General features: G+C 35.1%; 1 protein-coding gene across 1 annotated transcript; it reads right to left on the bottom strand.

Annotated features, from left to right (window-relative positions):
* Positions 1 to 5,605: 5,605 nt before the first annotated feature.
* LOC148950102 (maltase 2-like) lies at positions 5,606 to 61,260 on the bottom strand. The gene is made up of 11 exons (XM_089092139.1): positions 60,790 to 61,260; positions 47,970 to 48,149; positions 40,628 to 40,785; positions 37,473 to 37,565; positions 27,938 to 28,060; positions 24,195 to 24,409; positions 20,782 to 20,983; positions 15,864 to 16,077; positions 13,244 to 13,436; positions 8,204 to 8,347; positions 5,606 to 5,769 (listed from the first exon to the last, which is right to left on the bottom strand). The coding sequence occupies exons 1-11, from the start codon at positions 61,211 to 61,213 to the stop codon at positions 5,706 to 5,708; spliced, it is 2,010 nt and encodes a 669-aa protein (XP_088948265.1). The 5' UTR covers positions 61,214 to 61,260; the 3' UTR covers positions 5,606 to 5,705.
* Between the last annotated feature and the right edge of the window lie 60,636 nt (positions 61,261 to 121,896).

Raw genomic sequence — 121,896 nt, 5'->3', positions numbered from 1 at the left:
ACATAAAAAAAATATAACACAATACTCTTTCACTATACAAGATAAAGGAAATAATGTATGCTTTTTTTGAATTATGAAAAACACGATTTAAAACTTATGGGGTTAAATTCTACTTGCTGAAGCTCATATAAAAAGAAAGAGTTGTGCTAGCCCAAGATCGACCCCTAACCTATCTATATTTTAAATAAATGCATAAAAAATAAAACAATTTTGCATATTAGTTTCGTCATATTTTTATTCAGAGTATTAACAATCCTCACCCCCTCCACAATGCTAAGGCCCCCTCCGCCCAAACACGTTAAAAGATATTTTGCATTTTTAAAGAGATGCATTGCTCATTAATCAATTTTTTAGTCTCAAATAAGCGATATTTTGTAAGCTAGTTAAGATACATTTTACCCCCATTGCCTTTTATAGCTGAACGGCTGTTACAAGGCATGTGAGTTATGTGTTAGATAATTACACCAGTCTTCTGTCTGTGAGAAACCAAGATAAGAGATAGTTAAAAGCTAGCTATCATGAAAAGTCTTGAATAAAAAGAATAGAAAGAAAAATCATACCAAAATTCTCTTGAAGCTATTCATCTGAATACGAATAATTAAACAATAAAGGCTATCTATTCGATTTGTTTTTTTTTTCAAACTGATGTAGAAAGAGTTATTGCACCTTAATTTACACAAAAAAACACGATTATCTTACCCTTCGGCTGAAACCAGTATTTTTACAGAAAGTCCACTAAACCTTTTAACACGTTATACCATGGTCTTTAATTTTGGGCATTGAACCTAGGAAAACCTGTCTGACAACCCATGTCCCTTCTGTAGTACTAGATGCCTGTCTGTGGTAAGTCCTGTCCCGTTGAAAATGCACTGTATATTAAGTACCCTCTGTATTCGTTGTCTCTGATTGGTTCAGAAAATGTGTGTTGACACAGAAACCTGTCTGGTAAGTCATCTCCCTTCTATAGTACTAGATACATGTCCGTGGAAAGTCATATCCTGTTGAAACTGCACTGTATATTGATGCCCCTGGGCTTGTCCCTTCCGCGGCTTTATGTAACACACTATTTAGGTATTGACTAAGTGGGTGAACTCCGTAATATACGTAATAAAAACAAACGAATATAGAAGTTAGTTACGTAAGTTAATTCGCAAGTTATGTCAGAACAAAATCTCGAGAAAGCCATTTAGCCAAAAAAAAAAGTAAAATTAATATGCAAATTTCGTTTTAATTATCTATGTACGGTGAGCCAAAATCAAAGCTGCATTAATTCAAAAAAGTTTAGAAATTAAATAAAAAAAAACAAGTTTTTTTAACTGAAAGTAAGGAGCGACAGTAAAACTTGAAATGAATAGATTTATTCCGTATTTGAAAGGGGCTGGCTCTTCCTCAACGCCTCGCTCTTACGCTAAAGTTTGACTCTGTCTCACAAATTTGTTTTTTAAAACAATAAAGAACTTTAGCATAAAGAGCGAGGCGTTGAGGAGGGGACCGTCGCTTTAATATACGGAATAATTTCTGTTCGTTTTAAGTTTTAATGTCGCTTCTTACTTTCAGTTAAAAAAAAACTTTTTTTATTTAATTCCAGAGAAATCGCCTATGGATTATTTTGAGTACCCGACTGACTAAACGTATATCAAACATTAGGCTGTACGAATATTTTGGCTCATTCCTGCTTTTGAGGGCTATTATAAGAGAAAGATTCAGATAGCTAGGGCATCTCTGTGGATGACAGATTACCAGATTGTCCGTTTCAGTCAACCGTCTAGGGCTAAACGGAAAACAGGTCGTCCCACGGTTGGGGTGGGAGAATTTTATGAAGAAAGATTTAAGAGAAATGACAACTTCCTGGGAGGGTGCAAAGAGAGAAGCTTTGAAAGATTGGGATGGAGGAGGAGCTTACGTAGCTGTGTTGGCCTCGGGCGGCTTGTTGCTGTGGTGAGTCGTTAGTAGTATTTGTTCTTAATAATTTAATCAAAGACTTAACCATACTCGATAGAAGGCTCGCTCCATGCTTCTAGTTAAAACAACAATACCTGGACTTTTACAATTGGCCGCTACCATCCTTCCTTTAGAGATCGTCCATGAAAATAAAACTTCCATCAAAAGAATTAGTATTTGACTTTATATCTGTCTCACATCCATGGTTTTAATTAACCTTCTTCCTTTTCTATGCTCTCGTTTTCAAGCAACTTCTTTTAATGCAAATTATACTTAACAATGGGTAAGAGACAAGCTGGTTTGGAGATACATTTTAAAGCATGACCAAATAAGTAATTAATTTACATATTTCAAGAACAAAAAAAAACACTTGGAAAAAGGAAATAGTAGGGTCGTGCGACCTTGATATGTGCGATATCTGTTGTACTGCCCGATCAATAGCACGTCATTAACACTAAAAATGAAACAGCCACCCCTGGGAAAAAACGATGTAATTTTTCTCTTTAAGTTTATATAAATGTGGCGTCACTCACATGAATTTTTTTATGGCATGAATTCAATTCCTCTTTCCTGTTTATTCTTCACACATGCCAAAAAACTTTATTCTATTCCAGGGTGGCTTAGAGTTTCAGGCATGAATTCTTTGTCTCTCGCCTGCGTACCTTGGCAGACGCTAAAACAACGCTTGTTCATTCTAGTATGAAAAATCAGATATTTCAATAGAATTAAGCAGTTTTGATGTAAATTCAATTCCTCTTTGCTTTTTATCCTTCACAGATTCACACACGCTAAACTATTACGTTCCTTTATTCCATTATAATTTTGCTTTGTCTTCTAACCGCAGATTTTGTTTGTGTAACATTTTCTTTTGCAATTCAAAGTGATTGTTGCTGCTTCTTGTTCCATGTCTTTTCCCTTAGCTATTCAGAATGATTTTTCATCTTGTGTAATTTTTTATTTTTCACAAACAGTAAAAACGATACGACCACCCCTTGAGGGATAATGGCGTAATTTCGCTCTTGAAATGCATATAAATGTGATGCCGTTTACAAGAAGTGCTTCCGAAACTAAAGTTCTGAACGAATTTTCTAAACCTCGTGACCTATCAAGATGGGTTTTTTTTTTGCCAGAAAATACCAGGTTATCGATTTTCAAAAAAAAAAATGGACCCGTTTTCAACAGAAAATTTATGGATACACACCCAGTTGCTCCGTTAAAGAAAGTAGAATAACGGGAGTCGGGTCCCGGAACTCGGCAGGTTTTATATATATTTCGTTCTCTAATTACACATTAGCATAATCATCACGTTATTCTTTATTTTGTAGTCATAAGGTGTCAGGTCAACAATTTCAATTGAATTACTAACTCCTGGCGTGAATTTAATTCCTCCTTCCTGTTAATGTATCAAAGAATCATCCATTTCTTAGGATTTCTTTTCTCCTGGGACTCGTTGTGATTCTTATTGTTGCTTCTTTTCTAGCCGCAGATTTCATATACGATTCGATATGATCATCCCCGTACCTCATCTTCCAACAGTTGATTCGTTTATCGATTATTTTCATTTGGGATTCGTTGCGATACCTGCTGTCGCATGTCTTCTAACCACAAATCTTGTTGCGCTTCATTTTTTATTGAAGTAACATAAATTTAATTATAATTTTTTTTTTTTTTAAAGCTTTATTTGTTAATTCTGATCAATTTCTAAAGGTTTAAAATTCGCCTTTGAGGTTTTATTTATCCTAGTAGAATTTTTTGTTTGTCTTTTCATTTCAAGTTTCAATTCGCCACTTTTTTTCGAAAAGTCTTTTATATTTTTCACTAAATGCAGAGACAAACAGACAACACCCAAGAAAAATATGAGAGGGGAGCTTATTAGAAATATTATGCCCAAATTAGCAATAATAAGGAAAGATGATGCCTTAGTTTAGCTCTATTTTGAGCAGAAAATGGAAGTAGCAACAATTGACAGCTAAACTCCTCTAATTATGTACGCACAATAATCAAGCTATAATTAAAACATTGATTCTCACAAAATGAATCATAAGTTACTAATCTACTCACATGATGTGATAATTTATCTGCTAAAAAAGCCGTGCCATGGCAAACAACATATATTACTAAAGTGAAATTAAGCAAATTTACTCTATGTAATAGACAGAAAATAAAAAGAAAAGCAAGAATAACTTTAAAAAAAAACGATACGTGCGTGAGATGATCAACTCCTATCCTCAAGGACAAAGGTCCAAAAGTCTAGCGCGCTAATCACTCGGCTAGGACGGCTCTTGAAATAATGAAGCATGATTTCTTGCAAGATGAGGGATTGAACCGGGCGACCCTTAAACGTGAAACATGGACTTATCCAGTGCACTGTCACAAGGTAGCAATAGTCACCCATAATGCACAAAGCAGATTTTTCTTCAGTACAATTTTATGTTTGTGCTATTTGAAAGGCAAGCAGTAAATAAACAATTACAAGCACCAACTGGCTATATTTGTTGGAATTAAAAGTCCTTCAGGAAAACACCAGTTACCTTTAATTTTAGATAAGAAGGGGAGAAGGTAGGTTAAGATAGTGGCAATCCCTTCATATATAGAATAACTTCAGATCGTTTTCTATTTCAAAATTACTCTTTATTTCCATCAAAAAAGAAAAGGAAAAAACAGCCTTATTTGTCGAACTTAAGTCTAGTAAAACATCAAGGGTTCGTATTTTTCCTTATCTTCAATGCTCAAAAATAAGAAAGCATATCAAATGAATGATGAGAACGAGCACGAGGAGTTGTAATGTAGGCTGTAAACATTCTATTGCACAAGTTAGAACTCCCTGAACAATAATAGCGGTCCCTAGCTAGCTGAACCGCATAACAGACTGATCTTTACGCAGTTCAAAACCCGTTGAAATACTGAATAGGGCTAGGCTATGTTAATATAGACCTATTTCTCGAAATGGCTGCTGTTTATCACAATACTCTCGCAAATTATCTCAAGCTGACAACTTGTTCAATGATTACATTTACATGTTGAATATTCATGGGTGAGCTGCGAAGGGGATGAGGGGGGGGGGGGAACTCAAAAACTAAGAGAGGTTTTAATGAAAAAGATTTTATTTAATGAAGATATGAAACAGATGTTATTGGCATCCCTTATGCCCTGGTTATGGACATGTCTTATGGACATGTCTATGGACATCTGGAAACCAAAGTCAATGCAGTTTTACCACTTTTTGGAACCCGGCCCAAGGATTTCCAAATATATTTAAAAAATAAAAAAAGGAGAAACTTACCGGATTTGAAGATTTTAAAAACTAAAAAGTTGAGAAGCGCTACCAAACGCTACGTTAATACTAATATGGAGTGACATCTTTTAACAACACAGATTATAACAATCCATACTTAATTTTAATGTTGTGTCCGCTGCATAACTGGCAATTGTTTAGAAGGTCAGTAAGTGGAGCGATTCTTCTTTTTATTGATTAGATTTAGTGTAAACTTTTGAACAAATTTCTACCCATTAAACTAGTCTATCCTAGCCAACTAAAGGCTAGCCCATAGCGACCACTCGACAATTCTGGTGACAACAGCAAAAGAAAATAAGTCCAGTTAAATTAAATGTAGAAAATTAGACCTACTCTCCAAAATGAAGAAAACCAAACACCCAATCTTTTCTTGAATATGCTTTAATCAATACATCTACACTTATTTGAACACTGATAACCGGGATTTATAAAATGAATGAATATGCACTGAAGTTCCAGTGACTTGACATTAGTAGCTGAAAACAAAACCGTTCTTTGCTGGTATTGTTACATTCCTTGAACTTACAGTTGACCTAAAAGAAAAACAAATTAAAAAATAAAAGCACAATTAGCTTACATTTTAATCACCTTTTCTCCTTCAGTATAAGCATAAAAAAATTAGTAAAACTACATTTAAGCTGAGAGGAGGGTTATTTTCTACACAGTCAACAGATTTGAATAAACATCAGTAAAAAGAACAAAGTTATATATCCCTTGTCTCACCAAAGGACGGATTACATTTCTCGTAGATGGCATAAACATAATTTGAATTAAGTATCAACGCAACCAAGTAGAGACTATTTTTATTTTGAAGCAAGCCCTCTACTGCTTTGTATAACAGTCATGTGCAAGAGTGTTTCCCCAGTTCCTAACCACAACGAAACGGCATACTACGATCGATTAGAATAGAGCGTCTATAGCATTATAGCGGAGAAAGACATTTTACCTTTATTAGTTTATTCGATTTTTAACACATAAAAAAAAAATCGATTCGTTTGCTCAAATTCATACAAAGAAAACAACATAAAAAAGTTTTGGGGTTCTTTTTAGTTGCCCAAAAATTGAAACAGCAACAACAGGTACATACAATAATAATAATAAAAGAATGGTATTTGCCTTCCAATTCCAACATACGTTTAAAGAATAATGTGATTCATACAAATTACCCTCTATCCCTAAATTTTGAAAAATACAATTTTCGGATGTATTTTTACTGAAAAATTCCTTTTTGGCATTTTCATTGTAAAAAATTATAGAACATATAAATTCTCCTCCCCCCCCCCCCTAAAATTTCATAAAGTGACACCGCGGGTTATACAAAGAAAGAAATTACACTAAATATTGGAATATTTTCAATCAAAGAACACAATTCGAGTCCATGTGATGAAACCTACCGTTGATATTTTTGACAGTTAACTTACAGTTAGTTGATTCTCAAAATGGTAGTTGTCTGACAACTCATTTCAGTTTTAACTTCTTTCAGTTGTTTAAATATTGGTATCTAATAGCATTTTAAAAAGAACAGAAAAACATTTTACAAATTTACGCCGTCCAAAATCATACACACTTACTGTAAACAATCGTCTTTAAGTAATATGGAAATACCCCCTCTAGCGATTGATGAGGTCAGCAAAATCGCTAGATACAATTTTATCGGCTATTGTTAAAAAAAATTAAATAGTTTTTCTGATGAAAGTAGAGCTTAGCTAAGTTAAAAAAAAAATATTTTTTTGCGGTTTATGTAAGTTATATATGGAATAGGAATTTTTTAAAAATAAAAAAATCTTATTAATTTAAATTTTTCAGTAATTGTTTTTATTCAATTTAATTTTTTTTAATTAAGTGTTTTTTAATAGACCTTATTTTTTTAATTCAATGTAAAATTTTTTTTAACTTAAAATTTTTTATCTATCTTAATTTACACTTTTAAAATTTTCAATATTGAAAATTTCTTTTTAACAGTTTCAATTATTTTATAATATGTTTCTAACTGGTTCAAAGCATCAGCTTATCAACCGTTTAGAAGAGCCAAATTTATTGTCCTCAAATAGTATAGCAAAATGAACACTAGATGATTAATAACAAAAAGGGGAGTTGTTGCAACTAAAGAAGTCAATGGGTACTAAATGGGGCCTTCCAGTCTTTCCACTTTTAAAATTAACCTAATATATATATATATATATATATATATATATATATATATATATATATATATATATATATATATATATATATATATATATATATATATATATATATATATATATATATATATATATATATATATATATATATATATATATATATATATATATAATATAAATATACTAGCCTTGGATATACATGCCTACTCCTAAGCCTACTGATAAAATATCACAAATAGTTCACTTCTACAGACAATAAGGTGTCCTCGACACAAACTAAATAGAAAAATTCCTTGTTTGGCATTTTGATTGTAAAAATTGTGAAAACCGGTAAATTCCCCCTTGTACTTTTTTACAGAGTAACTGTAAAAAAGTAAATTCTTTCTGCTTAAGTTAAAGACTAAGCATGTCTAATCGTCATGCAGTAAAGAACACAGTGTACTTCTTATTTTGTTATTTTGAATAAATATTTTGACTCATGGATCTCCAGTTGGGCAGTATTTCTTCCACCCTCTGGTTAATTTTCGTCAATACTTTTCCCAAGTCAAAACTAACTTTGTTATTTAAACAAAAAAAGATACCGAGACATATCTTTCGTTTATTCCACCCTTACTTATATTTAAATTCAATTTATCTTTCTCTGATCAATAAATCATCATTTGTAAATCTGCTAGACGTAAGCACTATAAGCTAAAAAGGCGATAGCTCAAAAGAGTTATCTAATCTTTGTATTAGTAACAAAATTTGACATAATAGTCAACAACTCATTTCTTCTTCAAGAAAGAAAAAGAGAAAAAAAAAGCATAATTGAAGCAAAACTCACCCAACAGAAACGTCAGGAGCTCCCCCGACGTTCTTCAACTTAAGCGTGAGGGTTTCAGGTAAACCCTTTTCTAAAAAGTTGATAAACCGGTTACCGTCTCCTAAATTGACTGCTACTAATAGGCAAGGGTTCCCACTCTTGTTCCTGTAAAACAAAAAAATTAAGAGCAAAGCCTGTATTAAAATAAGAATATAACACTTCCCAACTCCATTGTCGGTTTAAGAGATTTTCAGCACCTGATATAATTTTGTGGGTATTGACGAATTTGTGGATTTCGTTAACTTGCAAGGAGTTTGGGGAACTCAAAGTTTAAAAAATTGTCATGAACCCCTTGTACTTCAAATGGCTAAATTTGAACTTCTAGGACTCGTCGCTCTTTTTTTAATACTTCGAAGAAAATATGGTACTATATAATCACTGTTTCTTATACTTCTTTTGCCGGTACTAAATGGTATGAAACTTTCCAGTTTACGAATTTTTTCAATTTTTTTTTTTTTTTTAATTGGACATCATTTCAATGAAAATACCGAAAAGGGTATCTTTCAATGTAAATACGAAAAAGGTCTATATTTCTAAAATTTAGGAGGGGGCAAAAATATCTACGGGGAAAATTGAAGAACCTCAAAGAGTAACCAATGCTGTCAGGTTGTATAATCAATTTGAGTAAAAGATAGCAAACTTTTCGAAAGAATTTTGTTGAATTAAGCCCTGTCAACTTCTTTAACACAAGGCTTATCAATATCGGGGACAATATTGGCCAATGTTTGATGAAAATGCTGCACACTAACCAGATACAAATAGAACACCATTATCAAATAATAAATAAATTTTATAACAAATAAATTATGGGTATATGACTATTTAGATTCCCTCTCCCTAAAGTTTTGAAAAATATTTTTGTTACTGAAACATGTTTTTTTTTGGCAATGTCATTAAGAAAAAGGAGTGGTTGAACTCAATCAATATGCTCTGTCTGATAATACAAAAACAAAACAAAAACAAACAAAATACCTGATCATTTTACATAAATACAGCAGAAAATACTGTCATTGATTATGTGCATTCTCAAGAAATTTTGCCTCAAATACGAACCTTGTTTCTAAAACTTCTTTTTATTTGACAACAGATATTACAAAAACTGTTCACTTTTTTTTGTCATCTAAGAACAGAAAAAAAACAGAAATATTTCTCATTTTGATTATATTACACCAATCATCCGGTGGGAAAACATACTCTTTTTAAACGTAGCTATACATCGTTTGCACTGTATCAGTTTAATTTATTAAATTCGGATCAGAAATTCCCAAGCATTAGAGACTCTGATTACGAAACTATCCCCCACACAGCAATAGTTATTGTTTTCGATTGAAGGATTTTTATTCGATTTTGGAATTTCAGTCGTTAGGGGCAACACTGGGTATAAATTAAATAAGAGCCCATCAATTGACCGCATGTCAAGCAACCTAGAAATTTTGCAAACGTAAACAATTTTATTATACAGAAAATAATTAATGGAAACATGAATTTTTACTGGGAAGAAAAGGCGAGAAAATTACAACAAAACTTACGTCTTCCTTCAATGAAAAGCAAAAAAACAAAATTACATATTAATAGTTAGCCAAACTGAGGAAATAGCTTTATTAATCACTAAGATATTTATAGGAAATAGAAAATCTTTGGCACCTTTAGCCGAATTTATTTCCACTAGAAACATAACCATCTGGCGCACAACGTTCGAACACTTATTTTGGTAAAAACGCTGCAGAGGAAAAATAATACAAAAAGCATTCAGCATACATATTTTAAAAGTTTATGGTTCGTTTACACATTGCGGAAATCCATGCGGAAATCCGTCCGTATCTGTTCAAACTATGGCTAAAATAACACTGCGTTTGAAGGCAAAGATTTCAAATTATTGCAACAGCATGACCTATGTTCTTAGTCTATTCTAAAAGCTGTTGAACAACAGAGAGCCAAATGACCCCATTTTTCTTAGTTTTCTTGTAGCCTGGGTGCGCAGGATCATAAAGCTGGGTGTAGCCTTGAACCAAAGTTATAAGATCGTGTAATTTTTGATAATCCATACTCATGTTTTTATTCATTTAAAAATCTTGCCAAGATTCCGTCCTGATTTGACAAAACGTTGTGGAAAGCTAGAGATTTTTTCTAGCACAAAAACGGACGGAATTTCCGCACGGATTGCTAAATCCGCATGAATTTCCGCAATGTGTAAACGAACCATTAATCTGGTATTATTGAGTAATACTAAAAGAACGAGTTTCGCTCTGTTAAAAGGAAGACAGTTTTTCAGAGACCGGCAATTTTGAAACTGCGGAGAATATAAGATGGAATTTAAACATTTTTGCGTGCAATAATCCAACACATCAATCGAAATTTTTATTCTATAAAAATGCTATATGTTGCCTGTACAGATATTTGACAAGAAGCTAATCGATCATACTTTTTTCTTGAACGATTGAAAAATTAAAAGTGGCAAGTTATTTCAATGAATGGTGAAACGAAAAAAAAGATATGTTCTTTTTCTGAGCATTCTATTCAGAAACATATTCAGCAAAGTTATAAAAAATACCTTTCAGTTAAGACATATGTTATAGTAGCATTCCTATATTACGAATTAAGTCTTTCATACACTTGAGGCACTTTTTAAAGCTTGCAACTGACACTAATTCTAATGCCCTTTGCTTAACAAATCAAAAAATCAAAAGGTAATAATAGAATAAAAGCAAAAATTATTTAATTCTAAATACTTGCACAATATTACTTTTCTTGTCCCGTCTTTCCTTTTGCTTTATAATTTTTTAAAATTTATATATTTACATTTCTATTCATATTGGAGTTAAATTCATACCATAGAGACATGTAACTTAGGACTAAAAATCAAGAAAAAGATACTCATTTTCTTGTAGTTTTTCTTTAAACTAATATTTACTCGGAACCCTTTTGGCGTTCGGGGAATACGCCATCTTCCCTCAACTGGCAATTGTACTAATCTGATGATCTTCGTGTAGTAAGAGCTATACTAATCTTAAAATGGTGTTCAAAGTTACATCTGGGAATGCTTAACTTCGAAAACTAAAAACTTTGAACAGTAGTGGTGGAATTTCAGCTCTAACGACGTAAAACATCCAACTAAAAAAAACTAGTTTATTAGGAGAAATACAGTATTATTTCGAATTAGTGCAGTATCAGAAGACCAAGATCATTTCGTGACTGAGCTAGTCTCTGGGACTGGATGATCTACCGCTACCTGGTCCAGACAGATGGATATTGAGACTTTCACCCAATAAAATGGAAGCACTCAACCTTGTTTTTGCAGGCATATCCAATTCAGAAAGCGGTCAGACGAGGCAGTATCTACCTCCAACACCGAAAAGTACCTGTAAACACGACTTATGAAGAACTTTAGAATGAAATAACGTCTATCCACACATGTTGGTAGGTAATTTTAACCCGTTTTGACTGCTACCCTACTTGACACCGTAGAAGGGACACTGCTCACCCGACTTATCTACTTTCATTTCTGACTTGCTCTCGCATTCTTATATTTCAGCCATGTCGGGCTGGAATCCTCTGCATTTTGAATGCTTTTCCCTGATACGTTTGTGCCTGATATTCCCGACAGAATTTTCAAATCTGCGGGCTTACGTAACATCCAATAAATCTTTGCTGACGTTGTCAGTATACTCATTCGGAGTTTGCTGGCCTTGAAGTGAGTGGTACTGATGGACTCGGGATTACAATAAGCACCTGCAGCATGAATATTAAAAATTGTTTTTTTTAGAAAATCACTGAAGACTAAATTCAAAACGTGCATTTCAAAATATTTCTCAAATCCATTACTATTCCTCAAATTATTCCCCTCGTCTAAAAACTTTTGCAATATCAATCTTCATTTTTCTTTTCTTTTACTTCTGCTCCATACAGACCAGCACAATTCCTTACAATAAAACAAATCCTATTTTATTTTGATTTTCCATTTTTCCCTCATATCAAACATTACAATTACTTTTTCTATCCCACTGGTTGTCAACTGACTTCTATTCAAAGAGGAAACAAGAGTATGAGTGAAATAATGAGGAAATGGCTAAAATGTACAAAGTAGACAAACTTAGCAGATCAGATAAGCTTGATTTGAACCTCCCTGAGATCATCAGATTCTCAATGGTCCTAAAGATCTGAACATCCTAAAGATATCAAGATCTTCAAGTTGCCAAGACATAAAGTCTGAGTGTGAGGCACAGCTGGCATAAGCCTTTTAAGGATAGATCTTTAGGTCCTAATGATCTGATCTAAAGGTCCTAAAAATCCGAACAGCGAACATCAATTCGACGCAAACTTAAAACATTGATTAGTTCATAACACTGAATTCCTGACTGTCAAAAGTCAATGGTAACTTTGAATACAACTACCCCACAAAAACAAAGTACTTGCAGGAAACAAAACTTATCAAAGAATTTTGCTTTTTACTTTACGCCAATAATCGAAGTCCATCTAGAAAATAAAGAAATCAAATCTCCAAGTTTTTCTTAAAGAAAGCCTCTAATCCCCACTTAAAAATTATCTCCATCTATGAAATTTTGCATCATTAAAGAGCTATTTGAAGCACTGCTGCAATCTTAAATCAATGGAATTAAAAAATGGTTTCATCTGACTAAGTACGACTTACTGACTAACTTACTCTTAGCACTTTTTCACAGTTTTGGACACTCAAATTCTCTTGCAAATAACTAGTTAAAATTTTACTAGGTGTGGCAACCATGGCAAAAATTACCAGCTAATTCAGATGTCATCTACCAATATTCTACCAAAAATTCCCATCGAGCAGTTCAACTGTTGTCACAAGGAGAGTGCTGATTGCTCCTTACTGACTTTGATCAAAATTACCCTTAACGTTCAGTTCGCCTTTTTTTACGGTATGTTCATTAAAACCAACGATCACGAGCCTAGCTCTCCGTTTTATTTTGTTACGTTATGTTGTATTGTATTGGGTAAATAAATTTCATCCATTCATTCACTTACCTCGAAAAAGAGAAAATCTCTTCGTCTACGTAGGGAAAGCTGATACCACCATACTGCGCTGAGGCCATCTCCCGAATTTTTACAAGCTCTTTATATACTTTAAGATGAGATTCTGGAGCTGCGTCTTGAGCTGCCACATTGACGTTTGGATAATTTCTATTCACAGCTAACCAAGGTTCAACTTCGCTGAAACCTTAAAAAAAATAGATGGTAAGAAATATGTCCATTTCATCTTTTCTTTAGAACAACATCAACTGGTCAGAAGACCATGCAGCTATGTTTTCCCACAACGAAGCTGACGTTTTGTGCCCCATCTAAAACGTCTTGATTTGTAACTTTGTGCGTCATGACAACTCTCCAGCTGCATCGGGAAATTTCATGAAATTCATAGAAACAAATGAGTAATTTCTAATCCCTCCTTCACTTTCCTTATCTTTACTTGTGCTATAAAAAAAAAAAAAAAAAAAAAAAAAAAAAAAAAAAAAAACCAGCAGCTCGTTACCTTTGGATTCAAAATAAAAAGGATGAAAGATGTGTAAACCAAACACTTTTAGGAGCTAAGAAGAAAAGCCCTTCGACCAAGAATCAATTGTGGATTAAATATTGAAATAGGATATTTACCTCAAATTAGGCAGCTTGATCGAGAATGGCGATAATATGACAGCAGAGTTTCATAAAACATTAAAGTCATTTTCCCCTCTCAAAATTATTGTCTTTTTTTTTTAGCTTGAGTAATATAGCTAACAAAGCCAACTAAAGAGGGCTAAGTAATTTGCTAAATGAATTTCAAAGACAACTTGAACTGAAATTAATTACAGACGTGAAGCTTTCATAATTTAATTTATAGGTGAATTAATATTATTATTTTTATGAACAATTTTAATATTATAACTATTAAAACACACTACTAAAACTAACAACTCACTGTAGCACTGAGCCACTCGAAGCCATCAAAGCTAGCTCCATTCCAATGGAGTTCCCTCTTTAAACCTTCCCTAAAAGTTCCCATTTCCCTTAAATCTTTCCTTAGAGGAAAGATTAAACCTTATCTTAACATAAGGTACTATAATATAACTATTAATGTTAATAAATTAATGATTTATTATATATAAATATTATTATAATTAACATAATTAGTATTAAATCAATCTAAAGCTGGAAGTGTTGGTGCCATTTTATTACTGCTCTTACATTTGCATTCTTGTAGCTTATGTAGATACAATAAAATTTTAGTACAGATGGATACATCTATATATCAATACGACCAGTTGTATAAAAGGCACCAATGCCATTTGAAATTCAAACTGAATAACATGTTTATCACATGCAAGGATTAAAAATAAATTATTTACACCGCAGTGATTGGAGTCAAATACATATCCCAAGTTAGACTTTTTCAGATCTGTCCATTTTAAGAAAGTTGAGGGGTTAGTTAATATATTCCTTAGAAGAAAAACGAATTGTCTTCTATGATTAACAAATAAGATGTCACAAAATACAAAAAAAAAACTTCGAAAACGTCAAACCATGTCACGGAAACATTCTTTCGAATGGGAAATAGGTGTATCTCATGTAAGGTCGCTTAACACTTTCTTCACAAATAAAACTGAACAACGAATTGAACAGCTATTCTATACTCTAAGTAAGAAAAATAAGAAACATCCAATGCCTTTGTGTTTTTTCACAATCGTAAATTTATTTATTTTTCTTTTGATGAAACAATATTAACTAAACTATGGCTGCATTTTCCCGCCTTTAGCCCTCTTCCCGCTCCCTTTCAACAAAAAATTTGTTAAAATTAAAGCCAATAATTAAATAAAGAGAAAAATATCCAAAGAGACAATCATAAAACTTAAAACTAATATAAAACACATAGTTTTTAGCCAGAAATGCAATCAAAAAATTTTAAGGTCTTTTCCAAAACAATCTCAAGGCTCTCTTGTAAAATTGCTATATCAGCGTTTCAAAGTTCATACAAGCTATGTCACAGGAACGGTCTTTTGAATGGGAAATAGGTTTATCTCATGTAAGTTCGTTTAAAATTTTCTTCCCAAATGAAACTGAACAACAAATCAGGTAAAAAAAGAAAAAGAAGAGAACACTCCAATCAATACTAAATGCATTTTGCTTTGTTTTCAAGATTTGGGGTGGGCGATTGGGCTACAGTTTTTTTGGCCGTGGCGATTCAAATGTATACTTGGAATTGCCATTACTTGAATCGAAAATGGAATTTTTCTCACATTAATCAGAGCCTTTGATTTTTATTTAAATTTTCGGTAGTTATGGCCCAGGGTTCACTCTTTAATAGATTGCGGCTATCGCTAAAACCGTGGATTTGATGCTTTCTGCTGCTTCAGGATCAGTTAAAAGTAGCCCACGAAGTGTTTTAACACAGCCCTATTTTCCAGTCCCTATTCAAGATTCAACTCAAGAAGGAGAAGGGGGAATCAGGGCATTTGGGGAGGAGGGAAGTGTTCGATCGTAGAAAAAGTCAATGTCTTCATTAAACGTTAGAAAAACACTCAATATCTCGTATGTTTGGCGAGATTGAGGCGATAATGAATTTCAGACCCAAACCCTTAATTATTTACATCCTTTGGATATAGTGTTGAAAACTCACCAGCATTTGTTTCATTCGACCATTGCATAGGAGTTCTGAACCCATTCCTGTTTCCTCTATCAACAAATTTCGAATCTGGACTGTCCTCCATTCCAATCTCTTCCCCATAGTAATTAATCGGAGTTCCAGGTAAAAGCATGGCAATCATGTTCATTGAATCAGAAAGATCTTCTCCTACTCTAGTAGCAACACGAGATCTGTCATGGTTCCCCAACTGTAAATGAAATGAAGAGGATCCTTTACAATGGTCTCAACTAGTCAACCTACCAAAACCAAGTAGACTATCTCTTAGTTGGATACCATGGGACCATGTTTTGGATTCAATAATAAAAATATTCATGTTAGATAAATTGAATTTGAAAAGAACAACTATTAATAAACAAAATAACTTAACTAAGCATGACATCCCACTTCAGAATAGGATTTCTTCTCGAGACGGACTTTTTCTAACAATTATAATTTTTGGACGACTAAAACTTAGCAAAGAATTTTGCTTTTTACTTTATGCTAATAATCGAAGTCCATCTAGAAAATAAATAAATCAAATCTCCAAGAGTTATTTCAAATAGATAGTCTTATCCAGCTGTAACGTCTTATTGTTATGCTGTTTCCTAGCCTTTCACATAAACGTGCCTCTTTGAAACTCCTATCTAATAGCAGTCAATAGCTATTGTTCTCCTTAAACGATTTCACAATATTTGTCTTCTCCTTAGTAGGCTTTTTCTCCTTTTCTTCATACTTCATGCTTAATTACTTTACTTATTTTTATAATTGTTATACTGTTGTACTACAGCTTAATTTTACTATTGTTAACAATAGTAAATAGTTTTGGAGTGTTTACTATTGTTAGTAAACCATACTTTTATCAGTAAAGTAAACACAGTAAACAATAATAAGTAAACATAGTAAGTAATAAGTAAACAGTAAGTAGTATATAAACCATACTTTTGCTAGTATAGTACTACTCCAAATACTTTTGGAGACCAAAGCATACTGTATGTGTACTGAAAAAAAAAGTTAACTCATTTCAGAACCCGGGCATCAGCGTAGAATGCCTCTTAAAACTCGACAGAAACATCTCTCTTTTTCCTAGGAAACAGTTTTCCTTGACGCCTAGATACCTGTTCGTAGTCTCTGAATTCTGTTGATTTTCAACCACAACTTAGTCAATCCTGACATGTGGAAGAATGTCCAGTGTTTTGACTTGTATGATTATTGTTGTTTAGATCTTATTTTTATGTTTTATGTACAATTGTTACTACTAATACTACAACAAACAGCTCACTGCAGCTGAAGCCAACACAGCTACGCACGCTCCTCCTCCATCCCGATCTATTCAAATCATCCATGACCTTTCTATTTCCATTAAATCTTTCCTTACAATATTCTCCCATCCCATTCGAGGACAACCTGCTTTTCTTTGGCCTTACACGATGGGCCAACAAGGACAACCTTTGGCAACCTGCCATCCGCAGAAGATGTCCTAGTCATCTCAACCTTTATCTCATTATAGCCCTAGAAAGCGGAATTCAACCATATTTTTCGTACAGCTTACTGTTTGAGATACGGTCAGTCAGTCGGGCAACTAAAAACAATCCCTAGACATTTTCTCTAAATAATATCTAGTAACAAATGTTAATCGGATTTTGATGTTTACAATTATAAATTATTTCCAAGTATCGGTTCAACAGTACGACATTATTTCAAAAGACCAGCTCTACAGTACTACTAGTTTAAAAAATCGGTTTTGTAGGAACCTACAGCTTTACAATCTCCTAAGTGGTCTTCCCTATCATCTGTGATGATGAAATGAAAATACAAGGACGATTTCATCTTGTGCTTGAAAGTCCACTTTTGTCTTGTAATTTCTCCAAAGAAAAAGTGATGAAATCCACATGGAAAATCCTTGCTTATAATATCCTTTAAGAACCTAGCGAACCATCTGACATTCAAATCCAATCTTCTCATTAAATTATTCAATAAAAGACATTGACTTTTTTTTACCTGCTTACACCACAAAAGATACAAAATCGACAGAGCAAATACTCAGTACTTAACATAACAAGCTTTGCACGAGAAAAGTGACTAAACTCCCGTTGCAGCTAGCTAGCAAGTACGGGCTAAAAACTATTGAAATCGTGATTTTGCTTTAGAGCTAGAAATATTACCCCTTAAATTCGAATTCAGCCTAAAACCTAATAATAATAATAATAATTTATTTATTAGCCACTATAAAAAAGAAGTGGAGTACATCAAGAAAAAAAAAAAAAAAAAAAAAAAAAAAAAAAAAAGCAAACTCGCACACGTAACAATTATTTACATAATACGACGTAAATTATGGTGCGCAGTAAGACCTGCAGATAACGACAGCTTCCCCGCAAGCACAGTCACAGTCACTTTTTCCCGTAAATCAGGGAGGCCGAAACGCGTTATTAGGTACCGGTTTCGGAACCAATGTGTCGTAACGAATCACTTTTCAACCTTCGGGCCTGGCCGTCAGGGGAAAAGGCACGTTTATGAGTGAAAAAGGGATAATGAAAAAAGGCTCATTAGCAGTCTACATATTCATAAAATCTTCACACACCAAGCCGTTCGTAAGATATTGCTGTTACGCCCTTTTGTCAACCTCATCAAGAATGCGTGTTGAGATTCAGTTCAACTTCCCCTCTCAACCTTCCTTACTCGACACCAACTGTGATCATTCAATTATGCCTTTTGTGCATAGGTATTGAATTACAATATTAGCACTGTCTGTTGCACAGCCTTTTCACACTTCTATACGCCTACATTGTCCACGAATCCAATGCGGCAATAAAAAACGAAAAGAAAAAAGGTGCATAAGTTCTTATTGGAATCTTAAACTACACAAGACATGCATTTATTGTGTTCTTTATCGCATGGCTAGATTGAAAAGGGCTTCAACAAGATTAGCTGTAGTTGCTTTGCTAAATTCTGAACACCGACTTTTTAAGTGAAACAATATTTCGCTTGAAAATATTTAAAAAGTAGATTAATTCGTTCTGATTCAGATAATTGTCTGTTTAGGTGTCGGCGGTTGTATATAATTTGGAGAGATAGGTGTTAAAACAATGAATAATGTACAAAAAAGGAGGGGAGAGGAAGAAGCGTTTATCTGTTCTGAAGGTGAGCCCTTTACCATAATCTATAGGATATCCAGATCAGAGACACAAGGAGAGTTGCCAACTCAAGAAACTTGTGTGGGGGGAGCTTGGACATTTCCAACCTTTTTGACAAAGATGAGAAAATCGCTTTCAAAATCTATAGGGATACATTTTTTCGTTTTTTTCCAATGAAAATACCCCAAAATTGATCTTTTCAAAACTTTGGGAGGATGATCTCCCCCCCCCCCAACCAGGAGAATAGGGTCAAAAAGAGAGACAAGAGTTATCCTGTTTCTCCACATATTCTTCATACCCTTAGCAGACCGTTCTCCTCCCACAGTTTTCACCAAAATCCCAAGTTATGCCCTATCTCCTGTCAATACTGAAAGGCATAAAGCAAGCTTTGTTATAAATCTCCCCGACAACCAAGCTTCATCAGATTTTTGATTCTCTTATTGTTGTAAGATGTTGGGGTTGTAAATAAAGAATTGAATAACTTATTAAGGCCTTTTGGGGTATGATTTTGTTAGTAAAGTTGGATTTATTTTGTTGTAAGGTTTGTGATGACAATTAGGATGTGCGATTTGGATTAGTTGTTTTATAATTTATTGAGTCCTGTATTATTTTTTACTGCAGTTTTCTCACCCCCCAAGTCTTTTACTTTTCGGGGTGGCTATTAATACTGATGTTATTTTTTTGGTTTTAAATATCTCTCTCTACATATATTTCTCTCTCAAGGATTTATTTTTTCCCCTTTTTAAGTCGTTTGTCTTTGTACTCTTATTGATTTCATTTTTAAGCTTACACTCTTCCCTTGTTCATTTTTCTACTTTCTTTTCACTCTGGCTGCATTTGTGCTAAATTTTGTGCAACTAATTTTTCATAGAACAATAATTTTGTCAAAAGCCTCAGTGTAGCTCAGTAGTCAAATGTTCAAACTTTGCTCGCTTTTTTGGCAATTTTTTGTGGATTCAGTAGCGTAATTTAATAATAGTTTAGAATTTATAAATTAGACTTTTTAACTGCTGTTTTTTTTTTCATATAATCACATGAATTCATCAACTTTTTTTGCTTGTGACGCTCTCTTTATTTCAATAAATCAATACTATGGTTGAAATCTTCTACTAAGTTTAATATTTTACTAGTTTTCCTACAGTTTTCTATATTTCCCATACAATTTACCTATTACAGCAATTTAGACAGAAATTATCATCCAGTTACGCCAAATTTTGGACTTTATTTCAATTTATTAGTTCAGGAAAACTCAAATGTAAACTTTAACCAATTTCTGACCTACATTTTTATACTGACCTAGGTGCTTAGAATTTTTTTTTTTTTTAGAAGCAAAACCAGAAGTTGAAAATTTCTTCTATTGCAAACTCCTATAAACTAACCAACAAAACAATCTTTTATATATATATTATATAAATTTAAATATACATATATATACATAGATATATATACATATATATATATATATATATATATATATATATATATAAATATAAATATATATATATGTATATATGTATCATTATATTTCCATATGAAACTAGAAAGTTAGTAGGCTTAAGGTGGTAACTGCACAAAACGTACCACCCAGTTAGGCACAAGGGTTCTTGTAGCAGCTATTCAAGTTATGTAGAAATAAACTGCAGACGTTTATTCCCAGTAATACTTATCAAAAACTGCAACGAAGCATAAAGAAAAACTTTCCGCTGATGCGCAGCACAGATTTAATTCTGATTCAGGTTGTCCATTATTTATGTATTTAGTGGTAACTATTGAAAACTTACCACCCAGTTAGGCCACATGGATTCTGGCAACAGCTTTTCCAAATATGCTGAGATAAACTGTTGAAGTTTATTTCCAGTCACGGCAGTATCAGTAACTTCAGTAAACCCTAAATTCATCGGCATTTGAGCGATCACCGTTCCATTGTTCTTGTAATAGTTGGCTAAATTATCAAGATCAACATAACCTTCTGTCATCAAAATGCTAAAAATGAATGAATTTCAGTGAACAATTTATGTACACTAACAAGTACGGTATATCACTCTAATAAAACTGCTCTCACAAACTTAAGAGGCCATCCCAAGAAGGATATGAGGTATAATCGGGCTAAATTTCTGCAGAAGAGGGAGGATTTTCCTGTGTAATCTGCCGATTCTCCCTTGAAGGGGAATTTTCCTGGGAATTTTTTTTTCAAACGCTTACAAATTTAAAAATGTAAACTTCATCAATACGGGGGAGGAGGATATCCCTTGAATTTCCTTTTTTTTAGTCTCGGCAGTTGATAGCAGTAATGTACGATGGGTAAGCTAGGCTGATATAAACAGCGTTAGATTGTCTTAAGCAATGTGAAACGTTTTCATCCCGATCAAGGCCGGCCAATACTATTTCCCATGAGATAAGGCTACCACTGAAAATAGAAACGGCTGGTTAAACTTATTAACGAAATCTTTCTTGCTTTCACCATCAGTTTCTTAAAAAGCATGACCAACGCCCTTTCGTTTGGATAAAAGGAAATAATTCTTTCTTTAGAAAGCACAAATTCAGATTATCTTTAAGTTAGCTGTAAATGCCATTTAGAAGGAAGAGACTTCTCGACACTTTTAGGTGGAAAAACCATAATATATTAAAAGCTAGTTTAATAAATTAGGACACTGAATCCTAAATTTATGAGGAACAACCTCCTAGCAGAATCTCTAGAAAGTCATATTGCGGCAAGGCACAAAGAGAACTACCACAATAGCTGCAAGGGGATCTCATTTCATAGTCCATTACACAACTTAAGCTTATATTAAACATTGATGTTTGACGCCCGAATTAAACATTGGGCTGCTCGAATCTTTAAGGAATAAGAACTTAAAAAAAAAAACAAATTCAGCTAGTGATTATTCAATAAAGGGACCTTCTTGAATTGATATTAGCGTTTCTATATTTTCCACTAAAAAAAACGTCATTCTTCAGTGGGATGGGGCAGAATTCGCGTATTATTACTATCATTAATTTTCCAGCATGGCTGACACCGTAAATCTCATTATTTGCTCAATATCGCTGATTCCAAGCACAGGCAGTCTCCAGAAAACCATTACTGGACTCCCTTAACATACATCTGAGCCAATTTATGCTTGAGAATGATAATTGCCTGGACTAATGAAAATTCACCAAAAGCCTTGCTACAAAAAAAGTTAATCCCAAGTTTGGGGCTTTTTAGGATTGTGTGATAAAAAAGAAAGCGTTACTTATCTACTTAACTGTTATCAGTCATAGCACATCTGGGCACGACAAACTATTGCGATCTTTCCAAAACTAGGTTTGAATGTCCGTTTCGAAATCACATAATAATATAAAAGAGTATCTAACATAAAATGTTGCATTAGTACAAAAAAAAGCCATAAACGGGGAAAGATTCTTAAATGAACTTTAATATATACAGTTAGAAAAATATAACTCCCAAGCATTAAATTCATAACACACTTGAGCTATAAAAAAGGACAAATTGGTATACTTTTGCTTTATACACATTTTCACACCTGATAAATATTGACACGTAACGCCAATTTAGCTGTTTTGGCGAGCTTCTTTCTTTTTTTTAACGTGCTACCGGCAAAGATTTCTTAAGGTTTCCTTTACACGTAAACACTCCGTTTTGAAATAAACTTATATTTCCGACCGCCATGGAAAAAGTGGAGTAGCAAAGTAGCAATGCTACTCGGCAGTTTTCAAATTAGTTGGCAGATTGTCTTGAAATATCATTTTTACACATAAAAATACTTTTTGCTCAAAGAAAAGCTGTCAAAACACAATTTGTGCAGCTGAAGTGTTGGCAGCTTTTGGAGTTCTGTCAAATTCTTCTACTTGCAGCTTTGGAACTTTATCCATACCTGATTTGAAAGCACTGTTGGCACACTTTTAGATGCACGGTGCCTGGCGACATCTATTGGCTCCCTACCTGCTCTTACACTGCAATGCTTTTTCCATATTATATGGTGTACATTCAGGTAATATAGCTATACAACATTATGTAAATTCACGTTTCATTATTTTAATCTAATAATAGTAGATTAAAGAAGAGACAATCCAATGTAAATATTACGACAATTAAAATTACAGATTGATACAGTTCACGATATTGCCTATCCAGTAATTTTTCTGCAATAACCGATAGTAAATATTATGTCTTAGTCCTTATACATACGCTTACCAGGGGCGTAATTTGCTATGGAGAAGGGAGGATGGAGGGGAGGGGGGGGGGCACTCCCCCATCAGGATCTCAGTTTGCACTCCCCCAACTGAAATGCAGTTTCTGCAAAAATCTTGTCAAAACTAAGATAATCCAGCACAATTCAAGCACCCAAAGAAACATGACAGTTTTTTTAAAAGATATCTTTGCCTTCATGGTACTATATGGTTCATTTTTCATTTTTCACTGTTATTTCCACTTGATTTGGAAAAATTGGCTCCAACTCCCCCCCCCCCCCAAAAAAAAAATTGACTAAATTACGGCACTGTTGCTTACCACCAGGTCAAAAACCAAATTATTAGCACCTTGACTAAAATGAGCGAAAAAATCAATAAAACCCTAGTTCAACTTGTTTCTTTTAAAAGCGGAACAGTATTCGATTATTATCTAATCTTTTAGAATAAGCCTAAGGCGTTTTTAATAAGGAGCCAGGAAGCATTCTAAAGTATTCTACAAAACGAGAAAAAGATAATGCAGAAAAACGAAGGTGCTTTACTGGGACAAACAGCAAAAAAGAAGAAAAAAATATGCAAATATCTCAGCCAAAATCTCTACTCAGTCGTCTTCAGAACAGAAAATAAGAATAGAAGAAAAGATAAAATTCCGTGACACATTGAAAGATTAAGCACTTTCTGAAGTAACTGTGATAAGGCAACTGAATGAAAAACACGACATTGAATGGCAGAAATAAATTTTCAGTTGAGGATTTATCCTAAATAAGGCTTTTTTGATTGCTGATCTCTATCTAGACTTGGTAATACCGAAGTTTTCGTTGGTTTACAAGATTGAATGATGTGAAAAATACAAAAAGTCGAAATTAATAGCAGCTTTCCTTTAATGCTTGAACATAAATACGCGTAAGAACAGCTTTGTTTTTTTGGTGTTTTTTTAATGTATGGTGCTATGCCCTTTTAAGCCCTTAGTACGGCATACATTCAGTGAAAGATAAGTATAACTTACCGTTCCACCCCATCCTTGCTTGAGTAATCATCCAGAACTTCTCTTATCTGGAGCAAGAAAGCATAAACTTCAGGAAGGTTAAATGTGTGATTGTTACTAAGCTGACCATTGGGTAGATCCATTTCATTTTCCAAAGCTTCACTTTCAAAGAGGAACGGTGCTGCATTGACTCGTAAACCAGCAATACCTCTATCAAGCCAAAAGCGAGCCACTTTCTATGATATGAAAAAAGGGATGTTACACATATGTAAATTTTTGCTCTGTATGCATAAGCTTGTGTATATAGATGGCCAAAGCTTCACTATCCCGGGGCGGAGGAGGGGGGTTTTTGAGCCATTTCCTTACAAACGGCCCATCCTTCAACCCTCAATATATCTTCTGAATAGTCAGCTCAATCCTTAACTAGTTTGTATCTTTGCTTATCTATATGTGCAACTGAAATATATATCTTAAGAAGCATAATGGTTATATTTAATCTTTTCTAAATATTCCTTGTGCTTTAATTTTAGGGTGGCAGGGGGGTAGCCTTTTTTTTATATAATAAGGTTAAAGGACAGAAACAGGCCTTAATAAATGAATAAAATTGCGAAGAAGACAAAATTATGATATTTCCAGCCAGTGGAAAAAGAAAGGATAAATATGCACTTATTTCGGTCGAGACCGTCGTCAGTGCGAAAACGGTAAATAAAGAATAACAATATATACAGATATATTTTCGACGTAACACCTTAGACTATGTATCCTATCACGCTGGTATCCTATTTTCTCATATCACGCTGCCTTTCTATGACGAACAAACAATCATTCAAATGGGAATAAATCAATTTATTTAGACAGTGAAAACAGTTACAAATAAATATTTCGATCAAATATACAGCGATCGCCATCAGTAGAAATATAGAAATAAACAGATTTATCCTATTTGAACGTTTATTTGTTAATATACAGATAAAATTCCGAAGAACAACATAAAAACAGAACGAGGCTCAAAATACTAAATTTAAAACATAAAATAGACCAAGCAGCTATCCAGGATTTTTTTTTTTTTTGGGGGGGGGGGTTACCCGATTTTTTTATAGTATCTTTTTTCTGGTAAGGTTTTGTCTTTACAGGTTTTTTTAGACTAATTTTCGACTCGATCAAAAATTTCGGGGGGGGGGGGTTCAAACCGGGTAACCCTCCCCCCCCCCCCCTGGATACGGCCTTGAAATAGACCCTCTCAAAGCAACGGTGAAAGAGTAACTAAATAAGAGCATCAAACCTTGACAGTCGATCGAGTTCGTTGAAAATAATCGAGCGGAGGTCTCGATCGAAATATCTGAGTAGTTATCCTTTTTATTTTAACTGACCGGAAATATACTCGTTTTTTCATCTTCACGAGTTTTTTCACTTTTTTATGCCTAGCTGGTGTTGTGTTAGGAATTATTTTATTTGAAACAGGCCTTTAAATGCTAAAATCCAAAGAGGATTTGAAAAATAGCATTCAACCCTAAAGTTGAAAAAAAAGCTGCTGTTAATGACTTAGAACTTGGAAAGTTACTAATCTAAGTAATCGAATTAAGTATTGAAATTAAGTCTACAATTATAATAATGTTTTTTTTTCTACGTTCAGTAATTCCTTGTACATAAGATAGCACAAATTCTTTGAAGAATTGACAAATTTGTCAGCTCTACATTGAAGAAATCAGCATTTTTTTTCTACCTTGTTATGTTTCTATTTAAGGATAACGTTCTGGATTCTATTGGCTGAGCAAGCCGGGGCGTAATTTGCTACAGGGCAGGGGGGGGGGGGAAACTGTCCCTATTGGACCTTGGTTTGCCCCCCCCCCCCGAGCTGAAAGTTAGTTTCCTCAATAATCTCCGGAGAAACGTTTCGGTTTTCTTCAGTATATCTTAACCTTTATGGTACTGTATGGCTCATTTTTCAGTTTTCACTGCCATTTTCACTTGATTTGGGAAAGCGGCAACAGCCAAGATTGCTCTTGAAAGAATGTGGTATTTGGTAACATGCAAACGAGTAAGGTTCGCGACTCATCATGTTTCAACTAAAGGAATTTGTCAGCTCTAGGCCAAAGAAACCAGCTTTTATGTAGAGAATTGTATAAGAAAATTTACATTATCTGGAAATCAATACAATGTGTGAGAGAAAACCACGTCAATAGATCTTATTTATTGATTCAAAACAATCATCCTATGACGAGATGTTTATACGACGGAAGTAAATTCCAGACTAAAAATAGTCAAAATCTTTGCTGGAAAGACTCCAAGGATGATATCAACCAAAGAAGGTATCTGATAAACAAGACGAGAATGAAAAGATGATATTAATGTCTGAAACGTAAAATCTTTCTATATTACAAATTTATATTTTCAAATGATTGTCAACCATTCCCAGTAGAAATATTTAAGAACAAAAGAAATCTTTCAAATTAGTACAATTTAATTCAAATTCAATGATGACCAAAAATGGACTGAGAATATATTCGCAAAATCAATCAACTATATATGATTGATATAACTGTTTATCACCATTGACAAACAGTCAATGGTGACATATATCAATTTATATAAAAGAAGATAAGAACAAACAAGAAACAATCAAAAAAGAAGAATCTATACAAGAAGCAACATAGAAGACCGATCAAACACTGCTAATTTTGATCATAAGCCACCAATAATTTTATCGAAGAGATTCAATTTCAATTTTTCTGTTTCCGTATCTGGAGAAAAAACACAGAAAGCATCGGAAGATTTACCCCCAACATCACAGAGCACTCCCGACCCCGAAGGCAGAGGATCAGGAGATAAGAATCTATGCTACGCGGACCGTTGGCCAGCCATGCGCAAAAAAAATCATATTTCCTTTATATGTTTGAATATCAATACATTAGTGAAAGTCAAATTACTATAGCACTTAAACGAGCAGAAACCTGGCATCTTTGAATCTCTCTGGTAGGATGAGATCAAAGACAGCATTATTTTACTGGCTCAAAAACGCTTTTTAATAGAGTTCTGTTTTCAGGCCATCCACACCCAATACGGAGCTCGACATTAGTTGTGCAGATTATCGTTTTGAATGCCGTGTTCAACCCATGTTTGGGTCTCCTCAGAACCCGTATTGAACCATACTATTCTGGCGCGTTACAATTTTGAAGAACCCGTGTGCAACACGTTTGGAATTCGTAAGATGAAAACGCTTTAATGTTTGGCTGTGTTAAACACAGAGAACCTGAGAACGATTTTTGTCAAACCCGCGCAAAACACGCTTTAAACCCGGTAGCTGAAAACACAACTTAGGTAATTTCGCTAATGGAAATATATGACGTAAGACCGATGAAAGGAGATCAGATTCTTACGGTAAAAAAAAAAAAAAAAAGAAAAAGAAAGTGAATGTAGCAATATCACCCACACGAATCGGTAAGATACTTTGTCCCCCTTCCCCAAATATTTTTGCAAGTGACACCTTTAGATCTCACTACAAAAATAAAAAAAAAGATGAACTAAAAAAAATAAACAAATAAAAAATAAATAAAAAATGAAACCCAAAACGAACACTCAAACGAATGCCATTTTAAAAACAAGTATTATTTAAAAAAATACATGTTCTTAGTCACCCAGCGCAAAGTAAATGTATTAAAATTTTTAAAGCCAAAATTCGCTGACAGTTCTAGGGCTGAAAGAATGATAAAACAAATATTTTACATTTAGCTGCAAACTATGAGTTCTTTTTTCTTTTTACGTACCTTCATTTCTTCGACAACAGTTGGGTTCCGGAGGTTCAGGTCTGGTTCTTCCTGAGCAAATTGGTGAAAATAATATTGTTGTCTAACTTCGTTCCATGTCCAGGCCGGACCACATTTTCCTGTCTACAATTGAAAAGAAGCTATTTCAAATGTAAACTTGCTCACTTGGGTTATTTTTTTTTTTTTTTGGATAATAAACGAGGGCTGACACAAACAGGCCACTTGCACTACAATTATAACATAATGTAATCTTACATACCCCTATATTAGATATAGACCAATTTTAGAAATTATTTGGACTGGTAATTAGAAACAAAACTAGCTATTATTATTGTATCTACTTATAACATTACATCTTAATAAATATAATATAATAATGATGCTACTAAACGTACATTGCAAAGGAATATTTAATACTAAAATAAGAAGTTAAATATACATCGACTATAGAAAAATAAAATCATTGAAGAATACTTATTTTACTAATGCACCAGGCTTATTTATTTCTCTGTTCTTTATTTAGCTTCTGTAACTTGATCTCAATTTGGGCATCAGCAGATCGCAATTGGCGTCGCAGGTTAGCTTCCGTTATATTGAACCTAATTTATATTGGGCAAATTTCATATATATATATATATATATATATATTATATATATAATATATATAAATAATTTCTAAGACCACACTGGATCATCATGACAAAACGAAACAATAATAAAAAAGGTGAAAAACAAGGATTATACAAGCCAGTGAAACATATGGACTAAAATGCAAATATTTTGGTCAAGACCTCCGCTTGACCGTCCTCAGTGCAAGATAATAACATCAAAACTACTAATAAAATTCCATGGATACTATAAAAAGAAAATCAAACCTTGAAACGAAAACCAACTAAAATTTGAAGACCCTCTCCATGTAACGGTGAGAGGGTATCTGAATGAAAAAATACAGTACTGAATGGGAATTCAATTTTTCAATTTATACAGAGCATCTTTAAAAGCCAAACGCTTTCCGGGTAAAACATCATCAGAGACTAGGTTAGGTTGCAAGATGTGATTTTTTTTAATATTTAAGTAAAAACGATCAGAATTTATTAATTCATTATAAATGGGGCTTAAATAAGTTTCTCCCGTGTCTCTATTGAGAGCAACCTTTCGGTGAATGTACTTTTTTATCTCAACTGCCTCCCTGAAAACTTGAATGAGGCCTTCAACAGGGGCAATAATGGAGGTATTATCGAATAAAACGAAATGGTGCGGGTTGTCATACACATGCTGAGCTAAGGCGGAATCAAAAGTCTCAGGCCTTTGGCATAGCTCCATAGCTTTGTCGATTGAGGACCTGTGTTCCAACAATCTCTCCCCCAATTGCTTATGGGTTCTTCCAACATAGAAACAGCCGCAAGAACAAGGAACCCTATAAACACCACTGCCCAAATTAGGGCTCGTTTTATCTTTACCACTGTTAAAATAGTTCTGGGTTTTATTAGAATTTTTGAAGGTAACATTGAAGTTATGTTTTTAAGTGTTCTTTGCAATTTGTCACCTAATTTACGATAATAGGGTAAAACAGTAAAAACTTTCTTATCACCCACTAAAGGGAGGATATCCGTTGGAGGTTGTGGAGATGATAAATCTTTTTCTGCCTTCTTTTGTCTTTTTTCTATGATGGATTCCAGTAACTTAATGGGATATCCATTGCAAAACAAAATGTCCTTCAGATAATTTAATTCTGGGATTATATGAGCCTTTGAACAAATTCTCATGATGCGATCAACTACAGATATAACTAATCCTCTTTTTACACAAGGAGGGTGGTTGGAAGAGACATGCAAATACCTATCATTGTGTGTAGGTTTTCTATAAATTGAATATTCAAGGCTGAGAGATTTGTTGAAGATTAAGACGTCTAAAAAAGGCAGTTTATGATTATCTTCTAGTTCCAAGGTGAACTGAAGGTTGGAATCGAAACTATTAAGATGAAGTAAAAAAGCGTTAAGTTCTATCTCTCTGTGATTCCAGACAGAGATCACATCATCGACAAACCGGCCCCAGAAGCGGTGTTTCAGAGGAAAAGTATTCAAAGCGGAGGTTTCAATAAATTCCATGTAAAAAGTGGCCAAAACAGGTGAAAGGCTTGTACCCACAGGGAGCCCATTTGTTTGGGTGAAAAATTGATTGTTGTACCGAAAATATAAGGAATATCTACTGCAAAGGCGAACAAGTCGCGTTATAGTTTCAATTTCCAATGTTTTATAGTCGATCCGGTCAATATAATCTTCTAGTTTCTTTAGAAGAGCAAATTCACACTTTTTAATATCACATGAAGTACACATAGAAATGGCATCAAAACTGGCCAAAATTCTGTCTTTTTTATATAAAATCCTTTTTATTTTTCCAAAAGGTGTACTGAATTTTAATGTAAGAAGCTTGCGTCGACATAAGCGGACGAAAAATTGTGGATAACCATTTTCCCAGTCTGGAAGCTGGCGAACTATAAGAGGCCACTATTGGGCGCAGAGGAACTCCATCTTTGCGAATTTTTGGGAGACCATAGAATTTAGGAGCGGAGCACCCTTTAGGGTAAAACATTTTGTACATTTGTGGAGTAACGAGTCTTTCTTTTTGTAAAATTGCCAACTCTTTTCGTACTTCACGGGTGAATTTGTCGGTGGGATCTGACTCTATACGTTTATAAGTGTGAGTGTCAGACAAAATATCCGTAACTTTTTTATTATATGAAATTTTATCAAGGATAACAATTTTATTCCCTTTGTCAGCCCTGGTGATAATGATGTCTGGGTCTCTTTTCAAATTTACCAGAATTTGTGTTTCCCGAGTTTCTGAATTTGAGGAATAAGGAGTGAAGTTCAGAAGATTCTTAACAACCTCCCCTCGAAGTAAATCGGGATTTTCCACATTACCTCTTGAGCCAAATATACCCGCCTCCACACTGGATACTATCTCTGAGAAATTTACTCGTGGATGAGGCAAGCAAAATTTTGGTCCCTTAGACAAGATATGGATTTCTTCCGGTGTAAGAACTTTCGAAGATAGGTTCTCAATGGCCGGGCCAGGACAGAATCTAGGGAGGAAACGTCTGGAATTTTGAAATTTTTCGTATTGTAATTTTAAAAACTTTTATGATAAACGAGCTCTAGCCATAAAAAAGCCGTGACGGAAAGAACTTTGAGATATTTTAGAAATCTGTTGAAACTCTGGTGACGAGAGGTTACACTATAAAAAATGTCGAACTCCAGAAATCATGTTACTAAGGAAAAAACGTCGGTTTTTATGGTCTTTTAAAATATGGTTCAATGATTGAAAACCAACCCTATCACTAAATTTCAGTTCCGATTGCGTGCCTAGATTTAATTTAAACCGAAGGGACTTCGGAAGAATTCTATGAAACCTACAATTCTGTAAAAATTCTTGCTGGCTAATTAAGTTAGCGTGTTTTTTGGAAAAATCAAAATAAATAAATAAAAATCAAATAATTTTTTCATTCAGTTACCCTCTCACCGTTACATGGAGAGGGTCTTCAAATTTTAGTTGGTTTTCGTTTCAAGGTTTGAATTTCTTTTTATAGTATCCATGGAGTTTTATTGGTAGTTTTGATGTTATTATCTTGCACTGAGGACGGTCAAGCGGAGGTCTTGACCGAAATATTTGCATTTTAGTTCATATGTTTCACTGGCTTGTATAATCCTCGTTTTTCTCTTTTTTTATTATTGTTTCGTTTTGTTGATATATATATATATATATATATATATATATATATATATATATATATATATATATATATATATATATATATATATATATATATATATATATATATATATATATATATATAATATATATATATATACAGGGCCGTATCCAGGATTTTTGTTCAGGGGGGGGGGAGGTTTACTAATTTTTGAATTTTTTTTTGGGGGGGGGGTTTACTAATTTTTGACTCAGTTTTTGACTAATTTTACTGATTTTTACCTAGGTTTTACTAATTTTCGACTTATTTTCGAGTCGGTCAAAAATTTCGGGGGGGGGGGGGTTCAAACCGGATAACCCCCCCCTGGATACGACCTTGATATACATATATATATATATATATATATATATATATATATATATATATATATATATATATATATATATATATATTCGCGAAGGTTAACTCTACTAAGAATATTTTTTTGCCATATTTCTTAAATTGGAAAATTTCTGGGTTTAAAAATATATTACTGTTTCAAAAGTGAGCTTAAAATCAAGTCATTTTTCTCATAATTTCGACAGTTATTTTTGAATGCATGGATAACTAAAATAATATATTTTATCTAATACATTAGTTTTCAGTTTTTCACACTATCGCTTAGCCATTTCAAAAAAAAAAAGAAAAGAAAGTAATTACAAAAAATAGGTATAATTTGGGAACTCATCCGATAAAAGAGTAAAAAAAAACCTTTCACCCTTTTTTGGAAAGGATAGGGGTCCTTTCCTGTCTTTGTAGGCAACTGGATTTTTCAAACAATAAAAAATATCGACATGCATTTTAAAAGGTTCTACATCTCCACATATTCGCCCTTTGGCACCTTTATTTTCTTTTGGAAAATTTATCAACAGCAACAACAGAATAAGAAAGTAACTATTAATGCTACTACTAACAACTCACTGCAGCACTAAGCCACAAAAGGCCAACACAGCTGCACACGCTCCCTATACTCCAACCTATTCAACCCTCCTCTCAAGGGTTCTAGGCGAATACCCCCCCCCCCCGGAAAATACCCCCCGTGGAAAATAAGGCTTTCCAAATTTGAGGGTTTTGTTTGAGTTCTATTTTTTTAATTTACGTAGGGGGAAGGAATTTTGGTACGTGTGTATTATACACCACTCACTCAAGTTTACGCTGTGTAAAATTTGAGAACACACTGCTTTTTTAGTTAGTTTCTTCATTACTTAAGAAATATGTTTGCGCTTTAGATGTTCACATAAGAGGAGGGGGGTAAGCATAGCGGGTGTGCATACCAAATGCGTTTGCCACAAGTATTCTGCATTTTATATAGATAGACAAATAAGTGTATTTTAAAGCCAAATATACGGTCATGAACACAGTAAAATCACATAAATGAATATAGTGAATGGGGGGGGGGGGCGGGTGTTTAACCCCCCCAGAAAATGCCCCATCACCACAAAAAATACCCCCCACGGAAAGTAACCCCCTTGGAAAATACCCTCGCGGAAAATACCCCCCTCCCCCCTGTGGAATATTTGATTTTTTTTCGTAGGGGCAAGGAATTTTGGTATTTGTGTATTATGCGCCATTCACTCAAGTTTACGCTGTGTGAAATTGGAGAACACACTGTTTTTTTGTTAGTTTCTTCGTTACTTTAGAAATAAATTTGGGCTATAGATTTGCACATTAGGGGGAGGGGGGGGTAAAGTATATCGGGTCTGCATGCAAAATGAGTTTAGTACAATTATTCTGCATATTAGATAGATAGATAAATAAGTGTATTTTAAAGCCAAATATGCGGCCATGAATACAGTAAAATAATATAAATGAATATAGTGAATGGGGGGTGTGTGTGTTTAACCCCCGGAAAATACCCCGACGCGGACCCCCCCCCCCACCGGAAAATGTCTCCCCATGAAAAATACACCCCACGGAAAGTAACCCCCGCGGAAAATATCCCCTCCTTGGAAAATACCCCCCCCCTGTGGAAAATAAGGTTTCTAAATTTGAAACTTTTATTTGAGTTTTTTTTAAGTTTTGCTGAAAAGTGCTGAGGAACGGGAAAAAAGGAACTTACATACCAGAAGTGTCTGAAAAACTTAGAAAAAAAAAACAAATCCAATTGTGTTGGAAAGACTTCCATGTGAACTTCTGCCATTTTTGGCAGTAGCAGGCGCCAACTTAAAAAAAATTTGAAGAAGAAAAAAAATAGGCAAACGATCATCAAAATTAAGCTAAGACATATGGCACTAAAAAGTTTAAGAAGGTTTGGCTATCCTTTGAAAGGATAGTTGGCTTTGGGAACCAACAAATTCTAAATTGTTTAAGTTTTTACGGACAAAACGGTTGTCAAATTCTACGAGTTTGTTTTTCTTATCTTCCAAGTGTAAAACTACCACAGATCACCATTAGCAAATAAATGAAACCCAAAACTAATAGAAATTCCAATAGATAGCCTAGTCAAACTCAAAACGAGCAAAAAGCAAAAGGAGTATGGCTGACAACACCCATGTCTTTTTCAGACCAGAAAATAATTTGCACAAATTGAAAATAATTTACAAAAAAAAAAAAAAAAAAAAAAAAAAAAAAAAAAAAACGTGTGTTGTCAGTTTGATATCCGTATTCTGATATCTATTCCTTATAGTCTTAATACTTCTTTATTTGTTAAAGTCAAAAAAGTGAAAACATTTAAAACATATTTTGTTTTCAGTAAAGTGCAAATTACTTTCTGGTCTCGAGGAGGTGTGGCGGTTGTCAGCCCTACTCATGCTAATTGTTGCCATTTTGAGTATGAATAGGTTATTTGTTGTTATTTCTGTTCGTTTTGAGTTCAATTAATTTATTTATGGTGATTTATGGTAGTTTTACGCTTGGAAAATTATTTGAATTTATTTCCACTCATTTTCGGCTTAACGAGGCCATGGGCACCGGCACGGGGAAGAGGGGGGGGGCAGGGGGCCATGGCCCCCACCTGTAAATTTGGGACTATATAGTAATTGTAAGGAAACCAAAGGAAAAAAGCAGAATAGAGAAAAACCATGGAAAAAGTTTGTTGCCCCATTGTTGGCTGCCTACCAGCAGATTTTGACCCATAACAAGGAAAAATATAAGTTCTAATTTGTGATTGAGTGACCCCTAACAAGTTTTCCCCAAAAATTGTTTCTATATGATTTGGTTGAAGTAAAAAAAAAAAACAACAACAAAAAAATCTTCATAGTAATGAATGGTAAGTAACGATTCTTGTCAATAACATAAACCTTATAATAGTATTTAATACTTGGAAAAACGGTCATTGAAAAAAAAAATACTCCAAGGAAAAATTCTCCCACGTAACTGGTCACCACGTTTTTGGTCACTTAAAAAGGGCACTAGAACTTTTAATGTCAGTTCGAATGATCCCTCTAACGATATTACGAGACTACTGAATCGGTATAATTACTCCTGGAAAAAAACAACAAACAAACAAATAAACACGCATGCGTAATCTTTCTTCATGCAAAAAATACAAAATTCCTCACTTTTGCACACAGGAACTTGAAACCTCTACATTAGGGTTTTCATGCCATATCGAATAATTAAAACTAACAAAGTATTTTTTCTTTTAAGTTACTAACATTTTTTTTCTATTTGATCATGCTATGTAGGAAAAGAGGTATAAAATGTGTTTTGCGCAGTATGTTTTGTTACGACCTAATGATATACGTATTTTTATTTCTATAGGGTGTGTTGTTTCTCTCCACTCACTGTATTCAATTTTTGCGTACCAAAATAAATCCTTTTATCACCATTTAATTAGCCCTCTTTAAATTTTGTGTTGAAATGATGAAATTGTTGGCGGTTTTCAATAAGAATTTCTGAAATGAACTAGAGAGCAATAGGGTTTCAATTTATTAATCTTTTTCGGCATGGAAGGAGTTGTCGTAGAAACTTCGGAAGGTGGTCATTCAGCTGAAAATTGAAAGTTTTAGCACTTTTTATAAGAGTCAAAGGGATTGATGCCAATCCGTTTCCCTCCCAAGCCTTTTTTCGCTACCTTTCTTCCAAAGACATTTGATCAAAATTGGCCATTTTGTTCAAAATGGTTAAAAGGTCATGAAGTTTCAAAGTAATATCCTCATTTTATTTTTATTATACCCAGGATATAGCCCTCCCCCTTCTCAATCATAAATACTACACGGAAAAAAATCGATAAATTGTGTAAATTTTCATTCTTGTCCCTGGGTCTGCTGGGGACGAGGCACCAAAGATATATAAATCTGAGTTGTCAGATTTGTAGCCCCCCCCCCCCTCAAATACTTTCCAACATCCCTTTCAACAAGCCATGAAAATTTCAACTTAATGCTCTCGGCTCTTCTAAGGCTATTGGTGATAGAAATTGTTAACAGCTCGCATGCAAATAATATGTCCTGATATTGATCAATAACCCTTTTAAAATTACCTGAAAGTAGTCCCAATTGGAAATGGTCACAGTCGCAAGTAGTTGCAATCAAATTAATGAATGGTTGCAGCTGTTGCAGAAGTGGCAACAGTAGGGGGCCTGAAAGTTTCAAGTAAAAACCCTTAGCAATTCCTAAGGTATTACAGATACGCCTTTTTTATAAGCCATATGTGCATAGTGTCTATTGATTTAGTTAAAAAATACCCCTCAACATTCCCTAACGTTCCACATTGACACCTTTACTCTTTTGGAACACATGTGGGTTGAAACACCCCCCCCCCTTTCTCAGTGATAAATCCTGTGTGTAAACAATCGAAAAATTGCATAATTTTTAAATTGCCAAATAATTTGCCCCAAAATAACCGTATTCTTTTTTGTCAATATTTTTGACAAGTAGGTACGCGTAGGTACGCCTTTTTTTATGACAGCTTGAAACCCTGCTATTCCAATTTTGCTGAGTTAAGATAAGGACTGCCTTCTAAACCCATTTATATTCATCAAAAGATAACCACTCCATTTTTGTACGGTAAGATCTCTTCTGCATGAAAACACCAAATTTACTAAGGGACAAATACCGAACAAATGTTCCAAAATAAATCAAATAAGGGTTTCCTGATGAAAATTTATGCATAGGCTAAATACAAGCAGGCCTTTTTGATCCAATCTTAGCAAAATTGAGAGGGCAAGGAAGCCATATATTTAAAAACAAGGCAGAGGATCGTAATGTAACAGGCATAAGTGAAATATGGAACAGGGATCGTCTTACATGAAGAGGCAGAGATAATATATGGCTTCAGAAAAACAACAGGCGAATCTCAGCCTAGAGAAACCAAAGCATAAGCTCCATAAACATGCAGTTCAACACCGTCGTACACCCGAAGGGGAGGCAAACTTAAAAAACCATTAAAATACATACAAACCTTATCACCATCACCCAATTACGCAAAGCTGCCCTTTTCTTCGTCTTCTTCTTTACCTTTTATACTCTCGGTAATTTATCTACGATAGCACGGCACTTTTTTCAAACTGCTTCATTATCCGAAAACATAACCCATAGAATTTCTATCACCACTGGCACCATTAGGAAGAAGACCTAGATCGAGTAAGAGCAAACCTAGCAGTCTCTAGTTGCAGCACTTTAGGGCACACCATCCCCCTTTAACCTTCTGCACTCTTTGTGACATCCCATTTCCCGTGAATTATAGGGTATTTTTAAGAGAACTTTGAAACAGCGAACAATAAACCTTGGAAGAAGTACAGATATAACAACATACGCTCTCAAACCTTCAGCGTTTTGACAGCTTCTTAAAAGATCAACATTTGAGCACAACTATTTATCAGAAAAAAAAAAACAAGGAACTTACATTGGTTGCAACATCAACTTCCTTTTCTACCTCGTAATCACCATTCTCAGTCGACTTAATTTGGCTGGGAGTGTGAGCAGAGTAACGGCATTCCTATGAAACAGAGTAGGCTATGACTTCTAGGTTAAGGCATTTAGCGGGCTTTGGTTTTTTTAACAAACCTAAAAATGTTTCTAATTTTAAAAGCATTAACCAGGTTTTATTGCGTCTCTAAAAGCAACCGATTTGTATTCTTTTTCCCCTTCGTACTACTATTAATAGGAAGGAGATTAAAAAAATAAAGTTTACCCAATTATCAAAACACATGACAGATTTACATGAACAAAAGTCAATGCTTTATCACGTAATTTACAGCACCGATCACATAGGAATTATGTACAGCAGTCTTTTACCTAGCTTTAGGTTTTATACAGGTATTTGATCTCAATTTGAAGAAATCCACTCACAACTTTGACGAAGTCCCATATCTCTCTCCCTGGGAAACAATTGCAAATGAATTTACAGCACCAAATTTATGTATCTTTCAAGAACGTTTTACGTTTTAGAACGTTATAGATGTTTTCCTCTCCAAGTAATCAGATCGAGCTGCGTTGAATGAGTTTACCCCCAAAGAATAGTAATACCACGTCCAAAACGTCCATCCTTCCCTTTAAAACCAGCAGTTGATCTAGGGCAGAGCAATGGCCAACCTTTATCAGTCTGAACCCTCTGGAGTTGTGCCAAGAGAGATATCGGAGCCCCAATGAAAATTGGGCAGCAATAATCGTCGGCAGGACTTATGCTAAACTTATAAAGGGGGGTGATCAAGCTAACCAGAATGAGGATTTTAGAGGGAAGAATTATCCCTCGATTTCAAGCTTACGACTATAGGGTCCCAACAAGAATAATTCTAAGGAGGACTAGTGACAGATAAATTCTCACAAGACAAAATTCCCTGAGTTTCTTAGCTTCATCTTAAAGATGAGGTCAGGATGACAGCCATCTATCAGATAACAAACATTAATACAGAGTTTTTCAATTGCTATCTCTGTTTGTTTTTAGCAAACGGAAAACCATAACTTGGAGGTTGCTCTAGGACGGTTGGGTCATACTATCTTTTATAACAATAGTCGATTAAACCAACATATATGCTGAAAAACACAACTTTTTATCGTTCAAACTTGTCAATGGAACAAGTAACAAACAAGTGAAATTTGGAAGGGCCATTGCGATTGCCCTAAGAAATACTCGGATTTATTCTAGTAGAACTTTTTTCATATTCTGATTCAAAATTAGAATATACAACTCAATGTAACAAGCAATAAACGAGTTAAATTTTGAAGGGTCAATGATCTAGTGTCAACACTCATTAAAAGTTATATAGATTTTAGCAATATTTTCTGAGAAAAGAGGGGGCAAGCACCCCAGGGGCGACAAAACAAGTTTGAATTTTAATATTTTGGAACAAAAATTGTAATATTTACAGTAAATTTGCCCCCCCCCCTTAGAAAAAACCTAACTCCAGCCCTGCTGCAACTCGGGCAGTGACTCTTACTTCTCAGCTAGTATGATAAACATCCCACAAACCTTCTGCTGCATATTTTGATGACAGGAATTTAGTGGCCCTTCCCTTCCTTCCCCCAAAAGAAGTAGAATTGAATCCCCAAATATATCTGTTGCGCTCAAAATACATAGCAAAATCTAAGGATCTTAAACATGGGCGTACGGAAGAGGAGGGGGAAGCTGCCCCCCCTAAAACTTCAAATTTACCCTAGATATGGTTGAAAAAGCAGTTGAAAAAAGGGTAGATGGTTAAAAAAAAACAGTTGATAAAACGTAGACGGTTGTAAAAGCTGGAAATAAAGAGCTGGATTGACAGAATAAATGTCAAACAAAAAGCAATTATCCATAATATCTTGGAAAGATTTAGCTCTAATCCAAGAAGAAAGATTGATTAATGCTGAGACTTATCGATGATTTATGATCTTTGATGATTACTTATTAATAAAGATTTCATAGGTATGATAGAACTTGCTGGCAATGGTTTTTGTGGACTGCCATTATAACTTCAGCCCCCCATCCTTCATCAAAGAATCGGCTGCCCCCCTCCCTTGAGAAGAAGCTACGTACGCCCATGATCTTAAAGATTGATTCCGCTAAATGCTTGAGCCTTAAGATTAAAAAAAGCAACGTATTTTCTCTTTCAGTTTCTCCATCATTTCTTCCACAAACTTCATCTTGGATTCTGAAAAGCGTGTTATTTTGTTGTCTTAACATCAAAATCTCCTATATACACGAGGTTTTCAAATTTTAACCACCACCTGGATCCTTTTGATTTATCATCAAATCTTTTAAAATTGTTTGTTGCTAGTTGAATTAAGTTGATTAAACTAGATACTTAAACTAGTAGATTAAGCTGCTAAGGCTAGAAATAAGTAAAGATGAAAAGGTGACGTTGGCTAACGAAAAGATTAATCAGATGGACAGCTTGATAAACACCTAGAGCCATTTTGTTGAAGTGTTATCATTTTCGTTTTAGCTGATTCGCGGGATTTTTTTTTTTATTGATTTTTATTATTTGATTTTGTATACTGTGTTACATTTCATGATAACACAGTACAAACAAACTTACAAATTTATATTTGTAAGTTTACAAACAAACTACAACAAACTTTATATTTATATTCATATTCAGGCCACGGAATTGTACCGAAAATCATCGTCTCTCCTATTTTTTTATCCCTATGACGTCATCTTACGTCCCTATGACGTCACCAGGAAAATGTCCTTAAGTACCTTTTAGAATAGAGTTAGTCTAGACATCTTATAAATAATTTTAGTTGTGTATCCTCAGTATAAGGGATATTCTTTTGACGTCATAAAGATGAATTTGCTCCTATTGTAATTTGCTAATTGTTTGTTGCTAGTTGAATTACGAGTAGAATCTCAAAACACTAAAAGGCTTACTCTTATTGTCCACCTAAACGTCTCGCCGAATGAGGTATCAAATAAAATTAATCTATTTTTGTTTATTTATCTGCCTTTACTTCCTTTACTTTATATTCATATCTATCTTTATTGTCCCAGATAACCAAATCACGTCATCAACCTTAAAACGACCTTCAAAAACTTTCCTTCATGTTGAAAAAATACAACAATATGAGGGCAAAACTTACCCAGTTATTAGGTGGAGCACGTTGTCCATTTACATCCACCTTCCCGTCATTCCAGATATAGTAATCAGTAAAGGGTTCCGTCTTGTTTATCGACATTTGAAACCATTTATGGTCTTCACTTGAATGATTTGGCACAAAATCAAGTACAACAGAAAGTCCTATAACAATATTTAATTTTACAAACGAAAAATTTTGAACAAAGCACTTTTCCAAAATAGCTTGTTAAAACTGAATAAAAAAGAGAGTAAACAATGCATATTGATATTAATTTAAAATGAAACTATACAGTTGAAACAATTAATTCCTTATAAGATTTGCAGAGCTTTGCAACTTGGGTTTTTGACTTAGATTGAGCTGTACAAACTTACAGCAGTAAAGTAAAGAAGTCGATTAGCCCTTCAGCCTATACAACCCTTATAGCCCCGTTTAATTCTTGCTCACTTTAAGATTTTGATCTAAATAGACGCTATTTTGAAATTTCAGAGACATATCCTTAAAGTTTGTGGCGTGTGTTGTAACGAAACAAGAATCTGACAAATTTTCCATAATTACGCCAATACCGATACCATCACTTTAATCATTACAGTCCTTCACACTAATCATTAAATTTTCTCTGATGCCATTTGGCCCTCGTCGTGTCAAAAAAAAAAAAAATGTCGTTTATCGTCATAAAACAGCAAAAACGATACTTTGCGATGGTCACTTTCCTTATTAAGAAAGAGCATTAGATATACGAATGTTTGTTCAAATAGTTTGCAACACGATGTCCTCTGACTAATGTTCATTACAGTCACCCTTGAAAAAGCATCATCCTGTAATGATGGCATAAAAAAAAAACATAAGAAATTGGTTTTGATTTGAGAGGGCATTGAAAATTTGGATGAAATTTCTTCACCATGGTGAATTCACTAATATGGTGGCTATCAATATAGGCTATAGTAAATCCTTTGGGATGCATAGCCATTTTTTGTTAAACAAGTGGGCTTCCTTGAGCAAATTACTTTTTGCAGATACCTCCAATCTTAGTGAAAATTATGCACGGGGCTGAAACAGGATGGCCCCAAGCACCCAAGAGGAGGGTTGGCGGCCCGTGTTCCTGCCTCTAATTATACAGTAAAACATAAGAAGATCCGTTTATATAGCTACAAGAAGGGAGAGGCTTGGGCCAATGTGCAAGACAGCAAAGCTTCCGAGCCAATGAACAGTAACAATAGCATAGTAGACAGAAGTCGGAACTTGAAAATTATGTCACTAATTAGTTCGAGACTTGTAACTTCTGCGGTAGACTTTCAGCGAGGGGGAGGGGGTCCCAAATTTTACATTTGCTTTAAATTTAGTATGCATGTACCCGGAGTCGAAGAGACTTTTCCAGATGAATTTTATACCACTGACCTTTGAAGTCCAGGTACTATCAGGTTCCAAAAGTTTTATAGTTTGGGAATCAACTACTTTTGAACTTTTCAAGATTGCTAGCCCTGGATGGTAAGGAGACAAGAGACAAAAAACTCTTGGGGAATGTATCCTTCAGCTTTTTGCCCATTAAACGTCAATCAGACTCAAGTATTTTTGAAACGAAAATTGCAGAAGCTCAAAAGTGACATGCACCTCGAAAATCTATCCACTTGCCCAATAGTTTAAAGTCCATTTGAATACTTGTGTGCGACGGTTAAAGAAGGGGTATCTGCCTCAAAAAATCGCACCCAATGTCTCATTTGCCCAAAGTGCTCAAGGCCGTAAGTTTCAACCTGATCAACGAAACAAAACCTGCGTACCTTCCTCTTAAAAAGTTGGCGGTAAATTGAGGCAGATGGACTGTGTAGAACAGACTGCAGGCCAACTTTTTGCCCCCAAAGACACAGTTAAAAATCACCGTGTTTTTTTTCTTTTAAACAAGGGCTTCCCTGTCCATCTTTCTCCTGATTAATTAAAAAAAACTTTTTCCACAAAATAAGTTTTTCAAAAAAAAGTAAAGAACTCCATTAAACAAAAATTAACAAAAATAAAATCAAATAATCTACCAAGCGTGAAACTACCATAGATCAGCATCGGTAAATAAATGAAACCCACAACGAACAGAAATTAAAATAGATAACGGAATCAAACTCAAAGCGACCAAAAATTAACATAAGTAGGACGCAAAACCCCTCTGCCTTCCCAAGGCCAGAACAAAATTTGCACTTTACTGAAAAAAAAATATAAATATTTTTACTTTTAAAACTTTAATAAATCAAATAATATTAACATTTTGATTACTAAATATCATTATATGTATATTAAACTGACAATGCACATTCATTTGTATCTTTCAGTAAAGTGCAAATTTTGTTCTGGCCTTGGGAAGGCATAGGGTTTTGCGCCCAACTTATGTTAACTTCTGCTCGTTTTGAGTTTGACTCGGTTATGTATTGTAATTTCTGTTCGTTTTGGGTTTCATTTATTTCCAATCGAATGAGCCTGTTTTGAAGTTTCCACGACAACGCCTTCTATAAAAACTTTATATGGCCCCAGGGCATAACTTAAAACCCTTGCCCTGAGGGTTTTGGGGGAGTGTCCTCGTCAAGAATATATTTTCTATCTGGAAATTAACTACGTTTAACAAAATCGGAATCTCAAAATTTTTATTGGATATGTTTAGGGAAATGATGGGCGTGGGGGGGGGCTAGTTTTCACTGTAATGATTTTTTACTATTAATAAAGACCCTCGAACTTTCGATTGCCATTCGAACGAACCCGTTTTGAAGTTTTTATGACGGGCCCTTCCATATGAAGTGCCCTGCTCTAAAGGAAAAAGTAATACATAGTACATTATGCCAACATCGTTATTATATACCCTCGGGGCATAACTTAAATTCCTTGCCCCGAGGGTTGTGGGAGAGTGTCCTCCTCAAAAACATATTTTCTATCTGGAAATCAACTACGCTTAACAAAATGGGCATCTCAAAATTTTGTTTGGTTGTGTTTGGGGGAATGATGGGTGTGGGGGAGGGGTTAGTTTCCCTTCAATCACTTTCGACTATTAAAAAGGGCAATAGAACTCTCAATTTCCAATCGAATAAGCCCCTTTGCAGTTTCTACGATGACCCCTTCCATATGAAGTGCCCTGCTCTAAAGGATTAAAATAATAGATAGTACATTGTGCCAACATCGTTCTTATATGCCCTCACGGCATAAATTAAAACCCATGCCCCGAGGGTTGTGGGGGATTGTCCTCCTCAAAAACATATTTTCTATCTGGAAATCAACTATGCTGAACAAAATAGCTATCTCAAAATTTTGATTGGATGTGTTTGGGGGAATGATGGGCATGGGGGGGGGGGGGAGGGGGCTAGTTACCCTCCAATCACTTTCGACTATTATAAAGGGCACTAGCCACTCCAATTTCCAATCGAATGAGCCCTTTTCGAAGTGTCTAAGATAACTCCTTCGATACGAATGGCCCGACTAAAAAAACACACAAAAAAAAACACATTGTGCCCACATCGTTCTTTACTTAGGCAGCGCTAGCACGTAGCACCATATTAATACTCTGCTCGTTTTACAGAATTCTGGGCTTTGCTTATTTTGGCACCAAACCAGTATATGGCTCGTTTTTGCTGTGAATCACTACTTAGCTCTGCACTGCATCAACACAAAGATCTGGACCATTCTTACACTGATTCAGTCTGTGACTTTGACACAACTCATTTTTACACTACGTCAAACCCTAGATCGTTTTTAGGCAGAGATGCTACAAAATTCTGAGGTTTGAACTTATTTCGCTTGGTAGTAAATCTATCTGACGCTAGGATTCTGCTAATTTTGGTAGTATATCAGGACTTACCTTGTTTTACACCTAGTTTCTATGAGTCAACCCTTTGCCCTCCAATCATATAGATTGAAAATCTTATAATGAGTCTTATCTAAACAGGGCGAAAAATGCCAATCTTTCTTATTAAAGGCACATAATGGGCCTCGGGCCCTTCTAACCCCCCTCCCTACTTTTCTTGTCAGCTTCTAAGGAAAGAGGCAGTCATGTTACATCTTGTTCCAAGGAGAACCATACAAAGATTTCTGATCTGCTGCATTTGATGCATATAGCTGGGCCCGCAGTCTCCAGACCTTCTACCCCTAACCTTATTCTTGAAAGGTAGTTGTGCTACAAAATTGTGCAAGGATTCTTAGAGCGGGCTGTACCCCTCCACCTTCCTATTACTAGTTCTGTAGTATATATGTATGAATCTCCTACATGTTTGAAGTAGAATGACAGAAGGATTCTAATATGTATTGTTGGAAGCACAAAGTGGGCACGTGTTCCCTTCACTCCCCCCCCCTTTTTTTCGACTGTTAACTTTTTAGCAAAAAGGTAGACATGTTGCATTTTATTTGAAGCAGTATCATGAAGGATTAACGATATACATGATAGGGAAAGGGTCTTATGGCCTTGCAATACTTCTGCTTATCTCATTGCAAAGCTTTTACCACAAAGTTAGGTATGGCACACCTTATTTGAGGTGCAACAACACAAGGGTTTTTCAATCTGTATTGCTCAAAGCATAAAGCTCTAATCCTTAGAAGCAAAATCCTGGAAGCATGAAGCATTAAACCTCTCCCTCCTTTCCCAAACAGCCAAATACTATTTGCAAGATACGTACTTCATGTGCACATATTTTTCATTAGTTCATTCACTATGATAAAAATCAAACATCTATTGTGAAATAAGTCAAATATTGTTCAATTTTCATAATAAAATAAAACAGCATTTTAGAAATTCTTAGACTGTTTGCTTTGATTCTTGGCAGTCAATTAAATTAAAAAAAAACAAGTTTTTTAACTGAAAGTAAGGAACGACGTTAAAACTTAAAACGAACAGAAATTATTCCGTATATGAAAGGGGTTGTCCCCTCCTCAACGCCTCGCTCTTTATGCTAAAGTTTTTTATTGTTTAAAGAAAATCGAGTTGTGAGAAAGTCAAACTTTAGCGTAAAGAGCGAGGCGTTGAGGAGGGGACAACCCCTTTCATGTACGGAATAATTTCTGTTAGTTTTAAGTTTTAACGTCGTTCCTTACTTTCAGTTAAAAAAAAAACTAGTTTTTTTATTTAATTTTTGAACGTTTTTGAATTAATGTAGGTTTTGATTTTGGCTCACCGTACATAAATAATTAAAACCAATTTTGCATATTAATTTTACTTTTATTTGGTTAAATGGCTTTCTCGAAACTTGTTTAGTTGTATTTACGAACGTTTTTATTAGTAATAAATATGCGTAACTTACGAATTAACTTAAGTAACGAACTTCTATATTCATATATTTTTAATACGTACATTTTTAATACATATATTAGGGGGTTCGCCCCCTTGTCAATACCTTGCTCTTTGAGCTAAAGGTCGAATGTTGTTCCAATTCTTTAAAAATGACCCCCTAATCACAAAGGCCGTTAATTAGAATAAATAGGTCTTATGAAAATACTAAAAAATCTTTGGCTTAAAGAGCGAGGTATTGACTAGGGGGTGAACCCAGTCCAATACGTAATATGTTCTGTTCGTACAGAACATATTCGTTCCCACAAAACGTTCGTTCGTATTTTCTGTTTCTGTTCCCACATAACCCCCGACTCCCCCCCCCAACTACCAGAAAAATCCCCCTGAAAACGTCTGTATACTTCCCAATAACTAATACTACATGTTAACATTTGGTAAAGTTCATAACTTTCAGCCCTCCCCCCGGGGACTTCGGGGGATCAGTCATCCTAAAAGACATAGTTATCATATTTTCGACCATGCTGAACAAAATGGCTATCTCAAAATTTTGATCGGGTGACTTTGGGGAAAAAATGAGCGTGGGAGGGGGCCTAGTTGCCCTCTATTTTTTTGGTCAATTAAAAAGAGCACTAGAAATTTAAATTTCCATTCAAATGAGCCCTCCCACGATATTCTAGGACCACTGTGTCGATACGATCACCCCTGGAAAAAAAAAAAAAAAAAAATAAAATAAACAATGGTAGCTTTTAGGGGGTCTTTCCCCCTTTTTTCGAAAATCAGCAAAATTTTCTCAGGCACGTAACTTTTGATGTGTAAGACTAACTTGATGAAACTTATATAATTGAAATCAGCATTAAAATCTGATTTTTTTGATGTATCTATTGGTATCAAAATCCCGTTTTCTAGAGTTTGGGTTACCATTGAGCCGGGTCGCTCCTTACTTACAGTTCGTTACCACGAACTGTTTGATAAAGGGATCAGAGACAAGAGTGTTCGCACTGTTAGCCAAAGGGGGTTGGAAACAGCGCATATGTAGCCTAGAGGAGGATAGAGAAGACCATGAGCACTGCTAACCAAAAGAGGTTGGGGGAGTGCACTGTTTACCACAGAGGATTGGAGAAAGAGCTTACAGAGTTGGTCAAAAGGTAATAGGAGATTCAGCATACGCACTGTTTACTAAAGAGGGTGGAAATTAAGTATTTATAGGGCAAGGAATTACTTTACGCCTTTCAGGCATACAGATAGAAAATCTCACTATGATTCTTATTTGATCATGACATTAGGTATCCATCTTTCTAATAGAATGTCCATACAAAGGTTCTATCATATACAGGCTATTTGCATAATATGGTGCTCTCAGTCCGTAGATTATATGACTCGTGTCACTTTTGGACGGACATTTTCTGGACCTATCAGCTATTCAAATTAGGATGTATGTCTTCGGATTTTAATGCAATACTATAGGTAGTAACAGTTGTGCCTAGGGGTATTAGGTTACCCTCCAGGTGGATAAAATTCTATACATTTTATTGAAAAGCAACTATCACAAGCAAACAATGCCGAATTTGTGTTATCTGTCAATTTTAAAAGATCAACTTTGTGGTAAATCAACTCATATCAACAAGGCAAAAAAATCAGTAAAACTAAAAAGATAACAAAAGAAACACACACACTTAAAAAAAAAGGAAATTAAAAAGAGATGTTTCAGCCCTTATAGATGAGACTAGAACATTTAATTTACAATTGCATGAACCAGGTATAGAAAAAGTTCCAAAGCTACCAGTAGCAGAATTCGACAGAATTCCAAAATCTGCCCGCAGCAGAATTCAACAGAATTCTAAAAGCTGCGAAATCTGCCAACAAATTTCACTAGGCCATGAAAACTGCCAAGTAGCATTGCTAGTATGCTACCCCACTTTTTCCATGGCGGGCACGAGCGCTCTCCTGAGCTTTTAGCACATTCATCTATAAAGCCAAAGGGGAAAAAACTTTCAGGATACGCATATTTCTCTTTAATAAGTCAGTGCTTTTGCATTCACTATGAAAGGCTTTTTCTTTTATCTATATTTTTTGCATACATTGAAACAATAAAAAAACAGATACCTCGTTCTTTGGCTTCCTTCACCATTCTGTCAAATTCATCCAAAGTCCCATACTGTTCTCCAACTTGCATGAAGTCTGAAATATCATATCCAACATCCTTCATTGGGGAAGGGAAAATAACTGAGAGGCCAATAGTTTTCACGCCCAAGTCTACCACATATGGAATTCGCTGTCTTATACCTAAAGAAACCGCATTACTCGTTTTCATTACTAAAAATAGGAGAGGGAGAGGGGTGGGTGGTAAAGCACATAACAAGGTATGATACAGATCCAGATTAAAAAACAAAGCCTATCTGATTATTCAATAAACAAGCCTAAATAGGCCTAAGGTAAGATGAAAAGTTCTTTTTTTTTCTCTCTTTTTTTCTAACCAGATAATTCCTTTAACAAATTATCTATTTTTATTACATAACAGTATACAGTATTTATTGTATGTAATAAGCATTTATCATAATAATTAATAATTATTATAAAATAATAATAAAACGATTATATATATATACATATATATATGTATATATACATATATATATATATAACGATATATATATATATATATATATATATATATATATATATATATATATTATTATTCTTGTATATGGCTGGGAATTTCAATGCTAACATAAGTGACCATTCTGAAATAATTTAGTCTCCTTTTTCAGGTTTTCATCTTTCTGTATCCAAAATACAGTTACGAGCACTTAGGATTCGCAACGAGAAATAAGCAATTAGGTTTGTAAGCTTTTGCTCTTTTGTAGTGGTTATAGGTGGGCAACTGGTAACAAAAAACTTTAAGAGGATAAGGATTTGATTGCACCTCTGAGAAAAGTTCCTGTGTAACATAATATATGTTGTTAGTCACTAGCCTCAAGCCTAAAAAAATTATATCTTAAAGTGGATTTTATGCAAGGATCAGACTATTTTCCAATTACCTTAGATATTCATAAAGAGGCCCGCAGTAAACAGTTCTTAAAATAGCCACGCTTAATGAGTTCTAAAGCACAGAACGCTTAGATTAACAAACAGTTTTATCCTCTGGCCTCATATTGGAAATTAATTTTTTTTAAACAAAGTTTTTCCAAGGGAAGTAAAGAGCGAAGTTGAAACTTAAAACGAAAAAAAATTATTACTTCACAACCTATCTAACATATATTAATAAAACTAGTACAAATAAACCAACTAATTATGTTTCCCTATGCTTTTAGGATTATACAAAACTAGCGCTTTACTGAAAACGCAAAATAATATAGGAGTTTTGGTACAGTAAAAGCAAACCAATTAAGGTCGCTTTTTATAGAATCAAAATATTATCAATCCCTTTTAGGATCAATTCCTTTAAAGATAAAGCAACAATCAATTTTAGAATTGAACTATTTTTTTTACGTTTAATTTGGTATCACTTCTGCACAATGGCTCAGTTCAATGACTGGCTCTCGTTTTGGTTCTGAAAAGGACAATCTGTCATGAATAGTTTGTATACAAGTCCGAAGTAAGGCCACCTTGATAGTATTATGACTATAGACTAGCTTTAGAATTTGTATCATAGCTTGAAATTCACTCCTGTATAGAGAAAAATAATCGGATTTCCAGAGTTCATATTATGTCTTATTTGATCTCCATTTCAAGTGAAACTAAAGCATATTTCTTACAATTTAAGAGTGTATATTACCCACTATTGGTATCATAGCTGGTGAGAGCAAAATGCTGCTTGATAAATCAATCCAACATTTCTGTATGCTTTTCAATTACTTCGCGGTTATTAAAAAATATTTAGTTTTACACTTATGTTTTTAAGATAATTTAATTGTATACTGAAAGTTACCAACTGGTGTAAGACTATGGAAAGCTTTATAGATTCGTTTGGTGGTGTCAGGCTACATACTCACTTTTGACTCTTAAAACAATAATCCTGTTTCTTATACTTGACCTTTGTGTTTTCCTCCTAAAATCCTAAAAGCATAGGGAAACACAATAAGTTGGTTTATTTGTACTAGTTTTATTAATATATGTTAGATAGGCTGTGAAGTAATAATTTTTGTTAGTTTTAAGTTTCAACTTCTCTCTTCCCTTCCCCCGGAAAAACTTTGTTTTTTTAAATTAATCTTTGTTCGTTTTTTGATTAAAATTTAATGTAGAAACAACGTTGCGTTTTAAACAACGTCAAACAATGTATGTTCGTTTTAAGTTTTATAGCACTCCTAAGTTTCAGTTGAAAACTTATTTTAATGTAGTTTCTAATTATCACCAATCTAGGGGAGATAGGACACCTATAGAAAATACTGAAAACAACTACGAAAAACTTTCAGTCTATAACATGAAGTGCATCATCCATATTTCACAAAACAATACATGTTTTTCAGGAACGTTTGTTTTTCCATGAACAAAAAACTGTTTTACTCGGCCAACTTCCCGTGAAAAAGCCATAATGAAGACAGAGCTTTATAAATCACCTACTGACTAGGAGAAACTAGAAGGCTACTGTAACAGAAGGGAGCTGTTTAAGGACTCATTTAACAGCTTATATTTATACCTAATCGCTTTTTATAAATTTGACTTGATAGCACATTTCCATAAGGTGCACTTTCGGTTGTTTCTCCCATTTTTTTTAATGAAAAAAGTATCTTTTGCAATGAAATGACCAAAAAAAGGTATTTCTCAAAACCTAGGCAGGAGCAAAAAACTAAGGGGGCATGAACGTCCTTTCCCCTTAATTACCACCGTTAGAACTAGCACACATGCTTCATCACAGAGTGAAGTTTAAAGGTTCAATTCAAAACTGTTGATCATTCAAGCTTAGTTTTTGGTATTTTCAGTTGAAAAGTTTTTAGTTTTAGTTATTTTTTTTCGCAATAATCTTTTACTTTTAAGATGAGTAGGCGATTTATGAAACTTCCTAAGAGGGTCTGGAGGGGGAGTATATGTGAGGGATATAATAAACCTCCAGTTAGGGGCTTTGGACCATGATTATTGCAATGGTACCATTTCATGCTTCGAAACTCTTCCAATTAAGAAGTGGTACCTAAAGTGTCATTTCTAGTGCTATATTTCCCTTTTGAATTGTAAACTGGATATAAAGAAATTAGAGATGTGTAATATGCTCGAGACTAGCGACTAATCATCTTTCCATGATTCATTTGTTGAACGCTTGGTTTCTTGAAAAAAAAAGAAAGAAAACGGGAGACAGCATTTTAACGCCCAGGTTGGTAAAAATAGGGAGAGATCCTAATAAAAAGAATAGGTAGGTATCCTAGCCTAGAAAAATTTGGTGTCGGAAAAGAAAACGGTAATGGCAACAGACTTTTGCGATTTTGTAGGTATAACAATATAGTTATAACCAATAGTGTTTGGTCACAAAATGGCCCATAAGTTAACATGGTATTCACGTGAAGGTAAGACAGCAAATATTATCGATTATGTTATAGCAAACCGAAGATTGGCAAGACCAATACAAAATACTAGGGTATATAGAAGTGCTGTTATTAATGTTAAAAGTAAAGATCACCATCTAGTAGTCTCAAGGGTTAATTTAAAGCTGAAATTTCGGAAGCGGAACTACCTTCCGGGAAGTTATGATGTTGGTAGACTACAGGATGAGAATTTGAGAGAAAATTTTCTAGGAACAGTTGAATAACAAACTTGAGTTTAAAATTTGACAACGTGGAGATGGTTGGAATATTTTTATAAGATGCATACAGATGGCAAAATAGTAAAACGTTGTATTAGCATGCCCACGAATTTAGTAAGAATAGTTATTTTAGACCAGTTTTGGCTAGAAACAGGGGTGGAGGTACGACTAGCAATGTAGGTAAAAGCAAAGAGAAATGCGCAAACTATTATAAGAAAGTGCTAAACTGAAGCAGAGTTGCAGGAAGAGTTATAACGGAACGTGAAGGAGATTGGGATACCATGAATGTAAAGGCGTATTTGTTTTGTGAGGAAAAACTAGCAACAGAACTAAAAGAATTAAAAAACAATAAGGCTCCAGGTTCTGATAGTGTCGTAAATGAGTTTCTTAATTATGGTGGTTCTGAGGTTAGAAATAAGTTACCGAAGATTATGAATATGATTTTTGAAAAAGGAGAAGTACCTAACAATTTTTAGGAAAACCTTAATTAGACCACTGTATAAGAAAGGTGATAAGGTCGAGTGTGGTAATTATCAAGGCATTAGTCTGGTCTATGTAGGTAGCAAATTACTTAGTAATATGATACTTTTTAGACTGAGAGACGCTGTAAACAAAGCTTTAAGAGAAGAACTGTGTGATTTTATAAAACTAAGAGGATGTGTTGACAAAATTTTCACTCTTAGGTTAATCATTGACAAGTGCCTGAGTTGTCAAACACCTTTGGTCCTCAGTTTTATAGATTATGAGCAAGCTCTGATTCTGCTGATAGAAGAGCTTTAGCAAAGGTCTTATCCTAGTAGGGTATACCAGACAAATACATTAAAGGGACTAGTACCAAGTACGAGAATAACACTGCTGTGGTTAAGGTAAGAAACAGGGCTACTAGCTGGTTGTATATTAAATCAGGAGTTAAGCAGGGTTGTGTTCTGTAATCCTTTAAATGGATCAATTTGATGGACTTTGTCTTAAAGAGTGCAGGAAAGGCAATGGGAGACCACGGAATCAAAAGGGGAGGAAAAGCTCTCCTGAACTTAGATTATGCTGATGATTTAATCATCCTAGATAAAAGTTTGAGCAAAATTAATAAACTTTTTGAGGTTTTGCGAGTCAGGGTACTAGAATAGGTTCAAAAGTAAATGTTAAGGAAGCTAAGCTACTAAGGCTAGGATTAAGTCAAGATGAAAAGGTGACATTAGGTAACAAAAAGATGGATCAAGTCGACAACCTCACTTAACTAGGTAGTGTTATTAGCAAAGATGCACGGTGGGTGCAGGGAAGATGTTAAAAGTAGAATAGCCACGGCTCAGGGTGCTTTTTCACAGTTAAAAAAAAAAAGTCTAGAAGAATAGGAAGATAAGTCTGCAAACCAAGATTAGAATATTGGAAGCTACAGTGATGACAGTGGTCAAATATGGCTCTGAGGCATGGGCGGTCCAAAAAGCAGATGAGGATTTGCAATGTATTTTCCAGAGAATTTGCATATGGATTGTTCTGGGTACCTGGCTGACTTACTGTATTTCAAACAGTAGGCTGTAAGAAAAATGTGGTTCAATCCCGAATTCTAGGGCTATAATGAAAGAAAGGTTGAGATGGCTAGGGCACATTATACAGATGAAGGATGACAGATCGCCGAATATTTTCATTTTTGACCAACCGTCTAGGGCTAAACAGAAAGCACGTCGTCCTCGTCCGGGGTGGGAGTATGTCATAAAGAAAGATTTAAAGGAAATGGGAACTTCCTGGGAGGGTGTAAAGAGGGAGGCTTTGAATAGATTGGGATGCAGGAGTGTGCGTAGCTGTGTTGGCCTCAGGCGGCTTGGTGCTGTGATGAGTTGTTAGTAGTAGTAGTAGTTCGATTCCGGTCTCAAGACAAACTTGAACTATACCTTTTCATTAAGTTCAACATAAGATGAATGAGAGTAGGATGAAAGCAAAAATGTACTTATGTTTAACAAATTCAACAGAAAAACATAAGTTTTGTATGGATGGATGAGTGATATCTGGCTTCCTTACTTGTGAAAATAGACCCTCAGCTAGGCATATTATTGACAAAATTGATGGCAAATTAGGTCAATATTTACTAGGCTAGCTTCCATAACTGACATAGGTACATATATTACCCAATTCCTTTTTGTCTACTCTTTCTAAATATAATAATCAGTTCACTAGTAAATGCCCCCCCCCCCCCCCCTGGTGGTACCATATATAGCTCAAGGAATATTTACCTGTTTGCAGAAGAAGTGTTTTATTTGACTGTTGTCTGGGGGTTTAGACAATATTATATTTCATATAATATTTTGGTAAATTCCACACTCAATCTTCTACAGAGATAAATTGCAAGCTGAGAAGATAGCCAGTTTAATATTGAAGCTAGAAGATACGACTGCACGATGTAATAAAGGAATATTTTAGCTTATTAGGTCCACAAGTCCAACACTTGGTGCAAGCAACCATATAATTGTAAGCTGTAGGTTTAGACTATGCCCAAAAAGATTATTATTTAGAAAACATGTATACACAGATTATAGTCTAATCCAAAAGGAACTAGCATAATCCAATTGGTTCTACACTGATACAATAAGTGTAGATGGTTCATGGCATGCCACTAAAAGTTTATTGCTTGATTTTGTCAATGTCTCTATTGATCTCTTTATTTGGACCTAAAAACAGTACAATCCTCTTGATTGCCTTCTTATCTCCTTACTCCTTACTTATATTGTCTTCTTTAGGAATTAAAAAAATTGATTTACTTGTGCATATTTATTGACCCCGATACTGATTCGCAAGCATATGAGTGAGCTCCTAAGGTTGGGCTCAGATTCTCATCATAGGAACCGAAATGTATTTTTCCACCTTTTCCGTTGACGTTTCTAGTCTCACCTTGTGACAATTTTTCGCAAGTTCATTTACAGGCGTTATGCTCTTAAAGACGTAAAATTATAAAAGTGCCTTTATTATTGACTCACTTCATTTTGGGGGAGCCCAAACAATTAAATATATGCATGTTGTATAAGATGGTAGAAAGGGGAGTGTTTATGCATCTAACAAGGTTGCGTCTAAGAGTGAATCTAACATTTTCTTAAAACTACAGGGCGTACAAAATAATGCAACTAAACTTATTTGTTCATCAACAACAAATTACAGTGTATAGCTGGGTATGAGAAATTGTTTTTGTATCCAATCTGTGCCTTTTGTCGGGAGCAAATTTGAATTCAAAATCTTTATAGGTACTTAAAATATCGATATTCAAATTTGTGTGTGTATATTGAAACACTGGCGGTTCCAGGGAGCCGTGGGACCCCCCCCCCCCCCAAGTTTTTTCTCGCACCCTCTTATCCTGTTTTTTTTATCTTCTTTAGAATAAATTTGGTCAATTATTGGCAACTTTGTATCATTCGTCTACAAAATGGATATGCAAACCCAAAACTCTCCCATTTATGTCAAAGGAATTAAAAATGACCAGGAACAGAAAAAAAAACTTTTGGAGGTTGCATTCACAGAATGTGAAAAATGCAGATCATTACCAAAGATACAAACAAGCATGCAACCAGGTGAGAAGAGAGATTTCTGAGCAGTATGAGCAGGCAATAGCTGCATGAGCTAAATCAAATCCTAAAAGATTTTGGAGATAAAAAGATAAAAAGCCTGGAAGACATTCAATTACCCAGCTACAGGGGTCAGCCACAAAAATACTCCTGAAAAAAGTGACTTTAGTTATTTCACAACTAAAAAAAAGGGACTACCAAAAGGCACTCAGAGCACAGGCAGATGAACTATACAAGTCCCTTATGGTCGTCATCATCCTAAAAAAGCCCGTGAGGTTACGGAAAAGAAGGCTGGAAGTCTTATTTTATCTTCAATTAATTTATTTGCTCATACAAAATGAGAACTTTAATGAAACCACAACTTCGATTCAGGTATAAGGAACAAATAACCTTAGTAGAAGAGAACTTTTGAATGTTTACAAACTAGAATAAACCATACAATTAATGGCCATGAGTAAGTGTAACAAATCACTGGTAGAATTACACTTAATGTCATTAGTGTCATCTCTTCTTAGGCTTTTTTTAAAGGCAATCGATCAATTCTGATTTCCTCTTCAACAACAAGTACCTCCACAGATTCAGCATTATCTGGCCTTTCCCTTTCTTTAGAACGAGCTTTTAGTGCCACTTCCAGCATGCTTTGAGCCAGACCGATGTTGAAAAAGTTCTTTTGTTATACTGCTTTCTTTAGATGTTCTCCTGCTTCTTTCAGGATAGTATCACTGATATCTTTCTTCTATCTAGCCATATCTTTTTTTTGTAGAATGTATGACTCTAGCTTCGTTATTTTCTGCTTCCTCTGGACCAGGTTCTGGACTGCCAACTCAGCATCTTTCTTTTCAGCTTCAAGCTTTTTTTTTTCCATTTCATTCTGTTTTCATCGAATAAAGTAAATTTCATAGTTCTCTAGCTCATCTGGCCAAACACAGCAGCTTCTTTGTGATCATCACAAGCTAGGGTTTGTTTTCATAGTTGCACAAAGCATTGCGTCTGTTCCTTTGTATAGGCTTGCGTGCTAGTCATCAACTGAGCTCAATGAAAAAATCCCTGCTCCACGTCTGCATTTCCATGGCAGAGCAAAAGAGCTGCTCTAACTACTTGACCCAAGGTCTGATATTTCACATCACCACCTGAAGTGCTCAGTTCTAACATCTTTTGCCAATAGCTACTGATTCCTGTACTGTTTGTGGGTGGTGACACATACTGTAATAATAACCCTTCTCCCTGGACTTTATCTATGTTTGTATCAAACGGAATTTCTCTCGCAACATAGAGAACATCATTGCAACCCACTGGCTGAGAATCTGGCTTGGGAAGGCTGAGACTGCTAAGGCTTTGGAAAAACTAGTTGTTCACAGGGTATTTTGCCAACAAATACTGTAAAGCAGCTTAGACATGCTTCCAAACTCCTAGGAAAAAGTTTCCTATCTTTCTGAGTCACTTTCCAAGAAGCAAGAGCTGCCAGGATCCACTTATTACACAATGGTTGCCCTAGATATACTTCTGCAGCACTGTCTATACTTTCAAACCCCATGGCAAGGTGATGGTTGACACCATGGGCATGTACAATCTGTTCAAGAAGACCTGTGCATAAGCAATGCAACTCAAAATTCAGCACATGAATCAACAGCTCTTGTCATTGAAACACTACAGTGAATACAGTGAAGGTATTTGCAGAACTCACACCATACTCAATTTCAACTTCCATTGGTGGCTTTCCTTGTCAACTGACAATTTTCAGATACTTCAAATTCGAAATAAAGGACTTTAAGCTCTTTTTCTTTGGCATGAATTCCAGAAAATATTCAATCAGAGCAGGCCATTGCTTAGTTAAGTGGTCTACAGCTTCTCCTATGGTAAGCAGCCTAGTGGGGACAGGCTTTACAAGCTTACGTCACAGAACCTTAACTTTTAGGTAACACTGACTAAAATCATCCCATCAAGCAGGCCATCTGCTAAAGAACTTGTAAACAGCAATTATCAAATCAGAACATTCCTCCCAAGTTTCTGTAGTCCTTTTCGGAATGCATCATGCACTACGTGGATGTTGCAGGTACCAGTAATCAAAAGACCTTTTGAACACCACTTTTTCTTTTCCAAGTCAACAATTGACCAAACTTTCTTATTGACAACTGGACCATTGCTCACAAGCATCAACAGTCTCTCAACTGGAAGTCCTTCATTTTCTATATACTGGAGAAGCTTCTTGCTCAGATCCTCATTTGTAGCATGTCCCAGACAATGTTTCAAGATCTCAAGTAATAACTAGTTTTTTAAACATGAACAACAATAAGAACAATAGGGAATTTTTTTTGTAAGACAGTGGAATTCTGTATTTGAATGAATATTTCGACCCTAAGTCCCAGGGCTGCCCTCAGCAAAGCATATATATACAAAAGAAAACGCATTAAAACTAAAATGAAAAGTTCAGTTTAAATTTTTGAAGGATCAAAAACTAAAATCCTTATTGTTCTTCTTGTTGTTGATGATTATGATAGAAAGGCAGTGTGAAAGGCAACTGTTTTTGCTCCTTTGATCAGTACTGGACCCTTATTTGGAGCTCTTTCACCCCAGCATTGTGGCAAGGTTTGTGGCCTCATCATGTTCCAGCACAAAGTCAGACATCTGGATATCTTCAACAAAATTTCCCTAAAATAAGGATAAATTTCCTCTGTCTATGAGTAGGTCATTTTTGGCATTTAACAAGAAGCCTTCTGGGAAGCACCTGGGAACATAGTTCAAAAAACATTGGCAACACTCACATGAAGATGCAGCAAAAGAACTGGCTATGACCTTCATCACCCATATTATTTCTGTCTTTGAAGCAACATCTCTCTTGCAAAACACCTCAAGCTTGTCCTCTGGTACAGCATTTCCAGCTTGACTTGTTTTTGGTTGAAGTTGATCCAGTGAGTCTGAGTTGATGTGGGTTTAGCACAGTACCGTAGATGCATTCATCTTGTGTTGCTTTTTGGTGACATGTTGAAGAAGAGCTTTTAATGCTTTTTGGCAGAAAAGTGTCTTTTAGCATAATTATGCAGTAAAATGAACTATCACCATCACTACTCTTGGCACACCACTCTTGGACTATGTGTCCAGTCCTATATTCCCTACCAAACCAATTTTCCAAAAATTTCGTCATACCCATCACTCAAAGTGACCTGAAAAAAGAACAGGTGTTAGAATGGATTTCAAAAGCCTTCTCACCAACTCTTATATTTATGCAAACAAGTATAAACGCATAGAGCCAATGAAAGACACTTATTCGTTCTTAAATTCTGACATCCCCTAAACTTATGGGTCTTAATTTGTAACCTCTACAGGAATCAGCCAAACACAAAAAAAAGAAGCAAATAGTGGAAATATAACTAAAGAATCTGGGCCAAAATGTCCATCTTCTAAGCAGCCAATTTGGGAGGCTGCCCAGTGAATGGAGGCCTACAAGCAGCAATGGGAAGATTATTTATCAAGAGTGAACTTACCTTTTCTAGGAACTTGAATGTCCAAACTTCTATAAGTTCACTAAATTGCTCAAAAAAAGCTGAAGACATGAACAAAAAAAGTGAATTTAGTGACAAATTCAATGAAAAAGTGTCACAGCCTAAAAAAGTGACTGCAGCCAATCCCTGCAGCTAGTATACAATGGATGTACAATTTATAATCTCCAAGAAATAGCAAAGTCCCTTAGCAATCAATTTGCCTCTATTTTCACACCTGTGGACAATGATCCACTCCCAGATCCCCCCAAGTATGACATCATAAGCTTAAAGTCACCTATTACTGTCAGTAGAGCTGACCTTGAAACCCATGTTAACCTGAATCCACATAAATCAGTTGGACCAGATGGCATTAACCCTTGACTTCTAAAATATGTGGAACTGTCTCTTCCTTTTACCCAGATTTTCCAGAAGTCTCTAGATTTAAAGTGTGTACCTACAGAATAGAAGTTAGCACATATTACCCCAGTGAACAAAGGTGGTAACACAATTGAGGCAGTTAACTACAGACCAATAGTATCACCTCTGCTGTGAGAAAAATACTTGAAAGCACAGTCAACTCTGTAGGCATTCATCATCTGACTCAAAATAAGCTGTTGTCCCCGTGCCAGCATAGTCTCTGTTCTGCTAGATCAGTTGAGACCAATCTTATTGATGCATATGAATATGTCACCGAGTTTATAGACAAGGGTTTCCCAGTTGACATGATTTTGCTAGACTTTGCAAAAGCATTTGATAAGGTATGCCACAGGAGACTGCATATTAAGTTAGGAACTATTGGTATTAATTCAGAAACTATTGACTGGGTGATGGTTTTCCTTAGTAATAGAAAAAAAGGAGCTAAAGTGTTTGGGGAAAATGAGGAATCCTATCTCTCTGATGTTGTGGAAGTGAGAAGTGGAGTACCTCAAGGCAAAGTTCTGGGTCAAACTTTATTTAATATTTTTATTAATGATGCACCCTCCAACATCAAAAATAAAATAAGCCTTTATACAGACAATTCAGAAGTAATTGGTTCAGTTGAAAGTTTAGAAAAAATTGAAACCATTCATGGAGACTTAGACTCATTTATTTGTTGGGCAGGGACTTGGAAGCTGATGCTCCATGTCCAGAAATGTACAGTTATCTACTTTGGTAATAAAAACTCAAGACACCACCACTCAATCAAGTCAATGGATAAAACAAGGCAACCTATTGTTTGTAGTCATGCTGAACATGATCTGGGTCTAATAGTTGATGAAGAGCTAAAGTTTAGTTTGCATATCAAGACTGCTGTTACAAAGGCATGGTATACTTAGAGAACTTTCAGTGTTTCTTCCTCCTCAGTTGTTTCAAAGCTTTACAAAAGTTTAATTCAGCCTAAGCCAGAGTTTGGTATATGCATTCCCAATTAATAAATCTGACCAAGAAACTCTAGAATCAGTTCAGAGGCATACAACTAAATGTATCCGTGGTTTCTATGACATTCCCTACTTATAAGGACATGATCAAATAGGTTTCAAGAAGCATGCCAACTCAAGGTTACATAGCAAATTCTTTTCTAATTGGGTGGTGAGTCTATAGGCTAGAACTTGTTAGACCAGGAAATAGTCTCTTCTGCCAGTATTGAGTCATTAAAATCATCAGTTGACAAGGAGTAATGTAACTACCAAACATTTAATTTTCCTAATCTATGCCTATGCCTTTGGTATATGCATTGTCAACCCAATCAATTAATCTGACCAAGAAACTCTAGAATCAGTTCAGAGGCATACAACTAAATGTATCCATGGTTTCTATGACATTCCCTACTTATAAGGACATGATCAAATAGGTTTCAAGAAGCATGCCAACTCAAGGTTACATAGCAAATTCTTTTCTAATTGGGTGGTGAGTCTATGGAACTTGTTAGACCAGGAAATAGTCTCTTCTGCAAGTATTGAGTCATTCAAATCATCAGTTGACAAGGAGTAATGTAACTACTGAACATTTAATTTTCCTAACCTATGCCTATCCAAGATAGCAAAAAGTAGCCTAGCTTGTCTATAATTTTATCCTTGATTGATTAGTTGGCCAGGCCTATATTTGGAAAGAATTTTCAAAAAGGATTTAAGTGTTGGAATCTTGTATATATTACAGACAATTTTAGCCTAACCTAGGTTGTAGCTTACCTTCAAGGTCACCAATACCATTGCTCTGTCTATCAGTCCTACTTGTAAAATTTGTATCTTGATATGATTTAGCAAAAACTTGGTAAACTGGGTACTTCTGCCACATTGGCCTTGGTGAACATTTGGGAGTTATAACAATGATCCCAATAGCACCTGCAATCATGCCAATCCAAGAGAGCCAAAATAAAATAAACAATGTCCATCTTAGCCTTACCCAAAAAGGCTGATTGGCTATTTTCATCAGCTCTTCTTTTCCAAGACCAGCAAAACCAGAGACAGGATTTTCAATATCAACAACTGTAACCCCATTTTTTGCAGGTTCATATTTAACTTTGGGTTCTCTGCCCAGTACTTGCTTTGATTCATCAGTGTCTAAGCTGTCATCTTCAGCAGTAGCAACAGGAGCCTTCAAATCTTCCGACATTCTTCTCAAAGTTATGATGAAAGTCTGTCTGAATTCTGAAAATAAGTTTAAACGTTTTCCTGAGAAAAACGTAAGAGCTGAAATAGCGACATCTAATAAAAGAAGCAAAATAGATGCTAATCAGGATCGCATGGGCCTTTTATGTGCCAAAATTAATTTTTAAGACAAAATTAACCTAAGACATAAAAGAAGGCCAATCTTAATACGTTCACTGTACGACATGAATGTTACAAAAATAAGCCATATTTGTACCCATTTTCCACCAAATATCATTGCGAAATTTGTCATACAATCCATACAGTCAAATAGCCTCAGCCTTAAGGTTTTCACTTATCAAATCCCAAATGTAACTGGCTTCATCCTGACATTCTATATTGCAGACCCTGCAATACACAAATGAAATTAAAGCCTATTTAAATGTAATTTACTAATACCTCCATAGTGTACTGTACAAAATGATTTGTTAAAGTGCCTTAAACACCACAAACTACCACTCTCATTTAAAAGCTGAGTTAACCACCCACTCACAAAGAGTATTTAACTCGAAACATACACTAGGATACACAGTAGCAAGGAGTACTGCAAGATATATAAATTGCAGTAAGCTTCAATAGCTACACTAAAAAGCCAATAGTTTCAAACGGGAAAAGAATATTAGATAATTCGAGTAGGAAAACTTAGAAATATCACTTGTGAAAATGTACATAGTAATCTTTGTATTTATTAACTTTTCTCATTTGCTGTCCAAATCACCCAATAAATCAAAAGACGTGTTTTGTTAAGAAAGTGTTATCCAGGCTCCTCGTAAGCAACAAGGTTTAACTAGAACTGACCTTGTTCTCTGACTACATTTTCTGGAGTCATTAAACACTTGCTTTTTCAACCATGCTCTAGGCCAGGGCTATAATAAGTGCTTCGATGTATTGAAGTGTTAAGTATCTTCAAATTTACCTTAGAAATTCCAAATACAAAACTTCTTGTGGGATCCTTAATGGCTCATTAACTTATGCTGATGTAATATACTATATATTATGTGTCTCTATCTGTGCAATAGAATTATCGGAATGAGCTATTAGGATGTAAAATTATACTGAGAACTCAGGGTAATGAAAACATAGTAACCTTGACTTGATCATCAAGTTTTTAACCTTATACCTCATCCCTTGCAACTGTTTATAGTTTGAATCATGTACATCCTTGATGATTTTATATTATCATATCATATCAACGAATACGGTCATATTATATCAGTGAATACAGTCACTTCTAAATTGACACTGGCTATGGAGGAAAATTCAGCCAGTAGCTAGTTATTTTTATTTGCCAAAGTTAAAGAGATCAAAGAGTTTTTTACTACAAACTGTAAGTAAAGTTTAAACCATTGTAACAAAAACTGAAAATTTTTTATATAAACTTAGAAACTTTTAAAATTTATCAAAAGAACCATCATTTATGCTGAATCAAAATACAGGGCCGGATAAAGGGCGATTAGGCCCAATCGGGCCTCGTATTTATAGAGGCCCCGCGCTACTATCAAAATGAACAACAAAAAGATTATGAACTTTAAAGCGAATTATTTTTGACGATAAGGCATAAATTATGAATTATTCAAATAATTAAAGATATATTCATTTTAAATTTGCATTGCTGGATGGGATATATTAACGGAAAAAAGGGTTGGTGGGGAAGGACTAGTTGCCATCGGATCGGTTTTGACTCTTAATTAATTAAAAAAAAACTTTTTTTTCAAAAAAAAGTGAAGAACTCCATTAAATCAAAAATGAGCAAAAATAGAATCAAATAATCTACCAAGCATACAACGACCCCAAATCAGTATCAATAAATAAATGAAACGCAAAACAAACAGAAATTAAAATAAATAACAGAGTCAAACTCAAAACGAGCAGAAATTATTATGAGTTGGGTTCTAAATCCAAATGCTTTCTAAAATCCAGAATATAATTTGTACTTTACTTAAAAAAATTCAAATGAATTTACTGAAAAAATGTGAATTGTAAGTTGAATATGCATTTGCTGATATGTATTTCTTAAAATCTTAAAGTTATAAAATGAAAAAATTATAAAGAATTTTTTTCAATACAGTACAAATTATGTTCTGGCGGGGCCTCCTAAAAGATCAACTTTTTTTTTAAATAATCCTAAAAAGATTAGTTAGGTAGTCCTAAGAGATTACCTTGAGAAGCAGCCTAATAATAGCAGCTGTATTTTGCTTCTGAAAGAAAATGTGAAAAATAAGTTTGACTTTGGCCTCCCAAGGGACGATCTAATGGTGATAGCTGCACTTTTGGACTTTGAAACGAGCAAGATAAATGAAATTAATGAGTATCTAAACCTTCTTAATGGTTCACTGACAAGAAGGGAATTTTTGTTCAAAATGGTTAAGCCTCTAGTGCTGGTGGCTGACATAAGGTACTTTATCACATCTCCTGTGAACCGTCTTTGACCAATCCACACTCCAGGTCCCTCCACTTTAATTTGTGGTGATCATTTTAGTGCAGTAGAAATTCTTTTGTACGAAGAGGAGAAGGCCCTCAAAAAGCCTGAAGAGGAGGCTGCAATCTCTGGTGCTGTCAGTGGATCAGCTACCCCAGTCAGTTGTGTGAACATGGCTAACGAGTTTTCTCAGAAGAGCAGCAACTCTAAATCTCTTAATGATCGTACATGAAAAAAGAGGCTGCTCGATCAAATAATGTGTCAGAACGACAATGCAGAACAGGATGAAAATGATGATGTGACTTGGCGTCAAGTAGATTTATATTGGGGCTTGTCAGCCCATGCCAGGAGATCAAAAGATCCTGCCCTAGTTGGTGCAATCAAAGTAGTGTCTTATATAAAGGCGCGATGGGGACAAGATTATACAGTGCAGTTTGACGACTACATTGACGCCTACAAGCCTGGGGCATGAATATATGTATAGTTTAACCGGTACATGGTATAGTACGGTCATTCATCTGTTACTATGAACGATACATGTCTTACCAGACGGGTTTATGAGGTAACATTCATTTTTTGGTTAATTCATAGATGTATAGGGGATTATACAAGAATCTGGGTGTAGTTAAAAACTAAGGTTTTTGAAAAGGGTAATTACTTGTAGCTTCAATAGCCAAATTAAACTTCCATTGGTTAAGAATGCATCATGAGTAATTAAAGAATGAGGAATGGACTGTATCAACTATACAAAGAATATGGGCAGATACGTAATAGATTTGACGCCTACTAGAGACATTGGTACAAGGTATTCAATAGCTTAATGGGCTTTATATCATTTTACATAAAAGCTAACTCAATTTGCGAAAAACAGTATAGCATTTGCGAATTGGACTCTATGAATGATCTTAATTTGTGATTGAATAACAGGAGTAAGAATTATCTTAATTGGTTATCGGATTGTATGAATGTACTAAAGAAGGTTAAACTAATTTTTATTTAAGGTAAGCCCGAAGGGGTTGTTAACTCGTAGCTTATTTATTATAAATTTGGAAGAGCATCAATCTATGGGAATGGTTAACGATGATAAAATGGCCCTGTGACTTGACCTGGCTTTACTTCCCCGATGTGTTCTGTATAATACACAAGTACTGTTTGAACAGTGTTTTCAATATAAATTATGGTCTAACGTTACAGTATACTAAAAAATTGATACTATTAGAGATGTAGATGTCAAGAAAAGAACTTTAATAATGAAATTCAAAACAACCATTAGAAATCCTTGCAAATCAAGTAGTGAGATGTATATGAGTATGAACCGTCAAGGATCATAAGCACCAATGACCCTAACCACCAGGGATCTCAACCTCCAAAGGTACTTTATCCCCAACCTCCAAGGCACCCCCTACCCCAAAATTTTTGGGCTCTCCCCCATTTTTTTTTTTTTTTGAAGTTTTTTTAATTTTTTTTTATTATTTCTTTTAACATGATATATTTTTAGAATGACATTTTCTCTTAGAATGACATGTAACATACTTAAAACATAAGAAAATCACATTTTATATTTTTCAAATTCAAAATGAGAATGATATAGAAATGTTAGTCGTGACTTTTACTATTAGAAAAATATTGTTTGTAGTAGCATTTTTTTTTTATTGGACTAAAATTTTTTTTTGACTTCGAAATCATTCAACTTGTTTTTACGTATCTTAAAATGACACGAAATATGCTTATGGCTCTAACAATTGTACTCTAGGATTGCTCAGAAACACGATGCGGCTTTCCAAAAGGTACTCTATGGCCGGTTATCGACACTACCTAGTTTATTGCATGTATTAAATCCGTATTTTTTACGCAGTGGATGGATAACCACCACTCATATCTCTTAAAAGTGAAGATGAAGCATTTTAAGAAAGTGTGTTCACATGATAGTGTTATTGTAGCATTGAATACCGACAAGGAGAAGTATTTAAACTATGAAATAAGTACAAGTGGTAGCACTATCGGAAACGTATGCGTGCATTGTCATGATGGTAAGGAATTAAATTTCTATAGAGTACCAAAAAAATTCAACTCTTATGATGGTGGATATGCGAGATTGAGATCCCCGGAGATGATTGCACTCAAAGAGAATGCCAACATAAAAATAAAAGTTGATGAAGAGGGGCATCTTCTTGCTAGTGCTTCTGGTAACATGTTACCCAGTGTTAAACCATATCGTCAGCTTTCGGGTATTAGCATTCAAATGAAAGCAAAGAGGAAAAGAAAGGCCTACTCTTCTACTAATATCATAAACCATATCTTGTCTACGTGCCGAAACTGTTAGCTGTGTAAAAAAAATGTGGTAATAGACAGTGAAATTGCTGGAAAAATACAAAATGGCATTGGTAGAAAATATCATTAAGGAATATAAAGATAAATCGATAAAAAAAACTGCCAGCAAACGTTACTACCATTGATCAGACCCTCAATGAACCAAATAATACCAAAGATGAAACGCATATTGAACCTGTCGGTGACACACCAGTAAAAATTGTGCATGACTCAAAATGGAATAATGATTATTCTACTGATTACAAGCTAAGAGAAGACAATAGCTACAATATCAAGAGAGAACATAGTGAACTATTTTATGGACCAGATTCAAAATGTCCAAAGTTATTTATTGATATTAATAAAGTATCATAATATATTGTTTGTATTAATATTCTACATGAAATTATTTCATTAAAAATATATTATGCATTACATTGTTATGTGTTCATTATTTTTAGAGTAAGCTAGCATATCAAACGTTTAGAATGTCTATTAAAACATCGGAAATGTAAGAAAAGGAATTTGCCTACATCATATGTTGGATAGATAGGTTAACATAGAGAAAATCTGAGTATAAGAATGAATAAATTCTCTATCAACATCTATTGACAGATACATGGGATAGCATTGACAAAATCTATCTATTAGAATGAATAAATTCTTTATTATCATCCGGTGTCGGATCTGTCATTATAACAAATTTTAAGTAAGTAAGTAACAAACTCTTTCTTGAATTCACATCTTGGATACACAATGCAGAAATTATGAGAAAATTGTATTTTCCAGACTTCATTTGCATGCAATATATACCGAGAGTTCTATGACTCCTCCCCGCAATGAATTCTATGGGTTTTATTCCCCACAATGAATGCAGATGGTTTTAGGACTCATCCCCCTAGCCATAACTCCATTCAACCTTGAGCGAAGGTATAAAAGTTTGATGAAGTACTTCTCTACTTAACAACTACATTAATAGCTTCCAAGATGATAGAACTGTATGACACAGAACTTATTGGTTTGAAAAAATCATCTTGTGGTGTTATATTTGAATGTACATTTTTATTATTGTCTATGGAACTAAAAGAAATTGACTGTTATCATTGCATAGTGAACTATAATATGTTTGAGTATGATAAAAGCTTATGGAGTACTACATTAAATTTCTGTATTGCGCATCCAAACGGCGAATTCAAGAAAGAGTTTGTTACTTACTTACTTACAATTTTTCCATAATTTATTGAATGAAATTTCCGTATTGTGTATTCAAAGGTGAAAACAATTAAGAGTTTGTTACTTACTTGCGATTTTTTCATAATTTCTTGAATGAAATTTTCATATTTTTTATCCAAGATGTGAATTCAAGAAAGAGATTGTTACTTACTTACAATTTCTTCATAATTTAATGAATGAATGGAACTATTCTAAAGAATAAAGACGGGTTAAGCTTAAAGATATTTATTGCTTAAACATATTAATAGATTTTTTGAGAAAAAACGTATATTTACATAAAAATAGTACTTAAAGCTAACTCTTAAATATCCAGAAATGAGGGTCCCATGATATAGAATAGTTTTTACCGTGTCTTGTGCATTTATCGCGACCAGGTATGTCCTTAGGTATTCACTGCACGAAGAACCTAACCTCGTCTTCAGAACGGTGATAAGCCCCTTAAAATTTAGGACACTTAAATTCTTCTAGATTGAAAAGTGGAATCCTAGGGTCACACTTTTGAATTAAAATTACCCTTTATGTAGAGTGCTTCAACCCCGAAACAGCTGCAAATTTCACTGCCTTCCTCCTGAACATTTCTCAGTTCCTGACCACTATTATTAAGTGGTGTAATCACTCTATCGTAGAATCCCAGTCTGTTAATACGACGTAATGTAGTACTCCACAAGCTTTTATCATACTAAAACATATTATACTTCACTATCCAATGATAACAGTCAATTTGTTTTAGTTCCACAGACAATAATAGAAATGCACATTCAAATATAACACCACAAGATGATTTTTTCAGACCGATAAATTCTGTGTCATACAGTCCTATCATCTTGGAAGCTATTAATGTAGTTGTTAAGTAGAGAAGTACTTCATTAAACTTTTATACCTTCGCTCAATGTTAACTGGAGTTATTGCTAGGGGGATGAGTCCTAAAACCATCTGAATTCATTGTGGAGAGGGGTCATAAGACCCACAGAATTCATTGCGGGGAGGAGTCATAGAACTCTCGGTATCTATTGCATGCAAATTAAGTCTGGAAATTATAATTTTTTCATAATTTCTGCGTTGTGTATCCAAAAGGTGAACTCAAGAAAGAGTTTGTTACTTACTTAATTACAATTTTTTCATAATGACAAATCCGACAACGATTGATGATAAACAATTTATTCATTCTAATAGATAGATTTTGTCCATGTTATCCGGCGTATCCGACAATTGATTTTGATAAAGAATGTTAATAAAGAATTTGTTTAATTTGATACTTAAATTATGTCAGTGTTATCAAACGTATCTGTCAAAAGACATTGATGAAGAGTTTATTCACTCTGATGCTTAGATTTTGTCAATGTTATCCCATGAATCTGTCAATAGATGTTGATAAAGAATGTATTCATTCTTATGCTTAGATTTTCTCTATGTTAACCTATCTATCCGACATATGATGTATGCAAATTCCTTTTCTTACATCTCCGATGTTTTAATAGACATTCTAAACGTTTGATATAATGGCTTACTCTAAAAATAATGAACACATAACAATGTAATGCATAATATATTTTTAATGAAATACTGTCATGTAGAATATTAATACAAAAAATATATTATGATACTTCATTAATGTCAATGAACAACTTTGGACATTCTGAATCTGGTCCATAAAATAGTTTACCATGTTCTCTCTTTATATTGTAGCTACTGTCTTCTCTTAGCTCGTAATCAGTAGAATAATCATTATTCCATTTTGAGTCATACACAATTTTTACTGATTTGTTACCGACAGGTTCAATATACGTTTCATCTTTGGTATTATTTGGTTCATTGACTGTTTGATCAATGCTAGTAACGTTTGCTGGTACTTTGTTTTTTATCGATTTATCTTTATATTCCTTAGTGATATTTTTCACCAATGCCCTTTTTATTTTTCCGGCAATTTCACTGTCTAATAAAACATTTTTTTTACACAGATAACAGTTTTAGCACGTAGACAAGATATGGTTCATGATATTAGTTGAAGAGTAGGCCTTTCTTTTCCTCTATGCTTTCATTTGAATGCTAATACCCGAAAGCTGACGATATGGTTTAACACTGGGTAACATGTTACCATAAACACTAGCAAGAAGATGCCTTCTGCATCAACTATTATTTTTATGTTGGCTTTCTCTTTGAGTGCATCATCTTCGGGGATCTCAATCTCGCATATCCACCATCATAAGAGTTGAATTTTTTGGTACTCTAAAGAAATTTACTTCCTTAATATCATGACAATGCACGCATACGTTTCCGATAGTGCTACCACTTGTACTTATTTAATAGTTTAAATACTTCTCCTTGTCTGCATTCAATGCTACAATAACACTATCACATGAAAACACTTTCTTAAAATGCTTCATCTTCACTTTTTAGAGAAATGAGTTATGTTTATCCATGCACTGCGTAAAAAATACTGATTTAATACATGCAATAAACTAGGTAGTGTCGATAATCGGCCATAGAGTACCATTGGGAAAGCCGCATCGTGTCTCTGAGCAAGCATAGAGTACAATTTTAGAGCCGTAAGTATACTTCATGTCATTATTAGATACGTAAAAAACAGCTGAATAATTTCGAAGTCCAAAAAAAATCAATCCAATAAAAAAGTGCTACTACCAACACTATTTTTCTAATAGTAAAAGTCTTGACTGACATTTCAATATCATCCTGATTTTGATTTTGGAAAATATCAAATGTGATTTTTTTTATGTTTTAAGTATGTTACATGTCATTCTAAGAGATGTAAAAAAAGTTGAAAAAATAATTAAATTTTTTTTAAAAAACTTAAAAAAATACAAAAAATGGGGAGAGGGGGCCAAAAACTTGGGAGAAGGGGTTCCTTGGAGGTTGGGGATAATGGACCTTTGGAGGTTGATGTACCTGGTGGTTAGGGTCATTGGTGCTTATGATCCTTGACGGTTCATACTTATATACACCTCACTACTTGATTTGCACGGATTTCTAAGGGTTGTTCTGAATTTCATTATTAAAATTATTTTCTTGGCATCTACATCTCCACTACTATCAACTTTTAAGTATACTATAACGTTAGACCATATTTTATACTGACAACATTGTTAAAACGGTACTTGTGTATTATACAAATCGCATCGGGGAAGTAAAGCCAGGTCAACTCACAGAGCCATTTTATCATCATTAACCATTCCCATAGATTGATGCTCTTCCAAATTTATAATAAATAAGCTATGAGTTAACAACCCCTTCGGGCTTACCTTAACTGAAAATTAGTTTAACCATTCTTTAGTACATTCATACAATCCGATCACCAATTAAGATCATTCTCACTCCTATTATTCAATCAAAAATTTAGATCATTCATAGAGTCTAATTCGCAAATGCTATACTGTTTTTCGCAAATTGAGTTAACTTTTGCGCAAAATGATATAAGGCCCATTAAGCTATTGAATACCTTATAGCCTACCAATGTCTCTTGTGGGCGTCAAATCTATTACGTATCTGCGCATATTTTTTGTATAGTTGATACATTCCATTCCTCATTCTTTAATTACCCGTGACGCATTCTTAACCAACGGAAGTTTAATTTGCCTATTGAAGCTACAACTCATTACCCTTTTCAAAAACATAGTTGTTAACTACACCCAGAGTCTTATGTAATCCCCTATACATCTGTGAATGAACCAAAAAATAAGTGTTGTCTCAGAAACCCGTCTGATAAGACATGTATCGTTCATAGTAACAGATGAATGACCGTGCAATACCATATACTGGTTAAACTGTACACATATCCATGCCTCAGGCTTGTAGGCGTCAATGCAGTCGTCAAGCTGCACTGTATATTCTTGTCCCGGTCTCGCCTTTATATAAGACACTACTAATCAATAAAACCATTACAGCCTTCATTATCAATACAGCCTTCTGGAAAATTTATTTTACTCAACTGCCAGGGATTGCAGTTTTGACAAGGAAAGTTTTATCGTTGGCGGCAACTAGTGCTGCAGCAGAAAGGGGTTTTCAGGGGTGCAGGAATGTTTGTTGCTCCAAAGCTCTATGCTCTTTACTGCTAAGTTCTATGTTGGTCACACACCGTGTAAACAAGCTTATTTTTATGCAGGATAACTAGAAGCTTGTCAAAGCTTTAAAGAAAAGGGATAGAGTTTCTTTCTAAATAATTGTTTAGAATTATTTTTATTCTGGCTCCTTAAACTGCCAGAGAATTGACAAAATAGGGAATTTAAAAATTAATTCGAATCAAACTCTGAAATTTAAAGCCAAAATTAAAAATTTAATAATATACAATGCTTTTCTTTATAAGAAAATGCTGCCTCTTTATATATAAAAGCTTTTCTTTACAAAATGTTGCCTCTTTTTCTTCTAACACCTAGGACCGAACTGTCCTTAAAGAACGATATGCTAAGTTTTCTGAAAATTGGCTATGTAAAAAAAAGAAATGAAGCATTAAATCACATACGCTAAAGAAAAACTTTGATCGTATCACTCTTGTGTGAGAGATTCAATCTTGTAGCAATGAGAAAAAATAGCTTCTGTAGCAATAGAATGTATCTATGGAGTTCTATACCAGCTCTACACCTTTTCAAAGAGAGTCAGTACTCCCTCACAAGGTATACACTACAGATTCACGTGCACATTGCAAAAAGCGTGCTAACCTATAAAGTGGTCAAACACGTTTTGAGAGTATAGTCGAAATTGTATAAGACAATCAGACAGGTTTTTTGCTATTGATATCAATTACACATGAATATGCATTACAGTTTGAGGTGCACATTGTAAAAAGCGGGCAGTACGAGCGGGGATTCCCCACTGGTTCCTGAAGTCTAGCTTGTTACACAAGTTTTCTTCAACTCCACGTTTTCAACCAGACTGTTTTTTGAGACAACACCCATAAAGTGAACAGTACGAGCGGGGATTCCCCACTGGTTCCTGAAGTCTAGCTTGTTACACAAGTTTGCTTTAACTCCACGTTTTCAACCAGACTGGTTTTTTTGACAACACCCATTTTTGTAGGACCAATCAGAGCCAGTGGAGGTTACCTCATACACGGTAACTTGATTGGTAATTAAATTCAAATAAAAAGGAGTGATTTTCATTCGTCCTTGAGATTTTGTATAAAATGCTCATGCATTACGATTAAATTTTCATAAGTTATTGACATATCAGGGATAACATGTCTGATCTTATTGACTTTGAAGCAATGGATACATCGATCTATAATGTGAGTTCAGTCTACTAAATTTCTTAATTTATTTCCAAAAAAAATCTTTTTACATAGTTATCCCTCTAGTAAATTCAAATTTCAGGGGGCATAGCCCGCCCCCCCCCAACAATACAAACTCTACAATATGATGATTATACTTGCTAGAAAGCATAAAATACGCTCTTTTTCCCATTACGTAAACCCATCTTCCCCCCCCCCCCTCTGTTTACGAGTTTAATTCATTAGAAATAGTTCTTTCCTTCAAAAATGTCCTTTTCCCATTATCAAAAATAGAGTGTACTTTCCTTATCGGCTTAATTAAAACCACTTGTGTTTATAACCCATGTTACATAAAGGGTCAGTTTTGGAAACAGACTTCACACATTTCTCTTATCAGCATAGATTAACACCAACTGTGCTTGTGTGATTCAAGACACGATGACTAAGAGTTTTTTTGTCAAATTAAACGAGATATTCTATTTTCAATGTATTTGATGAAAGCAAATGGGGTTCATAGATGATTAAGAGGCTTTTATAAAAATATAAGGCGGGGAAGGGGGCAATGTATCAATTCTAACACCTTCGTTGTAAGGTGAAAAACAAACTACTTCTTCGCATGAAAAGTAAAGGGGGCGGGGGGGATTCTTTGTGCAGAAAAGTATACCCTTTGACAATAAAACTAATGTGGTCATTCCGACACGCAGCACTGAAGTTTAGTGTTTGGTTAGCTGTTAATTATAGCATATTTATGGCTGACTATTTTTAGATCTATATTTTTAATCATTGTATTGGATTTGATGCAGCGAGGGGGTCCATTTCTTTGAAGTATGTGCTATCAGATATTTTTTTGGACAATTGCCTTAACTCGAGAGTAGTTTGTTGTTATTGCATCGTTGCTAATTAAAGAATAGTAGACTAAACTCAGAATTGTTTGATTGACACATGCTGTTAAAAGATTTTGCATAAAGGGTAAATCTATTTGCAAAACAGGATAATGGATTCGCGACTTGAACTATACGAACGGTCTTATTTGAATAATAGGGAAAAACAGAGCTAGATAATTTTTGCAAATTGTATCGTATGAAGGTGGAGAAAAAAAGGGTTAAACTGATTAGCAGTTAAGGTAACCCCGGAGGGCTTGTTAACTCAGGCAATTTGTTATAAATTTGAGACAACATAAATCTATGAAAATGCTTAATGCTGATAGAATGACCATTGTGAGTTGACCTAGCTCCACCTCTCTGATGTGTTCTGTATAATACACAAGTGGTGTTTGAACAGTGTTGTCAATTTAAAATAGGGTCTAACATTATAGTATACTAAAAAGTTGATACTAAGAGAGATGTAGATGGTAAGAAAAGAATTTAAATAATGAAATACAGAACAAACCTTAGAAATCCTTGCAAATCAAGTAGTAAGGTGTATGTGAGTAAGAACCATCAAAGATCATAAGCACCAACGACCCTAACCACCAGAGACCTCAACCCCCCAAAGGTCACCTATCCCCAAACTCGAAGAGCACCCCCTGCCCTCCAACTTTTCGGACCCCTCCCCCCCATTTTTTTTGAAGTTTTTCTTAAACTTTTTTTTAATATTTTTTTAACATGATATATTTTTTCAACGTTTTTTTACAAGGGTTCAAATGAGATCCCCTGGTCCCCCAAAGGACCCCCTGAGCTCCCCGGGCCCCAAAGAACCCCCCAACTTTTTTTTACCTCCAATTTTTAATACTTTTTTATTTGTGCATTTGAGACACAGAAGTGTCCCCCCCCCCAACTTTTTTGCTCCCCCTCCCACCAGTAGTTTTTTGTTATGGTTTACCTTGTAACAGTTACATTCTCTTAATTTTTCAAAGTTTATTTTGAATTTCTTTCGTTGAAATGCAAGAGTTGGAATATTTCAGTAGGGTTTTGTCGTGGTATACCCTGTCATAGTTACATTCTCTTGATTTTTCAAAGTTAATTTTTGGATTCTTTCATCGAAATGCAAGAGTTGGAGTATTTCAGTAGTGTTTTGTCGTGGTTTACCTAGTCACAGTTACTTTCTCTTGATATTTTCAAGTTCATTTGGAATTTCTTTCGTTGAAATTGAAGAGTTGAAATATACCAATAGAGTTTTGGTGTTGTTTACTCTTTCACATTTACGTTCTCCTTACTTTTATTATTTCGTTTGATTTGATATCGTGAAAAGCAATAGCTTATCTATTCCAGTAGTTTTTAGTTATGGTTTGACTTGTCACAGTTACATTTTCTTGATTTTTCCAAGCTCATTTTGGATTTCTTTCGTTGAAATGCAAGAGTTGGAATACTTCAGTAATGTTTTGTTGTGCTTTACATTGTCAAAGTTACATTCTCTTGATTTTTCAAAGCTCATTTTGAATTTCTTTCGTTGAAATACAAGAGATGGAATATTTCAGTAGTGGTTTGTCGTGGTTTACCGTGTCACAATTACATTCTCTTGATTTTTCAAAGTTCATTTTGGATTTCTTTCGTTGAAATGCAAGAGTTGGAATGTTTCAGTAGTGTTTAGTCGTGGTTTACCCTGTCATAGTTACATTCTCATGATTTTTCAAAGTTCATTTGAATTTCTTTCGTGAAATGCAAGAGTTGGAATATTCCAGTAGTGTTTTGCTATGGTTTATCTTGTCAGAGTTACATTTTCTTGAATTTTCAAAGTTCATTTTGAATTTATTTCGTTGAAATGCAAGATTTGGAACATTTCAGTAGTGTTTTGTTGTGGTTTACCCTGTCACAGTTACATTCTCTTGATTTTTAAAAGTTCATTTGAATTTCTTTCGTGAAATGCAAGAGTTGGAATATTTCAGTAGTGTTTTGCTGTGGTTTGACTTGTCACAGTTACATTCTCTTGATTTTTCAAAGCTCATTTTGAATTTCTTTCGTTGAAATGCAAGAGATGGATATTTCAGTAGTGTTTTATCGTGGTTTACCCTGTCATAGTTAGATTCTCATGATTTTTCAAAGTTCATTTGAATTTCTTTCGTGAAATGCAAGAGTTGGAATATTTCAGTAGTGTTTTGTTGTGGTTTACCTTGTCACAGTTACATATTCTTGATTTTTCAAACTTCAATTTGAATTTCTTTCGTTGAAATGCAAGAGTTGGAATATTTCAGTAGTGTTTTGTTGTGGTTTATCCTGCCATAGTTACATTCTCTTGATTTTTCAAAGTTGAATTTCTCTCGTTCAAAATGCAAGAGTTGGAATATCTCAGTAGTGTTTTGTTGTGGTTTACCTTGTCACAGTTACATTCTCTTGATTTTTCAAAGTTCATCTTGGATTTATTTCGTGAAATGCAAGAGTTGGAATATTTCAGTAGTGTTTTTTTGTAATTTACATTGTCACAGTTAAATTCTCTTGATTTTTCAAAGTTCATTTTGGATTTCTTTCGTTGAAATGCAAGAGTTGGAATATTTCAGTAGTGTTTTGCTGTGGTTTACCCTGTCATAATTAAATTCTCTTGATTTTTCAAAGTTCATTTTGGATTTCTTTCGTTGAAATGCAAGAGCTGGAATATTTCAGTAGTGTTTTGCTGTGGTTTACCTTGTCACAGTTACATTCTCTAGATTTTTCAGAGTTCATTTTGGATTTATTTCGTGGAATGCAAGAGTTGGAATATTTCAGTAGTGTTTTGTTGTGCTTTACATTGTCAAAGTTACATTCTTTTGATTTTTCAAAGCTCATTTTGAATTTCTTTCGTTGAAATACAAGAGATGGAATATTTCAGTAGTGTTTTGTCGTGGTTTACCGTATCACATTTACATTCTCTTGATTTTTCAAAGTTCATTTTGGATTTCTTTCGTTGAAATTAAAGAGTTGGAATATTTCAGTAGTGTTTAGTCGTGGTTTACCCTGTCATAGTTACATTCTCATGATTTTTCAAAGTTCATTTGAATTTCTTTCGTGAAATGCAAGAGTTGGAATATTTCAGTAGTGTTTGTTGTGGTTGATCTTGTCACAGTTACACTCTCTTGATTTTTCAAAGTTCATTTTGAATTTCCTTCGTTGAAATGCAAGAGTTGGAATATTTCAGTAGTGTTTTGTTGTGGTTTACCCTGTCATAGTTACATTTTCTTGATTTTTCAAAGTTCATCTTGGATTTATTTCGTGAAATCCACGAAATAAATTTCTTTCGTTGAAATGCAAGAGTTGGAATATTCCAGTAGTGTTTTGTTGTGGTTTACCCTGTCATAGTTACATTCTCTTGATTTTTAAAAGTTCATTTGAATTTCTTTCGTGAAATGCAAGAGTTGGAATATTTCAGTAGTGTTTTGCTGTGGTTTGACTTGACACAGTTACATTCTCTTGATTTTTCAAAGCTCATTTTGAATTTCTTTCGTTGAAATGCAACAGTTGGAATATTTCAGTAGTGTTTTGTCGTGGTTAACCCTGTCATAGTTACATTCTCATGATTTTTCAAAGTTCATTTGAATTTCTTTCGTGAAATGCAAGAGTTGGAATATTTCACTAGTGTTTTGTTGTGGTTTACCTTATCACAGTTATATTTTCTTGATTTTTCAAACTTCAATTTCAATTTCTTTCGTTGAAATGCAAGAGTTGGAATATTTCAGTAGTGTTTTGTTGTGGTTTACCCTGTCATAGTTACATTCTCTTGATTTTTCAAAATTCATTTGAATTTCTCTCGTTCAAAATGCAAGAGTTGGAATATCTCAGTAGTGTTTTGTTGTGGTTTACCTTGTCACAGTTACATTCTCTTGATTTTTCAAAGTTCATCTTGGATTTATTTCGTGAAATGCAAGAGTTGGAATATTTCAGTAGTGTTTTTTGTACTTTACATTGTCACAGTTACATTCTCTTGATTTTTCAAAGTTCATTTTGGATTTCTTTCGTTGAAATGCAAGAGTTGGAATATTTCAGTAGTGTTTTGCTGTGGTTTACCCTGTCATAATTACATTCTCTTGATTTTTCAAAGTTAATTTTGGATTTCTTTCGTTGAAATGCAAGAGCTGGAATATTTCAGTAGTGTTTTGCTGTGGTTTACCTTGTCACAGTAACCTTCTCTAGATTTTTCAGAGTTCATTTTGGATTTCTTTCGTGAAATGCAAGAGTTGGAATATTTCAGTAGTGTTGTGTTGTGCTTTACATTGTCAAAGTTACATTCTTGATTTTTCAAAGCTCATTTTGAATTCCTTTCGTTGAAATACAAGAGATGGAATATTTCACTAGTGTTTTGTCGTCGTTTACCGTATCACAGTTACATTCTCTTGATTTTTCAAAGTTCATTTTGGATTTCTTTCGTTGAAATTAAAGAGTTGGAATATTTCAGTAGTGTTTTGTCATGGTTTACCATGTCATAGTTACATTTTCATGATTTTTCAAAGTTCATTTGAGTTTCTTTCATGAAATGAAAGAGTTGGAATATTTCAGTAGTGTTTGTTGTGGTTGATCTTGTCACAGTTACACTCTCTTGATTTTTCAAAGTTCATTTTGAATTTCTTACATTGAAATGCTAGAGGTGAAATATTTCACTAGTGTTTTGTTGTGGTTTACCCTCTCATAGTTACATTTTCTTGATTTTTAAAAGTTCATTTGAATTTCTTTCGTGAAATGCAAGAGTTGGAATATTTCAGTAGTGTTTTGCTGTGGTTTGACTTGTCACAGTTACATTCTCTTAATTTTTCAAAGTTCATTTTGGATTTCTTTCGTGAAATTCAAGAGATGGAATATTTCAGTAGTGTTTTGTTGTGCTTTACATTGTCACAGTTACATTCTCTTGATTTTTCAAAGTTTATTTCGGATTTTTTTTCGTTGAAATGCAAGAGTTGGAATATTTCAGTAGTGTTTTGTCGTGGTTTACCCTGTCATAGTTACATTCTCATGATTTTTAAAAGTTCATTTTGGATTTCTTTCGTAGAAATGCAAGAGTTGGAATATTTCAGTAGTGTTTTGTCGTGGTTTACCCTGTCATAGTTACATTCTCATGATTTTTCAAAGTTCATTTAAATTTCTTTCGTGAAATACTAGAGTTGGAAAATATTTCAGTAGTGTTTTGCTATGGTTTACCTTTTCAAAGTTACATTTTCTTTTTTTTCAAAGTTCACTTTGAACTTCTTTCGTTGAAATGCAAGAGTTGGAATATTTCAGTAGTGTTTTGTTGTGGTTTACCTTGTCACAGTTACATTCTCTTGATTTTTCAAACTCCATTTTGAGTTTCTTTTGTTTAAATGCAAGAGTTGGAATATTTCAGTAGTGTTTTGTTGTGGTTTACCCTGTCATAGTTACATTCTCTTGATTTTTCAAAGCTAATTGGAATTTCTTTCGTTGAAATGCAACAGTTGGAATATCTGAGTAGTGTTTTGTTGTGGTTTACCTTGTCACAGTTACATTCTCTTGATTTTTCAAAGTTCATCTTGGATTTATTTCTTGAAATCCAAGAGTTGGAATATTTCAGTAGTGTTTTGCAGTGGTTTACCTTGTCACAGTTACATTCTCTTGATTTTTCAAAGTTCATTTGAATTTCTTTTGTTGAAATGCAAGATATGGAATATTTCAATAGTGTTTTGCTGTGGTTTACCTTGTCACAGTTACATTCTCTTGATTTTTCAAAGTTCATTTGAATATCTCTCGTTGAAATGCAAGAGTTGGAATATCTCAGTAGTGTTTTGTTGTGGTTTACCTTGTCACAGTTACATTTTCTTGATTTTTCAAAGTTCATCTTGGATTTATTTCGTGAAATGCAAGAGTTGGAATATTTCAGTAGTGTTTTGTTGTGCTTTATATTGTCACAGTTACATTCTCTTGATTTTTCAAAGTTCATTTTTGAATTTCTTTCATTGAAATTCAAGAGTTGGAATATTTCAGTAGTGTTTTGTCGTGGTTTACCTTGTCACAGTTACATTCTCTTGATTTTTCAAAGTTTATTTTGAATTTCTTTCCTTGTATTGCAATAATTGCAATATTTCAGTCGTGTTTTGTGGGGGTTTACATTGTCACACTTACATTCTCTTGATTTTTCAAAGTTCATTTTTGGATTTCTTTCATTTAAATGCAAGATTTGGAATATTTCAGTAGTGTTTTGTCATGGTCTACCTTGTCACACTTACGTTCTCTTGATATTACGTTCTCGACAAAACAACGACAAAACACTACTGAAATATTCCAACTCTTGAATTTCAACGAAAGAAATTCAAAATGAACTTTGAAAAATCAAGAGAATGTAACTCTGACAAGGTAAACCACAGCAAAACACTACTGAAATATTCCAACTCTTGCATTTCAATGAAAGAAATTCAAATGAACTTTAAAAAATCAAGAGAATGTAACTGTGACAAGGTAAACCACGATAAAACACTACTGAAATATTCCAACTCTTGCATTTCAACGACAGAGATTCAAAATGAACTTTGAAAAATCAAGAGAATGTAACTGTGACAAGGTAAACCACAGCAAAACACTTCTGAAATATTCCAGCTCTTGCATTTCAACGAAAGAAATCCAAAATGAACTTTGAAAAATCAAGAGAATGTAACTATGACAGGGTAAACCACAGCAAAACACTACTAAAATATTCCAACTCTTGCATTTCAATGAAAGAAATCCAAAATGAACTTTGAAAAATAAAGAGAATGTAACTGAGACACGGTAAGCAACGGCAAAACACTACTGGAATATTTCAACTCTTGCATTTAAACGAAATAAATCCAAAATGAACTTTGAAAAATCAAGAGAATGGCATTTCAACGAAAGAAATTCAAAATGAACTTTGAAAAATCAAGAGAATGTAACTGTGACAAGGTAAACCATAGTAAAACACTACTGAAATATTCCAACTCTTGCATTTCACGAAAGAAATTCAAATGAACTTTGAAAAATCATGAGAATGTAACTATGACGGGGTAAACCATGACAAATTACTACTGAAATATTCCAACTCTTGCATTTCAACGAAAGAAATCCAAAATGAACTTTCAAAAATCAAGAGAATGTAACTGTGACACGGAAAACCACGGCAAAACGCTAATGAAATATTCCAACTCTTGCATTTCAACGAAAGAAATTCAAAATGAACTTTGAAAAATCAAGAGAATGTAACTGTGACAATGTATAGCACAACAAAACACTACTGAAATATTCCAACTCTTGCATTTCAACGAAAGAAATACAAGATTAACTTTGAAAAATCAAGAGAATGTAACTGTGACTAAGTAAAGCACAATAAAAAACTACTGAAGTATTCCAACTCTTGCATTTCAACGAAAGAAATTCAAAATCATCTTTGAAAAATCAAGAGAATTTAACTGTGTCAAGGCAAACCACAGCAAAACACTACTGAAGTATTCCAGCCCTTGCATTTCACAAAAGAAATTCAAATGAACTTTGAAAAATCAAGGGAATGTAACTATGACAGGGTAAACCACAACAAAACACTACTGAAATACTCCAACTTTTGCATTTCAACGAAAGAAATCCAAAATGAACTTTGAAAAATCAAGAGCATGTAACTGTGACAAGGTAAACCACGACAAAACACTACTGAAATACTCCAACTCTTGCATTTCGATGAAAGGAATCCAAAAATGAACTTTGAAAAATCAAGAGAATGTAACTATGGCAGGGTAAATCCCGACAAAACACTACTGAAATATTCCAACTCTTGCATTTCAACGAAAGAAATCCAAAATGAACTTTGAAAAAATCAAGAGAATGTAACTTTGACAATGTAGACTACAACAAAATCCTACTGGTGGGAGGGGGAGCCAAAAAGTTGGGGAGGGGGCCTTCTGTGTCTCAAATGCGCAAATAAAAAAGTATTAGAAAATGGAGGTAAAAAAAGTTGGGGGGTTCTTTGGGACCCGGGGGGGGGGGGGCTTGGGGGGCCTTTTGGGGGACCAGGGGCTTTCATTCGAAGACATGTAAAAAAAAGTTGAAAAAAATATATCATGTTAAAAAAAATATTAAAAAAAGTTAAAAAAAAAACTTCAAAAAAATGGGAGGAAGGGATTGGTCCGAAAAGTTGGAGGGGGCGCCCTTCGAGTTTGGGGATAGGTGACCTTTGGGGGGTTGAGGTATCTGGTGGTTAGGGTCGTTGATGCTTATGATCTTTGATGGTTCGTACTCATCGTACTCACATACACCTTACTACTTGATTTGCAAGGATTTCTAAGGTTTGTTCTGAATTTCATTATTAAAATTCGTTTTTTGCCATCTACATCTCTCTTAGTATCAACTTTTTAGTATACTATAACGTTAGACCCTATTTTAAATTGACAACACTGTTCAAACACCACTTGTGTATTATACAGAACACATCGGAGAGGTGGAGCTAGGTCACCTCACAGTGTCATTCTATCATCATTAACCATTTTCATAGACTTATGTTGTCTCAAATTTATAACAAATTGCCTGAGTTAACAAGACCTTTGGGGTTACCTTAACTGCTAATCAGTTTAACTCTTTTTTTTCTCCGCCTTAATACGATCCAATTCGCAAATGTTATCTAGCTCTGTTTTTTCCCTATTATTCAAATATGATCATTCGTATAGTCCAATTCGCAAATTCCTTATCCCTTTTTGCAAATAAATTTACCCTTTATGCAAAATATTTTAACAGCATGTGTCAATCAAACAATTCTGAGTTTAGTCTACTATTCTTTAATTAGCAACGACGCATTAACAACAAACTACTCTCGAGTTAAGGCAATTGTGCAAAAAAATATCTGATAGCACAGACTTCAAAGAAATGGACACCCTCGCTGCATGAAATCCAATACAATGATTTAAAATATAGATCTAAAAATAGTTAGCCATAAATATGCTATAATTAACAGCTAACCGAACACTAAACTTCAGTGTTGCGTGTCGGAATGACCACATTAGTTTTCTTGTCAAAGGGTATACGTGTCATCACAAAGAATCCCCCTCCCCCTTTACTTTTCATGCGAAGAAGTAGTTTGTTTTTCACCTTACAACGAAGGTGTTAGAATTGATACATTGCCCCCTTCCCCGCCTTATATTTTTATAAAAGCCTCTTAATCATCTATGAACCCCATTTGCTTTCATCAAATACATTGAAAATAGAATATCTCGTTTAATTTGACAAAAAAAAACTCTTTGTCAACGTGTCTTGAATCACACAAGCGCATGTGGCATTAATCTATGCCGATAAGAGAAACGTATGAAGTCTGTTTCCAAAACCGTCCCTTTTTGTAACATGGGTTATAAACACAGGTGGTTTTATTTAAGCCGATAAGGAAAGCACACTCTATTTTTGATAATGGGAAAAGGACATTTTTGAAGGAAAGAACTATTTCTAATGAATTAAACTCGTTAACAGAGGGGGGAGATGGGGTTTACGTAATGGAAAAAAGAGCGTATTTTATGCTTTCTAGCAAGTATAATCATCATATTGTACAGTTTGTATTGTTGGGGGGGGGGAGGGCTATGCCACCTGAAATTTGAATTTACTAGAGGAATGACTATGTAAAAAGATTTTATTTGGAAGTAAATTAAGAAAATTTATTAAACTAAACTCACAAAATAGATCGATTTATCCATAGCTTCCAAGTCAATAATATCATATGTGCTATCCATGGTGTGTTAAAACATTATGAAAATTTAATCTTAACGCATGACCATTTTATACAAAATCTCAAGGACGAATGACAATCACTCTTTTTTATTTGAATCCAATTACTGATCAAGTTATCGTATATGGAGTAACCTCCACTGTCTCTGATTGGTCATAAGAAAATGGGTGTTGTCACAAAAAAAGTCTGGTTGAAAACGTGGAGTTGAAGCAAACTTGTGTAACAAGCTAGACTTCAGGAACGAGTGGGGAATCCCCGCTCGTACTGCTCGCTTTATGGGTGTTGTCTCAAAAACCAGTCAGGTTGAAAACTTGGAGTTGAAGCAAACTTGTGTAACAAGCTAGACTTCAGGAATTAGTGGGGAATACCCGCTCGTACTGCCCGCCTTTTACAATGTGCACGTCAAACTGTAATGCATATTCATGTGTAATTGATATCAATAGCAAAAAACCTGTCTGATTGTCTTATACAAGTTCGACTATACTCTCAAAACGTGTTTGACCACTTTATAGGTTTGCACGCTTTTTGCAATGTGCACGCGAAACTATAGTGTATACTATGTGAGGGAGTACTAACTCTCTTTGAAAAGGTGTAGAGCTGCTATAGAATTCCATAGATACATTCTACTTGTAGCGTAGAGAGTGAGGAGTTTAGGGGTAGGGTAGTGAAAGAAGTGAAATGCAGGTTGCAAGACCAGGAAAGTCAGACATGAAGTAAGATATAAACTTCAGGGTTCTAGGCGTCCACCTCCCCCCTCTAAAAAAAAATACGCCCCGTGGAAAATACCTAGTTTTTTCGTTACTTTAGAAATAAATTTGTCCTATAGATTTGCACTTAAAGGGGGGGAGGGGGTAAAGTAAAGCCGGTCTGCATGTAAAATGTGTTTGGTACAATTATTCTGCATATTCTACATATAGATAAATACGTGTATTTTAAAGCCAAAAAAACGGCCATGAACACAGTAAAATAACATAAATGAAAGGTACAAATAACATAAACTTTGATCAGCGATCATAAAAAAACACTTAAATGAAACACTATATTAACCTATTAATATTGCTTAATACTAGTAGTGGGGCCATAAGTCTTTCAAGGACAGCCTTTCAAAATTCCAAGGACAGCCCTATCCCTTTTCCATTGAGTTTCAAAGGCAGCCCTCTGACGTCACGCGACATACCTGTTTCTAGGCAACATTCCCGTCTTTGGCAAGAGTTCAAGGTTAGGTCAGGTATTTATTCTATGACACATCCCTGGCAAGTTTCCCAGAGATATTTACTTGGAATGTGGTCCGTATAATAAACCAGTTTTAATAATAAGCTCCTAGCCACTCACCCCTGTTTCTAGCACATGTCCTCTGATGTCACATGACACACCTGTACAATGCGGTCAACTGTTTCTAGGCGACGGCTGGTAAGATTTGAAGGATTCAGTTTTATTTTATATGTTTACTTGCAATGTTGTCCGTATAATGGAAAAGTAGTAATAATAGGAAAATTATGATGTCGCGGTGCACACCCCTGTTTCAAGCGCGTGTTACACCACGCGACACACCCTCGCCTTCAAAGGGTCAGATAAGCGGAGTTACTAGCCCCTCGCACCTGCACAGTGCAGTCACCTGTTTTATTAAAGGGAACATACTTGGAAAGACTCCATGACACACCCTTCGGACTCCAATGACGTTATACGACTTACCCCCGTTTCAAACAGACAGGTCTAATGCTTGACGCAATTTTACTTAATCCTACCACAGGAAAACATGGGGGAATCCCCGCTCATAGCTTACACTTTACGTAATGATTGCAAATCCTTCACTGCCAGGTAATATTATTTTGACATTTTTCGCCGAAAATCCTTTCTTTTTCGGCGTTTCATTTTTCGCTCAAGAGTGATATTAGATGCAATTTAAACCATATTAAGAGCTTTTAAGGAAATACTCCTTCTTCATTAAGATAAATTTATTAATATTAAAAAACATCCTTACAATAGGTTCCACCTCCTGACTTATCTTTCATCTTTAGAGTATATTAATCAATGTCAATGCATACCGCATTTTTAAATTATGGTTAAAATTAAACACCCCCTCCCCCAAGACATCGCTACATCTCCCCCAAGAAATCTTTCAGGAATTTCTTAATAAAAATTATGATTCTGAATCCCATGATTCAAGTTTTTTGCCCCCCAAGCCAATCATGCCGCCCCGCAAAATACTCCAGACTGCCAGAGCATTTCACCCATGTGACACCGTCCCCCTCTCCCTCACCCCCAGGGTGACCTGATTATAGTGAGATTTCCCATTTTTTGGGCAGTCGCTAGAACAGCGTGTTTACTGCCAAATTTGATACACTCTAGAGGGGGGGGGGGGGGGTATTTGCCTTCAAGATACTAATAAATGGGAAATACGTGGCTTACTCGTCCTAAACAATGAATCTTAAAAGCACAGACAATGAAAATAAAAACAAATTGACAAGCTATAAAACATAAAAAAGACAGCTAAAAAACAAAACAAAAAATTAAAGATGAAAATGTCATATTATCATATACACAAAAAAGAAACATCTATTATAGCAAACTGGGGCTTCTAGCCTGCAAGCCCAAAGGGTAGGGGAGGGGGGATTGATATTAGATGGAATTTATGACACATTAAGAGCATTTAAGGGAATACCCCTCTTTCAATAAGATAAATTTATGAATATTAAAAAATATCCTAACAATAGCTTCCACCTCCTGACTTCTCTTTAAGCTCTAGAGTATATTAATGAATGACAATGCATACCGCATTGGTAAATCATGCATGATATTAAACCCCGGTCCCCCACGGCATCGCTACATCTCCCCCAAGAAATCTTTCAGGCATTTCCTAATAAAAATTATAGTACTGAATCCCACGATTCAAGCTTTTTGCACCCCAAGTCAATCATAACGCCCCCCAAAATACTCCAGACTAGCAGAGCATTTCACGAATGTGACACAGCCCCCCTCCCCAATCCAAAGGGTGACCTGATTATAGTGAGATTCCCCATTTTTTTTGCAGTCATTAGAACAGCGTGTTTACTGTCAAATTTGATACACTCCGGGGGAGTATTTGCTTTCAAGATATTAATAAAGGGGAAATGCGTGTCTCACTTGTCCCAAACAATTAATCTTAAAAACACAGACAATGAAAATAAAAAAAGTTGACAAGCAAGCAATAAAACATAAAAAAGTTAAAAAAACGACAAAAAATGAAAGATGAACATGTCATATTATCATATACGCAAAAAAGAACCATCTATTATAGAAAACCGGGACTTAAAGCCTGCAAGCCCAGAGGGTAGGGGAGGGGGAGTGATATTAGATGGAATTTAAGACATATTAAGAGCTTTTAAGGAAATACCCTTTTTTCATTAAGATAAATTTATGAGTATTAAAAAATATCCTAACAAAAGCTTCCACCTCCTGACTTATCTTTAAGCGCTAGAGTATATTAATCAATGACAATGCATAACGCATTTGTAAATTATGGATTATATTAAACACAACCCTCCCCCCCCCCACGACATCGCTACATCTCCCCCAAGAAATCTTTCAGGCATTTCCTAATAAAAATTATAGTACTGAATCCCACGATTCAAGTTTTTTGCACCCCAAGCCAATCATAACGCCCCGCAAAATACTCCAGACTACCAGAGCATTTCATCCAAGTGTCAGCGCCCCCTTCCCCCATCCCAGGGGTGACCTGATTATAGTGAAATTTCCCATTTTTTGGCAGTCGTTAGAACGATGTGTTTACTGCCAAATTTGATACACTTCGGGGGAGTATTTGCTTTCAAGATATTAATAAAGGGGAAATGCGTATCTTACTCGTCCCAAACAATAAATCTTAAAAACACAGAAAATGAAAATAAAAAAAAATTGAAGAGCAATAAAACATAAAAAAGACAGCTAAAAAAACACGACAAAAAATAAAAGATGAAAATGTCATATTATCATATACGCAAAAAACAACCGTCTATTATGGAAAACCGGGGCTTCTAGCCTGCAAGCCCAGACGTCGGGGGGGGGAGTGATATTAACACAATTAACAATTTTTTAACACATCATGGATAACTATTATAGTGAGACACCATCATGGTGACCTGATTATAGTGAGATTCCCCATTTTTTTGCATTCGTTAGAACAGCGTGTTTACTGCCAAATTTGAAACATTCTAAGGGGGATTTTCCATCAATCTGCCCATACAGGGGAAATGAGTATTTGACTCATACCAAGTGGTAAATTGTAGAAAAACAGACAGTTTATATAAAAAAAAATTGAAGAGCAATAACACATGAAAAAGACAGCTAAAAAACACGACAAAAATAAAAGATGGAAATATCATATTATAATATATGCAAAAGTGAACCATGTGTTATAGAAAACCGGGGCTTCTAGCCTGTAAGCCCAGAAGTCGGGGGGGGGAGTGATATTAGATTGAATTTAAGACACATTAAGAGCTTTTAAGGAAATACCCCTTTTTCATTAAGATAAATATATGAATATTAAAAAAATATCCTAACAATAGCTTTCACCTCATGACATATATTGAAATATATTTCATATTACACAAGGATACGAATTATTCTTGAAATATATTTCAATTGCACAAGGAATTTCACAAGAATGTACAGTACAGTTTCACGTGGACATTTTAAAAAGCGGGCAAACCTATAAAGTGGTCAAGCACGTTTTGAGAGTATAGTCGAGATTATAGAACACAACCAGACTGGTTTTTGAGGCAACATCCATTTTAGGGCCAAAAAGTGACAGTGGAGGTTACTCCATATACGATAACTTGATCGGTAATTGGATTCAAATAAAAAGGAGTGATTTTCATTCGTCCATGAGATTTTGTATAAAATGCTCATGCGTTACGATTAAATTTTCATAATTTTTTAACACATCATGGATAACTATTATAGTGAGACACCATCATGGTGACCTGATTATAGTGAGATTTCCCATTTTTTGGCAATCGTTAGGACAACGTCTTCAGTGCCAAATTGGATACATTTCGGGGGAGTATATGTCATAAAGATGTTCAAACAAAAGAATTGCTCGTTTTGCTTACCTTAAATAATAAATCATCAGAGCAGAGACAATTAAAATAAAAACAAATTGAAGGGCAATAAAACATAAAAAAGACAGCTAAAAAAACACGACAAAAAATAAAAGATGAAAATGTCATATTATCATATACGCAAAAATGAACCATGTGTTATAGAAAACTGCACAATTGCACAAGGAATTTCACAAGAATGTACAGTACAGTTTCACGTGGACATTTTAAAAAGCGGACAAACCTATAAAGTGGTCAAGCACGTTTTGAGGGTATAGTCGAGATTATAGAACACAACCAGACTGGTTTTTGAGGCAACATTCATTTTTTAGGGCCAATCAGTGACAGCGGAGGTTACTCCATATACAATAACTTGATCGGTAATTGGATTCAAATAAAAAGGAGTGATTTTCATTCGTCCATAAGATTTTGTATAAAATGTTCATGCGTTACGATTAAATTTTCATAATTTTTTAAAACATCATGGATAACACATTTGATATTATTGACTTTGAGGCTATGGATACATCGATTTACAATGTGAGTTCAGTTTACTAAATTTTCTTAATTTATTTCCAAATACAATCTTTTTACATAGTCATCCCTTCAGTAAATTCAAATTTCAGGGGCATAGTCCTTCCCCCAAAAATACAAATTCTAAAATATGATGATTATAGTCGTTAGAAAACGTAAAATACGCTCTTTTTTCCATTATGTAAACCCCATCTCCCCCCCCCCTCTGTTTACAAGTTTAATTCATTCATTAGAAATAGTTCTTTCGTGCAAAATGTCCTTTTCCCATTATCAAAAGAAGAGTGTGCTGTCTTTTTCCGGTCTAAATAAAACCATCTGTGTTTATAATCCTGTTACAAAAATGACGGTTTCCGAAACAGACTTTAAACGCTTGTCTTATCGGCATAGATTATTACCAAATGCGTTTGTGTGATTCAAGACACATTGAAAAAGAGTTCGTTTTTTGGTCAAATTAAACGAGATATTCTATTTTCAATTATATTTGATGAAAGTAAATGGATTTCATAGATGATTAAGGGGCTTTAATAAAAATATAAGGCGGGGAAGGGGGCAATGTATCAATTCTAACACCTTCATTGTAAGGTGAAAAAAAAACTATTTCTTCGCATGAAAAGTAAGGAGAGAGGGGGGAATTCTTCGTGCAGACACGTATACCCTTTGACAAGAAAACTAATGTGGTCATTCCGACACACAACACTGAATTTTAGTGTTTGGTTAGCTTTTAATTATACCATATTTATGGTTGACTATTTTTAGATCTATATTTTACATCATCGTATTGGATTTGATGCAGCGGGGGTACTAATTGTTTCTTCTGTAAAAAGGGGAATCGTTTTTTCATACTAAATTTTGTCTTCTTTTTAAAGAAACTTTTGAAGAGTCCGTGCCTCCCCCTCAAAAGAGAGCTAAGGCTAATGGCGATACTCCAATGCAACAACTGGAGATAGCTGGCCCATCGAGAGCCACCCACATCCCTTCCAGACCAGCCCTGCCTGCCCAAGCCCCATCCGTGCCAGCCCCTATGTAGCCAGGTAGAAAGCTGAAAAGAGAGTGGCTGCTTGCTGACATGATGGTGAGCCCCGCTGCTCCAACCCCCCAAGCCAGTGACATCGCAGTCACCACCACATCTATGCAAGAAACGGATATCACCGACCCATCTATCCCTCATCATGCTTTGCCAGGACCATCCGGCACTCAAATTCAGTCTGAATTTGGGAATATAAGCATTTTACCTCTACCTTCTACCTGATTATAGAAATATCTACCTATTTCTTTCCAACTTTTTTTAAACCTTTTCTCTTCGCCATTTTTTCAACACTGTAAGAGTGTGTGTCAGAAATATTAAAATATTAATCCCCCGCCCCAACCATTGTTTTAAATCTCTGCTCCCCTCCGAGATAGCTGAACAAAATGTATATTTTTTTATTTTCAAAGAAAGCACTCTTTTGCTTCTTTCTGAACTTTCTGGGGGAGGTAGTGGAGGCAAGTATTTACTTAAATAATTCTAGGAGGGGGGAAATTAAGTTTTGAGGGAGGTGTAAAAAATGGTACTTATTCAATATCTTGGTAAACATCTGACTTAAAATGCTTCAGGAGAAATAGACTATTGTGTCTTTCTGAACTTTCTTGGGAGGGGGGTGGAGGCAAGTATTTAGTTAAAATAGTGCTAGGAGGAGGGAAATTTAGTTTTGAGGATGGGGTGAAAAAATAACATGGTTTTTTAACTTTATAAAACAATGATTATTTCAAATAAAAAATAAAACCCTTTTTTCTATAGATTCATGAATTCGCAGCGCCATCTTCATCAAGTCATGAAAGATCCATTTTTGGTGGAGCTGAACCAATCCTCGCCCCACCAATGGAGTTTAGAGATGAGCCTACACTAGTTCTAGACAATACGGAGTGGCATAGGGGTTTTCTAAATAATTGTTATGGGGACATGGCCAGCCTAGACGATTTAACTTGTGACATTAACATGGTGGAGGATCCGGAATGGACAGATAGATTTATGCGAGAGTATTTAGGCAATATTAGTAGTACTAGTGCATTTGAACCGGGTCCTCATAAATAAATTCCGTCACAGGACAATACAGGCTGGATTGATCAGCTATCCCTAAGCACCCTGGAAGACATACTATCTAGCTTAGAGGATTTCATGCCACCTCCATCCTCCATGCAATTGAACAGACTGGGGGTGGTGCTAGTGACAATTCTATGTCAACCCCCCAGCATTCTGGTTAATGATACAACTAGTAGTAATAATAATGATATAGCAACATCCCAAGTACCCCCACTTCCAGATTTTTTTCTTTCAAACTCTGCCTTGCACCACACAAAGGTCTACATCACTAAATTCGGTCACCCCTTTAACTCTCTAGTGTCAGGGGATATAATAACAGAACCCCTGGCCATTAAACATTTATATACTAATAAGATTCGAGCCATTCTTGAACAACAGATGAGGGTGTGGGGGTGGGGGTCAGTTTAAAAGTATCAATAGCACTAAAAATATTTTTTTTAATGAAAATGTGAGCGAGCTGTATTCGAAATACTTGCACACAAAGATGTTGGCAATTCACCCGAATTTATCAAATTATTATGTTTTTATAAATTGGGTTAATAGTATTCAAAGTAAATGGGAAAATTATAACGAGGGAGTAGTTGGTCGGTGGTTCTATTTATTGAAAGTTTAAACGTTAATATTTGTAGATTTAAAAAGGATTTTATTTTAAGAGGAAGGGATTGGGGAGGGAGGACAATTGAATTAAAGTATCATTCAGATTTAGAGGGATGTAGGGGGATACAACGAATCTGTTTCGATACGAGGCTACAGTGTTTCAAGTATGCATTTTTAATTCAAAAAGATGCATTTAAGAAAAAGTTGGATGAAATGACAGTTAATGGTAGGGTGGGTTCAAAGTTCCCCATAGTAGATTTTAATTGTTTAAATGGTCAATTTCCCGTGACACTAAAAGGAATAGATCTTTTCGTGCGGGCTAATGCACATTTAAAGATTGGTGTCACGGTGTTACAGCATGAAACCGAATTTGAGGAGGGCCACCGTTCCGATAAGAAGGGCATATTATTTCCATTGAGCCTTCAATTGAATCAGTGGAACATTGGGAGTGGCTTCTATACACGACTCCCACAGAGCCTGATTCAATTGGACAATTTAATCCAATTACCGATATTAGTAGGGTTCTAAGTGAGGGTAACAATCATGAGGTACGTTATTACTTTCCAACATGCCTGTCCCAATTTTGGACTGATTTAAAGTTAAAGAATCAAATGAAACACTGTAAACGTCATGGATACCAGGCTGTGGAAACTGTAAGCGGAGATAGAGCGATCTTACGTTTTAAAAATTTCCAGAACATTCTCCTTTAGAGTAATAATATCGGTTTCGACTGCGAAGCGAAACTCACAGATGTGTACGATTCGTCAAATCCAAAACGTGTTAAAATGTATGAAGCCATAGGGGCTCTTACGCTGATGCACAACGATATTCCAATAATACCATGTAAGTGCTGGATGTAGTTGAGATGTTGAGTGACGGTGAAGACTGCATGCGCTCGGCATTGGTCAGTCTAATCAAAACAGCGAACGGTGCAATTTCACGCCTTCGCTACACAAACTATCCTATGCTCCTATCACCAGATGACAGATTGGCCATTAAAAATCGTAAAATATGTTGCGTTTGCAAGGGGGAATTTGATGATGGTGTTGGGAATGGGGGGAGGAGGAAGTTGATTGACCATGATCATTTGTGGCAGGAAATTACATCGGAGGGGGGGGAGTAACTTTAGAGGGGGAGCACATCAGTAGTGCAATTTAAACGTTAGACAGCAACATTTCGTACCGGTTTTTATACGCAATTCCAATTATGACTTAAAGTTTGTTTTACCGGTGTTGGCCCGCAATGCCAAAGGGTGGAGTTGTAGATGACGCATGGATAGATGGTTCTTTTTCATATAATATAATACCCAAATCATCGGAGAAGCTACTGCAGCTAGAATTCATATGGGAAACAGTTGACAAGGGTAAGACGTGCCTGAATAAAATCCGTTTTTTAGACTCTTTCAGCTTCTTCCCCAAATCCTTAAGTCAATTGATTCAGGTACAGAAAAGTGACAATTTTGATAGCTTCCCCCTCCTCAAACAGCGCTTCCCGTATGATGAAATGAATGATTTATTAACATGTAAGGGTATATATCCATATGATTATTACAACTCTGGCTCGAGGCTAGATGAGGTGTCATTACCGCCCATTGAAGCTTTTTAGAATTCTCATACTGAGAGTGATTGCACCACTAGCGACTATGAATTTGCTAAGAGGGTTTGGGCAAAGGGCGGATGTAAAAATGGGTGGGATTATTGTAAAGTCTCCTTGGCCAGTGACATAATCACTCTTCTGGGCATTGTGTGCAAAAATACGGATAAAATCTATGGGGAATTTGGGTTGGATTTAGGTTATCATTTTTCCACTCCTCATCTGGTGATGGACTTGATACTTAAAATCAGCAAAGAAGAAATAGGTCTGATCGCCGATGTGGATCAGCATCTGTTTGTAGAGAGATCAATGAGGGGTGGGTATGTTTTTCACGGGGACCGTTTCATGAAAACTGATCCAACCGGACAGCACCCTGATGAAAAATCGGACGCAGTTTTTTTGGATTTGAATTCTCTTTACCTATCGGCAATGTCTCACTACTGTTTGCCGTGTGGCAATTATAAATGGCTTGACAATCCCTGTGCTTCGAATTTCCCCGACATTGCTAGTGTTGAGGAGAACGGGCACAGGGATGGTTTTTTTAAATTGACTGTGAAATACCCATGGAAATCCATGACTCGGTACAAGGCTTTGTTTTTCCGTGCATAAATAGACCGGTGGATAGGGACTCTCTGCGCCCCTACAATTCATCTTTAGTAGAGGATGGGAGTATGTACTGGGTACCTTCAAAATAAAAACTAATTGCCGACCTCAACCCGAAACAGAATATCGTTGTTCATCACGTGCTATTGAAATGGATGGTGTCCAATGGTGTCAAGGTCACAAAGATTCCTAGAGCCCTCCAATTTGATCACAAGCTTTAGATGAAAACGTTTATTGACACCTTTGTCATTAAGCTTTCACAAGCGAAAACGAAAGTTGAAAAAGAAGTCTATAAACTCATTTTGAACTCAGCCTTCGGTAAAATGTGCGAAAGCATACAAAACAGAAGTCGATGTGACATTGTAACCAATCCCAAAGATTGTGCTCGAATCATTGCAGATCCAAACTTCACATCGTTCACAATCATAGACTCTAATATGGCGCTCCTACATCGCAAGAAAAGAAATATTGTTTTAAATAGTAATATTGCAGGCGGGAGTGAAATAACTAAAATATCTAAAAAACTCATGTTGTCATTTTATTATAATGTATGCAAGGTACAGTGGCCGACTGAGGGACAAGTTCAAGTGTATTACGGGGACACTGATTCACTCCTGTTAAAAGTCAAAACTGAAAATCTATTGAATGATTTGGAAAATGGCGAGTACATTAGCTCATGAAAGGACTACACTAATTGGGATGAATCCCTCCACCCAGAGCTAGTGAAACCCCAGGCCCCAAATCAATTGTTAATGTTAAAATCTGAAACGGGTAGCGATCTGATATCCAGTGGTGCGTTTCCTGGACCGAAGGTATACTTTGTGGAAACACACAACAAGGATATCGAACAAGTTTGCAAGGGGGTTCCTATACACTTTGTAAAAAATAATTTCGACATGAGTGTGTATAGAAACTGTGTGGAACATAGTTTAGTCCCAAGAGCGAAAGTCATGGTGATTCGCTCTTTACAATTTAAAAGCTACACAGTTAGAGTTGAGAAAAACGCCATGTCGGCCATATCGGACAAAGCCTATGTACTTGAGGATGGTGTGAAGGTACTACCATACAGTCATTATTTAATTTCAGACCGAGTTGAATGTATAGAGTACAGAAAACAATTCTGTCTACAAAAATCAACTTAAATTCATTAAAAAAAGTAAAAATTGGGTGGGAGGGGTTTTTTTGGTGATGGGAGTTTTTAAATTCTTTTTTTCTATATCACAAGCAATTTTCAATGTGTGTGCAAGGCATATCAATTTCCACCATTTAATGCCCCCTTCCGGCCCGCCGCGCTTCCCAGCCGCCACAGCGGGCCCCGCGGCCGCCGCAGTTGCCTCCCCCCCCGGGGGACCCCATTAAAAATTTAAAATGCTGTAAATAAAAGTGTGTGATATTATTATTGTTTTAAGTGTGTGTATGCATATTCTAATAAATGTTGTATTTTTTATAAATAAATTAAAAAAAGTGTATTTATTAAAGTGTTGTTTCTAGTGCTTATGTAAATGTTGTATTTTTTATTATAAATAAATTAAGAAAAAGTATTTTTCATGTTTAATGTGCTTTTTTCCTGTTCAGTGTAGTATTTGTAAAGTGCTGTTTTTTTATGCATATAATAAAAGAAAATATGATTCTTTATTCGTCTTCTCATTATTCTTGAACGGACTAGTAATAGTTATTTAGTCATTAGACAAGTATAGTCTACAGTTAGTTGTCTAGGTGAACTGTTGAAGGGAACATGTATCAATTTAAAACACCATTCAGATCGTTTCTGTGTGGGCCGTCAATGTCAGGCAAAACACCACTCTTAACTAAAATAATTAAAAATTGCGATAAAATGTTTGTGGAAAAGCCAAAAAAAATCTACTATTGTCACAGGATTTGGCAGGAGTCATGTGATAAAATAAAAGCAATTGGCACGGCGGGGTTGGTGCAGATACAATTCATACAGGGACTTGATGTTTTCAGCATTATTGAACCAAACTCTTGGCTGATTATTGACGATCTGGCTGAATCTATTGAACAATGGTCCCAGGAAATGCTAAAAATGTTCACTGTTCAGTCTCATCATGAACAGATTTCCGTTCCGTTCTGCACAATCTCTTTCATCAGAGCAAATGCATGCAAACACTTGCATTGAACTTCACCTAATATAACATCTACAGAGTTGTTCGTGATTCTAGCTCACTAATAACTCTCAATAAACAGATATACCCTTGCGCTCCTAAATTTCTACTTTCTGCAGACAATCAGACAACTAATAAACCCTACGACTACATCCTTTTGGATATTAATCAAAATACACCCGAGGATCTGCGTTTAGTCAAAGATATTTTTGACAATGAAATTATAATATATCTCCTTGTGAACAGTAAAAAAGGCTATTAGTTGCTATCATGACACTGAAGAAACTACATGAAAATAGACATTTATTTTCAGTTCTAAGCACTTCAAAACCCTCGCTTAGGAAAGCCATTCTCAAACAAGGTATTGACAATTATTTCATTAATCTAATATCTGAACTTTGTTTAAATTTGTCCGAGGGTAATGTTCAACTGCCAGAAGTAGTTAAGCAACAGGCAAAGCAACATCGTTCCATTGTACGTACATTGGCCTCTAAAAAGAAAGGAAAGAATTTTAAAAAGAAACGACTTCTTCAGGCGGGCGGTAGCTTTTTCACACTTTTACTGCCAATAATTGCAGGACTTGTAAACAGTTTTCTCTAGAGAATGGCAAAACCCTATACATTGACTCCAATAGAATTCGCTCTCTCACCCGTGGAACACTTTGAGAACAATATCAGTAAATTCATTGACAACGAGAATATTGAGGATGATAAAAAACTGCTTTTACTTCAAGATACACTTCGCCGAGTGGAAAAAAATAAGCCCTATCGTGCGAAGGCCAGGGGTATTGATCACAAACAAGAATCATCTAATCAGGATTCTGCTGCTGCTGCCGCTGCTGCTGGAACACAATTAAAGGAGGAATAGGATTCAATTGTCTTGAGATTTGGAAATCTAATGCCCCACTCATATCTTGAACAAAGTAAACGACTCCTAACTTATCTCAGAGAAAGTGGTAAAGATCAAATTCAAGTTGATAGCAATGGGAAAGGGATTATAATTCAGGGCAAGAGCTATAATCTACTTGATTTAATCTATGATATGGTTACAAATCGTAAAGGACTATTATCATTTGACGCTCATCTATACAACTTTCTAAATACATTAAACTTCCCCAAAAGCCCTATTAGCAATAGACAAATTCCAAAAAAACTAAATGAACATGCACCATCAACAACAACAACAACAACAACACCATTAAAATATAAACATGAAGAGGAAGAAGAAGAAGAAGATTTTAAATCAATCTTGGAATACTAGCACACCTAGTGGAAACTTGACAATGGTGGGTAGGAGGAGCAGCAGCACACCATTGATAGCTAGACAAAAGCGAAAACGTATCAAGTCACCATCACCCTCGTCGCCAACCACAACTAGTATACAAAAGGGTAGCGGACGTCACACTACCTGTTTACGTTCAGAATGGTTGAAGTTCTGAAAGGTGTTTATGAAAATATTGGTGAGGCGGGGAGTTTAAGTTCCCCCACCACTCTTTCCAAAGTCACTGGTGTTCACACTAAAAGTGTACATGACTATCTACAAAATGAATCAAATTACACTCTGCATAGAAATCATAGACTTCGTGCGAACCATTATCGAAAAACTAAAGCATTTTTCCCATTGCATATAATGCAAGCAGATCTCCTAACTCTAGATGAGATTCAACGACGTCACAATACACCGTACAAGTACATTCTACTTGCAATCAGTGTTTATAGTCGTTATGCATATGCAATAGGCTGCATTGGCCGAACGATTGATAAGAACTATTCGACTTTAATTTCAAGATATTGTACATTGAAAAATACATCTGCTTTTATTCATGATTTAGATAAAATCATGTGTATTTATAATCAACGACCTGTTCGATCATTGTCCAACTCAGCCCCAACGGAAGTTCATCATTCTGATCATGATGCAATTGAAATCTTTCTTAAACAATAATCCAATGAAACGATTGTCAAGAAGAAGAAAAATAAATTCAATGTTGGTGATACTGTTCGAATTAATAGAACAACTAATGTTTTTGAAAAGGGGAATTACTTGTGGTCCACAGAACTTTTTAAAGTGGCAAAAATCCTAGACACTAAACCCATAACTTATCGTTTGCGAGATACAAAAGATGAATAGATTCTCAGCGGCTTGTATGACTATGAACTACAAAAAATTAAAAATAATAGTGAAATCTATCAAATTGAAAAGATATTAAAGACTCGTACTCGCAGGGGTAAGAAACAGTTACTTGTTCGGTGGCTAGGATACAACTGGGATTTTTATTCTTGGATTGGTGTTGAATATATTGACAATGCCCAATGATTTCTATATAACTTTTATGTCCAACGTTTCCGATCCTCTCTACAATGACTTGAAAAAGAAAAGTGTTTTTTCGACGAAATTCTCCCCCGCCATCAAATTTGACGGTGCATATGAAGTAGCTCTTGTCGACTGTATTCTCAAAAATACATATGGCATCCTGAGAAAGGATCGTTTGTTTGACATAAAGGCTGTACCATTCGATTGGTCACGCTTTTCTGAGTATGGATGATTTAAGTTATCTAACCATAATGAATGATTAATTGCTTAGTTACGATACGGATAAGTTAGTAGCAAGGCAAGTTGATCTTGTAAGGCTCGCGGGCGAGTCTAATATCGTATGAATGACTCGTGCCAAGTGTAGTTTTCAAAAAGAAGTAGTATGATATTACTTGCCACCCCTGTTTGCACCGGAATAAATAGTCTCAGTGACAATCTGAGAGACATCCTCGGCTTTAAACAAAATGTGATCAATGGGGGAAATGCTGGCACCGTTTACGGGATGGATCAAGTTATTTTTGCTGATTATCAACCTGGTTTCGCCTCGGACTCTTGCATATTTCTGTATGCATCCTTCTTGGAAACATCAAGAGTTGGTAATTCAAATGTCCCCCTCCTACGTGTTCTTGAACGAAAAACAACTCATGAACATGTTCATCACTATAATATAAAGCATCTTCAGTATGTTCCTGTTAACACTTCGTATTTAGAACTCTGTCAGTTAACACTAAGAAGTGAATTAGGTGATCTTCTAGCAATAACAAAAGGCTTAGCAGTGATTACATGTCATTTTCGACCCATTGTCGGCCACACTAGCACCTAAAATGAACAATAGAAGAATTACATTTGTCTGTCCCGATATCGATTTCTATGTTGGTGCTCTGAGTCCATGTCAAATAGGCAATGGACTGGACTACTACAAGGGGCATACTACAATGTCTGGCTATGGTCTTGGAAGCTGGTTTGCTAGGTTATTTTGTTCTGCACTACCCCTTGCCAGAAAATATCTTGTACCTGCTGCATCAAATTTTGCTGCCTCAACACTACAGGACTGGGGGTCAGGCAAGAATTTCAAGGAGAGTGTTAAGGAAAATATTAGATCTTCAGCAAGAGCCGTTGGTGAGCAATTAAAATTTCAGAAAAATGGGAAGGGATTGAAAAGGATGCGTGCGCGTCATCCACTCATCAGTCTCCATCCAGGCGGGAAGCGAAGGACATCAACAAGGAATTTGAGGAATAAAACAAGGAAGACCAATAAGCAGAAGAAAAAGAAAAAGACTGTTAGATCAAAGAAGGATTTCTTCTCTTAAGATGACTTATCTCCCCCACAAGGAGTCACATCCATCAATCAATTCCTCATTGAATCTGTTCAATGCTGAAAATGTTGATGTCAGTGTCAAGTATGGCTACTATGAACAATTTCATCCCCAACAACCCCTCTCGGAAAATATACACTTTCAAATATTTTCCAATGAAGACTATTTCATTGATTCGTCATCAACATTTATTGATTTAAATGTTGCGGTGAAGAAAAAGTCAGATAATACAACTCCAGCTGTTGCCGATGGTCTCTCCTACGAAAACTGTATTCTACACAATCTGTTCAAACAAATTAATGTATTTATTAATGGAACATTGGTGAGCGCTAGCAATAATTTATCCAACTATGCAAGCTACATACAATTTATGATGATGACACAAAAGGCATACAAGGAGTTGAGAGGACAATCGTGACTACTGCAGTGAGCCAGGAGTATCATCTGGTTGGAAAATTAAATCATGAGATATTCAATATATTTCAATGGTTACCCCCCAATGTCAAGATTGACATAAAGTTGCAACTGGCCCCATCGAATTTCATTTTGAAACACTTCCTGCAGCACCCGATGCAAATGTCATTATCACATCGGCAATTCTCCACGTCCGAAAACAATAGGTTATGAGCTCTTTTGTATTGGCAGTAGAAAAGATAAGAGCCAATGGCAACAATATTAAACTTTTTGTCCCTCGTACGATTACCAATAAACGTCACATTGCCACCGGCTCTCGTAGCTATAGCGATTCATCATTTATCAATGGAGAAATCTCATAAAAATTGGCTTTGGCCTTTGTAAAGAGTGGCAGTGCTGTTGGATCCTGGACTGAATCCCCCCATGATTTTAATTTTTTCGGTCTATCTAGCCTTGTGTGAAAAGTGAATGGTATTCCACTGTACACTCTATCTTTTGACAAAAAATCCTATAAATCTCTGTAGGAGTTGACCATGCAATCCCTAGATCATGACTATCAACTATTTGAAAATGGAATAACCGATTCAATGTTTTCAAAAAATCATGGGGTAACTGTTTTGGACCTGTCAGGGACTCAGGATATGAGCATAGTACGAACAGGGAATGTACGTTTAAGAGTGTACATTTGCCGATGCTTTGACTGAGAGTATCACGCTAATAACATTGAGTCAATTTTAAACCTATTGGGAAATCACACCCGACGGCAGTGTTCTACTAAACCTAGCACCATGAACACAAACCAAATAATCAACGTATTTAGTATGGATCCATACATGTCCCAGTACAAGTCCTATTGCATACCATTGGACTTCATTGAAAAACCTCCAAGTCTTAACAATACTCTAATCATTGTTAATAGCAGTCCATCGACTTTGAAGATAGGCCATTGGCTATGCATCTTTCAAACAGCAAAAAATATTGAATTTTTTTATCCTCTTGGCCTATCGTATAAATTCTACACTCCACACATCAGCATTTTTATTGAAAGCAGTGGGAAAACTATTATTCAAAATCAACGAAGAGTACAGGATTTAACGACTAAGACATGTGGCTTTCATGTGCTACACTTTTTCATATTCAGATGTCGTGGCTATACCTACAAGCAGTTTCTCGACATCTACGTTGACTTACCTCCGTTGAACTACTTTCTAGTGTAAAATATAATTACACGCGTTTTTAATTTTTATCTTAGTGCCCTACGAATAAATTTTTATAAAATTGTTTTTGAATTTTTTTATTAATAAATTAAAATTTTTTATACATGATAAAAACGACTTTTCTACTCTTTAGATTTCATCTTCTACTAGGTATAGGTATTTGTCGAGAACAACTAATGCAGGTAGATTATCCGAATTTACAGTATACTGATCCTGATGTACTGCAATGTCAGGGTCATATTTTCTACAGTAGAGTGTAACTTCACTCTTGTCATATATTTTTGTATAGTCAATGATACTATTCTCATTCATTCTGTAGAATTCACATGTTTCAATTTGCTTATTTGAAGCAATGTCACAAACAGTGTCCTCGAGTGGCGAATCCCATTCCGTCACAGCCAGATAAAAATCAGTGGGATTATAATCATAGTAGTCATTGTCTTCACAACGATGACGTAGAAACCAAATTCTTTTTTTGTTCCAACAGTTGAAACGCTGACCCGCTTCCTCCTCCCAGAACAATCTAAAACCACGACGATACCAATCTCGTAGCAATAAACTAAAATCACGCTTAGGATTGTTTCCAATCATACCAAGATATGTATTTTCCCACTGATTACATTTATCATAGTGGCAATTCGATGCAATCCTCTATGCAATTTACACGGGTTGCATAATCTACACTTTTCATCATACTCATCAGTCATTGTGCAATTCTCACATGATGACCAGCTGCCCAGTGTGTACATGCATAGTGGACATGTTTGAAACTTTTGTTTCATGTGTTGACACTCTCACTGCCACAATGAAACTGAGCTACAAACAACAACAAATTGAGTGGAATAGAGAGAGAGAGGGGAGTAAATCATCCTTGAACACCATCTTTCTCATGAGAAAAGTCCTAAATTTCTAAACTAGTGTTTAAAAGCACATCCTCAATATTATTTTGCCGTGTCGTGATTAATATATCAATAAATTGTGTAATGCATTTGGACCACGACGTAAAATCTTCATGCAATAGTCTAATGATGGAGAATTAGTTTTCATTATATTGACAAGCATTCCCTGAGAAAATATCTTCCTTTGAATAGAAAGCTCTAGACAATCGTCATCTAGAATCAAAAGTTTTTCCATAAGCACTAGATTCCCCATGATTCGCTCTTTCTCAAATCTATCAATTTTTTAGAGTCCTAACACTCTCACAATCAACTTCAGACCAACCGGAATTTTTTGTTCTACTCTAAAAAATATACGCTAGCCTACTATAGAAAGAAAAATACCTTTGATTTAGAAACAATTTTATTGAGCATAATTACAACACTATTAATCATTGATTCATTTTGTTCTCATCAATATATTTCACTAGCGCATCTGATGCTGCCTGAAGTCTATTTATATGCACAATATTCAGTTTCGCAGCAAAACATAATTGCTCCTCCATTCTAAATTTGCTTAACGATATCACGTAACTAGCATACATATCGTCCCATTTAAGGCATAGTCTACAGCCTCCTGTTATTTCCACAACCACGTTTGGTACTCGTATATCTTTGCTGCTGCCGACTCCACGATCAATCTCCAATAGTGTAAATGCTTCCCTCATTTTCTCTACTAATATCCTCTCAAATAAACTATTCTCTCTGAATTCAATTCTCTTACTAATATGAATTACAATGAAAATCACTCCTTTTATCCAAATCCAATTACCAATCAAGTTATCGTATATGGAGTAACCTCCGCTTTCTCTCTCTGATTGGTCCTAAAAACTGGATGTTCCCTCAAAAACCAGTCTGGGTGCATTATATAATCTCAATTATACTCTCAAAACGTGTTTGACCAGCTGATAGATGTGCACAATTTTTAAAATGTGCACGCAAAACTGAAGTGTATATTCTTATGCAATTCCATGTATGGTTGAAATATATAGCAATAACCAGTCTGATTGTCTTATACAATCTCAATTATACTCTCAAAACGTGTTTGACCATTTTATAGGTTTGCACGCTTTTTGCAATGTGCACGTGAAGCTGTAATGCCTCAGGCGTAGGTTTTCTTGTAGGGTTGAAACCAGCATATAAGTTACTACTGACAACACCCACTTCCCCCATCCCAAGGGTGACCTGATTATAGTGAGATTCCCCTTTCTTGGCAGTCGTTAGAACTGTTTGTTTACTGCCAAATTTGATACACTCCGGGGGAGTATTTGCTTTCAAAATATTAATAAAACGAAAATGCGTGTCTTATTCTTCACAAACAAAAAATCTTACAAACACAGACAATGAAAATAAAAACAAATTGACGAGCAATAAAACATAAAAAAAAACAGCTAAAAAGACACGACAAAAATAAAAGATGAAAATGTCATATTATCATATAAACAAAAACAACCATCTATTATAGAAAACCGGGGCTTCTAGCCTGCCAGCCCAGAGGGTAGGGGAGGGGAGGAGTGACATTAGATGGAATTTAAGAGATATTAAGAGCTTTTAAGGAAATAGTCCTTTTTCATTGAGATAAATTTACGGATATTTTACATTCTAACAGTAGGTTCCAGCTCGCACCTAGTAGCATTCATTTTTAGAGGATGCATTGATAATATATGTAGTCTTTAGGCCTTATTGCAGCTTTAAAATTATGAAGAATAACATGCCAAATTTAAGGAAAGACGAAGGGGGATGACTCCAGGGGAGGGGAACCGTTTTCTCCGTCGCCAGCTCACCACTGTTTTAATTTTTTATCGTTACGCAAAGTACTAATTTTCAGGCGTACATTTATGGTTATCCTGCCTCCCTCCACTAAGGTACCGACCTGTTCCCTGGTCGCCTCCGAGGATTTGTCCAGTCCCCCTAGCGGTTTTTCTTAGCCCAGAGTACATTTTTACCAAAATATCAAAACACGCAAAGTAGGGGGAATTCTATTCTGAGAAATTCTTGTTACCATCCACCCCGTGCGCTTCGGGGGAGTTTGGCCTGTGTCTACTCTTTTTGGGGGACGGAATCCGGCCATTCTACTCGCAGTGGGGGAGTTCGGTTTGTGTCTACTCTTTTTGGGTGAGGGAATTCGGCCATCCTACGCGCAGTGGGGGAGTAGGTCTGTGTCTACTCATTCCTGGGACGGACTCCGGGCTTCGGTTAGGTGATAAAAGAGGCTAAAAACGGTCTCACTTGAGATAATTTAAAGGTAGTAATAATAGGGAAATTATCGCTGAGTTTCTACAGCAACCCTCTGACGCCAGAGCATCCCTGTGTGAGAAGAGTAGATGTCCAAACCGATAAAAAAGTATACTTATGGTCCAGAGCAGAATGGCACTATGACACTGTTTTCACACTAGCACCAGACCTCCACAAGACACCCCCCCTCATTCTTTTTTTCTTTACTAGTGCTAGATACTCTAAGCATCTCACCTCACAATGTTACACAATAACTACTCTAAGACTTCCCTCTCATTACCCCATCTCCCGAAAACACTTTTCGGACATTTCTCACTAACATTTTATTTTCAAGTCATTCATTCGGGCTTTCGCAAGCAATTCGTGCCACAGTACTGCACTATAACTACTTTAAGACATCCCTCTGACATCACCACATTCCTCCAACCACAAACACTTTCTTAGAAGTAATATTTTTTCGTTATGATGACAACTTATTTGCTAGAAGTAACAAACTTTTTGTCAAAGATAAACAATTTTCCTTATAAGTAACCATTTTTTTTATTAAGATAACAACTTTTCTGTCAGAAGTAGCATGTTTTGCTTAACACTTACAAATATTTTCTTCAAAGTAAGAACAGTCTTCCTTAATACTACCAAACTTTTACTCAATACACCCAAATTTTTCTTAGAAATAATATTTTTCGTCAGTGATAACACGTTTTCTGTTCGAACTAGCAAGTTTTCTTTCAAAGATACCAAAATTTTTTTCTTAGAAGTAACAATCTTTTCGTTGTGATGTCAAGTTATCCGATAGGAGTAACAAGCATTCTGTCAAACATACACAATTTTTTTGGAAATAACAATTTTTTTCGTTATGATAACAAGTTTTCTGTGGGAAGTAGCAAGTTTTCCTTAACAATAAAAAAGTTTCCCTCCGAAGTAGCAACTTTTTTGCTGAATACTAACATACTTTTAATCAACAAACTCAAATTTCTCTTAGAAATAACATTTTTCGTCAGTGATAACACGTTTTCTGTTCGAACTAGCAAGTTTTCTGCGAAAGATAGCAAATTTTTCTTACTAGTAACAATTTTTTGATTGCGATAACAACTTTTCCGACAGAAGTAGCAAGTTTTCCTTAACACTAACAAATTGTCTCATCGAAGAAACAACATTCTTATTTAATACCAAGACAATTTTACTTAACATTAAATTTCTCTTAGAAATAACAAGTATTTTCTTAACAGTAACACATTTTTTAATAGCTCCAACTTATCTTTCGAAGATAACAAATTTTTCTTAAAATTAAAAATAGGTCGTCACAGATAGAACTATTTACAACTAACATGTTAGCCACCAAGGATAAAAAATTTTTCTTAGAAATAAAAATTTTTTCGTCTATGATAACATCTTTTCTGACAGAAGTTGCATGTTTTCCTTAACACTAGAAAATTTTCTCATCCAATTAACAACATTTGTCATTAATGCTAACAAACTTTTAATTAACACTATCAAATGTGTCTTAGAAGCAACAGGTCTTTCCTTAACAGTAAGATATTTTTCTAATAGCACGAACTGTTTCATGAAAGATAAGAATTTTTACTTAAAAGCAACAATTTTTCGTCACTGATAACACAATTTCTGCTAGCATTAGTAAGTTGTCCAGCAAAGATAGCAAATTTTTCTTAGAAGTAACAATTTTTGATAGTGAAAGCAACTTTTCTGTCAGAATTAGCAAGTTTTCCTTAACACTAACAAGTCATCTCTTCAAAGTAACAACATTCTTCCTTAACACTACCGTACTTTTACTTAACACTAACAGATTTTCTCTTGTAAGCATCAACTTGTTTCCTTAATACTAATATACTTTTACTTAACACACTCAAATTTTTCTTAGAAATAACACTTTCCACCAGTGATAACACGTTTTCTTCTTGAACTAGCAAGTTTTCGGTCAAATCTACCAAATTTTTTTTCTTAGAATTTACAGTTTTTCGTTATGATGACACCTTATCTGGTAGAAGTACCAAACTTTCTGTGAAACATACTTCATTTTTATTAGAAATAAAAATTTTTTTCGTTATGATAAAAATTGTTTTGCCAGAAGTAGCAAGTTTTCCTTAACACTGACAAATTTCCCCTTCAAAGTAGCAACTTTTTTCCTCAAAACTAACACACTTTTACTTAACAAATTCAAATTTCTCTTAGAAATAATATTTTTCGTCAGTTATAACACGTTTTCTCTTCGAACTAGCAAGTTTTCTGCGAAAGATAACAAATTTTTCTTACAAGTAACAATTTTTTGATTGCGATAAGAGCTTTTCTCACAGAAGTAGTAAGTTTTCCTTAACACTAACAAATTGTCTCATCGAAGTAACAACATTCTTCCTTAATCCTAACACACTTTTACTTAACATTAAATTTCTCTTAGAAATAACAAGTATTTTCTTAAGAGTAACAAATTTTTTAATAGCTCCAACTTATCCGTCGAAGATAACCAATTTTTTCGTAAAAGTAACAATTTTTCGTCACTGATAACAAGATTTCTGCTACAACTAGCAAGTTTTCAAACAAAGATCACACATTTTTCTTAGAAGTATCAATTTTTTCGTTTATGATAACATCTTTCTGTCAGAAGTAGCAAGTTTTCCTTAACACTAACAAATTTTCTCATCAAAGTAACAACATTTTTCCTTAATACTAACAAACTTTTACTTAACACTATCAAATTATCTTAGAAGTAACAGGTTTTTTCTTAACAGTAACAAATTTTTCTAATAGCACCAACTTTTCCATCAAAGATAACGAATTTTTCTCAAAAGTAACAATTTTTCGTCACGGATAACAAGATTTCTGCTAGAACTAGGAATTTGTTCAGCAAAGGTTGCAAATTTTTTCTTAAAAGTAAGAATTTTTTCGCTTGTGATAACATCTTTTCTGTCAGAAGTAGCAAGTTTTACTTAACACTAACAAACTTCCTCATCAAAGTAACAACATTCTTCCTTAATACTACCCAACATTTACTTAACAATAACAGATTTTCTCCTCGAAGCATCAACTTTTTTTCCTTAATACTAACATACTTCTGCAAGGTTATCATGAGCGGTCATGACAAACTAAGTTAGAGAAACCTAACTTTGACAGAAAACTTGTTAAAAATATGTTACTTCTAAGAGAAATTTAATTGTGTTAAGTAAAAATTTGTTAGTATTAAGAACAAGTTGCTACTTCGATGAGAAGATTTGTTGGTGTTAGGGATAAGTTGCTACTTCTGACAAAAAATTGTTATCATAAAAGAAAAAATGTTAATTCCAAGAAAAATTTGGTATATTTGACTGAAAACCTGTTACTTCTAAAAGATGACTTGTCAAGTTGATGCTTCAAAGAGAAAATCTATTAGTGTTAAGTAAAAGTTTGGTAGTATTAAGGAAGAATGTTGTTACTTTGAAGAAAAGATTTGTTAGTGTTAAGGAAAACTTGCTACTTCTGACAGAAAAGTTGTTATCACAATAAAAAATTGTTGCTTCTAAGAAAAATTTTATATTTTCGGCAGAAAACTTCGAACAGAAGTACGGCTAGTTCGAACAGAAAACGCGTCATTACTGAGGAAAAATATTATTTCTAAGAGAAATTTGAGTGAATTAAGTAAAAGTGTGTTAGTTTTAAGGAGAATAATTGATACTTCGAAGGGGAAGTTTGTTATTGTTAAGGAAAACTTTCTATTTCTGACAGAAAACTTGTTACTATAACGAAAAATTGTTACTTCTAAGAAAAATTGTGTATGTTTGGTAGAAAGTTTGTTACTTCTAGCCAGAGTATAAGGATATAGCAGTAATTTTACCGCAGATAATTTCTGGCTCTTCATTTTTGGTGCGAAAAAACAGCTTCTCCAACTTATTCTTGCATTAGCGCGTATAAACAGCTCCTCTCAATTGATCTGCCATCAGCGGTCCACTTACCCTGGAACACGTATTTTGGCAGACACTTTCTCAAACTGCCTTTGAAACCAACTTGAGCCTTCGAAACCTACTTTTAATTCCTAAAAAACATCTAATAATAATATTGCACTACCAACTACTAATTTTCATGTATGTATTGGAATAAATTATTTTAAAATTAGTTTCTTCAGAATTTAGTGTTCCAACGCTGAAGCCAAGTTTCGTGTTCAAGTGAAATCTGACTTGTCTTCCTGTAGCGATGGATGAAAAATTGTTGCTATAAATGGAAATTGTTGCGGTGGAAGAAAAGGACTGGGCTTAATTGTGGTCATAAATATTGACCACGTCAAATCTAATATCGTACTTTAAAACTGCGAACTTACACCTTATAAGTTCTCCGATAGCGCCGCTTGTAGCGCCAAAGATTGTGCCATCGAGCCCTGCGCCACAACAATGGGGAGTGAAGTAAATTTATAACCGCGCCCCCCTTAATTATTGAGAGAAAATAACATGTGTAGCCATATAAATGTGACCTCTTCTATTCGAGCTATCTGAAAATCAGATTCCCTGGGAACGTCCTTGGAGATTTTCTGAACTAATTGCCTGTTACTAGACTAGATGCAGACATATAAAGTGAAATAAACACTTGTAAAAAACAATAGATTTATTGGGACTTACATATTTAGGTGCGCAGCAGTAAGTCACTTCAAACCACTACAATGGTGACAGAGATATAAAAATCAAACAATTGCCCAGATCGTACGCCGAGTAATTCTGTCTAAGCGGTCCTGATTCTCAATTACGAATAACCTCCAAAAGCACTTTTTACCCCACTATCAAATGTAGTTTTTTTCGTCCTGCGCTGTGAGAACTGGCTCACAATTGGCTCGAGTGGCCCCAAGGATGTAAACCCTTGGTCCAATAATACGTCTTGAATATTTTTGATGATTTTAGACGTTCACACAGTTCTTATCGTTTAAACTTCCTAAGAAATATTGTGCGTAGCACCTTTTTTATTGCTCACTGTCATAGCGAAATCCAAAGCTTGGACAGCGCCGTTCTTTGTCTGAGGCTAACTGCAGTTTTTTCCCTTTACTGATTAAGGACTTTTCATTTTTGAAACTAGGTTTAACTTAATTATAGGAAGTCGGAATTATCTTTAGAAAAAAGGAACTTTATTTTGGTATTTTAAATACATCGTGATTTACTCACGGTACATATTACCCTTCCCATCATTTAATGACGTCCCGTCATTAGTACTCGCTTGCCTTTGGGCTTTTAAAATGTTCGCAATTTATTAACTATTTCTTCTACATAATTATTTTATATTTATGTTATGGCTTGATCAGGAGTGCTACAAATTTTCTCTATTACTTTTCTTATTTTATTCTACGTCCCTATCTAAAATTCATCTACCAGACTAAGATTATTTATGGTTCTAGGCTAGCTACTATACTAAATTTTTTTTTTCTTCTACGTTTCACATTTATTATTTATACATTTCCAACAAGATTGGGTATCTTCTAACTTGACATTTTTTTTGAATCTACTTTTCACAAGGTTTTTTTTTTATTTTGCTGTCTATATAGCACACTACTTTCTATCTATGCTACATTAAATGAATAGCTCGACAACGCTACACATAACTCTATCTGGATATCTAACATTACATATAAGAACGATTTACCACACACAATATTGGGTTTACCATCTTCACTGGTAACATTAAAACACTTTCACTGGGTATGTTTGCTACGCAACGTTAATGATAGGATATTGGGATTTTTGAGTTATCAAAGTTGTTAAGAAGTAACATATATAAATTCACATCTATTTTATCACCATTCGAGTCTTTAGTGTACTCAATCCTTCTGTTGTAGATTATTGTCCTTCACTCTTATTGTCTTGGCAAAATTTTTTAAAGCACTTACGTTATGGTTTCTTCATGGGACAGTTCAAGCACGATTGTGTTCGCACGACAAGCTTTCTCTAATTGTCAACTGGGAAATGATGCTTCCAACTACAGGTGTTGGAATATGCTATCAGAGTTCATTCTCACCTGCTTTTTGATAGTTCATAGGGTGCCTTATCATTAAGGGGTCGAACACTGGAAGTGCGTTTATTTTCTTCTCAGCATATCATTTTTGGGGTATTCTCGCATAAAATTGTTCATTTGTGTCTCTTATAAAATTGTTAGCTCATGGCTTACGTCTATTAACCTTTGCGGTAATTCCTAGGTTAATCATGGGGGAATTGCAGTTTGGGTTTGGAACAGGTCGACATCAAACTATAGTGACTCCTTCAAAATAGTGTCTTTAACTTGTGGGAGGGGTATATTATCACTGAGGGGTTCGTAACTGGGGTTAATTTTGGTTTCCAGGTCCATTGTTCAGAAATTATCTCGTAACATTTATGGGATAACAGAGATATAAACTTTCCACACAGAGGGGATAGGATGGATTTCGAGTGATGGCCGAAAGGGATTTGACGCGTAAGTCTGTGACACATAAATAGTTTTTGGGGCCATCAAATATCATGACTATACGGTCATATGGTATATTGATCCATAATGATTATCAAAGGCGATATTTATGTACTTGTATCTTGTACTGGTCGATGGGGTTCTCAGAATTTATGTGATTATATAGTTCGATAATGCACTGGATACTGAGATTCAAATATAATGTTACCTGATACGTAATATGGTTCGTGGTCGAAGAAACAATGATCAAAGGTAACTGTTGTTTTCGTAGACGAAGCTGGGATGAAAATTGCCTGGAGTGTATGGTGAGTACTCTTCGTTGGTTGAGGTATGATGAAAATAGATACAACTAGGTTGTATCTGCACTGGGCAACTCATTGTAATGCTCGATATCCAATGTGTCAATCCACTTCCTGTAATAAAAAAAACGAGGCAGAATCACACGTTCTTTAAAGTAAATACTCATAGTACAAATAAGTCACGTATCGATTGGGTACATGAATTTTACGTTACGAGACAGAGTTAAATAAATATACTAATATTAGTACACAAAACAAAATTTTTATCATGTTGGTGGAAATATATATGTAAAGTTCCCATTGGGAAATTCAATACATAGAAGTGTTTTCTTAGTTGTTATAGCCTAACGACGATATAAAAGATTAATTCTTTAACTTTATGCTTTCTAATATACACTACTATTTTAACTTCTTTCAAAACTTAGCTAATTTTACATTAGATTTAAAATAATCATTTAAACAGAGTTTTTGCTACATGATTAAATTTGAGGTCTAATTTTACAACATATTTCATGCCTGCATTGTTCACGTACGTCCGTGCTGTTTAAGAAACGCATGTTGCAGCGTCATAACCGCACGGTTTTACGTAAACAACCTTAAAATGAGGGAACAAGACATAGCAAGGACGAGTGGAGACCTCTATACCCGCTCGTTTTCTAATGTCTTCCCTTTTTCTTGGCTTAGACGTTCTCAGGGGGTTCCGGGTTTAACATCTGCATTTTAGCTGTTTCCCCGTGTTCTTCTCTTGGTTTTCGCCTTCTTAGTCTCAAGATTTTTCCGTAATTACAGGTCAATAGGGTTCTTATGGTCAGGGAAGTCGCGAATACGATACATACGGCCAATAGTATGGTCCTCCGTGAAGTAGTTAATTCCTATCGTTCATTCGTTTTTTCTTCTAGTCTCGCTACCTGTTGGAATTTGGTCTCAGAAGGTTTGGGGTCCAATTTCAGAAGAGTCGTTTTTGTATTATGAATCGCTCGCACTGACTTATCATGCTTGGATAATACTTCATCTTTTACAATGTCTTTGACCACTCTGTGAACAACGAGGATTATAATGATATTTTTAAGCATCATCTAATTTTTGTTTCTAGAATTAATTTATCATTAATTTTACCAATTTTTTTGCATAATTCGTTTGTTTACTTCTTTCTTATTATTATATTTTTTTTTCAAAGTCACTTTAATTTTTACTTAGGTTATTTCTTATTATGTAATCATTTTATTGTATTGGACAAAGAAAAGTTATTTGTAGGCGTAAAACAAAATAATTATATTAGGACTAGATATGTTATGAAAGTAGAGATATGGCTCCCAATCCTAATTCTGGTCGTGATATACCTCTATGACTGGTTGACGTATAACTTTAAAGCGTAGCTAGTAATCGCTATACAATTTAATTTTGCATTATATTTTTCGAGTAAGCAACACATGAATGAGTAAACGAGCAGCACATAATTACACTGGTATCCTATTTTTTGTGTAGGCCTAAAATAATTATAATCTGCACTAAGACAAAATATTTCATATAATTAGACGGTTCTGTACTGGTAATATCTTGTTTTGGATAATATCTATCTTGGTTAGGACATGGGTCGATTTTTCATAGAAAATCCGAGGGCAAGCACGCCCACAACAAGTTAAAAGTTGCATGGGCTTTGAGTTCCTCCCCAGTCTTCCCACAAAACGTGGTCCAACACCACTTGTCGTTTTCAGTCGACCACGAGCTTCCTACATTTGGTTATTTTCTGTTCCCACCTTTCTCTCTGATCACCAATGTTTTGACATCACTCGTATTATTATTACTATTTTTTTTTTTTCATTAATATTGACTTGGTTAACTTTACTTGCACACTGTTAAATTTATTATGGTGGATCACAAGTTGATTTTTATAAGGGATTTGAAATTTGTTTTTACATTAATTAGGGATATTTCCATCTGTCAGGTTTTTTAACCGTTCTGCCTGACTGTGTCGTTATTTTCTCCTCTGTTTCTTTCGGTTTTTTCTTTTTAGGTTTTTATAGCGAAATAAGGTCAAACTTTTTGTATTGTTTTTTCAAAAATTCTTGCCCTTTTAATTTCGTTTCTTTCGCGTGTGCGGCTGCTGAAGTCGGTCTTGATTTTCCTATTTCTTTAACTACTTTATGGTCTGATTCGCCGTCAGACTCTTCGGAACTAGTTTCAGACGAATCCGGATTAGAACTTTTAGAGTTGACACTTTTTGAGGTATCACCTACCCTTCCTTCGTAAATTTCTACTCCTTTGGAAGTAGAAGGTTGATTCTCTAAGTCCTCGCCTTGAGTTTTCAACTCGGGAGATTTAAAAGATTCTTGAGAGCTTTGGGAGGACTCAAGAGTTTTCGCGGGGTTCCTCCACTGTTTGAATGCCATGTCTTCAGGGGGATGGGGCATTTTTTTTACTAGGGTTTCCCTCCATGAAGTCCATTAATTAGTCTTGACCTTGGACACAGATATCAAGATATTGACCTTACTGGTCATCCTTGGGAGTTTTATTTTGGGACAATTATTTTAACTTGTTTTTATGGGGAAATTTATTAAATCCACAGCCTTACGCAGATTTGTTTTAGTTGAATCTTTGGGAGTTTTTTTTTACGGTAATACCGGGGGTTTCTACAGCTCTGTTTAATTCCTCCTGTAATGACAGGGGCCTTTCTATCGGTGTTGCAGGGGAGACCATATCGACTGGAAATCTTTTGGGGGGACATGGGGTCGAAATTCTATCGGGGAAAAATTGGGTTTTTGGAGATATTGTATAATCTAATTCTCCCGCGCTCTCTGGTGATGATTTTTTGAGCTTTTTGGCGTTTTTTCTTTGGATTTTTTCTTTGGAATAACTAGATTTTTCATAGCTAAAAATTCTTCAAAATTTTCCTCATCACTGTCATTCTCGAAATAGTCTTGCTTGAAATTAAAAGGTTTTAGCTCTGCAAATCTTGATCTAGGGGGCTCATTTTCTGCATCTGAAGAATCAGTAGAGGAGGGATGTGATACCCATCTCTCTGGAAATTTGGCTCTTTTTATTCGGCTAACATGCGCCTTGTAAGTTCTTCCACTATCGGGGTTTTTCTATTTTAAAAGTATATTCGTTATCGTACTTATTGACTATTCTGTACGGTCCAGAATATTTGTTGGAATTTTTTTGCCTTCCATTTTTTCTTCGTTCTTTAGGTAGACGCAGTCTCCTACTTTGAAATTAACACTCTTCTTGACTTTGGGTTTGTATCTTAGCTCTTGGTTTATTTTACATTTTTCCAACTCTTGCCTAACTATTTTATAAGTTTTCCTCATCCTATTTATGGATTCTTGTTTGTAATCTTCCGAGCTATATAATACTGCCGAGATTCAATAATCTCATTATACGGGATTCTAAAATCACGACCAAAAAGTAAATAAAATGGATTATCTTTAGTTGTTTCTGAATAAGCAGTGTTGATTACGTTATTTAAATAAGGTAAGAATTGATCCCAGTCGTTCCTATTGTCTTTCTTATAAATACTTAATACGTTCGAGACTATTTAATCCCAATTTTATATTTTACCATTAGCTTGTGGGTGGTACAGAGCTGTCACCATTTTCTCTATATTAAGAAAACTCATCAAATCTTTTGTTACTTTTGAAACAAAATTGCTTCCGTTGTCACTCAAAATTTTATTTGGAACGCCAAATTGTAAAAATAATTTCGCTAACTCCTTACTGGTGGCATAAGCACCTTGATTTTTCAATGCTTGATTTTTGCAAAAGTAAATCCTGAAAAATGGTCTATAACTGAAAGAATACAAGTATGGCCTCTGCTAGAAACAGGTAAGCCTCCGCTCGCTTCGCATAAGTCAAGTGCGGGGATATCGAAGGGGTACTTTTCTACCGGCATCCTCCTAGTTGGAGAATTTGGATGAGTTGAGATGAATTGATCTTAAGTTGCTTGCTTCGAATGCCCCTACAAATTCTTTTAAGTTTTGTCATTGCCGTCGGCACGTTAAAAAATCGTTTCCACTTATGGACTGTTTTCATTACTCCTAAATGTCCACCTATATCTGAATGAAAATATTCAAATGCACGCACTATTAAGTTTTGTGGTAATACAGGTATTATTGAAGTTTGATTTCTTTTTGTCTCAGTAGTCACGATTATACACAGTATTTCTTCGTTAGGAACATAGTAAAAATTATCTATATATTTTCTAAGACTTCTGAATTTACTCGGTAACACATTGTCATTCAAAAAATAATTAATAAGCGCTGAACATCTATCGTCCTTTTTTGCTTTCTTTTTATACTTTCAAACGACTAGGGACCAAGGTTAATATTATTTTCGTTTACCGTGTCCTTGACTTCGTTTTTCTTACGTCCATATTTGCTCTTAGCATTGATAGCGTTGACTTCAGTTTCTTCAGCTTCCGTCGGAATATTTTCTGGGTATCTACTCAAAAAGTCACAAGCTGCATTTTGTTTACCTTTTAAATGTTCAAATTCGTAATCTAGGTCTTGGATTTTCATAATCCATCTAGCTAGAATGCCCGTGGGGTTTTTAAATGTGCGCAGGTACTGCAAGCTTTTATGGTCTGATCGTAGTATAAATTTTCTACCAATTAAATAGTGTCTAAATTTGTCCAAGTGGTGGATTATAGATAATAATTCTAAGTTTGTGGCGGAATAACTACTCTCGCATTTTGATAAGGTTCTACTCGAATAGCATATAACTTTTTCTATTTTTTTTTTATTAGAAGGACTCCCGGTACAAACCCGTGAAAAGATCTAATGCCACTTATGTTTCTACGTTCTCTGGAGCACTCACACCTCGGTCCGGGTTTTTACAATGGGTGAGATAGGATAAGATCATACTGCCTATAATTTATATACTGTGCTTCTAGCGGATAAGTTGTCATCATAACGAAAAAATTGTTACTTCTAAGAAGAAAATTTGGTATCTTTGACAGAAAATTTACTAGTTCAAGCAGAAAACGTGTTATCACTGACGGAACGTGTTATTTCTAAGAGAAATTTGTGTGTGTTAATTAAAAGCATGTTAGTATTAAGGAAAAACGTTTTTGCTTTGAAGAGAAAATCTGTTAGTTTGAAGGATAATTTTTGTTGTATTATGGAGAGGTGTTCTTACTTCAATGAGAGAGTTTTCTAGTGTTAAGGAAAACTTACTACTTCATTGAGAAAAGTTGCTATTCTATACAAAAATTGTTGCTTATAAGGAAGAATTTTGTATCTTTGGCAGAAAACTTGCTAGTTCGAACAGAAAACGTTTTATCACTGACGAAAAATATTATTTCTAAGAGAAATTTGGGTTTGTTAATTAAAAGTATGTTAGTATTAAGGAAGAATATTCTTGATTTGAAGTGAAGATTTGTTAGTGTTAAGCAAAACTTGCTACTTCTGACAGAAAAGTTGTTATCATAATCAAAAAATTGTTACTTCTAAGGAAAATTGTGCATGTTTGACAGATAGTTTGTTACTTCTAGCAGATAAGTTGTCATCATAACGGAAAAATGTTACCTCTAAGAAAGTTTTTGTGGTTGGGGGAATGTGGTGATGTGAGAGGGGTGTCTTAGAGTAATTATAATGCTGTACTGTGGCATGAATTGCTTTCGAAAGCCCGAATGAATGACTTGAAAATAAAATTTTTAGCGAGAAATGTCGGAAAAGTGTTTTGGGGAGATGGGATGATGAGAGGGGATGTCTTAGAGTAGTTATAGTGTACCATTGTGAGCTGAAACGCTTAGAGTACCTAACACTAGGAAAGGAAAAAAAGAGGGGCGATGTCATGTGGAGAGCTAGTGCTAGTGTGAAAAAAGTGTCGTAGTGCCATCCCGCTCTGGACCATAAGTATACTTTTTTTTCGGTTTGGGCATCTACCCTTTTCACACAAGAATGCTCTAGAGTTAGATGGTCGCTGTAGAAACTCAGCGATAATTTCCCTATTATTACTACCTTTAAATTATCTTAAGCGAGACCGTTTTTAGCCTCTTTTATCACCTAGCCGAAGCCCGGAGCCCGTCCCAGGAATAAGTAGACACAGACCTAACTCCCCCAATGCGCGTAGGAAGGCCAGATTCTGTCCCCGAAAAAGAGTAGACACAGACCAAACTCCCCCACAGCGCACGGGATGGATGGTAACAAGAATTTCTTGAAATGGAATTTCCCTTCCTTTGCGTGTTTTGATACTTTGGTAAAAATGTACTCTGGGCTAAGAGAAACCGCTCGGGGGGGGGGGGGTGACTGGAAACTTCCTCGGAGGCTACCAGGGAACAGGTCGGTACCTTAGTGGAGGGAGGCAGGATAAACATAAATGTACGCCTGAAAACTAGCGCTTTGCGTAACGATAAAAAAATAAAACGGTGTTGAGCTAGTGACGTAGAAAACGGTTCTTCTCCCTTCGTCTTTCCTTAAATTTGGCATGTTATTCTTTATCATTTTAAAGCTGCAATAACGCCTAAGAACTACATAGATTGTTGGTGCATCCTCTGCAGAAGAATGGTAGTAGTTGCGAGTTAGAATATGTTGTCAGGATAATGTGAAATACCCATTAATTCATCTTAATGAAAAAGGGCTATTTCCTTAAAAGCTCTTAATATGTCTTAAATTCCATCTAATATCACTCCTCCCCTGTCCTACCCTCTAGGATTGCAGGCAAAAAGCCCCAGTTTTCTATAATAGATGGTTCTTTTTTGCGTATATGATAATATGACATTGTCATATTTAATTTGCTGTCTTGTTTTTTAGCAGTCTTTTTTATGTTTTATTGCTTGTCAACTTGTTTTTATTTTAACTGTCTGTGTTCTTAATAATGGTTATTTAAGAAGATTAAAAAACAGGATTTCCATTTATTAGTATCTTGAAAGGAAGTACCCCCCGGAGTTTATCAAATTTGGCAGTAAACACGCTGTTCTAGCGACTGCCAAAAAATGGAGAATCTCACTTTAATCAGGTCATCGAGGGGGTGGGGGAGGGGGGCGGTGTCACGTGGGTGAAATGCTCTGTTAGTCTGGAGTATTTTGCGGGGCGTTATGAATGACCTGGGGTGCAAACAACTTGAATCTTGGAATTCTGAACCATAATTTTTATTAAAGATAATTCAGGGGGTTGAAGCTATTGTTAGGATATTTCTTAGTATTCATAAATTTATCTTGATGAAAAAGGGGTATTTTCTTAAAGCTCTTAATATGGTTTAAATTGCATCTAATATCACTCCACCCTAGTCTCTGGGGGGGGGGGTTATAGGCTAGAATCCCCCCGTTTTGTATAATAGATGGTTCTTTTTTTGCGTATATAATAATATGACCTTTTCCTCTTTAATTTTTTGTCGTGTTTTTAGCTGTCTTTTTTATGTTTTATTGTTCGTCAATTATTTTTTATTTACACTACCTGTATTTTAAAAATTGTCTGTTTAGGAAGAGCAAGACAAACAATTCATTTATTTAAATATCTTGATGGCAAATACCCCCCGGAGTGTATCAAATTCGGCAGTAAACACGCTGTTCTAACGACTGTCAAATAAGGGGGAATTTCAGGTGTCGTGCAGTAGTTTATTTTTAGAATATGGTTCAAGATACAAAATATTGATAAGGGTTTCATGGAGGATTTGCTTGGGGCGCTGTATGACTGGAAGGGAATGACTTATCGAGTCCTGTCGGGGTCAAGAACTCTAGAAAAAAAATTAATGGTGTTTTGAGCGAAAAATGAAACGCCGAAAAATAAAGGCTTTTCGGCGAAAAATGTCAAAATGGTATTATCTACTTGCGAGGAATGCGCAATCATTACGTAAAGTGTGAGCTGTAAGCGAAAATTCCCCCTTGGGCTCCCGTGGTAGGGTGACACAAAATTGCGTTAAGCATATTAGACCTGTCTTTTTTAAACGGGGGTAAGTCGTATGACATCACTGGAGTCTGAGGGTGTATTATGGAGTCTTGCCAAGCGTGTTACCTTTAATAGAACAGGTGACTGCACTGTGCAAATTCGAGGGACTGGTATCTCTACTTATCTGACCCTTTAAGGTGAGGGTTTGTCACGTGGTGTAACAAACGCTTGAAACGGGGGTGTGTACCGCGACATCATAATTTCCCTATTATTACTACTTTTCTATTATACGGATCTCATTCCAAGTAAACATATAATATAAAACAGAAATCCTTTAAATCTTCCCAGCCGTCGCCTAGAAACAGTTGACCACATTGTACAGGTGTGTTACGTGACATCACAGAGAATGCGCTAGAAACAGGGGTGAGGGGTTTGGAACTTATTATTAAAACTTGTGTATTACACGGACCACATTCCAAGTAAATATCTCTGGGAAACTTGCCAGGGGTGTGTCATAGAATAAACACATGACCTAACCTTGAAATCTTGCCAAAGACGGGAATGTTGCATAGAAACAGGTATGTCGCGTGGCGTCCGAGGGCTGCCTTTGTAACTCACTGGAAAAGGGAAAGGTCTGTCCTTGGAATTTTGATAGGACTGTCCTTGAAAGCCTTAAGGCCCCACTACTAATACTTGGAAAAACGGTCATTGAAAAAAAAACAAAAAAAAACATTTTTAACACTTGAAAAAGACTTAAATGAAAAATTACATTTACTTTATACTGGGATTTTTTCTTTTGGTTGTTTTTAGTTAACAAAATTTCCAGATACCTCACTATTCTTCTGTAATTTTTGAGTGGCCATATACCTAGAAAAAATTGTCTTCTGACTTCAAACTGTCCAAATAATTTACCCCCCCCCCCCCCCAATGTGCAAATATATAGCCCCAATACAATATTTCCAATATATTCTGTCACTTGTCTTTGTCTTGTCTCGCGCTAAGCTGAAAAAAACTAACGGAAAAACCGATTTTGTTCTCGAGTTTTACACAGCGTAAACTTGAGTGAGTTGCCTATAATACACGAGTACCAAAACTCCTTCCCCCTGTGGAAATTAAAAAAATAAAACTCAAATAAAATTCTCAAATTTGGAAAGCCTTCTTTTCCACGGGGGGGGAGGTATTTTCCGGGGGGTAAAGTATTTGGACAGTTTGAAGTCATAAAACAATTCTTTCTAGGTGTATGGCTACTAAAAAATTACAGAAGAATAGTGAGGTATCTGGAAATTTTGTTAACTAAAAAAACAGCATTAAGTAAATGCAATGGTTCATTAAGTGTTTTTTCTAAGTGTTAAGCGTTTTTTTTTTTTCAAAATCGTTTTTCCAAGTATTAAGTACTATTATTAGGTTAATGTAGTGTTCCATTTAATTGTTTTATGATTATCGCTGATCAAAGTTTATGTTATTCGTGCCTTTCATTTATGTCATTTTACTGTTTTCCTGGCCGAAAATTTGGCTTTAAAATACACTTATTTATCTATCTATCTAATATCCAGAATAACTGTACCAAACACATTTTGCATGCAGACCATTTATACTTTGACTCCCACCTCCCCTAATATGCAAATATATATGCCAAATTTTGTTTTAAAGTAACGAAGAAACTGATTTGCTCTCGACTTTCACACATCGTAAATTAAATGAGTGGCGTCTAATACACAAGTACCAGAATTTTTCATGGAGAGAGAGCCGGATTTCCCGGTATTATTTAAAAATGATCAGAAATTAAATTTTAAAAAATAAGTTTTTCAACTTAAAGTAAGGAGCAACATCAAAACTTAAACGAACAGAAATTATTACGTATATGAAAGGAGTTGCCCTTTCTACAATAATTTCAAATTGTATTTCAAAACAAAATAGAAACCTCCTCCTGTGGAATTTTTTCCCGAGAATCTCCCCCCCCCCCTCTCCATGGGAAGTTGATCCTGTTATAAGTTCTTCCATGGGTAATTTATACTACTACTACTAACAACTCACCGCAGCACGAAGCCGCCTGAGGTCAACACAGCTACCCACGCTCCTCCTCCATCCCAATCTATTCAAAGCCTCCCTTTTTACACCCTCCCACGAAGTTCCCATTTCCTTTAAATCTTTATTTATGACGTCCTCCCCCCCCCCAGACGAGGACGACCTGCATTCCGTTTAGCCCTAGACGGTTTGCCGAAAAGAACAATCTTCGGCAATCTATCATCCTTCATCCGCACAACGTGCCCCAGCCACCTCAACCTTCCTTTCATTATAGCCCTAGAGAGCGGTATTGAGCCACATTCTTCGTACAGCCTATTGTTTGAAATACTGTCAGTCAGCCGGGTACCCAGAACAATCCTTAAGCAATTTCACTGGAAAACATCTAGCAAGTCTTCATCCGCTTTTCGGAGCGCCCATGCTTCAGAGCCATATTTGACCACTGTCATCACTGTAACTTCTGATATTCTAATCTTGGTTTGCAGACTTATCTTCCTATTCTTCCAAAATTTTTCTAACTGTGAAAAAACACCTTGAGCCTTGGTTATTCTACTTTTAACATCTTCACTGCTCCCACCATATTTACTAATAATACTACCAAGGTAAGTAGAGCTGCCCACCTGATCAATCTTTTCATTACCCAGCGTCACCTTTTCATCTTCACTTATTCCTAGCCTTAGTGACTTAGTCTTCTTAACATTAATTTTTAAAAACCTATTCTAGCATCCTGAACTCGTAAAACCTCTATAAGTTCATTCATTCTGCTCAAACTTTCATCTAGGATGTTTAAATCATCAGCATAATCTAAGTCCAGGAGACTTTTTCCTCCCCATTTGATTCCGTGGTCTCCCATTGCCTTTCCTGTGCTCCTTAAGACAAAGTCCATCAAATGATCCTTATAAAGGGGGACAGAATACAACCCTGCGTAACTCCTGATTTAATACGAAACCAGCTGCTAACCTCATTTCCTAAATTAACCGCAGCAGTGTTATTCTCGTACATAGCACTAATCCCTTTAATGTGTTTGTCTGGTATACCATACAAGAATAAAACCTTTATTAAAGCTCTTCTATCAACAGAATCGAACGCATGCTCATAATCTATAAAACTGAATACCAAAGGTGTTTGACAACTCAGGCACTTCTCAACTATTAACTTAAGAGTGAAAATTTGGTCGACACATCCTCTACCTTTTCTAAAACCACACTGTCCTTCTCTTAAAAATTTGTCTACGGCATCTCTCAGTCTAAAAAGTATCATATTGCTAAGTAATTTGCTACCTGCAGAGACCAGACTAATGCCTCGATAATTACCACACACACTTTTAT

This window comes from Artemia sp. Qi Xiang Cuo, chromosome 7 (genome assembly GCF_049724085.1).
Source record: "Artemia sp. Qi Xiang Cuo chromosome 7, ASM4972408v1, whole genome shotgun sequence".
NCBI lineage: Eukaryota > Metazoa > Arthropoda > Branchiopoda > Anostraca > Artemiidae > Artemia > Artemia sp. Qi Xiang Cuo.
The sequence above is the reverse complement of the archived record's forward strand: the minus strand, read 5'-3'. Positions and strand labels throughout refer to the sequence as shown.

Coding starts and splice junctions, on each gene's coding strand:
- LOC148950102 (XM_089092139.1), bottom strand. CDS start 61,213: ATGTCGGAAGATTTGAAGGCTCCTGTTGCTACTGCTGAAGATGACAGC. Junction 40,786..47,969: donor GAAGGAAGCCAAAGAACGAG/GTATCTGTTTTT, acceptor ATATTGTTATAG/GACTTTCTGTTGTACTTGAT. Junction 37,566..40,627: donor GTGCTCCACCTAATAACTGG/GTAAGTTTTGCC, acceptor TCTGTTTCATAG/GAATGCCGTTACTCTGCTCA.